We start from the raw sequence: 122,691 nt of genomic DNA, 5'->3' as shown, positions 1-122,691 counted from the left end.
GAGGGCTGAGCTGGATTTCAAGTAAATTGGTTTAGTAGCTTTGAAATACTTTGTGTTTGTATGGCATCGCTGTCGTTGTTCTAGAAAACGGTGATACATAAACGTTACATCAAAAAAAATAATGTTCTAGGAAATGTTTATTTGTTCGGAACCATTCTTTCATGAAAAAACGGTGCTTTAAACCATGCCTTGGAAATCGAGAAAGTGTGGTTTGGAGCATCGTCAAATTTAGCATTTTCTTGGATTGCAGCTCGTTGCTATCAACATGGACATGAGATGGTACTGACATGGCATCTAACATGGTCATTATTTGAATTGATATGGTGCATCGTAAAATGCTTATCCTCTACTTTTAACGAACCCTAATCTTCTTCAAACATTCCAAGTTCTTTTTTTTTTTTTGTGTGTGTATTCTAATTTTCGGTCACTAGAGATAATGTTTTGGTCAATTAGTGTGATATTTGCTCTTTCATCACTTGGAAAAACAGAACCGTATTTCCTTCACCATTGGATCCATTTGAAACTCTTATATGTTTTAGGATATATAAATTCATTATTTTTGTTGTTGAAATTGAATTACTTTGATTTCAGATTAACCCATTTTCTGAAACCATATAACATGAACAAGTCTAGACTTAATTAAGGTGTTGGGTAGCATTGGACGGTTGGACAAACCTTTGATCTTAGAAAGTTTTGTTTTAGTGGTTACAGATTCTATGATGGTGGAAGGTTAGGCATGAGGTAAAAAGTTAGACACGGCTATGGAAGACATGGTTTTGAAAACTGGACCGGATTATACTGCCAGACCATTTTACTGGGAAATAGTCATGGTTTCGGGTCTGATTTTGAACTTAGAAAACCATTTGACTGAATTTGGACAAGATGGATTTGACCCAAAAGCTAATGGTCAAAGCGATTACATTTTCAATGTGAATGTTCCTTTTTCTGGAATTTTCATTGGACATTTTCTACCATTTATCTAAGCAGCATATAGCCAGCATAAAGATGACATATATGTCCTTTACTCACTCCAAAAACTGACCACTTATAACAGTTAAGAAACTGTTCACTTATTTCAAAAACTGCTCATGAATTGTAAATAATTTCGTTTTAGAGATATTGTCATGCACATGTTTACTAGTATGTGTGTGTGTAAAATGATATCATGTGTTTTCTCTATTGCAACAATTTTTTTATTTATTAATTAAAAAATGAACAATTAGCAATTACATGAGGAGGGACACCTCTACAAAAACACACATGCAATGTTCCTAATCTTTCTGTGTGGGCCGTTTAATTCTTAGACAAAGCTTCTTCCTTGATTAGTTGCATAATAAAATTTTGGGAGATGCCTTTCCCTACTTTTTCTTTCAACCCAAACACAACCTTATTGACTGAACTTTGTTTTTTTTTTTTTGGTAAGATAAAATACAAAAGCCTCTCCTGAAGTTTTTGACAATCACAAAAATCTCCCCTATAGTTTCATTTTCATTTTAACAAATACCTCCCCTGAATTTTTGAAAAACTCGACAAAAACCTCCCTTCCGCCACTTTCTTAGATGGAAAATGGAAGACTGATGCATCATTTTTTTCAAATGCCCATTTTGCCCTTTTATAAATTATTTTACATACAAAATTACTAAAATATCTTGTTTTAACTTGACAAAAAACACCCTTTAACAACCATCTTCTAACATTTTTGTTGAGTTAAAATATGGTTATTTCAGTAATTTTGTATGTAAAATAATTTATAAAATGGTAGAATGGGTATTTAAAAATAAAAACTGATGCATCAATCTAATGTTTTCCATCTGGGAAGATGACTGAATGGAGGTTTTTATCAAGTTTCTCAAAAGTGTAGGGGAGGTATTTGTTAAAATGAAACTATAGGGGAGGTTATTATGATTGCCAAAAACTTCAGGAGAGGTTTTGCATTTTACCCTTTTTGGTAAAGTTTACTGATTGAACTTATTAATTCTATTTTGAATAAACTAAATTAGTTTCTGACCTAAATAAAATAAAGGGAAAATTTGGTTGATCAAGATTTAAACTAATTAATTGTATGGGAAAGGGAGAGGGGGAAATACAGAGAAGGACCATTTTTTAAATATTTGACAGTTTTGGTTCTCTCCGAAAGAGGAAAAGATGATTATTTTTTTTAGAAAAACAATCACATACACCTCGCGAATGTTTTAGGATAAAGACTCTTAACTCTTATTCGTAATTAAGCCAAGAGATGCTTTTTAACCTTTACTCAGCAAAGCAAGTGGACCAAGGCAGAGACATTATTTATGTAAGTATGCATATAAGAAGAAAAAGTATATGTTGCAATTATAAATAATCTTATCATTTAGATATTTTGAAACTTTAAATTAAGAGAGGTGATTTCAAGGATAAATAAATAAGACATGGTAAAAGCAGCTTTGGATCCATTTGGTTGTTGAGAAATGAATGAGAAAAAGGGAATATTCTTGTTTAATGCCATTTTTTTGTATTTGTTTTAATTTGTAGCACAGGAAGAGAGAGATTGTGATTCCAAATCCCAAAATGAGAGATGTGGTCTCTCACTAAAACACACAGTTTTAAAAAAATGACCCAGAAATAAAATCATTCTGGCTACCGGTTTCTGGGTTGATGGTTCAACCATCCGGTTCAAATGGAGGGTCCATTCTGACATAAAAATTAAAAGACCAAAAACCATTAAATGATTCGACAAGTTGATGGTTTGACCGCCCAGATCAATGACTAATTGACTGATTCAACGGTTTTTAGCCAGGAATCAAGTTTGGAGTAAAATGGAAACGGTTGCCTAAACGATTTCCGAGCCGAAGGTCCGACCATTCAAATCAATCGCGATTCAAAAGCCATGTTAAAACAAACCAGTATGAGAAAATCAAAATGGACTGTAAGAAGCTATTTCTTAGTTACATGCTTATGAGACAAGATTGCCTTGACTTCCTTTTCTTATTATTAAATGATTTGTCACTTTTCCATTCTTCTATCATGAGTACAAGTTCTGTTGGTTCGGTTATTTGTATAAAATGCAACATCCAGCAATTAGATGAATTTCCTATTTTTAGGCTATTTGGCTATAAATTCAACCTAAGAGTAGAGAAAGTGAAGCCAAAAAATCAAGTGGATACATGTCTGATTTAATACACCCTTTTCATTTTGTGCTCCTTTTGAACCCACCACCCCCCCCAAAAAAAAAAAAAAAAAAACCAACCGTTCTCCCAATTTAATATACCAAGTGCATATGAATGTCATTTCCAGTGCATAACTCCAAAGCTCGAAACTGTTGCAGTGAAACTTCCATGAACATGTTGATCAAAGATATCGGTACATCACACAACAGGATAGCCTTCCCTTAAACCCCAACTCCCAAAACTTGTGAAGGCAGGATTTATCCCCGTCGACCGGTCTGTAGACTCTGCACATATGTAATTGTAAGGCTTACATCTGGACATCCATATTGCCAATATTAAGCAAATCGACCTTCCTAATTTCAGTGAGTCTTCACACAAGCTCCAGGGGAAATGGCTAATCTTGACTGTCCACCAGATATAGGACTCACTGGATTGACCGATGTTTAATCGCTGTTTCATATAGTAAAAGGTTTCCCAATAGGAAGCTTTATTATGTGAACCCATCCATATCTACCATGTGAGTCGAATAGAAATGGATGATTCCACCTATATCTGCTACGTGGGGAAATATTATATAGTTGATCCAGACCATCGACCTGATAGACAAGTCAGGAGGAGAGAAGCCATGTTTTCACTCTTGCAGGGCTAATTTTTAGCCATGTAATCCATCTAATATTTGATTTTGGCCTGGTGTTAGCCAATAGCCATCCAAAAATCCTTGTCCCAAATATATGTGGTCAGTGTTATTCAATGTCATATCCATTGTTAAATAAACAATTATGAACGCTTAAATCATTTTTACTACCTCAAACCCAGTCATTTTCTTATTTTGCACCTGGCCTTTCAGCCCCTTTTTAGTTTTTTATTGATATGACAAAACCATCTCAATCTGCTTTCTCTTATTTTATCACCCATTTGGCTACACTAAAGAGTAGGGACTTTGTTTCTGACTATCTTTTTCAGTTTTTTCCACCCATCCATAGCATATGCAATTCTACTACAACATTTATTGGGCATGTTTCTCAACTGTGCATTGCTCTGCTCCATACAGCATGCCTTGCAATGGAATTTGACCAATTTGACATCAAAATCAGAAAATGGTCTAATCAACAAAATCAGCAGCAACCGGGAACTGATGTTTCAATAAACCATGAGATCAAGAGTCATTAACAGGAAAACTGGAAAAGGTCTATTGGACGGGAAGAAACGCAGCGGTTGTTTGCACAAAGGAAAGACAGATCAAACATGAAATTACAATACCCGACTTCAAAGCATATGTCAGCAACATGCATCATAAAAAGTCCAGTTGAGGTGACTGAAGATGTGAAAAAATAATAACATGGTCAAACGGAAAACAAAGACTGAAGCAAGTATTAGGTACCAATAGATTTGATTTATTCTTGCAAATCCTACTCCAGCAAATATGGCATTCCTACTTACAAGGGTAGAGATTGAATGAAGAAATAAGAATTTCTATTTTAATGAAATCAAACCCCTCCTATTGGGATTCATGGTGGATTACCAAGTAAAAACATGAACAATCTCTGACACTGCCCATGTTAAATACAATAAACGCCATTTGCATTTTCACCTATGCTTGGGAAAAAGAGTCGGAAGCACAAGATAGTTATCTCTTAGACTGTGCATTAAGATTCCAGTGGAGCCTCAAACCTCGTGGGAGTGTCAATACCGGCCATACAGCAGAGTCCTGATATCAAGATAATAAGCAAAACGATCCCCTGAACACCATAGGCAATGTTGTTAAATTTTAAATATAATTGTGGAATGAGATGGCAAAACAGACACAGAAATTAAAATGAAATGGTACAAACACCAGCAGTACAGAAAAGAACCCCTACCCTGTATCCATTATCCAACTGTGGTTCGACTGGAAACACGGAACTAATTCAAGACTTACCAATACAAGCCCAGAAAAAAAAGTTCCTTAGGTCAAGAATCAGCCCAACTAGGTAAAATTAGTCATCAAATAAATGAATTTTTCCAGCAAGATCAAGGAGAAAAAAAAAATCCACTCATTGCATGACATGGCTCACTCAAATAGTTAATTTTTCAGGTTATGGATAACCTAAATGAATTTTTCCAGCACCATTTCCTGGAAGATCAAGGAGAGAGGAAAAATAAAAACTAATTGGACGACATGACTCACTCAAGTGGTTAATTTTTCAGGTTATGGATAACCCAATAGGTGGTTATCCCCTATTGGGTTATGGAACATCAAACAAATGATCTGATCATAGATCAGGAATACAAATGTCCCCACTTAGTTTGATTATCACACTGCCAAATGTATACACATGACAAATCAAATAGGTTCAGGTAAATAATTAAATCAGTTATGCAGTATGAAAGGATAGGGTCTCTGAGAATGACAAACCATAGATTTATCATACATTTAATAACCTCTCCATTTATCATTACAATAGAAATGTCCAACCAAAAAAAAATGCTCTACCTTTACTATCCATATGTAAGAAAGAGTGGGCAATGAGTAACTTACAACTAAAACACCTTCAATTAGTGATGATACAGTCTTGCAAACTCCATCACAAGCAGTCGAATTAGCTGAACCATTACCTACAGGACCTTCTGCAAGAAACCTTTCCAGTACCTTGTAAGAAGGATATCTAATTGACCTGTATGGATCTGAAGCATAAAGAACTGTATACATTGCCCCAGACTCCTCCACTGAACTAATAAGCTCAGAGAATATTTCACCTGCAAACAGATCACACCCCAGAATCAGTATTTCATGGTGGAATGCAAAGTAACCATGAAAGGTTTTTCTAGATTAGCTATCTTGTCAACCCCGTGTAGAGATTTTCAGAACATACCTTCTGAACGAATCTGATCAAGATTTTCTAAGGATCCATGACAAAACACAATCAAATCTGTCTGCTTCTTTGGTTTATTTTCCATTCTGGCAACTACATAATCCTGTTTTTCCAATTAACAAAAGAAAATTATAAAATATAAAAAATAGATCTTTACAACTAATATCTAACACCATTCTGAGTCATAAAACTTTGTTCAAGTTAAATTACATGGACTGAGGAGAGATCGGCAAGTTTCTTAAGATCGCCACCATCTACAGAACATGACTCCAGAAAAGCAATCTCACCGATACCTAGGTCATTCCCACAAGTTTCCATAAACCCTGAAATAAGAGATTTCTCCATCACTTCTTCCTCCTCTGATGCAGCAACATATGGAAATGCCATTGAAAAATTGGACCTTCTAAATGAGGCCTGCTTACAAGGCAATATAGAGTTTCGTTACAAGGCAAAGGACTCGAGCCTTCAATATTATGGCTGAGAAACAATTTGAAAAGCACTGAATGACTTAAACATCAAAATTACCTTGAGCAGGTCTAAAAGAGCTGGATCTGCATTTTTGTTTCTAGAAATATCTGAAGATTGTAACTGTGGGTATAGAAAGTAAATAATATTAGTAGCCTGAAGCATAATGTATATGATAAGGTTCTGATTATACAGCTTGCTCATTCTAGTCAGCAAACTAGCAAAATTGCTGAACATGAGTCTACTCCCTTGTGTCAGAAATGGATATGGGTTCAGAATAAGCTCATTTCGGTTAAGGTATTATTAAGAGGTAGCAAATGCATGCAATTTAATAGACAATATCTAAAGTACAACACGTAAGATCATGCAATTGAACATAAATTAATAGATATTATGCAAGAGGCCCTGTTTAGAACTAGGTGGCCACTAAAAAGGTTCTCCAGTTTCTGTTTAGATCATTTTTTTTTTATGAATCTGTTTAGATCTTTTATTTATTTAGTTATTCTCTTTAAGGCTGCATTTTCTTAGTCAGGAAATGAGGCAGAAACCCTTTTCTGGAGAGAGAGAGAGAGAGAGAGAGAGAGAGAGATTTCTGGTGTTTTTAACAGTAAAATCAGTGACTTGTATTAATGCTTGAGGAGAAAAGCATAACGAATTTTCAGATTTTTTTCATGGTAATGCAGAAAGTGCCAGTGGTATGATATAGTATGGGTAACAGTTTAGTAGAAGAAATGTGATAATTCAGAGAGCTTCTTACCTCTTTACCAATAAAAACAAGTGCAATATCAACAGGTTGCTTACGGTTCTCCCTCGGGCACTAAATGTTAGCAGTACAATGAAGTAAGCATTTCAATTTCTACTTTTGTATTCAAGAAAAATCTGAGAGAAGAACAAGCTGTGGAGCACGTGAATTTTAAAAATTTGAATTGAAAAATATTAAAAAATACCAGCAAGTTTGACCAGCCGCCTTCAGACAGAACAGATTTGGCTAAATCCTTTGGATATATGGTGCGATAGTCAACAGCTTCCTTAATCCCATTGTCCGATCTGTGGCCACTCATGTTTAAGTTATTTAGAGATACTGACTCGTAGTTCTCGGCATTTTGTCAATAACAAACAACAGAAAGTAATAAATATACATATGTGCATCTTAGTTAGGGGTGCAACTTGGGTGGGTTCAGGTTGGTTTTTTCTCAAAATTTGAATGGGCCCAGACCAAAGCCCAAGCCCAAATTAGTGTAAAATATCAACTCAGGCCAACCCAAGTTGTACCCCTAATCTTAGTTGAGGGTTCTAAAAGAGAAACAGGGCACGCTAGAAAAAGTATGTAGATCAAAGTAGTGACACAAACTAATAAATGTTACGGGTATTAAAGAACTTATAAATAAACCAAAAATAATAGTGTTCCACCATGCACTTGTTTGTGAACTTCCTTCTTTACAAAAATGTAAAAAGTTAGTAAAGAAGCCTGGGCACAGAACCACTTGATAAAGTTATTATCAGAAAATTGATTCTGATCGATTGGAATTTCTGAGTAAAAGGTAAATGTTACTGCAGTCAAGGGGGGACTCTCGGTGCTAAATAACTCTTACGTTTGTTTACTTATTTTTCTTTTTCCTTTTTTTTTTGTGTATGTGTGCATGTGTTGGGGGGGGGGGGGGGGGGTAAAGTCATGCCATATCAACAGCATGAAAAGGATAAGAAACCTATGTATCACCTATCCAACAGAAAAAAGAAAAGATACAAGTACAGACAACCATGGCTAAAGACAAAGAATTTCAATGCACCATAAAGAATTGAATATAACATTTATCTATCTCATGGTCTGGAAGACAGGAAATTGATACCCCTAAGCTTCAACAATTTTCCACATGGTTGCTCTTCCCACTATAGATACAACAATTACCTTCTTTCAAATATTCCAACACAATGCAAATAGTAAAATATTCAATGAAATATGAATCTCGATGTGGCTGAAAGAACTTAAGGGTCTGACAGGCTACAACTGGTTACCCAGCAACTCACTCCTGAACAGATTCTCCTCCCGTAATCCTTGAAAAGGAATTACCACCTTCTCTTTTTTCTCTCCTCTTTTGAGATCTTGTGTTGGGATGATAATCTCATCAAGTTCTGGAATCTGGACTGATACTTGCTGCAGTCATCACCCTTTATGTCTCACCTACTCCAGATTGTTCCAGCTAGTTTTGATTAAGGATCTTCCAGTCTCTTCTGTCCTGTCTAGAGAGGACCTTTTGACTTTTCCTTTAATCTCCACTTCAAGAGAGCTCTTATTCTGAATCCCTTGAGATGTCCTCTCTTGCTACCCCTCAATGAAGTCTCCCATACAGGCGATACCGCAACATCATTTAAAAGAAAGGATCTGGCCAGCTTTATGTGTCTCCTCTAATTTGCACCATGTGCATGAAAGATGGTGATTCCATTGGTCACCTCCTTATCAACTACATGGTTGTTAGATCCTTGTGGCAATTCTTCCTAGACATGTTTCATGGTGATATCTTCCATTGGGCTCCTCCCAACTCTGTTTCTGATTTTCTCCTCCAATGGCCTTCTTGCAAGCTTGGTCCTAGGGGAAAAATCTTTTGGAAGGCTATCATCTCCCATGTTGTCATGTGGCGCAGTTGGGAGGAGCATAAATAGAAGAACTATTGAGAACAAGTCTTCTCCTTGGACATCCTTAAAGACAGAATTTTGCACCAGATATTCTCCTGGATGCTTTCTTACAAGCAGTTCAAAGGGGCAACCATGATGATCTTGATAGGAATTTTGGTCGCTTTCTTGAACTCATATGTTCAGGACCTACATTAGTGCCGTCCACTCAGTAGAGGAGCAGCTGTTATTGGTGACCTTATTCTCAATGCGGCTGGTAGTATGGTTTGGGCTTACAGTAGGCCTCTTGGTATAACAGATGCTTCTGAGGCCGAAGTTAGAGCTCTGCTGATTGGTTTGAGGGCTGCTAAGTCCTTATTGGATACTCTTGCTGTGGAAGGCAATTTTAGGAATGCTAATGGTTGGGGCAGCTTGGACCTCCAGCGTGGAACCTGGCCCTTGGATATTGGCTCACCTTATTTATAAGATTTGTGACACTTCAGCTTCTTTGAACTGCTCTTTTAGATGGATTCCAAGGGTTTTGAATTTGATGGAAGATGCCTAAGCTAAACCAGAAGTGGATAGGAATTTTTTTGTATAGTGCTGATTCATTACCTATGTAAATCAGTTTGTCATAGAACTGAATTCCAATGAGTGCATGCCTTTTCCCTACCCCAAACGATACAAAAACAGCCTGCTAACATATGAAAAAATAGAGATTATCTAGACCTGGCAATTGGGTTGGGTGGGTCGGGTTCGGGTTTGGTCAAGGTACTTTGGGTTGATTTCGTGTTGGATTGTCAAATGCTAGACCCTAACCCTAAATGTTCAGGTTAGGGTTGACCCATGGGTTAATTCGGGTCATCCCAAAAATAATTGAAATTTAAAAAAAAGTTACATGAAAAATGTCAAAATTAAAAGAATTAACCTTAAAATTCCAAATATAAAATAAAAAGCTTGAACATTTAACAATTTAAAGAGTAAACAATAAAAAGTAAAGACTAAATAGAAAAAATTAAAGAATGGAAACTTCTAACAATGCATAAATAATCCCAATTAGACTTGACAATCGGGTCAGCGGGTTAACCCATGACCCAACCCAACCCCTTTTTTGTGGTCAGGTCGGGTCATTTTTCACATTCGGGTAGCTAGACACGAGTCCCTAACCCTGTTTTTTCGGGTTGGGTCAGGTCGGGTTCGCGGGTTGGGTCAACTTTTTGCCAGGTCTGAGATTATCTCTAAGGTCTACTATTTTACTATGACAATCAAGAATTGCCAAGATAGCCCAATATATGTTGTGATGTATTGACATGGTCATAATACTTTCTTGTGACTCTCCAAGCTATCAATCAAAAGAAAAACCAAATCACCTACTGAGTGCATGCTTGGGTAATTTGATTTTGAAGAGCTTACTTGGACGCAACACCTTCTTGTGACCCTCCAATAAGTCACAAGCATGCTAATAATCAAAATTAAAACAAGATCATCTTGTTATGGCTGGGTGATTTGGATTCAATTAATTAACATGGTCACAAAACATTGTGATCTTTGAATAAAACACAAACATTCCATAAGTCAAATGAAATACCAAAACACCCAATGAGTGCATGCCTATTGTTGCTACCTCAAGTGATGCATGAACTAACTGTTATCATACGAAAAAATGAGACTAGTTCTAGGGTTCACTACCTTATTAGGAATATCAAGAAATACAAAGGTAGCCTAATATGTGGAGCAATGAGTTTACATAATCATCACACTTTCTTATGGCCATTGAGAAAAACGTGGGCATGCTATAACTCAAAGGATAAACTAAACCACCCAATGAATGCAATCCTAAATTATTTTGCTTTGATGAGTTCATATAATCACAACAATTTCTTCCAACTGTCCAATAAATTACAGACATACTGCTATCAATCAAATGAAAAATCAAATAACCCAATGAAGGCATATTTGCTATGGTTACGCAAAATGACACAAGAACAACCCATTGTCATATGAAGAAAATAGAGATTACCTCAATAATATACTACTTAACAATGACCAATCAGGTATTACCAAGATATCTTAACATGTAGAATGATGATTTCACATCGTCACAACACTCCCTTGTGACTCAATAATCAAACACAATTATGCTCAAATGAAAAACCAAACCTCTCATTGAGAACATGTTTGTCTTTGTGACCCCAGATGATACAAGAAAAATCTGATATCATATGAAAGAAGAGACTACATCTAGTCATTGTTGTTAAGGCAATGCTTAGGCGATAAGGTGCTCATGGAAGGTATCCTCGCTTAATTGCTAAGGTATTTCTAAAGGGTTCTCTTGAATACTTTTATATTCTTAACTTTTTTGAGATTATAATATTAAAACAAACATTACTAAAATAAATTGTTCAGTTCGACTCATACTAAAATTGCAAACAACCCTAAAGGGTTCTCTTTGATTTCTTTTAAGAAAATGCCAAATCTCCAAAGACCTTTCTGAGAGCTTAATAGTCTGTAGATAGTCTTGCTAAAGCTTTTGTACATCCTATTGTTGTTAGCCCAAATGAGCGGGCCACCTACACTGTAGCAGGTTATCCCATGCCAGCACGCAGGCCTGGGTGGGCTATACCTACCTGCCCCGAAACCCCTTGAAAGGGAAGCTGGACCGGGTTGGGCCAAGCTGTGGGCGGCACGATTTTTTTTAGAAAATTTGAAAAAAAAATAAGCTAAAATTAATTAACAAGATAAAATAAATATTTTCTTCTTTATTTATCTTCAAAAATAAATAAATTAACAAGACAAACAAGAAATTGGAAAACAAAATCTTAAAATTTTATTCCATGTGAATTTTGATGTATGCAATTGTTTATATATGAAATAATAAAATAAAATTGAAAAAATACAATAAAATAGGAATAAAACAGTATAATAAAATTGAAAATAAATATTTATATACATATATGTATATATTATTATACACAATTATTATATATATGTATAAATACATATTATTAAATATATAAATCAAGGTTCAAAGTATCGACACGTATCGCCCGATACGTATCGTATCGGGAGTACCCCAAATATGCCCCTACAAAGGGTGTATCGAGGTTTTGATCGGTTCAGAGGGTGGAAGAACCTTAAACTGCCCCCCTGAACCAATTTTGAAAAACAAAATAAAAAAAAGTAAAAAAAGGACCGATATTGCCCAATGCGCCCCTACCAGTGTATCGATATTTAGAACCTTGATATAAATAATATATTAATATATGTGGGTTGTGGAAGGCTAGCACACGGGTCGTGCTCAGTGTTTTAAAAGCGCAAGGTGCAAGGGCCATTTTGCGCCTAAGGTGCAAGGTGAGGCACACGCCTTTTTGAGGCAAGGTGCACAATTTAAAAAAAAAAGCTAAAAATTCGAAAAGAATTGCAAAAAAAATCGAAAAATTATAAAACATAATATTAATAAAAATATAAACTTAAGTTTTAAAATAAATGTTTAAAAAAACCTATTATCTAAAATTAAAATACATAAATATAATATGTAAAGCATATTCAAATGAGAATTCAAAAATGAAATCAAACATATAAAACATTTTCAAGCATATAAAACCCGCAATCTCTTTTTTTTCTCAATTGCATCAAGTAGCTAATGTGACATATTACCTTCCTAATTCTACGAGCCGCCTTTGTGCCATGCCCCTCGAGGCAAGCCCAAACAAGTCCATGTTTGGGTCTTAACTTGTTATTTTCACACAAAAAATATTAATTTTATAGTTTAATTGCTTTAAGAAGATATTTTATTAGGATGAATGAATGGACAACATTACCAAATAGGGGATTCTTGAATGGGTTGCGCCTAGGACCTGGGCGAGGCACCTACCCTAAAATGTGCCTCGCCTATGAGCCTAGGCGCGCCTTGTAAATCACTGATCGTGTTGTGCTTGGGTTGTGGGTCGTGCTGGCACAACCCACTTTTTCGTGTCATGTCGGCTTGCAGGCCTCAAAACCCAAGCCCAACACGGCACTAGGGTTTGGACTAAGCCTGGCATGGCCCACTTTCTACAATGACCAAATCGGGCTTGGCACGACCCAAGTCATGCTAGGTTGTGCTGCCCACTTTACAACACTATTAACAGCCCACTAATGCATGAAAAAATAGTGATTGCCTCTAGGGTCTACTACCTTACTATGACAATTTAAAAATACCAAGGTAGCCCAACATGTTGAACAATGAGTTCACACGACTACAACACTGTCATGTGACCCCCCCCCCCCAATGAAGCACAAGCATGCTATCAATCAAATGAAAAACCAAATCACTAAATGAGCCCATGCCTAGGTGATTTGGTTTCAATGAATTCACATGTTTTCAAATTAAAAATCAAACCACCCAATGAGTACATGCCTTTTTTCTACCACAAATGATACAAAAATAACCTACTAAGATATGAAAAGATAGGGATTACCTCTATTGTCTACTACCTCACTATGACAATCAAGAAATGCCAAGGTAGACTAACATGTGTTGTGATGTGTTCACATGGTCACAATACTTTCTTGCGGCCTTATAATAAAACACCAGCATGCTATAAATCAAAAGAAAAACCAAATCACCTAATGAGTGCATGCTTGGGTGATTTGATTTTGATGAATTCACATAGTTACACACTTTCTTATGACCCTCTAATAAAACATAGACATTCTATCAATCAAATGAAATGCAAAATTACTCCATGAGTGCATGCTTTTTGTTGCTAGCCCAAGTGATACATGAACTACCCACTATCATATGATAAAATGGAGACTACCTCTAGGAATATCAAGAAACACAAACATAGTCCAACATGTGGAGAGATGAGTTCACATAATCATAACGCTTTCTTGTGGCCTCTAAAAAATCCCAAGCATGCTATAAGCCAAAGGATAAACCAAATCACCTAATGAGTGAATGCTTGGGTGATTTGGTTTTCATAAGTTCACATAGTCACAACAATTTCTTGCAACCATCCAATAAAAAACAAGCATGCTGCTATCATGGTTCAAAGTATCGATACGATACGTCCTGTATTGGGCGTACCATATCATATCTTTTACAAACGATACGGTTCAAAATGCCTTTTAATAATAAAAAACAACCTATAATCTTTCCAAAAAACCAAAGTTTGAAAAAAAAAAAAGTGTTTTGGCTGTTTTTATGTATTGATATGATACGGCCAAAACTCGTATTGTATCGATACTTCGAACCTTGGCTGCTATCAATCAAATGAAAAACCAAATAACCCAACGAGGGCATGTCTGCTATTACTACACGAAATGATACAAGAACAACCCACTATCATATAAAATAGAGATTACCTTTATGATATAGTACCTAACTATGACAATCAGGTAATACCACGGTAGCTTAACATGTAGAATGATGCCTATGTAATAAGGTGCTCATGGAGAGTTGCCTCACTTAATTGCCAAGACATTTTTTACACAGTGCTGTTGGATAGTTTTATAGTCTTAACTTTTTGAGAATATAATAATAAAGCAGACATTATTAAACAAAATTATTCCATTTGAGTTAAAAATACTAGTTTCTTTTGTATTGTCTTTCTTATTTGTTAGGGTTCAATCAAGATGTATACTGTCTTGAACCCTCCAAATTTGATTGTTAGGGTTCAATCAAGATGTTTCTTTGTACTAGTAAGCATGAAGGAACTCAAAATTTTGTCCAATCATCACATATTGATTTCCTTCTTCTTCTTTCACCCTTTCTTTACTTTCCATCTTTTCCTAGGACAAAAATAGAGGCTTAGCCCCCCTATTTTCTGAAAATTCTTTTCTTTCTTCCATTTTTTCATGATTATGTTTATTTTCTATGTTAAAGGTTTATGCATTTTTTTATGAAGATTATAGACAATTAATAGTGAAAGATAGTTGCCGCTTTCCACTGAACCTAGAGAATTACCATTAGGATTCATGGTTTCTATCCAAAAAGATCCCATAACCTAGGCAACACCTAGGTGCCTGCCTAGGCAACAAGGTGTCCCCCTATCGCCTAGACTCGCCTCAGTGCATTGAAAGCCATGTCCAAGCATTCAAAGGTGGAGCCTAAATGCTTCCACTCCACAACAAGTATTAATGGTTCACAAAACCATCCTTAAGAGTCAGCCTAAACATATAAGAAATTAAAGATCCACAACATAACAATCAGCTTAGCACAATCCCCACCATAAACAAAAACCCCGAACAAATATATGCAAGTAAACCTTGCATGAAGAGGAACCAGAATTATCACAATAGGCATGCTAAAGCACTAAGCCAATAGGATAACCACTCGATAAAGCATGGCTACCAGTCCCCAAGAGTGGAATTCTTATGGCCAGATCCACCATAGCATCCAAGGCAGAAGTTATGTTCATTATCAGTGACCAGGAATTCACACGGTAAAGAACATAGATCCCTAATCACTCAAGTGAACAGATGTATCGAAGAAGTCATACTCATAGGTTTGGGGAAACCAGAGAAATGCAGGATAAGTGGACAGCGAAGTTGAACCAAATACATCCTGAGCCCCAAGAAGCAAAACCACCAGTAAAGCTTCTACAACTGCCTTCATCTTCTCCTGAACAGCGTTCAATCAAGTAAAAGACCAATGTCAAGGATAAACCCATAAGATTCAATTCCAATTCAAAAAAGGAAAGTTAAACCTTGAAAAAAGAAATGGACCCAAAGAAATTTATGGAACATTGTCGTGAGGGAAAAGAAGGGGAAAGAAAACTAAAATCCGATCCCAACGATCGAATTCCAGAAATCCATACAGAAATCACACTCGGTACAACTAGTTAGACAGACATACATAGCAATTAAATCATCGGAATTCCAATTTAACTTTTAGTACAGATGATCAAAGTCGAGTACGCAGAAAATCTGAACCTAGAACTTAAATGTAGAGGGCGAAAAAACAACGCACCGGGAAGGGGGGAAACAAATTTTCAATTGAATTATCAATAAAAAATAATTATCTGTTAATAAGCAACTACATGAACTTCTGTAGAGAAATGAAATGACAGATTGAAAGATCTGTTACAGAACGGGAATGAAAAGCAGAATAATGAAATTCTCTAGGATTACCTTAAGAAGAGCAGAAGTTTATAAGTTAGGGTTTCGGAGGCAGAGAAGATAACAAGGGATCGAGATGTTTAAACTGGAATTCGGTCCCTTCAGAGCGATCGAAGCACGGACATGAACACCCACCAGTACTTTCGTTCGTTCTTCGGTTCTTGTCGTTGAGGAAATGAGGCGGAATACGGTAGTGCAACCATGAAGACATGCTTGGGCTCGATTCTGAAATATTTCCTTGCAAACAGAGGCATTTTCGTCATCTTACAACGAATAAGTGTTCGTCTGGGAGGTGTTCAATCTCCTGCCAACATGAACCATACCCACCCTGCCCACACATTATTACAGCGACACATTGAGAACATCTCACGTAATTATATGTTGCCATTCATGGGAGATGATCACAATGCACAGGCAGGCACACAGATACGTTGTCCTGCGGGAGATCTGAGTTCGCATCACCGCCCCACTGCGCTTCGCTCCACACAAACGCCCCACACGACGTGCGACAGACATCTGTCCAGTCGCACGCGGTGGGGCGTTCCCGCGTGCGACGCTAACGTGACGGACGTTAGCCCCGCCTGTTAGCCCCAAAACCAACTCAAAAGTTCTGCAACGCGCCCCCTGAAGCTCCTTTCCCATATTCGCGCCCCTCCTGAAGCTCAAATCGGAGGAGAAGCTTTGACCCCCGTTCTCTGCCCGAGCTCGGATCTCCGCTCCCATCTTCGGCACCGGCGAACGCTCCGGTCACCAGTTAAGCTCTAACCCTTATTTTTTGTCTGGGGCTTTGATTTTTTTTCATTAAATCCTCTTTGATGTTTTATTTTTCTTTGACTTTTTTTACCCTCTTCCACCTCCTTCTCCGGCACCGGCGATCACTCCATCCACCGTCACCAGGTGTTGGAGTGTTTTTCGTTTCAAGAAACCAATGCTCTATGAAGAAAAAACTACGGAGTGATGCCTTAGGCTAGCATGTTAAGTAGTTTATCAGTCAGGTTAATCATTTTTTCAGAATTGGGTTCATGTTCAGACTTGGGTTCACACTTGGGTTCATGTTCAGACAGTGAGTGTAGGGTATTTTTAATCCATTAATCATTCTTTATGCTCAGATGATGGAAAAACAGATGTTCAATCTATACTGATTTATATTTGCAAATAATGTATAACAGAAAAGAAAAACCTTAGTTCAGGACATGTGGTTGAAAGGATAATAACCTTAGTTCTTGCTCATGATGACTTTGCAACTTGATGGTGCCCCTGACTTTGTGTGTTCTTAAATTTATGGTGTTTGTAGGTTCATTTTCTAGACAACTCCTTCTGTTAAGGGACCCTCCTGATTGACCATGTTTTACTTCCCCGAAATATGTGAGCCATACATTTTAGCTGGGTGTATTAGATATTCTCAAAGTTTGAATTTATAATTTAAATGAATGTCACGAGAAAGGGCTTATTCAGGACATGTGGCAGGTGTCCTTATGGTTAAAAGAATGTCACACTTAGAACTGCATTCAACTTTTTTATTATGCAATGGCTATTAAAAACTCACTTAGAAAGTTGTTTGGTTTACAGGTATTAGCTATGGTTATGAACTCCATCCAGCTTAGGAAAAAACGACAGAAGGAGAAAGAGAAAATAGTGCAGTGATTGGCTATGGCTACACAAAGCTGAATTTTCAAACTTTACTATTAATTCGTATGCTTTGGTACAGATACAGAAAGCTGAACTTTCAAACTTCATTATTAATTTGTATGCTTTGGTACAGATACAGAAAGCTGAATTTTCAAACACTTTATTATTAATTTGTATGATTTGGTACAAATGTTGTTTGGCTATGGCTATGAACTCTCTCTCTCTCTCTCTCTCTCTCTCTTTCCTCTTTAGCTATAGTCCAACTAACTAGCCTAAAGCAGGGCATTACAACTATCTTCCTGTCTTAGTTAAACAGAGGCTGGTCCCCTGAAGAAGGATCAATAATAGCTAGTCTTTGATGAGCCAAAAAGTGGTCTCCATGCTGGTACAGCCCACTACAATCAGGCACCCGATGCTTCAATCTGCAATATCAACACTTCTTATTAATGTTCCATCTACATGATAATACGACTGTTTTGAAGTAGTTTAAAGAATCCAACAGAACTACGATTACTGTCACATAGCAAGCAGAATCCTCAATCTTAATCTAATACATGGTAACGGTAGTTTCACATGGATTGGAGACCCAGATCAAATCATGGGTTTCATAAGATCTAAAGTGACATGATGGTGATTAAACAAAAAACCATATTAATCTAAACCCATGTCAGAATCTTTTTCTTCTTCTTCCTTCTGAGAAATCTGACTCTGCTTCTTGATAGAGCAAGTATACGTATATGCTGACAGATATATTGAACCTTCTCTTCATGGTGTTCATTCAATAAGGTATCATCAATCTCAGCATCGCACGACTATTTTGCAGATTAAAATAACATATTACGAAGCTTTATAAACTATTGTTTGAAAAAATGCAACTAGAGAGAGAGAGAGAGAGATTCTTGTTTATTTGTTGCAGAAGTTCAGAATATCATGAATAAAAAAACTGGTATTTGTTACTTATATCATACTTTCTTCTTATATGAAATATTCTTGGAGAAGTATTTCTCCCATTGGCGTTTTCATTACTTGGTTCTCTGATCTGCTTTTGGTTGCCAAGAAAATGAGAAATCTTCTTTTCGGATAGCATGCGGTCAGTTTTGTTTCCTATCACTCTCCATTGTTTTCGGTCTGTCTTCTCTACCTTAATGAAGAGAGAAAAATAGAGGTCAAAGAGGAAATCTATTTACCTGTTTCGACTTGATTGTCTTTTCTCTTATAGTTTCCAAAGTTGTGTGCGCACAAAGACACAGTAAAGACATGCAGGGGCATCACTCCTTTGTTTTTTCTTCATAGAACATTGGTTTCTTGAAATGAAAAACAACACCTGGTGACGGTGGCAGGAGAAGAGGGTAAAAAAAGTCGAAGAAAAACAAAACATCAAAGAGGGTTTAATGAAAAAAATCAAAGCCCCAGGGGGCGCGAATGTGGGAGAAGAGCTTCAGGGGGCGCGCTCCAGCACTTTTGAATTGGTTTTGGGACAAAGTCCGTCACGTTAGCGTCACATGCGGGAATGCCCCACCGCGTGCGACTGGACAGGTGTCAGTCACACGTCGTGTGAGGCGTTTGCGGGGCGAAGCACGGTGGGACGGTGATGCGAACTCGGGAGATCTGTATTATGCCAGGTGAATTCAAATCAGCCCCCGATAAATCAGCCTTCCACAGCATCCCACAGCACATCCCGTCGTGAATTGAAAACATCTCCCGATGATGCCTGTGGGAAGTTATCTTGTGGGGGGTCATTTCAACTCATGCCAGGTGGGATCTAGAAAGGTTAAAAATAAATAAAGAAAGAAATAAAATCCAATTTATTGGTATGGTTTATAGGGGTGGGTTGATCATGGCCCGTGCGACTTATGATAAGCATTGTAGTTTGGGCATGGACAGGGCGCCGGGTTTCAGGCGTGAAACGTAAGCCCTGTGGGTCATGCCTAATTCAGGCCTTAATATCTTATCATCTGTGTATAAAATATTAAATATATAATATTTTATGTTATATATATATACTAATGGGCCCGTGCATCATATGGACTTTATTAAGCGAAAACTAAATAATACAAATACATAAGAGTATACAATTGTTTTATATTTTAATTTTTAAATAATTAATAATTATTTATATATTATAATACTTTTAGTTTTTTTTTTGCAATACAAAAAAATAACAATAATTAATTTTAGCTATGATGGTTCATTAAACTGATGAAATAGATGAAACCAAACAACTTTATCTTACTTCACTTGAATTAGGTCAATTTTTACTAATGGTCAGTCGGTTTTGGGTAGATTTGTACATGGGTAGGAGTGAGATGGGCTTTTCCTCTTTATTAATAGAAAATGACAAGCCTGAGCCCAAGTCTGGCTCGACTATCAAGCCTAGATCTTGAGCCCAAGCCCGAAGCCCAATCTAGACAAATATTTTATGTTATATTAACAATATATTACATATTTTATAATATTCTATCTATATATTATAATATTTAATACCATTTTCACTACTCATTTTATATTTTTTGTGTATTATTAATGTATATTATATTTTTACTAAATATAATATTAGTAGGTTGGGCTTGCAATGCGCTTATTTGGGAAAGCTCGAGCCTGACCCAAAAAATAGTCGAGCTCGATTTTAAAAGCCTGTGGGCTTAAAACGTTGTCCAAGGCTCCAAGCCCGATTTTGAATGGGTCAAGCTAGGCCAACCTATTGGATTACCTAGTCAAGCCCCCAATCCAACCAAGTTGGTTTAGTTCACCAAACAACTTTCAACCAAATTGAAATGACCCATGAACACTCCTGATTTTATCTAAATTAATAGTTTAGTCTCTAATAAATATAAATAGTTTAATCTCCAATAACTATCGATAATTTATAGCGAAAATACACAATTATTGAAAATAAATTTATAATGAAAATACAACAAATAACAAATAAATATACAATTAATACAATAATTATGAAAATACTATAAATATATCAAATTAGTCAATAAATAGTGTAATATCCAATAATAGTTTACAAATATTAATCAATAAATTATAACAAAAATGCAATAAATCCAATAAGTACACAAAATAAAATCTAAAAGTTAAATATTAATATTTTAATCTCCAATAATTATTGAAAATTTTGTTAAATAACAAAACAAAAATAATTTATACATAATTATTAAAAGATATTGTACTGAATATTAATTTTAGTATATACAAATATATAATAAATATTTTAAAATTATTAATAATAATTTGTTTTTAAACTTATTACATAATTTACTTATTTAACATACTTTTTAATAAATATTCAAAACATGATTTAGTTATTAAATTTTTTATATTTAGCATGTTTAAAAATAGTTATTTGCAATATTGTTTAGTTATTCAAATAATGCCATTATTTATATTTTTAAAATATTAATTATTTATTGAATTTAATAATTTGTAAAATTATAATTTATACTATTATTATATAATTTTGTTATATTATTAATCCAAATATTATGAAATCTATTATAATTACTTTTCTACTTGTTAGAAATTTTTTAAATTTGATACATAATTTTGTTATTTTTACTATTTAAAATTCAGTTATGTTAAGTATTTCGTTATTTAAAATATTTAGTTATTTAACTATTTAAATAATATAAAAAATTTAGTTTTAATTTTTTATTATGTGAATAACATTTAAATAATTTTGTTATTTAAACTTTTGAACTATTATTTAGTTATTAATTGAATAATCCATAAAAAGGGGTAAGGGAGAAAGGAAAGAGAGAGAGAGAGAGAGAGAGAAAGAGAGAGAGAGAGAGAAAGAGAGAGAGAGAGAGAGAGAGAGAGAGAGAGATCTAGAAAGGGGTAAGGGAGAAAGGAAAGAGAGAGAGAGAGAGGGAGAGAGATCTAGAAAGGGGTAAGGGAGAAAGGAAAGAGGTTTAAGGAGAGAAGAGAGAAGGGGGAATGGGAGAAGGAGAGGACTCTGACGTGGGACCTAATCGCTTTATAATATAGTATAGATATATAAAATTTATTTTATAAAGGAGTTTGGAATCAGTCCTCACAGAATTCGCATCCATGTCCCACAGAGAGCCCCACATCACATCCCAATTGTGCATTGGGAACATCTTCCAATGACAAGTATGGGAGGTGTTCTTAATGCACGCTAAAATGTGCATGTGGGGCACCGATGTGAATTCATTCTCACACCACCCTCACAACTTTTTACATCTATGCATTGGGAACATCTCCATAGTTGTATGCTTATTTTTCATGGGGAGATATTTCTGATGCATGTCTATAAGGGATTGTGCAAACGGTGTGAACACAGTCTTATAAACACCGAACTTGATTTCTGTTGAAAGTCCAGAATACCAAATTACATGTTTAGCAGTGCTTTCACGGAGTAGCTTTTGGTTTTGAAAAGTAGCCCAGCCAAACAACTTATAAGCAATATTTTGGTGAAAATCCAAAAAAAAGGTCCAATTTGCTATCCTAAATGGATCCTATATTCAAGTAGTAAGCAACTCAACAAAAGCTTAACCTATTAAATTAAATGCCATTTGGGAGGTCATCTGAAATTTCAGAATTACACTTGTGAAAGTCACAAAATTCACTTTGCAATAAAGTAGTTCAACCAACACAGAAGCCCTCGCAAACGGGCTCTAAAAAAGAAGAAACAAAAGCTTAAAAGGCCCTCCCAAATGGGCCTCAAGAACAAGGGAAATTTTATTTTGTAGCTTTGTTTTCTCCATCATGCATATAGTTTCACTTTTCAAGCAATTCAATAACTATTTAAATGGGAATGAAGCCGTTGAATGAAAAATGATTGAAATATTACAAATTTAAAATAGCTTAACATGTGCCTAGAATCGGTGTAAAACGTCATTTGTGTAAAAGTATAATGTTTTACACTGAACCATAAGGAAGTGACAATTGCACTTTGAAAAGAGTGATGTGAAAAGTGTAACATTTTAGATCGTTTTTATGGATGTAGTATTTACATCGATTCATGACGTAAAACTTCATTCCATCCAAACATTGATAAATCAAAATCGAAGTATAGTTTTACATTGATTTCTATTTACACTTCATCCAAATGCCGATCAAACTGAACCGGTGTAAATTTTTACATTGTTCTTGATTTACACTGATTCCAAGTGCAACCTTAAGAACCTCTGTGTGCGGAAATTCTCTCTTGCACCTTTATGACCTCTATGTGCTAGGTTCCCTCTTGTGTCTTCAACTACGGGCCTCTCTCTCATATATATATATTTTTTGTGTTTCTGGGTACAAGCATCTGCAAGAGAGGTTTTTGAGACAACTAAAGCAGTAAATGATTCTATTAGATTTGATGCTACCATTTCTCTAGGTCTCTTCTTCAACGTTATAACTTCTCTTGGGATTGTTATGGTTTAGAATTGTGGGGCAAACGATATGTTTCCTTTCTCAATGGGGTTGATGTGGATTTCTTCTTGGTTTGTATCATCTCTCTTAACAATGATCTGGGTTCTTGTGGCCTATCGATGGATTTCTATGTTGTTTGTTCTATTTTCCATGGAAGCAATTATGATGTCAGGTGATAACAGATGTTGTTTGTCTTAAAGTTGCGACCCTAGGTAATTCCAGCAGCATTTTCATCGACAAACTTAATTCAATGGCTCAATCCGGCAGTCTCTTTCTCTTTGCAGTTCCAGTTTTGATAACAATAACTAACATCAAGCTTTTGGGCATAATTTCCACTCCCTTCTTTAAAGTTGTTGACTTTATCACATTCTATTTGTCGGTGCATGTTATCATGGGTTGTTGAATCCTAATTTTTTGGAAAATTGATTGAGAGGACATTTTTAAGTTGTTACAGATGGACTGGATTAGTGACGCAGTTTCCTTCGATTTTAGGAGTTTTTTTTTTGAACGTGCTTTGAGGGGAAGGTCTTTGGGCTTCTTTTTCTTGTACTGCCTTAAATTAGTGTTAACTATTGTCATTTTATAATCTTTAATCCCACCTTTTGAAGGATGATAGTTGAGTTCTTCATTGTGTTGGTGAGGGAGTCGAGATTATTGAAATGGTCTCTATTGGAGGTTAATGGCCCTCATTTTCACAAGTTGCAACTATTGTGTGGTTCGCAAAGGTTTCTTGAGTTGTTTACTCCCGATGATGCTCATGGTCATCTTCTCTATTGGACACAACAGAGGCAAACGACGATTTTCCTCTATTGATCAGATCTCTCTCTCTCTCTCTCTCTCTCTCTCTCTCTCTCTCTCTCTCTCTCTCGATATTGATCTTCTCCCTTCTTCTCCTTTCCTGTTGTTGGGTTGTTGTTTGCGTCTTCTTCCACAAGAACAGGATAATTGTTGTCCACAAGAACAGGGCAGTTGCAGCAGCAACTCTCCCCCTCTTTTTCATCAACTCCAGTGCACACCCAATGTTTTTCTTTGGTGGAAATTGAATCCACAAGCTCTCCTTCTGCAAACCCTCTTGCATATAACCCCGATTACCACTTCCATTTAAGAACATGATCAGAGACTGAAGCTTGTCTGAAATCTCCCACCTCTGTTCATTGACCTTTTTCAAGTTGAAACATCCAAGAAAACTCCTTCACTATTCCCTCTATGGTTAATTAATTATTACATATCATGCTTTGATGGTTTGGAATCCAGGGAAGAAAGAGAGTCGACTGAACTGGTTCGACTCCTATGAGTTCTCAATATCAACCTAATCAGACAATAGCTTTCTCCCACTTTCCTTAATGATGCATAAAGTTAATGTGCTATCCTTCCTTTCTATTTTGAAATCGATTTTCTCCTCTGATAATTACTCTCGACAGTGTCTACAGGTAGAAGATGAATAGTGTCAATAGAGATATTGAATGGAGGGAGACAATGAATAGTAGCGTTCGAAGGAGGTGAAGTTAAAAAAGGACAATTTGGTCCAAAAAAGTTTTTTTTTTGTCTTGTTCACTGTTTTACAATTTTGTTGGAAACATATCTGATTTTGCCAGTTCATCACACTTTATTAATTTTTTTAAAAGATCTTTTGGAAAATAAGCCCAAAATAAGTGCTTATTTTTTAAGCCCAAATTTCTAGCTTTTTTAAGTGCTCATATAATAATCACTTATTCAATTTTTTTTCTCCTAGAATTGTTCCTTGTAAATTTTAAAATACTAATGATGCTGTTTAGCAAAAGCAATTTTACAAAGACACTTTTATAAAAGTAATTTTATGAAAAGTACGAAAGTACTTTTATAAAAGTAATTTTATGAAAAGTACGAAAGTACTTTTATAAAAGTACTTTTACAAAAGTACTTACTTTATGAAAATATTTTTTCGAAAGCACATTTACAAAAGTACTTTTATGGAAGCACTTTACGAAAGTACTATAAGAGCACTTTTACAAAAGTACTTTTATAAAAGCACTTTTATGTACTTTTAAAAAAATAATTTATGAAAACACTTTTATAAAAGTACTTTTACGGAAGTACTTTTATAAAAAAATATTTTTATGAAAGTACTTTCATGAAAGCACTTCCATACAAGTACTTTTACAAAAACACTTCTATCAAAGTATTTTTATTCATTCACTTTAGATTGGATACTCTGAAATTAAAAAAAAAAAATGAGAGACAAAAAGAGTAACAATTGCTTACTTTAAGTGCTTATTGAAAAAAAAAAAAACCTACTAAATGACAAATATGAAATAAGTTATTTTTTAAAATAAGCACTTAAAAAACTGTGTGCCAAATGCAAATAACTGAATAAGTACTTATTCAAATAAGCACTTGTTTTTAAGCACTTATTCAAACATGGCCTAAGATTTTTTTGGATGAATTGAAAAATACTTGTATAATGAAAAAAATCTTTCCATGCTCCCTTGTTAAAGATGATAACACGAGAAAATTGATGAACCTTGCCATTGACCAAACCCAAGCCCCTCATCGCTCACCTGTAAACAAATGGCATAAAAGTAAAAAAATCACCTCGAATGTCTATTTTTCTTCACCATTTAACTAGGTTTCAAATTATTGAAATGCAGAATAACATATATTTTAATTTTAAACCCTTTCAATTATGCTTTCTAATCTTATTTAAGAAATTAACAAAGGTCACCTCCCAAGTGTTGTAGAGGGGCACTAGGAAGATTCAATGGAACTTTCATACAATGCGATTGTCTCCCTCTTTCAATGCAAACACGAAGTATCAACTATAGTAGCCAGAGTTTTTTTCGGTGAAAATTAACTAGAGTTCAGGTTAAGCATATCGGAGAGTGGGAGAGTGAGCTCCATATGAAACCGTCAACGATGGTTTGCTCACCCAAAATAAAACACCCTAAAAATTTGAAATATGACCACCGAAAATTTCATCAACATGACTGGTATTGGTTAAGAAAATATTGAAACAATATAATTTTCAAGTTCATACTATTGGATATAACTAAAACAAACAAAAGGAAAATGTCCAAGACCAAATGACGTTTGATGTTCACCGCTTCCCTCCACCACCACCAATCTTTGGGCCTTTGGAGGCCTTCGGCAAACTTCCCTTGGTCTGGGCCTTCTGAGTCTTGGCCATCACCTCGGCCTTCTTAGCCTTCTTTTCATCCATTGTCTTCTTTATCCGCTCTTTGATCTCCCTGTATAGACAAAAGAAACCAACCAATCAGGATCCAACATCCATTAAGTTCACCTAAGATTTGTAATATTACATAAAACCATGTTATTTAAAAACCAAATAGTCTATTATAGATGGTAACAATAAGAGAGTTTTTCTTCTTTTTTGGATCGGTTTTGCTTGGAGTATAAAAAATGGCATTAAGAAAATCTTAGCATTTGTGTTTGTTTATGCTCACACATGCCAAAAAACCATGTAATGGCTGAGGTCTAGCATTTCAAGGGGGGATTGTAAAAACATCAAATCAGCATTTCTACGATCAGGGGGAATTGCTATAATGCCCCCAATGATGCGGTGACGATGGATGGTGAAAAAGCAGGCAACTTATCTCAGTTGTCCTATTTTGATAATCCATTGCAATAAACTTTCAAATAACAACTATAAAAACCATAAAGGCCTAGTCAGTACATATCTCTACCAAAAATGTTTAAAATGGGGAGGACATTACATTATTGTTGATCATGTTAAAAAGTCATGGGAGAAAAAACACCATAATGACAAACACTAAACAGATAAAGGGGATTTTACTAATGAAAGAACTAATTTCAAACAAAAGAGGGTTATCCCAGAGCCCACCCATCAAACAGGTGCAAGGATCTCACTATCAGTGCTACTAAGTTTATAAATGATGGCTAGCAGTCCTGTTTTCTCAAGTCAAATACTGGGTGTGGCAATGAGTTCATACCGTAGAGCTGCTTCCCTAGTAACATCACGAACCTCAACCTTCTATGTTCTTCTTTTCTGGATAACTTCTAACGTGTCATCAATAATTGACCTGGAATACGGTTTCTTCATAGCCCGACACCTCTTCCTAACAGTTTCAACATGAATATCCTGAGGTTTTGTGAAAATAGACCAAATAGAAAAATAAAGTCATACCATAACTGTAGATAATTATAATGTAATTGAGACATTAACAACAAGGAAAATTGGACAAAAAAAAAAACATAGACATAAATAAAGCTTATCATTGAAATATGATTTGGATAAAATAAATAACCCATAAATTGCCAACATATCTCATGGAATGTAAGAATATGAAGATTAGTCTCTTTCTATGAATGTTCAAACATGTACAATGTGAGTATACATGTTCTTTTTAACTTTTATTCATAGGATGCCTATTGGCATTAAATACTTGTGTTGAATTAGAGCACAATTACCTTCATCAGTGTACGACAATAGGTCAAATATTGTAAGGGATAAGACGAATAGGCACAGCCATAAATGGAACAATCATCTTTTTATGTGCCTCTAATCCAGACATGACAACTAACCATCTACCTAGTGAACCAAAATCCAAACCTCAAAAAATGGATTTTCCTTATTCACACCCCAACCCTCTAACACAAAAGGTAATATAGTACACCTCTATATTTGAAAAAGGCCGTAAATTTTAATAGTCATAGATGAAAGACACTAAGGGAAAGAAGAAGCATGTGCTTGTAAATCAAATGTCCCAGTCGGCCAGTTGCACGATGCTTTAAATTCAGACCATAACAGGCAGCTTGGACCAGTTGACTAGGGATCCAAAGACCAAGCCCTTAAAATAGACTCTTTTGATCCCAATCTTTATGTCCATAAGAAGATTGCAATTGGCACTTGACAGGCAGCCATTGTAGCAACAGTAAGGCTGCAAAGTTGACATGTAAGAAAAATAAAAAAATAAAAACTAAAAGAGTTTATACCTTTATGTGTTGCTTCCTGTACATGGCCGCCCAAGTAAGTTCAGACGGCTTCAATCTGTTGTGGAAGTATCGCTTGCATTTTGAGTTGGCAAAAAGGAATACCTATGATAACCAAGATATTCAATATCAAATGCATGAAATCAATATTGTATTTGGACATTCAAAATAAATATTTACCTAGGAGTCAGATCGCACAAATCTGATACCCTTTCCTGGATATATCTTAGCACCACTGAAACAACAAAGTTGTCCCGAAACCCACATAAACACACTACATGAAGCATTTTACATACTCATATGCTTAATAAAGGACACTATAAAGCTCATGACCTTAATTGGATGTGTAAAAAAATAGCCTTTTTGCACCATATAACATTACAAATTTAAATTGGAATCATTTTACATTCGCAAATTTAACTCCACTTCAGAGATCTATATCATAACAACTGTTGTCATGCTATGTTCTTTCACCACAAATTAGACTGGTAAACTGGTACAGAATATTTTTATTGGAATCTTCATTTTGGGGAGGGGACTAGCATGTTTACATGTATAATGAACTAATGAAGTTATGAGAATGATGCTTATATAAGAGAAGAATTACATAATTGAGGATCATGGCTAACTTGCTGTTCTATTAAGTCATGACAACTTCAACCTGAAATGTGATAAAAGAGTAAACAAGTAAATAAATGCAAACTATAAGGAAACTTTTATATCACCATTGACAACACACAAAAGTTATAGAAGTCGTGTTCATATGATAAATCAATTCAATACTCACATCAAGTAATATGGAGGCATTACATGCAACAAAAATAGTGATGGTCTTAGCTATAAAACGCATCCCCACATTTACTATTTGCACATTGAGATTAGGCAACCAGTAACCAACAACATAGGAGCCTCAATACTTGTGCGATTTAACAACCCATTGACAAATGATAAATCAATTCAATGCTCACAACAAGTAATGTGGAGGCATCATAAGCAGCAAAAACAATGTTGGTCTTAGCTGCAAAGCGTATCCCCACATTTACTGTGTGTACATTGAGATGAGGTAAGCAGTAAACGAAAACACAGGAGCCTCAATACTAGTGCAATTTAATAACCCATTGACATAATACAACACAAAGGCAATGTGGCAGACAAAGCATGTAAATAGTAGGTCTGTCCTGATATTCCCTTTTTTCTACATTTTTCCTTCATGATTGTTGGGGAACTTCAGCTGGAACACAATTATTCCTACCAAAGCATTATCAACTCGCCCATATGCTATCACCTAAACCCAAAGGAACCAATCCACGAGGAGAGGGGATATTTCTTGAAATAGATTGGGAAATAATGCTAAAAAAGTGCTAATGTTTTGAAAAAAAATAAGGAGAGAAAAGAGCCTTCTACAAGCATTAAGGCATTTTCTATAAGATCCAACCAAAGAAAAACTAAAACACGCATTAATACACCTCACTCCAAATATCTCATGACCCCTTGGGAAATACTTGAAACCGTAACTCAATCTCATACAACTTCGACAAAAAAATAACTTTAAAATGCATCCCATTGATTGGAATCAGTCCAAGAGCATAAAATCATCAAAGTTTAGAGAATTTAAAAATATTAACATTGCGTAATCTCAGACTACACACTCCAAATATCTACATAGTTCTGCGAGAGTTAGATTTCTAACTTCAAAACTCGTAAATACGCATTTTATTACAACTAATAGGATCCAAAAATGAAGAAACACGTTAACGTTCTAGATAAGAGTCAAACAGATCCATGTGAAACTAACAAAAAATGCAGATTTAGAAAGAATGTGATTCAAGGATACAGAGAAAACTAGGTAGAAGAACAAATATAAATAAAAAACGAGAAAAAAAAGTAATTTAAATCAGAGAAAAACCAAACTGAATGAGCTTGAGAGATGAGGAAAAGTAGTAGGAAGAACCGAAGAAGGCTTACTTCTTGTATTCTTGGAGCCGGATAAACCCTAGCTACAGGGAAGTTGCCGCTACGTTGGTCAAGTTGTATAAATATATTAGATAGAGGCAACCTTTTCTTGCTAGGGTTCTTTCTTTTTGGGAAGGTCGGGGTTGGGACGGGTGAGAGGGAGACCGGATCTGCTCCTCACACCAGGCGCCTCACATGCACATCATATCATGCATTGGGAACATCTTCCGTGAATAAGCACGGGAGATGCTCCCAATGTACGGCGGATGTACTTGTGAGGCGCCCATTTGTGAGGAGCAGATCCCGTCACGAGTGAGAGAAGCGTCATATGGAGGAGCTCTAATGACTCACATATTAGCAGTTAGCACCATTGCTAAAGCCACTAGCTCTGTCTGGACTAGCAAATGGGCTTTGAGCTAGGCTCGGTAAATAGGGTTTGAGAATTTGAGTCTTGAGACTAATATACTGAGCGGATGATCATGGGCCGAACTGGGTCGGGAATACCTTTGACTAGGCTGGACTCGGAATGATCACTCCATACTCCGTCGTAGGCATGATTGTCTTTGGGCAATGGGTACAATAAAATCTTTTGGATTTATCTGGTTCTGAGGACACGTTTGTTTTTCGATAAATGGGGGCTTGTGACTCTAGATCTCCTGCCCACGTCTACCCACAACATACTACCTACATAAATTGGGAGCATCTCTCCCTGTTTGTGTGGGCAAGAGATCCGCCATGTAAGTTGGTGGATCCCACAAAAATAAAAGAAACTGCAATCGTATTAGCAGGTTCCACAAAAAATGATATTCGAGCAACTCATTTGCTAAGTAATGCACTCTTGAGATTTGGGTAAATTACTTTTTCGTCCATGTGGAAATTTGTTAATATATGTTGGGACAATATTGTTCTTTCAAATAAGAAATTTGTATAGATAAAACAATCATTGTGTAATTTTACCTGATAAATAAAAGAACATTGGTAAGTGCACTTATCTGGGCAATTGCCCAAATAAAGGCATTTATGCTGATTAATGACTTGTTTTTTAATATAAGAGGCCTAAGAGGATGAGAGGATGTCATCCCTTTGGACACTCCTTTCAAGCTCCAAATTAATTTTGAATGTACTATATCCCATATTATTTTGGGAAGGAACAATGAAGGATTTGGTATGAATGAATCTTATCAATTTACCACACTATATTGGTAGTTGAAGGTTGGAAAATGATAGAGTTTGCAAGTGTTAAGTTCAACCAAATGGGCCTATACTTATTTGTGTGTTTTTATCTCTTAAAATTTTTATTATCATTTAATTATGATATCAAATGGGGTGACACATTTGGCCCAATAGGTTGAATCATTGATTCACCACTAAACATGAAAACAATTCCATTTTTAAGTTAATTTTAAATCTGTATTTTATTTATGTTGTCAATAAAAATCAATTTTCTGTCATATTTATTTTTCTTTTTTATGGTTAATTAATATATGATTCTATGAAAGAATGATAATTAACACCCTAAATATAAGACTTAATAAGAGTGAATGGAATGAGGAGAAATGTAGTAACTCAAATTACATTTTGTCCCCTCACAATTTGAAGGGGACCAAATTTAAAATAGGGGTATTCTAGTAAAAAATATGATTTAATGAATGTTAATGAGAATTAATATCTTACACGTAAGTGTTAATGAGAAAGATTTTAAGGAGGAGAAAAGTGGTTATTCAAATTTCATTGTATCCTTATAATTAGAGAGTGACCAAATTAAAGAATTAGAGTATTTTAGTCAAACAATAGTTAATGAAGTGGCACGTGTATGTGACTTTTACAATGATGAGTATTATAGCCTTAATCATCTCAATTAAACTTTCCTTATTAATATACAAATTTACCCCTAAGAGGCATTAAGATGAAGGGGCAAATCTTGTCTAATAAAAATTCCAGAAAAGTAGACCCCATTCACACTTTAATAACTAGTATAGATATAGATATTAATAGGGATTTGGTATTAGCTAGAGAGCCTTCCATATACTTCTCACAAGAACTCTACCCATGTCTAATCATCTACCCACATAACATTGCAAAAACACATGAAGAACATCTCATCCTCTTACATAGTATTATGGATGGGGAGATGTTCCCAATGCACGGAGGTAGTGTGTTATGGTAGATGTGGATAGAGTCCTTGTGGGCAAGAGATCGAGAGTCTTAGTTGCATTCATGATTGTTAGGAATTAACACTAGATCTCTAAGTGCATGATGCAATTTCATTGACCATGTTGTCAATGACCCATCAATTTAGAGGGTGAATTGGAGCACACTCATGTATAACTTCAAGCTCTTCACAATATGACCAATGGAAATAGACCTCATTTGCACCTATGGGTGCTCATGGTTCGATTAATTTAACCATGGGCCTATTTTTGAAACCGAACTGGTATACTAATTTCTGGAAAATCGGTAACCAAAACTGAACCAAAGCCAATTGATTAATCGGTTGACCAGTTCAATTAACTGTCATTTTGGTTCATCGTTTTTTTTTTGTTTTTTATATTTACAATATATTATAAAAAATATATAAATATGTAATAAAAGGATAACTATTTATAATATTATATTTTGAATAATAAATAATATATTATATGTATTTATATATGATGCATATTTATTAATTTATAATATATTAAAATTATAATATATAATATGATATACATAAAATATATAGAAATATATGTATACCAGCTGGATTTCTTAAAAATACTGAATCGAACCAGATTTTCAATTCAGTTTTGATAAGTTTTTCAGTTTTTCTTGCTCACCCCTACTTGCACATTGTTATGCCCATCACCCTTGAATCCCTTGTAATTTATAATGAGTTAGACTATTATGTTAGAAAGGAGTTCAAATCAGCCCCCATGAGATTGCCCCCCACAATGTCCCACAACACATCTCCGGATGATGACACCATCATTTATGGGATTATCATCGGGAGATGTTCCCAATACACAACGAAGATATGCTGTGGGATGTTGTGGGAGGCAATCTTGTGGGGGGCTGATTTGGTCTCGTTAGAAAGACATAACACAAAAACTTATAAACAATAAACCAACCAATATCATAAAAGTGATAACCATCAAAATTCACGAGGGGATTTGATTGGTCAGATCCCTTTTGACATCATAGTTTTTTCCATCTATGTTACAAATAATATCACAGACCAAAAGGGCATTTGAGAAGGTTTTTACTTTTTTAATTGGTTGATAAAATAAAACCGGCATGATATAGGTGATAGTCTAAGGTTATGATTGGTTTGAAGGGAAAAAGTAAGGAAGTTTATACATGTTTTGTAAAGAACCTTCCCTACTTTTCCTTCAAACCAAACACATCCTCATGATAATCAATCAATCGGTTTCATAAAAGTCACAGCCAATAACTTGCTATTCATCAAAATTCAACACGAGGGTATCATTGGTCAATATTCTTCTAGTATTATATCATTCCCACATGATGTAAGAAGTTGCTAAAACTTTTTTTATTGTCTTTGATAGGATTTGATGGATTATGAAACTTTGCATAAACTCATCATTACAATATTTTATGATTCAGTAATGATATGATAGCATAAGAACTTTGACCAATTATAAGCCATTGAGTGCTAATTGATTTGTTATTGGTTTTTTAGGCATATATCATATGGATTAGGCACTTATGATGAATGACGACAATGCTATCATCAAGTGGTTTAATGTATAATATCAATGTTATTAAAATTGGATGAGAAAAACTAGAATCGGTTAGGTGATTGGTTCTGTTTCAGCTCAGAACAACTTTTTAGACTCAGTTTGGAAGGAGTATAAATACAAATATATACAATACAAAATAATACAAAATACATAGTTTTACACTCTACATATTTGCATTTGTATTCCTTTCAAACTGAGCTTTAGTAAAAAACCATTGATTTAATCAGCGAATCATTGATTTGGATAGTCAAACCGTTAACCTAAATAATGGATTTTGGCCATTTTTTACTTGTTTTTATTTTTTGTCAAATAGACCATCCATTTAGTTCGAATGATCAAACCGTTTGACCCAAGAACCAGACCCTAAATTTTAAAAACCTTGATATTATCATTCTATACGTGATGACAATAAGGGTTTCACCATAGGAAGTAGGAACCAATATATTTTCATGCGTCTATCATCAACTTTTCTCACAATTGCTATTAGTTTTAGAAGCTAAAAGGGTCACATCCGCTGTTGGGGCCATCAAATACGTAAAAGTGTATTTTTTAAGTGTATGATGTGCACATCATATAGTTGAAAGCATCGGGTCAATGACTTAACCATGCAACATCCTAGTCTTAGATGGGATGGGATATCCATTTGCTAGTAGCATGTCTCAATCACACTAAGATGGAATCATAATTATTTATTCTTGATATCTGTTTGGTTTAATTGGGATATCCATTTGCTAGAAGCCAAATCAAAATGAGCTGAATTTTTCATTTTTGCTCCCGTTCAAGGTTCAAAATATTGATATAGGGTGATACGTCGGTAGAATGTATCAACACTATTTTGAAGTGTTTTTTTTTTTCCAAAACTAGTTCAGAGGGGCCGATCTACTCTCAGAACCACTTTATCAACCCGAAACACCCCCTGTAGGGGTGTATCGGAAAGGCTCTGATACGATACATATCGGTTGATACGTGACGGAATTTTGAACCTTATTCCCATTAGAAAAAGAAGAGGAGGAGGAGGAAAAGAAAGAAAGCAGGAGAGAGGAGGAATATAGAGAGAATTAAGAGAGGGTGTAAGAAAAAAATAATAGGGGGAAAAAGAAGATGAAGAAAATAATAAAGAAGATAAAGAATGGAAAGAACGCCTAAGAAAATTTGGATGGAGGAAGGGCCATTGACAGTGGTCTAAGATAAATTAATGAAATCTAACAGAAAATAATTAGATATTAATAGACATTAACATAATCTAAGAGAAAGCAATAGATTAATATAATATTTTTATTAGTTAATAGAATTTAAGAGACATTAATAGAACGTTTTTGTTAATTATCATAAATTAACAGAAATATATTAATTATTAAATTTTAAAAGAAATCAATAAAAAACAAAAAATGACATAATTTAACAAATTATTACATCTCATTATTTATTTCAAAAATTATTGAAATTTAATTTTTGTTGCTTTTCATGCATGCATGGGCCTCACTAGTATAAACTTAAATTTTATATCGTCTATTAATAAAGTTGATTTGAACGTTGCAATTTTACTAATTTTAACGAGGTCAAGATTATTAGGAGTTTCCAAAAGAAAGATTCGTACAAATAATTTTTAATTTATTTTGTCTATGAAATACAATATCAGAGTAATATCTAGTTCGTTTTATTAATATAATATTTCGATCATTTTTACTTAATTTTATACTTCGTTTGATCTATTTGCCTCTCTCACACAAGTAGGGCTGTAAATGGACTCCAAACCTAATTATATTCGATTTTGATGTTAGAACTTGATTAAAACTCGAGTCAAATAAAAAATATTATTTTATATATATATATAATTATTATGTATAATAATATAAAATTTATAATTAATACTTTTAATATGTTGTATTTATATTATATATATGTATATAAGTTAAAATAGTTAATTGCTTTTATTTTTAATCATTTTATACAAAATAAAATGGTGGTGCATTAAATCCAAATCCGACGTGATAATCGAATGTGAATGCAACTAAGTCCGACCCGAACCCGATCTATTTACAGCCATCGCTCATCACTCATCAGCCATACTCTGTCACGAGCACAAGTGCACAACCCAAACCGTTCACGTGTCTCATAGAAACAAGTGAAGGAATTGGTCCGGGAAGTGGGACATACCGAAAGCAGCACTACAACAACAACTAGAGAAATAAAAGGAAGAGAGAAACAGCGAGAGGGTCGACACGCTCTCCTTTTCGGTGCGTCTTTTTCTGAGACTGGGAGCCTTTGCCTTTGTCCTTGTCTATCTCTTTCTCTCTCCTTTCCGATTCTCTCAGGCTCAGTTTCCGACACACTATAAAACTTCGGACGACCACTTCACAAGTATCTGATCCACGTTTTTTTAATATTTTTTTCTCCGCTAAAACCCTAGAAATTGGTCGTGGTTTGAAGGTAAGTTCCATACTTTCTACTGTCATTCCTTTGATTTTTCATCAATTTTTTGCTTATATTTTTCTTCTTGTTGTTTCTTATTTATTTTTTTGGACTTATCCTTCGTATGAGTTTTTTTTTTTTTTTTTTTTTTTTGTAATTGTTTAGCATCAGTTCGTTTTACGATTTTTAGTTGATAGAATCATAGAACCTTCTCAATTTGATGCTTTAGACCATTTCCATTCTCGTAGATTTACACTTCGCTGTGCATCGTCTTGTTCTTACATGTTTAATGGAAATTATTTATATATGGATTTTTTTCCAGTTATGCTAATTCTGTTAAGTGGTTTTCCGTTTTTCGTGCTTTATCACTTCTCTGATAACCTTTGTTCTTTTTCACTGAAATTAATGATCAATTGATTACTCATACGTGTATTGGTCTGTCAAAAATTTTGCCGTTATAGAAGCTGATAGAGAGAGGAGCTCCATTAAATGAAAAATGATGTTACTTTCTAATCATAAAGTCTTTTCCTAATAGCTGGGGGGTTGAAGGGTTAGGTCCGTTTAGGGTGACGATTGGATGGAATTGCTCAGGGATTTCTGAGCTTTTGATGTTTGTTTAGGAAATTTGGTGACCAATACCAACCTTTCGTGCTTTATTATGATAAGATGCTGACTTAGTTCTTAATTGTGCACATCTATATGCATCTTTGTGTGTGCAACTAGGAAATTGTATCAAGAGAAGGAAGGTATGAAAGAACTCAACACCCACTATACGAAAAGCCCTATCACAGAATCTTTTATGTGCTTGATCCTAATCGAGCATTGGTGTTATAAGATAAATGGGTGGTTGGTCACTAAATACAACCTCCTGGTCTCCGTAATCTTGGTAAGGAGTCATGTCTGATATCAAGTGGCAGGATTCATTTTAAAGCCCATATCCATGCAGTTATATTTGGCGTTTGGAAGAAAGGAATTGACAGAGTTTATCATTTCTTAGCTTTTTGGGTTTAGTGGACCTATAGGATACTGATACTCCAACGAGGCTGAAGTTCTTACTAACTAATTGCCGTACTGGTTCTAGAATTGCCGGACACCAGTGCATCACCTTATTGATCATTTAGAAAGACTCAGATAAATTGATCTGCTAGAGTCGAAGTGTGGGGAGTGGCTCATGGGACTGCTGGCTTACTGCTCTAATAAGGTTAGTAAGTCATATCAAATATCCTAACTCGGATAATATGTATTCTGCAGGACTTGAACCTTAAGGTGTTTTGATGCTTTCTATGTTCTCATCATTAAAGCACCTTGATGGGAATTCACATCCTAAAGGAGGAGATACACACTATGCAGTATGATGAGTGTTCAGAGATATAGAGTTAAGGACTGGACCATTAAGTACCTTTGTTTGGGGAAACTTGAGAAACAGTAACTTCTGGGATCTGGTCATTGAAGAGAAATTATATCTTGAGGCCTGAGACAGAAGCAGTGTAAATAATATTTGCAACATGGGAGATAAATTATATTTCAAAATGCCAACTCAGTGGATTTCATTGTGTATGGATGAACTCAATAGTTTCAAACGTGGTGCAGCCTAGAGGCAGGGCTTGCTGAAACTAAATGGAAATGCAGAAATGAAACAAAGAACTTAGAGAACACCTATTGTTTAGAGTTACTGTTCACAACACCATAATGTAGAGGATAAAAGTATAGAAAATGATTGAAAATACAACAAGTCTGAACTTACAATCTTAAATAGTAATTTCATTACCACTAAAACAACTTTCCTATTTTAATTAGCAAGTAGCCTAAATCATTCTAGCCTTTCTAGTTGGCACTGATGGCACATGAAAGGGAATTAGTCATAAGATATCATAAAAATCTAAATTCTAAAATAGATATTGCATCCTAACAACTACCTAGAATTATTTGTAGTATCTCATGAGTCTCACCAATTACATGGTAAATCCCACTAGATATACTCTTTTATTCTCAATACCTCGTAAATTGCTACTAATAAGGAAATAAATCTCTTATAGATTTAAGATCCTTCCTTTAGTGGTCCCTGATACAAGTATGAATGATCTAATGGCAGGGAATAACTTGATTGATTAGATTGATCCCTGTTATTTACACCATCCCTATGGTATCACTTAATGAGGTGGTTGATAAACATGAGTTGGTGTAGTGAAATCAGCTCTTTTGCCCATGACATGTGTCATTTCTTTGAAACAAGTCCAACTTTTCTCTTTTTCTTTTTCTTTTTTTTTTGAAAAGTTAATGTAATATATTGAATTGATCAAAACAAACCAAGGTATATTGTCAGCACAGTAACCCCTGTACATTGAGATTCTGTAGTAACCCAATTACAATAAAACCAAATAGCAAAAAAATTTACAGATTCCTGACAAAAAGATGATCCTGATCAAAAAAAGAATGTCTCATTTTTTTTTTTTGATTGGGAGCAGTAACTTCATTACTACAAATTTACGTCTGATTTTGAACAGAGAGTGATTTGCTAACCACAAAACAACATGCCCAAAGCTTTTTTGAAAACCTCCTCATTTGAAGTCTTCCTCTCCTTGAAGATTTTATTATTTCTTTCACACTACACTGCCCAAAAAACTGTTGTAGGATTGATGCTCCAGTCTACTCTGCCAACCTTACTTAACCTCCTTAACCACCAAGCACTTATGAGTCCCTTCTTGTCGGCTGGAAAACACAACTTAACCCTGAAAATGTCCAACATTCTTCCTCAAATCCAATACACAAACTCACAATGTACCAGAACATGGTCCATGGTTTCCACAAAATCACAAAACAAGTGCAACTTCTTAATTCATAACTCTAGGCCTATAGTATGTCAAGGCCTTCTAAAGGATAGTTGATAGCTTTTTCTCTTAATTATTTACTTTTACTTTACAAGGTCTTTGTAATTTTAGCTTTTACTGCACTTACAAAGCTTAGTAAGGAGGAAGGTAGATGAATATCCAGGAATGGCATTTATCAAACTGCCACATTAATTTTTTTTTTTCAAGTAATCTTTTGTTTTTGGCATTAAGTTTTGTTGGTGGAAAGAAAACTCATGAATGGAATCCATAGAACTGCCACGTTATCTTTTAATTGATATCTTTATTTTTTACATTTTATTGTTTACCCTACTTACATTAGCTGCTCACTCACTTTGTTAGTTGAAATACTTGTACAGAATAAATGGTGTATTAAGTTGACATAGAGAAGAGTAGCTGTTCAGGAAGTCACAAGTTGGAGATTGTATTTTATAAATGGAAAGTTCAACTATTAAGCTATAGTCAAATCCTTGCTTGTGTATCTTGGCGAAGAAAATATTCATGTATAGTTCTCCTTTAGAGATGGGAAACTTATAACCTTTTATCTTCCAATCAGTCTGCATCATTCTTTTTGGGCTTTGTTCTGGGGAGCTGAGATTGCAATTCTTGTGTTAGACCTCCATAATCTTCCATTCAAAATCTCCTCTTGATTCCTGACATCCATGCCCTTCTGCTTTGCACGCGGGCATATGCTTTTGAGCCATCACTTGGACAACAGTTCATCTTAACTGCTGTTACCAAAAAAATAGCTAAGACGGGTGCACTTTGTTGTGTGGCCGCTGGGCCACATGGAGCAAATTCAAATACAGGAAGAAGAGACTGCTCCATGGATCTTGGTGAACCTCGTTGGCGGACAAACTCAAGCTTCTCTCCTCCTCCATCAAGGAGATGGGATTGTAGATTCCAGTCAGATGGTTTATCTCACGGAGCCCTACTATGTGGTTCTTCATTATCCTCAAATGGTAAAGGAAGCAGAGGCAGGGTGAGGAGTGACCAGTGCACCCGTCATCACCAGTCTGTCTCTGATGGGGTATTTTCTTATTTTGGAAGCCCTGACAATTTCCAGGCTCCTCAGTGGACACCACCAGTACAAAAATTCAATTTTGGCCAGTGCAGTACCCCATCCATGGGAGGTAATTTAAGTTCATTTCCTCTCCCTTTTATGACATAATTGTCAGTTCTTTGATTATCCGTGCTTCATATAAAACTGGTTTCTGCTTTTGAACAATAGTCTTTTTAATTTTCAAATTTTAGTCTTTCCTTCTGGCAAGTGAAAATGTATATTCCCAAGATTCAGTGTTATATGGATTCTGCCAAGTGGATGGAGTGTGTCCATTGTCAGAAATGTCGTGGATTCTGACACTTTGGATTATTGAGGGAAGCTTCTAGTCTTGTAAACATTTTTCTTTTTCCTCCTAGATTAGTTGGCATATATGAAAAGCTAATATACCTGGTGAATGCTATTTTATAGGAAAAAATAATTAGTAAAGACAAAATTTTAACCTTTTCCATAGCTATATGATGTTAGAATTAAAAAAGAAGTACTTTAGTAATATAACAATTTCTGTGTATATGTCAACAAATACAGGTTTTTTAACATTGCTGAGTTAGACTATTGAATGTATTGGGTTCTGATTCTGTCTGTGTTGGTGCAACACAGCCAGGATTTCTATGGGGGTTCTGTTGTTGAACCATCAAGCTTGCATTGAAATTATTCTAAACGTATATGCCTTCTCTGATCTTTGTTTGTGCTACTTTCTGGATAAAAGGTTATGCCATCATTTGTGAGGACTAAATGATGATTCTAATTTGAGATATCAGTAATTTGGATGTCGAGTCTGTACTATTCGATAGAGGGTTGCATGCTGCATGGTTCTTCACTTCTGTTTCTTGTAGATGTTTTGCATTTAGCATAATATGGAAGGTTATGCATTCCTTTGTTCTTGTGCCATAATGATATAACTTGCAACTGTCCTCATTGAACTTCTTTTCTTTCTTTCTTTCTTTGGCTTTGACTAGCTCACTTATGAAGAAGTGTGTTCTTGGCTTTGACTTGAATGCTTTATATGATTATATCTATGTTTCTTGTCATGTTCTTATTATGTCAATTAAGCAAAGCTTTTGGTTTAAAAGCTGGCTATACCAAAGAGTCCTCTCCACTATCTCTGGTCTTCATGATCCAGGGGAACTTCCAAGGTTTGAACCAGCACTCAGAAAACTTGATAAGTGGTGTTTTTCAACCGAGTGTGAGAAGTTGAGAACAATGTTTAGTCTCTATTACTGAGATGCAGCAAGAGCATGGATGTGGAACTTATGATGAAAATCCAACACAAGCATCATCTGATGAACTTGTGATCCAAATGCAAGGGAGGGGATATATTGATTGAGTGAGATGCACTCAGGACCTCCCCCAAAGGGGTGGGTAGAGACATGTTGTGAGCAAGGGAATGACAAAGCTTGAGGTTTCATTTGTACTATATTTATGGGGACAGAAACTGTTTTTTTTTTTTTTAAGATGATAGAATGTAGCAGGGGACAAAAGCATTGCACAGTATAACGAAGTGCAGTAAGAAAAGTTAAAATCTCAACAAAAAACTGGCATGTAGCTATCCCAAATTCCCAGAAAATGAATACTATAATCAGCTCTAACATGTACCCTTGGGCCAGTCCCCCATCCCCACTCAAGTTTTGACATGCAGCCTTCTCTGGCTAATGAACAACAGAAGCACTAGAGGTCTTTGGATCCACTTGAATGAGCTATTCAGGCTGGGTGGATATAGTGCCTTAGCTTCTTTATGGAAATCTGAGTTTCAAAGGGCCTTTGTCCATTGAAGACATCTAGACAATGACCACCAAAGAGTCATGTTTCTGTTACATCATTCCAGCAAGAGTAGAAGAGCAGTTTTAGGTCTTGAAGACTAGAAGCTCTGCTCTGTGAGAATTTACATCTCCCGCTGGACCTGAAGAAGTGAAAAACATAGTTCTTTAATGGTTTCTTAACAGACTTCCCACCCCAGGGGGTTCCGAATTGCCGAAAGAGTATCCATCAAAATTCTTGAGCACTCCAAGCAAGAGGAGTATGAGTTCTATGTTGCACAATGCCTGCCACCTCTTGCCACCCTTACAATATAGAATCCATACCGATACCCTTGAATTCCTCTAATGTAGAAATGCAGTTTGCCATCCTTACTGCAATAAGATAAACTGATGCCAACCTCTTGAGCTTTTATTGTTCAAAATTTTCAAGTTCTTTTTGCTCCAAATAGTCCAAAGAAAAGATGCTCTAGTGCTTTCTCCACATATTCCTTCCTCTTAGTTGGAGAAGGGTGTAATCTTAACCATGGAGATTACTGTTGCTCTTATTTTATTATTTTGTAGATGCTTCTTGGATCTATTAATGTTAAAAGAAAATCCAATACTGGTATGGAACCCATTTGGAGAGTCTGGTAAAAATACATTGTGTAAGAAATTGATCCAAGTTTGAGGTTCAGGCCATGTTAGGACATAATAGAAACATAATGTGTTCTATAATATTTTTTTTTGATCAATAACAAGAAACTTTATTAAAGATATGAAACTATGTGAAGCTTAGGTACAAAGGGGAGGTAAAAAGACTTAACTCCTCATCAAAGAGTACAAGGAAAAAATAAAAAATTAGCCCAAAAAATCAAATCTCTATTCACCCCTTGCTTTGCTAACCCATCAGCAAAGGAATTTGCAGTCCTATTCACCCAGTTGTAATGAACCACCATATCCCTACTCAGCCATTTAAATTTATTCTTCTCATTGTTATAACTCCATAAGCCGCTGTCTCCCCCTTTTAGCCACCTAATCACCACCTCCGAGTCACCTTCAAGGACCAAACATCTGATGTTCAGCTCCCTTGCTCTTTGGATGCCTTCCAGGGCTGCGAGGATCTCAGCCTCAAGAGAGTCTCCTTCCCCAATTGGGCCTGAAAACATAGCAATAATAGCCCCCACCTCATTCTTGAATACTCCCCCAATCCAAGAAGGCCCTGGGTTCCTTAAACAGCTGCCATCAAAATTCAGTTTTATGAACCTAGAAGGAGGAGGGAACCACAAAGGACTACAACTCCTCTTATAGAGGGCAGAGGAAGCTATTTCCTTCCAATTTCTCACCAAATCAGCCACAGAATAATCTGAGAATAGTTCCATAGTTTTCAACCAATGTGCCACCCTTAACAGAATTAGATCTAATAAGTTTCCGATGGTTTTTTCCTTATCTGAAAATATTCGTGAGTTTCTTTCTTCCCATAGAGTCCAACACACTGCAGACCTGATGCTTCTCCACATAGTCTTCCCTCTCTTCTTCGACCATCTGAAAAAGGAGGGAGAGAACAAGCTTTGGACACTCCCAGGGGTATCCAAACGTATCCAAAAAGGGAAATGACCCACTCCCAAACTGATTTAGCAACCGGACAAGTAACCATAAGGTGGTAACCAGTTTCCCGATCAGCTTTACAGAGATTACATCTATTAGGAAGTAAACAAGAGTTGGGTCTCTTCTTCTGAAGTAGGCCATTTGTGTTAATTCTTTCCAGAAAAGTTTCCCAGCAAAAACTACCAACCCGAGGAGGAATGGGTTTACTCCAAATTTCTTTAACCAGGAAAGACAACCCAATGGGATTAGAAGGCCAAGTTAAAGTCTTAAAAAATGAGGCACAAGAGAAAACACCTGAAGAGGAGGGAACCCAAAATCTGGTGTCCTCCTCATTGGGATACAAGAAAACATTTTCAAGGATAGCTAACAAAGACAAAAGGTGGTCCAAGTCTGCATCCCTAATTGCCCTTCTCAGACCTAGGTTCCACCCAAACCTTGAATGAGAGTCTGAGGGGCTTAAGAAGGAAGAAATGGGTTCATTTTTCAAATCAGAAAGAGAATACAAAGAGGGAAATTGGTCCATCAGAGGTGAGTCCCTGACCCAAAGTTGTTCCCAAAAATTTATTTTATTACCGGAGTTAAGACCATACCTGATACAAGGGGAAAAAACTGGAAGCAGATTGTGTATGGCTGACCAAGGAGAGGCGGCTATCGTCCTTGCCAAGATTCCAGGTTCCCAACCATTGTTTTCCAACCTGTGTATGCTAGCCACAATCTTCCACAACTTGTCTCATTCCAACGGAAACCTCCATAATCATTTCCCCAACAAAGCCCTGTTCCTCTTCCTAACATTCCCAATCCCAAGACCTTCTAGCTTTTTACCTCTAGTTACCACCCAACTCACCCTATGGTCCCACTTCTCTCCAGGCTCCCACAAGAACTCCCTCATAAGCTTTTCCAAAGTGTTAGAGACCTTTGTGGGGATCTTAAACGCTGATAGGAAATACACAAGAAGATTAGCTAGGGTTGATCTAATCAAAGTGATTCTCCCCCCCAAGGAAAGATAATTTTTCCTCCAAGAAGCAAGCCTTTTCCCAAATCTCTCCACTGTTGGGTTCCAAAAGCTTACCTTCTTAGGGTTATCTCCCAGGGGGAGGCCTAAGTAAGCCATCGACCATTCCGAGGTTGCACACCCTAACACACCTGCATACTCTCTAAGTTCCTTCTTCCCCAAATTCACACCCGCCAAAATACTCTTATCCAAATTTACCTTGAGATCAGATACCTCCTCAAAGAGTTGTATTGCCAATTTTAGGTTCCGGATCCACTCAATGTCCTAACCTTCGTAGAAAAGGATTGTCATCTGTGAACTGAAGATGAGTATGAGGTATCTCCTCCCTACCTACTCTCCATTCTTTTATTAAATTCCTTGAATCTGCTCTTTGAATCAATCTCCCAAGTACATCAACAATCAGAGTGAAGAGGAAAGGGGATAGTGGATCACCTTGTCTTATTCCTCTCGAGGCGGGGAAGAAATCCACCACAGTTCCATTCACCAAGATAGAGTAGTGGCAGCTTCTAATACAACCCCAAATCCACTTACACCAACTGTCTCCAAAGCCAAAACTTTTCAACACCTTCAATAAAAAAGACCAATCAACCCTGTCATAAGCCTTCTCCAAGTTTAGTTTACACACCACTCCCTTCTTCTTGGTTTTCCTAAAGCTCTCCAGACTCTTATTAGCAATCAAGATTTGATCGGTAATTTGTCTTCCCATCACAAAAGCACCCTGGTTAGGTGCAATTATGGAAGGAAGAACCTTCTTTATTCTTAGAGACAACACTTTTGCAATCATCTTGTACAAACTGTTCACCAAACTAATAGGTCTGAAGTCTCTTGGTTGTGATGCCTCTTTCTTCATAGGAACCAGAGCAATGAAAGGGGAGTTCAAGCCCGGATTGATTATTCCCCTTCTGTGGAACAACTCAAACACTGGCCCAATATCTTTCTCCACAATATCCCAACAATCTTGATAAAAAGCCATTGTGAACCCGCCCGGACCTGGAGCTTTTGTTCTATCCATTGAAAAGATTGCTTCCTTTATCTCCTCCAATTCAAATCTCCTTTCTAACCACTCTTTGTTTTTTGGACTTAGAGTCGGCCAATCCAAACCCTCCAACCAGATCCTTTCATTTAAAGGTCTTCTGAAAATAGATTTGAAATGGCTAACGAAATAATGTGCCCACACAACTCTGTAAATGATTAAAAAACTGTAACACCATTTAGAACTTGATCTGTTTTTTGATCAGCAAAAGTATTTCATAAGATTAGTTCGGAAACTTAGTACAATTATTATAGCAATCCCATCAACCCAAATTACATCAGATTACAACTTTGCCCAAAACAAAAGAGGCCTATCTACTCCTTGTTTTGGCCAATACATCTGCCATTCCTTTTGCAGTCCTTACCCAGCTGAAATTAGAATTAAACCTCTTTGCTAGGTGATCAATCTCCCTAAAAGCATGCCTGTATTTCCAAGGTGCTGAGTTGATTTTCTTGGTCCATGATATAACTAATTGTGTATCTCCTTCAATTTCCAAATCCCTGACTCCATGATGTCATGCAAGTTTCTTTCCTTGTAAGAGAGCCAATATTTCAGCCTGTACAGAATCTCCAGAACCAATTGTTTCTGAAAACAAAGCCACAACTGCTCATTGGTGGTTTCTAAACACTCTCCCTATACCTGCTCTTCTTGGATTGCCCAAAGAACTACCATCAAAGTTCAGCTTCAACTTTTTTATAGATAGTGGTTTCCATTTCCATTCTTACACTTTCTTTATGTCTAACTGTTTGTGCCACTTCAGTCCAAGACCTTATTATGTCATTGGTTGAGAATTCTTGGAAGATATCCAATGTTTTTACCCAATCCCCAGTCCTAACTTTTATGGCTTCAATCGGTTCATCCTTCGATTTACACTTTTCATTAAAGATCCTTTGATTTTTTTTTTCTTCCCAAACTGTTCACACCAATGCTTAGTTCCCTCCATACAAGTTCCTCTCTTTTTCTATTGCCTCAAGAAGATGGAGCTGAACAAGCATACCGCCTTTCTTCAATCTACCTAGTATAGGGAAGATCCATGACGTGTTACAAACTTACAAATATTGCACATTTGTTCTAGTCCCCACTCCCCAGGTGGTTAGTTAAGCCTTGAAGTTTGAGACTTAGACTAGATGGTACTTCTATTTAGGAGTTGGTGTACATGAGGACGAGCATCGACTCAATAGTGTCATGCAGGAACTGATGCTAGAGAAACCTTAGTTTGATTCACTGGTCAGAGGGAGAGAAGTTACACTTTCAGTTGACCTTTCAACCAGCTTACTCCATTAGAGGAGTTGATGGCTGCTAAATACATGCAACTTCCTAGAAGTGTAATGAGTCTCTCTTTTCTGTACATCTTTAGTTTATTGATAATATTGCAGTTGGTTTCAAAGTTTTATTTTGTACTGTTTTGGAATGGTAGAATACTGATGTATATCATTCTATTGCCAATCGGCATATTTATACAGTAAGCTGCTGCAATAAATAGAAAGAAGAAAAAAATAGAAAGAAAAGAAAATAGAAAGTAGAAAAATAGAAAGAAAAGAAAATAGAAAGTACAAGAATAGAAAGAAAATTTTTCTAAATCAATCCTTCCACAACCCTAGGAATATATACAATTCTGTTTTTACACAACTACCAAGCTGGTGAATAGAGATCCTCCATTCCCAGCTTGGCTATAATTCTTCGAAAGTCTGTACTATTGAGCCCTTTAGTAAGTACATCGGCCAGTTGTCCTTTTGCAGACGCATAGGGAGTGCAAATCAACTTGCTGTCCAGTTTCTCTTTTATAAAGTGTCGGTCAATTTCAATGTGCTTCGTCCTGTCATGTTGAACAGGATTGTGAGCCATATTAATGGCTGACTTGTTATTACAATATAGCTTCATAGGCTCTTCTCGTGGAATCTTCAAGTCTTCTAAAATTATCTTCAACCAGAGTAATTCACACACTCCTTGTGCCATGGCCCTGAATTCTGCCTCTGCACTTGATCGAGCCAGTACGTTTTGCTTCTTACTCCTCCAAGTGACTAAGTTTCCTCCCAAGAAGGTACAGTAATCGGAAGTGGACCGTCTATCTATTGGAGATCCTGCATAATCGACATCTATAGATGCTTCAAGAGCCAGTCCCCCATTTCTTCTGAATAAAATTCCTTTTCCTGGATTGGCTTTCAAATAGTGTAGAATTCGATGAGCAGCCTGCAGATGAACTTCTTTAGGATTATGCATAAACTGACTTATTACACTTACAGCGTGTGCAATATCTGGCTGTGTATGTGCAAGATAAATGAGTTTTCCAACCAGTCTTTGGAACATCTCCTTGTCTACACTTGCATTCTCGCTGGCTTCTCCAAGTTTATGATTGGGATCTATAGGCGTGGAAGCTGGTTTACATGCCATGTTTCCTGTTTCTCTCAAAAGATCAACAACATACTTTTGTTGAGAGATAAAGATGCCTTGTTTAGAATGTGCTACTTCAATTCTGAGAAAATACTTTAGTCTCCGCAAGTCTTTTATCTCAAATTCTCTGGAAAGGTAGTTTTTCAATGCTTCCTTCTCCTTTTTATCATTCCCAGTAGCAATTATATCGTCCACATAGACTAATAGTGCAGTAACTCCCCCTGAGGCTGTGTGTTTGATAAACAATGTGTGGTCACCTTGACTTTGCTTGTAACCTGTACTAAGCATCACCTTTGTAAACTTTTCAAACCATGCTATCGGAGATTGTTTGAGGCCTTTTAGTGCTTTCTTCAACCTATAAACTTTGTTCCCCTTAATGCCTTCTCTAAAACCCGATGGAATGTCCATGTTTATCTCCTCTTCTAGATCACCATGGAGAAATGCATTCTTTACATAAAATTGTTGCAAATCCCAATTATAGTTAGCAACCAAAGACAACAACACCCTTACCGTATTCATTTTAGCTATTGGGGCAAAAGTTTCCTGATAATCTACCCCATAAGTCTGTATATATCCCTTGGCTACTAGTCGTGCTTTGTACCTTTCTAACGACTCATCATATTTGTACTTAATTGTGAACACCCATTTACAACCTACAAACTTTTTGTTTCTTGGTATGTCCACAACTTCCCATGTGTTGTTCTTTTCTAGTGCCTCCATTTCCACTCTCATGGCTTTTCTCCACTCCTTATTAGAGAAATGCCTCGGCTAGAGTATTAGGAATTGGAATGGTGTTAAGGCTGGCTAGAAAACTTTTATGGGATTTAGAGAATCTTTGGAACGACATAGATTTGGCTAAAGGGTACAATGGGCGTTTGGTACATTCTCTGGTTCCTTTTATCAGTGCAATAGGTAGGTCGTACTCAGACTGTGAAGGTGCAGGTTCAGGTTTTGCATATCCCTCAGTTCCAGGATTAGGAGTTGAATCTTGGACTTGTACAAGTTGAGGATCTGGATTTCTTCTCATAGAGGAAACCTGCATATATCTCACATCATCATGCACATCATTGGGGGGTTAACAGTGTCTGAATTTGGTTCAATGGTTGGGTTGTTTGACTCTTGTTGAGACTCGGGAATGTGGGGCTCAGAGGATTGTGACTCAGAGGGATGTGGTTCTTGACGGTTGGATGACTGTGAGGAGGGTAATACATCTAAGGAGAGTAGATCCGAGGCCTTATCTTCTATTAATGAGGACTCCCTCTAAAGATAAGGTTGAGTTTAAAAGGATTGTCCCTCCTCAAATGTGACATCGATGGAGGTGTAGAATTTTCTGGTGGCTGGATGATAACATTTATAACCTTTATGAGTTGGGGAATACCCCAAGAAGACACATCTGATTGCTCATGGATCCAATTTTCCCTTATTATGGACATGAACAAAGGTAGTGCAACAAAAAATTCTTCGTGTGAGATTATTTGAGGTTCGAATATCAGGGTAGAATTGAGAAAGGACTTTTATTGGGCTTCGGTTGTCAAGAACTTTAGATGGTAGTCTATTTATGGTGTATGTAGCAGTAAGGACAACTTCCCCCCAATATTGTTTTGGCACCCGGTTTTGAAAGAGAAAGGCTCGGGTGGTTTGTAAAAGATGGCCATTTTTCCTCTCAGCTATCCCATTCTGTTGGGGAATGTTAACACAGGAGGATTCATGCACAATGCCTTCTTTTTGAAAAAATGGGGACAAATTCTGATTAAAATAATCTGTTGCATTATCAGATCAAAACCTTTTAATTCTCACACCAAACTGAGTTTGGACCATGTTATGAAAGTTGGGAAGAAGGGTACCCACATCATATTCAGACTTAAGAAGAAAAATCCACCTGACCTTAGTGCAATCGTCAATAAAGGTGACAAACCATCTAGAACCATTAATGTTGGAAATTTGAGAAGGGCCCCATATATCCGAATGAATCAAATAAAAAGGAGTTGAAGATCTTTTATTGCTGATTGGGAAAGAAACCCTTTTGTGCTTAGCAACAAGTTCACAAACATCACAATGAAAGGTTTCAACATCAATTCCTTTAAACAAGGAAGGAAGCATTGTTTTTAAAACAGGAAATGAAGGATGACCGAAACGGAAGTGATGATGCCAAATTAAATCTTTATTGGAGGTAGATAAGAATGACTCGTGTGTGACATGCATAACAATGTGAGATGGTTTGCTGGTTGTTTCAAGGTAGTAGAGTTCATCCCTTTCCTTAGCAAGTCCAATCTTCTTCCCCAAAACTTGGTCCTGAAATACACAGTAAGAAGGAAAGAACACAACATTGTAGTTCACATCCTGGGTGAGTTTATGTATAGAGATAAGGCTAGTGGATAACTTAGGACATAAGCACATTTTTAAGCAATAAGGATGGAGTAATTTGAATATTCCCAATCCCTGCCACTGTGGTGAAAGAACCATCAGCAACATAAATTTTTCTATTACTAGGACAGGGTGTATAGGTGAGAAAATGTAGTGAAGAGGGTGTCATGTGGTCAGTAGCTCCAGAATCAAGAATCCATGGAAAAACACTAGCCGATGCATGTAATCCTAGAGATAAAGACTCACCTGAGAGAGCAAGAGAGGTAGAACCACTTCCTGGTTTCAAGGATCTCAGGAAGCTCCTTAGCCTTTCAATTTCTTCGTCATTAAATGGTCCCTGACTTGAGTGTTCTTACTGTGGGGTTGTGGAGACATTATGGGCCTGTTGAACTCCTTTTGAAACTCCTCGATTTCCCCATTCCTTGCTGGATGTGGGAGGTTTCCCATGAAGATTCCAACACCTATCTTTTGTGTGTCTGGGCTTCTTGCAATAGGTGCACCAGAGGTTATCGTTAGAGTCACGGGTAGTTGTGTCACGAGCCAAGTTGTGATTGTTCTCACCCTTTGAACCATTGTAACTTCCTCCCCTTGCCACCATGGCTGAGCCTTCGGGATCTTTAGGCTCAAGCATGATTCCACGGTGGCTTTCCTCAACTCTGACAAGGGCTATGACTTCATTCAATGGAGGCACTTCTTCTTTGCCAAGAATTTGTATTCGGACCTAATCAAATTCAGCATTCAGTCCGACCAAAAAATCATACACCCTATCTCTTTCAATAAAATTCTTCAAGATCACATCATCATCAGGGCACTTTGTCTCAAGAACCCGATAATGATCAAGCTCATGCCATAAATTTTGCAGTAGATTTGCATACTCTGTAACACTTCTGCTTCCTTGTTTGGCCGCCACTGTCTTCACTTTGACCTCATAGACACGAGCAGCGTCATTTGCTTTGGAATAGGTTTGTCGGATAGCATCCCAAATAGCCTTTGTAGAGGGAAGAAACATACAAGTATCACTGATCTCGGGTGTCATTGAACTCCACAACCATGACATAATCATGGAGTCCTCTTCGTCCCAAGCATCAAAATTTGGCTCGCCCAACTTTGGCCCTGTTCCAAGAAGGTGACTAATTTTTCCTTTTCCCTTCAAATAGGTACACACTAGTTGTGACCACTTCAAGTAGTTCTGGCCATTCAGTCTATATGTTGTCTGAATATTCTACAAATCACCAATGTGAGGATGAGAATTTGTTGCTCCATCGGTTTGGACGAGGGCACTTGTTGTAGTCATGTCGGACATTGTTAATGGAGGAAAAATAAGGCCAGCAAGAAAGGAGAATAAAGGAGGGAAGAACTGGCCGGAATGAAGGAGAATAAAGAAACACTTCTGGTTACAGATGAACACTGAAGGCCAGAAGAGAAAGACACGAAAAACTGGCAATGAAGGCCAAAAAAAATCTCAAGGTTGACAAACCTAGAGCTCTGGTACCATGTTTTGGAATGGTAGAATACTGATGTATATCATTCTATTGCCAATCGACATATTTATACAGTAAGCTGCTGCAATAAATAAAAAGAAGAAAAAAATAGAAAGTAGAAAAATAGAAAGAAAAGAAAATAGAGTGTACAAGAATAGAAAGAAAGAAAAACTTTCTAAATCAATCATTCCACAATCCTAGGAATATATACAATTCTATTTTTACACAACTACCAAATATAGATCTGCACCAGTAACCCCACGTTTTCCAACATGTACATATATACATGTCTTCATTTTTTTAATAGAAATCTTGGTCTCTTGGATTAGGAAGGCTCCTTTTTGAAAGTGATTTTTGGTAAATCCTTCCATGAGAAGAGGACAGTTAGTAGTAATTGTTAGAATGTAAGTGGAACTAGGAAACCTAGTAATATAGGTGTATAAATATACCCAAGCATTTGGAGAGAAATCGGTTGAATTGGATTTGATTATATGGACTTATAAATGGAATTATAGGGTAATTCTTTCTTTATTCTATTCTCTCTTGTTCTGTCTCTCTTCTCTGTTGTTTATTGTTTTTGAAAGGGGTAGCTTACATGTCTCCTCGGAATGCCTCGAATATTGGTTTTTTGGTGGCTGACGCTTCTGACTTTCGAACACTTGGGCCTTGCTCGATTAGTTGTGAAGACTTTTCGAGTTCTAAGGAGCATCCTCAAGGTAGTTGTGGTAAGGAGTCTAGAGGACACTTCCAATGTTTTGGCGCTCGATCCAGTGGTAGGGAAGAAAGAGCCAAACCCTATTTCTTCGTGCCAAGAATTAAGCCAGGAGATTAGGGGTTCTGTTTCTCGTGGGAGAAAGCCTGGAGAAGGATTCGGGAGATGGGGTTGCGAATAAGGCTAGGGTTGAGGGAAAAATCAAGGACTGGGAGGAGGGAGGAGGGAGAGATAAGGAAGAAGGAGATGGCTTATAAGAAGTTGAGGGTGAGCAGGGTTCTGACTTAGATAACGTAAATCAAGACACACGCCATAGGATCAATGCTGGTTACTTGGTTTCTAAAGTGGTTGTTGGCAGGCTGGGAGTTGACTTGGATCGCAGGGGAAATGAGGCAAGTGTAGTTGAAAGTGTTGATGTTCTGTTGACCCCAAAGAAGACCAGAACTTCAAGCAAAGCTAAACGTTCACATCATGACGGTCTTTCCAAGGCTAAAGAAGGGTCTGGTGGGAACTGGGCGACAAGTAAGTATAAAAGGATTTATAAAAGAAGAGGGGTTAAACTAAGTTCTTTGGGTCATGAGAACCCTTGCTCGGAATCTTCACTCTCATCCAAGGGGGGTAGAAGAAGCCTCTCAGGATGGTTCTAATAAGGAGAAGCCGATTAAGCCTGACTTGTCAGAAAAAGCTGTTAGGGATGAGTCTGATTCGAAAGAGGTCTCTGCTAAGGTGATGTCGGAGGAAAAGGAAATAAAGAAAGGAAGCGTGGATTTGAAGATGCTAGTTGACAGAGAAGTGAAATTGGTAAATCCTTGGGCTTGTTCTTCTTAGGGGGAGAGAATGTTGTAAGAAAAGCCTTGAAGCATATGTGAGGAAGAGGAAAGAAGAAAGCTTGAGAACGGTCTCTGAAACATTAGGGGGGGGGGGGAAGAAGCCGATTAAGCCTGACTTGTTAGAAAAAAGCTGTTAGTGATGAGTATGATTTGAAAGAGGTCTTTGCTAAGGTGATGCTGAATGAAAAGGAAATAAAGAAAGGAAGCGTGGATTTGAAGATGCTACTCGACAAAGAAGTGGAAATTGGTAAATGTTCTTCTTAGGGGAAGAGAATGTTGTAAGAAAAGCCTTGGAAGCATATAAGAGGAAGAGGAAAGAAGAAGGCTTGAGAAAGGTCTATGAAGCATTAGGGGGAGAAATTTGAGATGAGGAGGGAGGCCCGGAAGAGTTTCGTGAGGTGGAAGATTGACCTGTGCCTAGTATCTGCATCACTTTGTTGTAGGGCTGTTCACAAATAAATTCAAACCGACCAACCCGGCCCGACCCAACTCGATTTGGCCGGTTTTTCTTCACCACCGGTCGGTTTCGGGTTGGAAAGATGGGTAAACCGATAATTCGGTTTGGTTTTCACACATGAAAACCGAAACCGAAACCAAACCGAACCGAGTTATCTATATATATATTCTCACTGAAATGTTATATATAATATGTATATTCCAAAATATATATTTCAGTTTAAAATGTATTTCCAATAAATATATTCTCACTGAAATATTATATATAATATGTATATTTCAGTTTTAAATATATATATTTTGGTTTTAAATATATTTCCAGAAAATATATTCTGAAATATTATATATAAGATGTATATTTTCGATATATATTTATTTAAAGCTGAAATATATATTTCGGAAATGTATATATTTAAACCAAAATCGACCCAAACTGACCTAAATCGAGCAGGTCGGTTTTGCTTAATAGAGGGTTGGTTTCAGTTTAATCTTTAGGTAACCCGACCAGGTCGGGTCAGTTGAAAAAAAACTAGTAAACCGACCCAACCCGACCTGTGAACAGCCCTACCTTGTTGTTGCGGTTGTTGTGTAAAAGTGATGGGTCTCTCTTGCTTTCTTGTATTTTGTGGTTCTTGGTGTTTGGTAGTAGTAGTTTTGATTTGGGGGGTGTTATCTTAACACCTGCCTTGAGGTTGTATTCAGTTTCTTTTTTCTTTTAATATATATTTTTTTCTTTTTTACCTATCAAAAAAATTATTTATTGTTGAAATCTCTACTTTTGTTAATTACGATTTGCTAGATTTTCTTTGATAAATTCTCTTTTAGATTCCCTTGCATTCAGTTGATCATAAGCGTACTTCATATTAAAAAGGATACCAGACATCCTTTTTACAGCCATATTGCTAACAACCTAAAGCAATTGTTTGCCATTAGATATTAAAGAGAAGTAGAGTTTTTTCTTTTGTGTATGCACAATTTGTCAAGTTGCACTAATGTAAAGATCACCTCTTTTTTTTTTTTTTTTATAGGGTCAAAACCCGGGACATCTATTTTTCCTAGGTCCACTGAGGTGAGTTCTCTTACTTTTATGGCTGTGGCTTTGAGTCTAAATTACATTCATGCTCATTGTCTTGTTTGCTTGCTTCTGGTTGCAGAGGCTATTTACTGGTGGACCATCTGCAGTATCCAATAGTTTTGGTTCCCCGTCTTCCCTTTCTGAATCCAGCCCGTTGGGATCAACTAACAAACAGCCCATAACTTCTTCCAGCTGCAACTTCTCCAGTCGACGTTTTTTCATATCAAAACCAGTTTATCCTTTGGTATTCCACAATCCTGTGTCAGATTGTGAGCCTTCTGTTTCTGCTGATACAAGCAGCATCAGTAGGTTTATACCTAGTGAGAATAGAACTTCACCATCTCATTGGCCCGAGAACAGCTCAGGTCTCTTCCACAAAACCCTCACTGAGCTCCAGAAGATGGACGGTTCCCCAGAGCCCAGCACAAGCTCTAGAAGAGAGGGTTTCAGGTTGAGCAATGCTAGTACCGATGACATAGGATATGATGGAGGAGAAGGCTTTGATATATCAGAGCACATTGATTTGGACCTTGGATCGCCAAACTACTCTACAGGGGATCAGAAATGTGGACTTTGCGGAAGACTTCTTTGGCAGAAGTCCCCATGGAGCTCCTATCGAATTGTCAGAGGTGGTGACATGCCAATTGCTGGGGTCCTTCATTGCAGCCATATCTTCCATGCAGACTGCCTGGAGCAAACAACACCAAAGACCCAGATTCATGACCCTCCATGCCCTTTATGCCTGAAAACCAGTGGTGTGACAGATGAATCTTCACCAGTTTCTGAGCCACTGCATATGGCCTTGAGGTCAATACGGAGGAACAGAGGGGTCGTAATCTCTGATGCTCAAGGGAGTAAAAGTAGTGATCATCACAGTTCAAATAATTCTGGGGTTGGATTGCAGAGAAACCAGTCTCATCTGGTGTCACGAACTAGTAGTTCCTTGTTAAAGAATCAAATTAAGAAGCATTTGACGTTTAAGGGGAAAACGGGAAAGGATTTCTTTGGCACGAAGGTGTTCCGCAGAATGGGTCATCACCGTCGAGCCAGGACCCAGTAGGCAGTAGTATGCTTAAGATCCATCTGATCTGGTGAAAGTAGTTGATTTCTGGTTATATTTCAGTTGCAAGATTTTTTGTGGCAGAAGTGTGTTATATATGCTGGTTTTGGCTGTTTTCTCCCATACATCCCTTTTTCACTTTTTCCTCCCCCCTCCTCAGTAAGTCTTGTATACTAAAACTTAAGGTTTTCACTTTTCAGCCATCTGATCTGATAAAATTCTTTTCTGATGGCGACGAACGTGAGGGGATTGTTTTTTATTTGGGCTACGTTCTAACCCTTTTCCACCTTTCCTAAAGAAAACAACGTATAAATAACTGATTAAGCATTTAATTTATGATCATCTCATCAGTCACTCGTGATCCATGGTCTGTCTTTGATGCATGTTCATAGAGATCGTCTTCAGTCAGTGCAAGCCTGTACTCACACCATTCGAACAGTCTCTTGCAACCTTACATTGAGAATATTTCCATAAAGCACAGAAATATGGAGATAAGTCCGAACTCATGTTCCCATTCATTGCCATTCATTCAGACTTCAAACCCTTGGCTCAAAGGACAAAGGTGTGTTTGTCTTTTGACATGGAGGGGGCTTCTTTGGTACTTATTTTACCTAACATGGGCATTTGTAACAGCAAAGTGAGAATGGAGATTAGAGAAGGCCATCCGTCCTTGGGGATGGCAATTTCCACCTTATGATTTGGGGGATTTTACAACCCCTTTGGGTATGGATAAGGTATTTTATTAAGTTAAATCCATCCTTCTTCTGACTCTATCCACCCTCTCTTACTCGTATGGCAATTGCTAAAATACTCTTAATAATTAAATTATTGTTGTAAGGCATTTAAACTTATGTTTCATGTGTTGAAATTAATAATTGAGTGTTTTGCAAAGGATAATTAATAATTATGTGTTTTTTTACCTGTTTCAATCAAATAATTGAAAATTTTGATATTTGTTCATATTATTTTGCTTACTTATTACTTATACATAATAGGAAATAACAGAAAATTAAATGTAAGTATTAGATTAAACCTATCAATCCAACTTGCCTCACCCTTCAATGCGGGAAGGGCTTTTGCATTTTCAAGTACAGGGAGGGTTTGGATTTTGAAAATCCAATATTGCAGCTCTTGGAGAGGATACTTGTTGGGAGGTTTGGGGAAGTGGGGATGATTTAGAATTTACAAAACCCTCTCCAAACCTGCCCCGTTGCCATCCCTCTCTGTCCTATTGCCAACCACCATTGAAGAAGTTCTATCACCCATGTAGTGATATACCATGTGACAATAATCTGGGTAGTTTAGTTTGCATTTGAATTTTAAACGGTGGAGCCTGTGTTGTGAATTGTGACTGAGATACGGAGAATCTGAGATGGATGGATGAATGGATGATCAATGATCTCAAAAGAAGTCAGCCATTAACCATGCGCATTCATCTTAAAAAGCTTCCACCGTGACCCAGTGCCAGAGCCTCCTACTTGTGAGTTGTGACTGTGACTCTGCGTAAGTGTGAGTTACCACTTTCCATCTCTTGTCATGTGATTGCCATTAAGGTTGCTCCACCGCTCCCACTCACTCCGTTCACGTTCTGACTCTTCTATGTTGCCTACGAGACCCAGTTTCCTCACTTCATTCTTCACTTTAATCCCCTTTTGGTTCCCCCTTTCAACCCAAATTTCTCTTCTACTTGTACTACTTCCTACTTCTACCCTCCTTTATCCATTCACCAACAAAACATCATCGCCCATGAAGGACTTGTCCTTTTTTCTCCTCAAGAACTCTCTGGGAGCCAAGATGAAGAAAGGCTTCCGAAGCTTCTGCAATGGTGTTGGTTCTACCTCCACACTAAACCAACGGAAGACTGACTTTTCTTCCTTCATCACCCCATCTCCCATTACCTCCCCCTACTTGGATTGCACCGATAAGAACCCACCACCGACTTTGGAGGAGATGATCTTACAGCTAGAATTGGAAGAGGAGGCAGCAGCAGCAAGGAGGAAGGCCAAGGTCGATGACTATGACGTCTGTCGACGTAGGATGTCGTGTGTCGACAGCTCTGATATTCTTTGTTCTGCAAGGAACGCACTGAATCAGTACCCACGATTTTCTCTGGATGGTAGGGATTCCATGTATCGATCTTCATTCCGCAATTTCAGCCCAGGCCCAGGTAGTGGTGCTAGTTGTTCTAGGAGCAGCTGTAAGGATGGACGGAAATCAGTATGTTGTCCCGGCGGTGGTGGGCTTGGAGTTGGAGGGAGACTTTATAGCAATGGCTTTGAGTTGGATCTGGAGAGAACCCTTGGTCTACCTCCCACTTTAGCTGGAGAAAGCGTGGTTTGGTGCAAACCAGGTGTTGTGGCCAAGCTGATGGGTTTGGAGGCCATGCCGGTACCTCTCTTTACTAATAGAAAACACAGTAAAGAGAGAATGAGCTCATCTGCTATCAGGAGGGAAAACCTTAGGAGAGCTGAGAGACGGGAATTGGAGAAGAGAAGGCAGCTGAGCACGTCTGGTTTAAAGGGTGGCAGGGGAACTGGGAGGGAGAGTCTGACAGTGACAGGTTCTTCTTCCACCACTGCAGCTGGTTATTGCTTCATGAGACCAATTGCAGTAGAAGCCACAAGGAGTAGAACAGATTGGCAAGCCTGTGGACAGGCTTTAATTTATACGTGCAACAGGATTTGAGTGGAGAAACCATATGGGGTTGGGGGTTGTGTACATATGTCAAGTGTTTTACATTGTACAAATTAGACTAGTAACTAAATCTTGGTTCCATGTCTCATCTGATCTGATCTGCCAACTACTCTGAAATCTGAATTGGGTTGAAAAATGGGTTAAAAGGCCACTACCCAAGCCCAATGTCGGTCCCAGCTATCTGGGTCTTGGGAGGGGTAGACTGGGTAAGGGTCTAACCTTCGATATTTTATTTTATTTTGTACAAAGTGGCTGCGTTATGTGTTTTTTTGAATGATCTACATGTTTCTTTTTTCTTTTTTCTTTTAATTCATGGGGCTAACTTGGGTTGGGTTGTTTAATGGGCCCAGACCTTAATCTGAGCTTGATAGTTGAAACTCTTCAAGTTGGGCAATCGGACTTGCAGCCCTACCCATTACACTCCCCCACTCAACCCAAAGCCCTGGTGACAGAGGGATTTGATCCCAAGTCAAGTTGATAAGGATAGTGGTTAAGATTTAAGACAATCGCATTACATATACAGAGTGTTTGGTTTCGTGGGCGTTTATTTCAATAAACGCTGTGATATAGGCACCACTTCAGCAGTTCTCCTTTCTTGTTCTTCTGTACGCATCGAGAATGGCAAAAGTAGACTTCGGTTTTTGTGTATGCCTACCGTTTGAAAAAATTCTTTTTTAAAACTTTACAGATGATTAGACGTTTTTTCATTGTTATGCCAATGTGGTGTCTAGTGGCAGTTATAAACGATTGTAATTATTAATTTTCTTGATTTTATAAGCAAATAAAATACAAATATTGAATGAAAAAACATAAATGAAACCAAGCACACATAATTTCTAGATTGAAATATAAGCAAGCATTCGTTGCCAAGGGTAGCTCCACCAGAAGCTTTTACGGCGGAGTAGTATCTACAGCTAAAAGACAGAGGATGAGAGGAAGCCGCAGTGAATATGCACAAGCAAGAGATTCCATTCCATTCCACGATTCATTGCAAATGTCTATGTTACGTATCATTACTGATTTTTCTCAGTATTTTTTGTCCTTTAGGCCTGGTTTGTTTCCAGTGCAATTCTATTTGTATTGGTGCAATTCTATTTTCTCTGGAATTATTTGCGTCTGAGGCTGATAAAGATTGACAAACAAACCTTTTCTTCATCCAGTCATTTCAACCCTTGAATGCCCCTTGTATTTTTCTGATTTGCCCCTTTCACTTCATCCACTACTTCAAACTTGACAACTTGTGGTTCGCCACCCAAAAGCTTGGTTGACAAAGCCTCAGCTGCCATGGCTTGTAATTAGGTGATCCAACCTTTCCTTTGGTTGTTTCAGCATCTTCTCCTGCCTTCTATCTAACATACCAATTTGGCTTCAAGGCAAACCAAGCATTCTTTTTCTCACAATTGGGCTCTGATAAAATTGTTATGGAGAGAAGGATTGAAATGGGTATGAGATGAACAAAGAAGAAAAAGGTTTTAAGTTTCTTCTGATACCAAAGGATTGAATTGGATTAACAGAAGAGGAATTCGAGAGACCAGTTAATAGACTAAAGGCAATTTCCACAGATTCAAGCACATCCTATTCTTGCTTAAAACAATTCAAAGAACCCATCTACCCTTCAGAAGGTTTTAATCAAGTTTCAGCCCAAAGTTTGGTTTGCAATAGAATTGAGATATTCAACAATCAACAGGCTTCAACTTTACCAATGAAACAAAAAAAAGACCAGCACATTATTTTAAAATATCTGTTATAAAAGTACAATATTTTTAGTTATTACTTCAAGAAATATTCATGTGGGCACCATTAGACTTTTTATGTTTAATTTCTGAGCTGATCATGTTAATCATATTATACAATCTTATGCTTAAAGGAATCAACACATGCAATTTAATGCAGAAAACCACCGTCAGAAATATTGCAATTGGGTATCTTTTAAAGTCAAAGCATTAATAAATAGGGTTTATTTGTAAACAAATCATCTAATGACAGAAGAGCAGATGTTGAGAGCTCATCAACAAAGGAACTTTACTGGGCAACTCTGGTACAACCGTACCCAGGCCATATTAGGCAAATGGAACACATTATTTTTCAATAAGAATTGTATAAGTTGTAGAGCATTTCAACACAATAAATACCCTCCTTTTTTTTTAAACAAAAAGTTTTAAAATTGTTTCGGTTGTAATCCTGTCCTGATTATGTGAAAAGAATCTAATTGGTTAGCAAATTAATACATCTGATTGGGCTTTTAATGCAATAATCTCTTTCCTTCCCCTCAACAACAATAACAACCATAAATAAATAAATAAAAAAAGAAAAGAAAAGAAGGTCACATATATAAGGTACCATGGTACAACTACTATCTACGGCATCTGCATGTGCCCACTTGGGAAAATTTTAAGCATTCCTCATCTTCTTCAATAGAGGTTTGTTTTTTCAGAATATGTCAGATGTTTAGTGAGGATGTCTACCGCCAATCCGCCAATTGTAAAGATTCAACTGCGCTATTGGGTTTGTCATTCACTAGTCGGGGTATCTGAATTCAGTAACTCTGTACATGGGCCAAATCGATAAAATATGAAAAACCCATCTGAATTTATTTGGACCCAATCACTTGAAATCAGAGGATCTTCATATAGTATCCATAATAGCATATAGCCAGATATAAATCTGGTTGCATTTACAACCTGAACTCCACCAACACATCATTTGGATTTTGGTCCATTGTTCATCCAATCCTTTTTCTCTTTCCTTCTTTAGGTTAATGTGGGCCAACCTCCACCTGGTTTATGTTTCGGTTGGGTTAGGCGGGTTTGAAACTTTGAATATGGTGCATTAATATGAACCAATTTGGGGGAAGTTAACAAATTTTGTGAAATTCTTTGAAGAACATTTCCTCCACTTTCTCATTTCTATCAAGCAAAATATAGCCCAAGTCATCACCTTTGGAATGAGTAGTCCCTCAAATTCTTAAAATATGGGCGAAAGCTTTGGTTTGTTTGGGGCTGGCTATAGCCTATAGGACCACAAAGACAGTCTGTGTAAGCCCATAACTCACTGCTGCCCTAATTTTAATTAGGGGTAAAGGTGAGAAAGCCTTACTGTTTTTGGGCCTTTATTGTTCAATGTTTTTTGGTATTAATCACTGCATGACACCCCTTAAGTAGGAAAAGATTCAAATAAGTGTGAATGTAAATATATAGAGTGTAAAGCAGTTCATATAAATTGCAAAATTGGGCTAGTTTTGCACTGACAGATTTACCTTCTTACCCATGGTTTTCAAAACCGGACCGTTTTTTTCCCCAAACCTGCTTTTCCCCTCAAAACCGTTGATTTTGGTCAGCAAACTGCTGAACCGGCTGGTTAACCATTCGAGCCATTTGAACGGTTTTGACCTTTTTCAAACTTTTTAATATATTTTTTAAATTTTTTGTCAGAATGGGCTGGCCATTCGGGTCGAACAGTCAGACCGTTCGAACCAGTAACTGGACCCCTGATCGGTTCGATCACCGATTCGGTTTTAAAAACCATGTTCTTACCAAACAGACTTTTAACTGTAATAGGTGCAAATATGAATGTAAATTTACTTCTTTAATATTGATGTACTTTTACATCTTATTATCAATGTAAATATGCATTGATCTGTCATTTGTCAATACATAAATGTAATATTGTCAAACACAGGCAAAAATGAACCAGAGTGCAAATATACTCTAAACTGGAATTTACACCCCATTTGCATCGTTTCAAAACGCAGCCTAAAGGTCGTTACTCTTTTAAGTAAACAGTGCAATATCACATCAACAGCTCTTTTCTTTAATAATAGTGCATTCAAAAACCACACCACGGTTAGTAGTATGGAACAATTCATCTGGCGCACCAACTGAGTTATCTCTTAATTGGTTACTATTCAATGTTTTGTGCTTTGAAACTTGCCATCCCCAAATTTTACTTCATTTAATTGGACGGTGGAGGAAGGAGAAACTTGTTACAAATCATCTGATTTCACTCAATTTTGGCCAGCTTGCCCATGCTTATTTTAGTGCCACCCAACCCAAAAGAGTTGTGGGTTTTTTTCCAGGCAAAAGAAGCAGCTCCATTATAGTCCATTCCAACCTTGGAATCAGTTAGCAGGTCAGGTCGAGGCTGAGACAGTTCCAACACCTAATTAACTTCTTTTGGGTACATACATGGCCGGCTACAACAATTACGTTACGTACATGGCTGAAGGAGTGCAACGGCTGTCGGCAGGGCGATGAGCACTAGCAACCACAGCAAAGCGGTCCCCTATGGCTGGCTGTGGGGCTGTGGGCACTTGATTCTAAAGCTGGAATCATGCGTCCACACTTAGAGCCACTTGGGGGCTTGCATGCAGAGGCTTTCAAGCTTCAAGTCAACCAGGTCATTAAATTGGGAGGGCCCTAGCACATTGGCTGGGCCTCACTCCATGGGCGTCTCCGGTTTGGGCAAGTGCGGCTCTTGTTCATTCTACTCTATCACACCATACTTGACACTCTTTATCCACATATGGTTGCATAATGCAGAAGAATTCCTCTCTCTCTCTCTGGTCTAATTTCATACAACTAGCGTGCTTGGTGCTAGGAGTTGGAGATAGACTGATGTCACTCAAAATCATGGGAAAGCTGGACTTTTGGATCAAACGTGGGCAGATTTCATGCAGTTGAGACGTCTTAACTTAGCTTTTTTAGACACATACCCTTGCTTTTCAACCCATTCTAGACTTTTCAATTTCAAGTGGCCATGTGATCCCATGTGCAGTTTCGTATTTTATTCTCCGAATTGAACGTTCTGTTCCATTGAAATCTCAGCTTATCACCTTTTCTTTCAGACTTTCTTCGTGCTATTGTTCTTTTCTCTTATAAACATTCAATCGAATATATGTTCATAATTTTTTTTTTGGTTTCTACATCTCTTCCAGTTTTCAGAAACTGACTAATGAAAACAAAATAACAAAGAAATCAACAATCCTACTGAATTCAACAACTTATCTATCTACTATGGAAGCATTATTATTAGTTCCAATCATTCTGTATATGTGGTCTCTACTCGGATTGGGCGGCTTGGGTTTTTTCTTCTGGCGGCCATACAAAAACATTATCATCACTATTTTCTTACGTTTCTATCTGTTTCGGTGAAGTATGACCGGGTCTACGCCTACTTATTGCGACAGATTTCAACAGAATAAGGAACTGAAGGAGAGACAGATATATAAGAAATCTCACTTCTCATGTCTTGCATATATAATCCACCCAAGAGTTAAAAACTTATTAGGACAAAGTGGGAGTAACAACTTTCTCAAAATATTGAACTACTTTCCTTTTAATGAAGCATGCACATGAACATTATTTGACTTGAAAGAGTGGTTAACATATATTATATAATATGGTGCAGTTAGGTGATCATCTTTGTTTATATATACTTGAGCTTAACAACTCCTAATGATGAACACGAGTGAAGATAAATCAAAGTTCTCCTCTCTATACCTCTATACATTGTCTGATTGAAGTCATGGTAGTTAAGAGGAAGACCCAAGTGGGATTTTTAATAATTCTCCGGAGAAAACTGAAAAGAGTGAGATCACTCTGAACATGGAAGTGGGAAGACAAGAATATATATACATATATAATAGATGAAGTTGAAATATCACCATAGATGCTTAACTGTTTTTCCTTTCTCATCATCTGCTAATAAGTTATTAAGCTATAATTCCCAATAAAATAATCATGTGAGTTTATTGAAAACTTGAAAGACTGTATACATACCCATGTTGTAATCTGAAAGGAAAAATGATTAGCTTGAGTAATTAACCCTGCATTTAGGAAGTTGCTGATCAATACACTGAAGACAACTGAAACTTTAGGATAGACCATGATCCCTAGTTGTGTTTTTAGTTCTGTTGGTTTGTTAAGCTCTAAAGAAGAGAATTATATGTATATATTCAATGGTCTACTAATGAAAATCATTGCAGATAATCAGCTGAGATTGCTCAAAAAGAGAGAAGTTGATTAGAAAGCAAAGGGAGTGAAAGGGCTAGATTGTCATTTACTCCCTTCAGATTGACGGTTTACCACATGCAGAGCACTTTGATCAGACCCTTTAGATCCTAAATTTGTGGTAGAGAAGTTTGCCTGTTAATCTTCTGATTTCTTTCTTTAATAAGGGTTCTTGTTTCAGTAGGGTTTGGAAAAGTCAAAGGGATTCCCAACGAGGCTGGCTAACAAGTCAAACGAAGAATCCCCCATCATCCCATGTGCCTCCTTGGGGCATCAAATCCATATTTAATTTGCAGAAGATGTGAAGAAAACTATAAACAATTTCCTTGAACAAAAAAAGAATAATAATATCCTCAGGCTCCAACAGCTGACCCATGAGCTTGAATAAGTTAAGTTGATAGAAAGGACAAGGACTAGAATTTAACCCCTTTTCATCATCTTCTTCTTCTTTATGAGAAAGAGAATCAAACTAAAAATAGCCAACACAGAAATATTAATCTTACCATTTGTTCTGAATATATGCTCTCAAGTCTCAACCTTTGGTGGTTGACACCTCTGATATCTTTTTAGTGCTTTTTTTTTTCTAGGACCCAGACAAAGTGTATGACAGCATCTCAATTTTATCTTTGAAGAATAAGATTCTAAAGAGTTTAATATGAAAGTAAAACTCAGGGATATGACTTTTCATTTTGTTGGAGTAAATAATTAAATTATGCTTCCATCCATGAAGCTCCAACTAGAGATGATGCTCGAAGCAGAACATATCATAATTATAACCTACAGAATTCAACTCATTTGGAAGCATCTAATTATTATTCCAAAACAAATTTTAGCGTCAGACCAGTCTCTGTTTCTCGCATAGTAAGTCTATCCAGAATCAATGAGCTGGGTGGGCCGGCCATGTGAAAGGGCATGAGTTGTGAGGAGCATCTTTGGAGTCTAGAGCAAAAGAGCATTAGGGGGCTCTTCTCTGAAATTTTTATTAAACAGACAAGTACAGTCACTGCATTCCCAAGGCATCTTGGTTTTGGAAACCTCATAGCCAAATAGGTCAAAGTCCACTACATGTTACACATACAGATACAGTACGGTCAATTTATGAAAGAGTGCAAAAATTAAAAAGGTGGAGGTTGCTTACAGTTGATGCTTTCAACTTTTAACAGTTCAGTTTCAGTTAGTTGTTAGGATCCTATTCTCCACCTTTTTTTTTTAATATTTGTTTAAATTATATAATCATTAATACGAGCTTTTTTCTCCACCTCCCAGACCCACCATCCGCATCTATAAAATGCACTTTCAAGTTTCAACCCCTCGCATCTTCAACTCCTCTGATCCTCTCTTTCATTCATCTTCATCTTCTGAAATCTGGGTTTTCTCTTTCATATCTCTCACACCTCTCTCTGAAGCCCAAAACCACATTTCTTTAGTGTAAGTTGCTCTTTCCCCACTCAACCAACTTCTTAGATCACCGTTTCTTGCTGATTCCCTCTCAGAAGCACGGGATCTGAAATGGGTCTCCCTTGTTTTCTCTTTCTTTTGCAGGAAATGGACTTCCTTGGTGTTTCCCTGATGGTCCTTCTGGCCATGTTGCAGTTAGTTCATGGCTTTGGAAGTGGGTGGACTGATGCCCACGCTACATTCTATGGAGGTGGTGATGCTTCTGGTACAATGGGTAAGAATAAGATCATATCCCTTCCAAAATCATCTTTTGTTCTCTAAAAATGTCATCCTTCTGGTTTCTCTGTCATCCTCTCATCTCAATGTTTTGGTTGTTGAAGGTGGAGCTTGTGGGTATGGAAATCTATACAGTCGAGGTTATGGAACGAATACAGCTGCACTGAGTACTGCTCTGTTCAACAACGGGTTGAGCTGTGGAGCTTGTTACGAGATCAAATGTGTAAATGATCCCAAATGGTGTTTACCAGGATCCATCATTATTACTGCAACCAACTTCTGCCCGCCAAACAATGCTCTCCCAAACAATGCAGGAGGGTGGTGCAACCCTCCCCTGCAGCACTTTGATCTTTCTCAGCCTGTCTTCCAACGCATTGCTCAGTACAAAGCAGGGATAGTCCCTGTTCAATACAGAAGGTATGACCTTTCTGCATGAGATGTTTAATGATTAAAGTAAACATTTAAGCTAACTACGACCATATTAAAACAAAAATTTTCAATCTTCCAGAGTAATAGAAACCCATTTTCTCTCTGTAACTTCCACAAAACCCCTTTTCTTCCTATTGCTTTAAGCTCCCCAAACCTTAAGCCATAAATCCATAACAGTACGGTTCACTGATTCTTTCATTCATCTCTTCAATTTCCATTTCAAAATTTACAAGGGTGCAGGGCGGAACCCACTTGTCTGGTTAGCATTAAAACCAGAACCCCCTTCATCCTCTCTACCTTCAAAGCTTCCAAACTCCAATTATTCATAAGTACCTCTTCCACCCCACTTATCCAAACAATGGCCCAAGCAATAAACTCTTGAAACTCAGCATACCCCAATTTACTTTGAATTCTCTGATCCCCTGATCTTTGTTTTCTCTCCCCCTTTATTTATTTATTTATTTTTTTTGCAGAGTTGCTTGCAAGAAGACTGGTGGGATAAGGTTCACCATCAATGGCCACTCTTACTTCAACCTTGTGCTTATCACAAACGTTGGTGGAGCTGGTGATGTTGTGGCAGTCTCCATCAAAGGCTCTAGAACTGGTTGGCAAGCTATGTCTCGAAACTGGGGCCAAAACTGGCAGAGCAACTCTTACCTTAATGGTCAGGCTCTCTCCTTCAAGGTCACAACAAGTGATGGACAAACTGTAGTCTCCAACAACGTAGCTCCTGCCAACTGGGCTTTTGGCCAAACCTACAGTGGCGGACAGTTTTAAGCCAGTCTCCTTCAAATTCTCCAAGAACTAACCCAAAGCACCTCCAAATTTAGCGTCTCTCCGCCTAACTTAGCCTATATATAGGGGTTGCAGTTCTTTTTCACTAATTACATATACAAGGTATGAATATAGCTAGTCGTTTCTATCTGGGGTGGCCTTTTTTGATATGGCCCTGAACGATTTCTATCTGACCGTGTACGTGGGCTTTAAGTGGCAATGCATTCACACACGCAGAAAAATTCGAAGGGTTGGTGTGGAGAGGTCTTTAGAGTATGTGGAAGACCTCCATTAAATCCAGAGAAGAAGCTTCTGTTGGATTATTGTGGTCGGTTAGATTTGGCTGAGGTGAACAGCGTTTGTCACCCGCCCATAAATGTCTTTGTTTTTGGTTTTCTTTTACTTTTGCCTTTGCCAATGATTTCTGGCGGTATTGTTGTAAGATCGGAGAGGAGACAGAGATGGAGATATATATATGTATTTAGTGCAAGAGATCTTTTAGCTTTTATTATGTTATTAAGGTTTTGAACGAGTGATGAGAAAGGTCTGTAATCAGATTTTCATGGGAAATATATAAATAAAATGGGGGTGTTTCAAGTGCAATAAATGGGACTCTTTTCTTTCTTTGCTCCTGCACCTACAACACCTATTAGGAAAATTGATCGTTGAGGGGCTAGAAGAGCGGAACGGATGGTGGAATTAATAAGAAATGATTTAAACAACTATAGTAGCCATGGTTGGGACAATACTTAAATGATGATGATGATTCTCAGTTAATTGAACTCTCAGTGCAATAACTAGTAGCCATCTCTGTAGAAGTTGATTACAGAAAACAATGGCAGTGAAAATTGTAATCTCCTTCTTTGCCAGTAGTTAGTTAAGCCCAACGGTGGATGGTTCTTAACCTTTTTATTTTTGTTTATTTTTTATTTAGAAAGTATGGCAAATGGAGGGGTTTCAAAATTCAGAGGGAAGAAAAGCAAAAATATTGAAAATTAATAATTATTTGAGAAAAGGGGAGAGGTTGGGTGGGGGGGGGGGGGGACCAGGGGCCCTTTCACACAAAGCTCAATTTATTTTTAAATTAAATCATTTTTTTTTTCTGCAAAAGATATTCCTCCTTTCATTTTCCTCACACGTGGTTAGTTATTTTTAAATTAAATCATTAAAATATAAAAAATCAAAATAAAAGAAAACTTCTGTGGTCTTAATTATCTCTAATAAAATCCATCCATTATTCAAATAAAAACCTTCTTAGATCTTAATTGTTTCTAATAAAATGCACCATTACTCTCTCCATTAAGATCTCTCTCTTCAATAGTCAATGTTTGTAATGTATTCCTTTGTCCCAATAAATTCCAAATCTATATTAAAACAAGATTGTCGGTGCTAGCACCTTGTTTTGTCTAGTTTTTTGTTAATTTCTTTTCTCTAAATGATGTAAACTCCCAAGGTATAAGAGATAACACTGTTACACTGCTTCTTCCAAAGACTTTTCACATTCCAAATTAATTAATACTAACATTCAATGTAGTGTCGTTACAATGATGTTAGTGGTCTTGGGTGCTTATGAAATGAAATTCACTTTGCAAGGTGCCAACCAATTGGTTGAGATAAGGTCTCTTGTTGGTCGCAGCAGAGATTTGAGATCGAATCCCACCTGTACCCGGGTTGGGGGATGGGTTACCCCCGTTGGTTATGTGGCACTTTTGGGGACTCACAAATTGAAAAGAAACTTTATTAGCTTTGTGCTTTCTAACAACCCATAACTTGGAAATGATTTACCCAAGTTCTTACTTTAATGGAAATTTCTTATTGAAGTCTTTCGGTATGGTAATACTTCTACCAAATACCGGTTAAATAAGAAATTGTGAGAGATTGGTTGAGATTGAAATGAAAAACAGTCTTTCCAGTTCTAATGTAAGAGTTAGAGAACACAGAAAATCTTGCAGACTCACTACAATAAGCAAGATATATTAGGGCAAATGGATGATAAGTACAACCAAATTTGATTTTTGTTGATAATTGAAATTGAATAAGATCTTATTTATTGGATATATATATATATATATATATATATATATATATATATATTATTTGACTAAAATTTGGTTTGCAATGGATTTTGGGTAGTATAAAGAATTTAAATTTACAATGATTAAAATATTATATATTATTAGTAAAATGAATAAAAATGACTTTAATACTGCATTTTATGAACAAAATGAATTGAAAATTACCTGTATTTTTTTTGGGTAAAGAAATTCCAATACTAACAGAACCAAAACAAAGAGAAAGAAAACAACAAAACAAATAAACAACAACTAACCAAAACGAAAATTGGGGCCGGAATAAAGGATCATTGTCCTCATCAATTTCTACCCCAAGAGATTCAGGGGAAGCAGGGGGAGCATCTAGGGGTGTCAACGGACCGGTTTTGGATTGGACTCCGTCCAAATCAAAATTCATTTAGACGGACTGGACGGACCAATATGAAATATTGGATTGGACCAGGTCCATCCATAATGAATTTATATTGGATTGAGCCAATGAACATAGGTGTCAATGGATCAGGTTTGAGTTGAAACCAATCTAAATTAACATGCATTTGAACAGATTAGACAGTCTCTGGACCGGTCCAAAATATTCACTGGACTGGATTGGATCAGGTCCATTTGTAATGGACTCACATTGGACTGGACCGGATCGGACCAAATCCAATCCAATTGACACCCCTAGGAGCATCCACAGAGGCGGGGATGTCCAAAACTCCTCTGAGTAAGAGTTTCCTCTAACAGCCAGGTTATGGACTGAGCTAATTGAATCTCGATATGAACAACAGAAAATAACCTTAACAGCTGTGATAGCATATAAATCATGTAACAAAGGCCAGGCTTCAAGATCACAGTCAAAAGACTTGTGCGATAACACATTAACAACATTAATAGAGTCACAGAAAATGCACAGGTCTTGGATTCCAAGGCAAGACAACACTCTAGAACTGCCCAAACTTGAGCATTGAAAGCTGAAACAAACGTACAAGATCCACATTTTGCAAACAAAAACGCTCCATGGCTACTTGCAATCCAGAAACCAAAACCACTAGATCCAGAAGAGCAAAAGCTACCATCTGTCAAGGCTTTAAAACCAGAAAACTACTCCAACTATTCAAAAAATCAACTCCTTTCAGATGATTAATCCTGGAAGAGACGATTAATTTTGGAGGGGAAGCTCTCCTGACTTGCATCATCCACCTGTGAACAAGAAATAGAGATATGTGGGGATTAGGCATGGAATCCTCAAAAACAAATCCATTTCTGGATTTCCAAATGAACCATAAAATATGACAACTGAATGTTCAATGACAAAACCATCGGAGACCGCAAGAGTTGCCTCCTGAGTTAATCACCAGGCCCACCAATCAGCAAAAGACCCAAATGAATCAACATTAATATGGGTAAGACTGAGACTACTACCGAACCAAGTAGCTCTAGCATAGTAACACTGGAATAGAGCATGCAAAATGCTCTGAGTCTCAGAGGCTATCAACAATGATATTTCTTTTAAACAGAACATGATTCATAGCTATCAACATTATGGTATTGATTTGATAATAGCAGCATTCTGTTAATTTTCTTATGGACAGACATGCCTAGGGTTGTTTGTGTTGAATTCTGTGTCCAACATAAGGTTATTTCCCTTGACTCCTTGAGCATGTTGTAAGCTTTCTCATAACAAGTAATAGCCATGTAGTTGTGGAAGAAGGGGTTCTGCGGGTAAAATAGTTCAAGGTGAATGGTGTCCTTACAATATCTTAGGGAACCACTTCTTTTTTATTAATAGATATATGCAGATACTAACATTATGATTCTCTCTCTCTCTCTCTCTCTAGTACAAGATATATTTAGCAGTTGGGTCAATTGTGGAACTTCCCTACATGAACCCAGACATTCTTTTCCATATGGAGGGATTTGTGGCTGATTCAGATATATACCTACCATCTAGGAGGGCACTTTGGGAATAACCAATTACATCATTTAAAACTAGCTTTAATCTGTTTGTGAAAGACATTGCAAAAATTCTATAAATCACATTACATAAAGATGTTGGCCTAAAATGCTCAACTTTTACTTCAGTCGGTTGTTTTTTTATCAACGTCCTTACCTCCAATCTCCACCAACTTAGCACCTTTAACCTATTTCCCATATGACCACAATTGTAAAACAAGTTAGGAAGCTTTTCATATCTTCCACCATGGTTTTAATCTTCACTTTCACCTCTACCTTCAGGGGTTGGTTGATATTGGTTTCCACCCACACCTTGATAAAGTTATTCATTTGTTGTGACTCCTAGGTGGTTTTATAAACCTTTTCAACTTTCTCAATCAGGTTGGTTGCCAATCTAAAGACCAATCTCTGATTTGATTGCTCCCACCGGGAGCCCTACTATACCAAGTGAATCTAGAAGAGTTTGAATCTGCTTCTCACATAGCACGCCTCACACTAACCTCACAGGCTGTTTTGGTCATACATCTAGAACATCTTCCATATTTTTATTTATTATTCATGGGAAGATGTTCCCAGTACAGGGTGGGATGTGGATGTGAGGTCGGTATGAGGCATGCTGTGTGAGGAGCAGATCCTAATTCAATCTAGAAAGGACACGTCGATAAACTTATCTATTGTATCTTTGTGCTTTAGTTCAATAAGTATTAGTTCATTCATAAAATTCCATGGCTGGCCTTTCATGACGTTCCTTGTATCTCAATTGTAATTAAATCTTAGGCCCCGTTCACTTTTTAGGAAGTTACTTATCTGGGTAAGTGTTTCTTGGGAAATACTTACCTGGTAAATGCATTTATCCATATTACTTTTATTTCCCAGGTAAATAAGAGAATGCCTGTTTTAGTCATAAAAATGCATTATTAAAAGGGGAAGTTTTGTTCCATCCAAGTGTTGGCAACTTTCTTCCTAGGTGGAAAAGTTCCTTGCCCACCTAAGAGATGGGTATCACTTAACTGGGTAAGTAATAACCAAGAGAAATAAATTTTCTATGGACCCTACTGATAGAGGCCCATCTCATCATATGGGCGACAACTCATGGGAAGAATTCAAGATAAGCCAAAGAACTCAAAGAATCCAAGATAATTCAGGAATTCAAGATACATCAAGAATTCAAGATCCATCAAGAATTCAAGAATTCAAGATAATCAAGAACTCAAGAATTCAAGATAATCAAGAATCCTAGAGATCAAGATAATCCAAGACTTTCAAGATTCATGGATTAGATCCAAGAAGATCCAACGGTGAAGATCCAGCCAGAGAGTTCGATCCTATCAAGACCAAGATCAAGAAGAGTTCGATCCAGCCATGTGTTTGAGATGTTTAGACCAACTGCAGTTTTTCTTTCTTAATTACTTTACAATTTCCAGATGTATTATAAATACTGCTATTTTCCAGTTAATAATCATTAATTCAGACTTCATATTTTCAGAATTTCTTCATATTTCCTCTTTAATTTTTGCCACCTTTTCTCTCTCCTAGAGAAATCGTGTAGTTTTCGCTAGAAACTAGTGTTCGCTCGGTGCTTGCATAGCCAACTCCGGTTTTCATTGCTTCCACGCTATGTCAGGTGGTATCAGAGTAGGGAATTCGCCCAGTCATGTCCAACCCAGACGGTAGCAGTCGTAACCCACCCCGTGACGGAGATAAGGGGTTTCCAGCTGTTTGGAGAGCAATTGAAAAACAGCGTACGACAACACGTAACATCGAGCAGCAGTTGGTGGAGATGGCTGAACAACTGCGAACCTTGTTACGGGAGATTGCTCCATGGAACCGGGAACATCCACAGCAAATCGAGGGAGACGATCACGATAGACCACTCGTCCATACTGCATTCCGATGACCAGTCCTGGACGACGACAGTGATGATGATTTAGAATTTTGTGGTGATCCAGTTTTTCCCGGCAATGACAGAAACGACAAAAATTGGCACAATCAAGGTAATTTCAATCCCTGTAGGAATAATGATGAATTTAAACTCAAGGTAGATATTCCTACTTTTAGTGGAGATCTTGGCATAGAGGGACTTCTGGATTGAATCACAGAAGTCGATAGGTTCTTTGATTACATGGAGATACCAGAGGAATGAAGGGTAAAACTAGTAGCTTTCCGATTAAAGGGAGGTGCATATGTTTGGTGGGAATGGATGAGAGAGACCCAGATCAGAGAAGGAAGGGGTCTTGTTCGAACCTGGAGGCGCATGTAACAACTTATAAGAGGTAGATTTTTACCTCCTGATTTTGAACAATATATGTTTGAATCTTACCAGTAGTATGCGCAGGGTTCACGTAGTGTTAATGGGTACACATTATAATTTTTAAGATTAGCAGAAAGAAACCAGTTGTCTGAAAGTGATAACTAGCAGGCAACCCGTTATCTGAGTGGGTTAAGACCGTCCATCAGGGACAAAATTGGTGTACAAATGGTTCTTAGTGTGCAGGAATCAAGGAACCTAGCTCTGGAAGCAGAATTAATGTTCTAAGACAAGGTACGCAGTGATAATTACCGTCGATATAGCGGGAGCAACAATAGACCGACAACTGTCGACAGGAACAAATCAGTCCCGATAGCACAACCCTCTCACCCGACAAGTACAAGTAACGCCGGTAAAGCTACTACAGGAGGACATACTCGAGGTAACCCTTCCAACTCTCATAAACCTAGTAATCCCTATGCAAGGCCTGCTCTATTAAATGCTTTAAATGTAATGAGGTTGGACATAGATCCAGTGACTGTCCCAGGAGAAAGGCAGTTAATATGGTAGAAATGGAGGAGGAAGAAGATGTGGAGGAGGAAGTATACTGTGGACCTGATGGGGAAGATGAAGAGGGTCCATATGAATATGAAGAGTATACCTATGTGGTAAGAAAATTAATGTTGTCTCAGAAAAATAAAGATACTTCTCAAAGGCACAGATTGTTCCGTACTAGATGTACTGTCAAGGGTAAATTATTTGATTTAATTATTGATAGTGGCAGTCAAGAAAATATTATTTGCAGGGATGTCATACAAAGTTTACAATTATTTCCTGAAAAACATCCAAACCCATATACAATTGGGTGGATCAAGGAAGGAGGCGGCGTACGAGCGGAGGAGCGCTGCAAGGTACCTTTTTCTATTGGTAAGTATCATGATGAAGTATATTGTGATATTGTAGATATGAATGCTTGCCATATTTTGTTAGGGAGGCCTTGGCAATTTGAGACAAATGCAAAGCACATGGGTAGGAAGAATACCTACCAACTTGAAAAAGATGGTATACGTTATACTTTGTTACCCATGGCTGAAAAGAATATTCCTAAGGCCCCAAAAGCAAATGAGAAAAATTTCCTTACTATTACCCATCATCATGCTGAATTTGTAAAAGAATGTAAAAATACCCGCGAGGTACATTTGTTGAAGGGAGAAAATATGAATGAAACACTAGAGGAAAATAAAATTCCAGTGGAAGTGTAGTGACTACTTGATGAGTTCCATGATGTAGTTCCAGATGAGTTACCACATGAACTCCCACCCATGCGAGATATACAACATCACATTGATTTTGTTCTTGGTACTAGAATCATAATTTCCCTTGTAAATTCTTCAAAGGTTAAGGTTTGTGGTCGATGTGTAGTTACGCCAGAAGACTTTAGTTTGATGCAAGAAATCACACTGTGTGTAAGCTTTCACATTCACAGTTCCATCTTCACTGAGGGTGATAAGTCTTCATGGAAGTTAGAAGTTCCTTCATACTTCGATTCTACTCTTTGTCCTCTTCCGGCTCTTTTCAAATTGCTGAAAATTAAGCCATATCAAAAGGCAGAAGTTATCCCGAAGGATCTTGACAAGCAAAAATGTTCCTTAAGCCTAGAGGGTGATTCAGATGAAACTACAACACTCTTGCCTCTTTTGAAACGAAGAAAGGGGGGCCAACATCCTGAGCAAAGTAACGATGAACAAGTTATCTCGAAGTCAGCTCTAAATAAGCTTGTTGGTACTACATGTACATACAATCTAGAGGAAATGGATCCCCCAAAAACACTCATGTGTGGTCTAAGGCCGTATCAGAACCAAACCCTTTATTGGATGATAGAATCGGGGAAGGGAATTGATGTTGAGCAAGCGGCCAAAACACTTCATCCATGTTGGTCTGCCGACCGTATATGTGATAAGAGAGCATTTGCAATCTATGTTAACAATTTCTCAGGGGAAGCTACTACACAATTTCCCAGTGCTTTAATACTTGCTGACTTTCATCGCTACCTACCAGAGACGACCCTCGCATATCCTAGCCACGACTCAGGGTCGAGTCTTTTCCAAGTGGGGGAGAATGATGGAGGCCCATCTCATCATATGGGCGACAACTCATGGGAAGAAATCAAGATAAGCCAAAGAATTCAAAGAATCCAAGATAATTCGGAAATTCAAGATACATCAAGAATTCAAGAATTCAAGATCCATCAAGAATTCAAGAATTCAAGATAATCAAGAACTCAAGAATTCAAGATAATCAAGAATCCTATAGATCAAGATAATCCAAGACTTCCAAGATTCATGGATTAGATCCAAGAAGATCCAACGGTGAAGATCCAACCAGAGAGTTCGATCCTATCAAGACCAAGATCAAGAAGAGTTCAATCCAGCTATGTGTTTGAGATGTTTAGATCAACTACAATTTTTCTTTCCTAATTACTTTACAATTTCTAGATGTATTATAAATACTGCTATTGTCTAGTTAATAGTCATCAATTCAGACTTCATATTTTCAGAATTTCTTCAGAATTTCTCTTCAATTTTTGCCACCTTTTCTCTCTCCTAGAGAAATCGTGTAGTTTTCGCTAGAAACTAGTGTTCGCTCGGTGCTTGCATAGCCAGCTCCAGTTTTCATTGCTTCCACGCTGTGTCACCTGCATAAGTTTGAAAAAAAGAACATGGATATATTAGTCAATGGTTACCCAAATCCCATTGATCTCAAAAAGAAAAAAGAAAAAAAAGGATAATGAATGGACCCTTAATATAAAGTGATCTCCTATTGGGTCTCCAAACTTCAATCCTCTTTCTACATTTCACGTCTGTGGTATCACCCTTGCCAAAGTAGTGTGGATAATCTTCTTTTTGGATAGAAACTTACATATCCTTGTCGTTTTCCAGAAAGGCTTTTTTTTTTTCTTCTGTATTCTTACATTCGATCACCAAAACATTTTCCTATTCCTCCTCCATTCAACCTACAAGAGAAAGAAAAGGCAACCTCCTGCTGAAGAGACTCGAACTAAAACCTAGAGGGAAGGAGAGGATGAAAGAATGCTCCTAAACAACACCCACTAACGAAGGTAAGGAGAGGATGAAAGAAGCAACCTAGGTGTTAGGGCTTCAAGAAGCTTGCATCTCAAACCAAGAACAAGAGTATGTATAGCAATTGAGTTGAGTGGAATGTAAGACCACCCACCATATAAAAAGTTCATAATCAAGCCCATTTTTTGCTATTGTTTCTTGGTAGGAAAGTGTGCTATACTAGTAGTATTTTAAAAACCAACATGAATGTTGAACTGTTGTTACCTCCAAGTCATGGGTCAGTGCATTAGACAAAAAGGTTGTTTTCCACCCAGATGTTTTGTTCTCCATTCTTTCATAGAGGTAATTAAGGATATTTTTTTTTTCTGATTTACCCAAAGCAGAAGACCCAAATAAGTGAAGGGATTATTGATGACTTTTTTAATTCACAACATTCTAATTTCAGATTTTGAATGAGTGAAACTTTGGGCTAAAATTAGAATTCCCAACATTCTAATTTCTCCATTCTTTCTGAAGTCTTGAGTGAAACTTTGGGCTAAAATAAATTTCAGATTTTGAATGATTCACCTTTTAACTAGAGACTTCAAAGTACTGCTTTAGGATATCCAGGATCACACCTCCTTTTGCAATGTTTGCACTTGAAAAAATATAGGAATCATCTACGCAAAACAAATGAGTGATGGCAGGGAAATTCTGATTGATCTTAATGCCAGAGATGGAACCTACTGAATGCATATGGTGAAGTTCTAGAAATAACACCTCTTAGAAACAAATAAGGGGATAGGGGATCCCCTAGTCTGAGGCCCTTGCTTGGAAAAAATATTTTGCTAGGGTTTCCATTCACAAGTAGTTGATGTGAAATAGTGGAAATTCATTTCATGACCCACTTAATGAAAAGCTACCCAAGACTCATTTTCTCCAACACCCTTTCTATGAAGTTTCACTCTACCCTGTCATATGCCTTATTCATATCTACTATTTGTGTTGCACAGGCTAATGGGCCTAAACTAATTTTGCATTTTGGGATAAGAGCTATAAAGGTTTTGTTGATTTTTCCATGAAGTTTGTGCTCTTGGAAGAATTCCTTAAGGTCGCGTTTGAAAACAATGCAAATAAGTGTAAATGCAAATATGTAGAGTGTAAAACGGTTCATATAAATTGCAAAATTGGGTTAGTTTTGCACCGACAAATTTACCTTCTTACCAAACAGACTTTTTGCTGTAATGGATGCTGATGAAGGCGGATTTGGCCCTCCAGTGAAATTGTTACACCTGGCACCTCATGCAAACCAAGTGCAACCTCTTGACACTTAGGGGCAGCTCTCCACCCGGGCAGTTCTCCACCAGGGAGCTCGTTACCAGGCAATTCTCCACCAGGGGGCTGGTCACCAAGTAGCTCTTCACTAGGGAGCTCGTCACCAGGCAGTTCTCCACTAGGGAGCTCATCACCAAGTAGTTCTCCACCAGGGAGCTCGTCGCCAAGTAGCTCACCACCAGGGAGTTCGCCACCAAGTAGCTCATCATCAGGCAGTTTGCTACCAGGGAGCTCCATCATCCTCTGAGTCACAGGCCACCTGGGAGTAGGTCAAATGATGAGGTACTTAGCCAAAAAATTGATACATCACAAAAATTGGTACGTCACCAAAAATCGATCCATCAATTGGCGTCATCTGTGGGAACACGCTACAAAATGCTAAGTTCTCATCCTACAAAAGCTAAGTTCTCATCTTACAAAAGCTAAGTCCTCTTCTCCCAGAAAGCTAAGTACTCACTTTTTAGAAATTGAAGCTCTCGCTCTATAGTTTACATTTTTTATGAACTCAAAACCATGCAGGGAGCTAAAATATTAAGTAACTTTACCTTCAATTCGGATAAAGCCTCACCAATCCTCTTCGCAAGGTCCCCCTACAAAGATGAGCTGTTCGTGGCTTCCGCGGGAGTTTGTGGCCAACAGACTACATAGGCGCTCTTACCGGTCGAGCCTTCCAAGGCTCACGTGTGAGTTGGCGACCTAAAGTTAGTAGTGCTGCCCCCGAAGGTCGAGCTCCTAGTAGCTTCTTGTAGGAGTGGGTGACCGGCATTACGAAGATGATGCAGCGCAATCATAGCTCTAAGGCACCCACCTGGTCAGCTCGGCACCTTACAGGTAGCTCGACACCTGGTCAGCTCAGCATCTTACAGGTAGTTTGACACCTGGTTAGCTCGGCACCTGGTCAGCTCGGCACCCTGCAGGCAGCTCAGCACCTGGTCAGCTCGGCACCTCACTAGTAGCTCAGCGCCTGGTCAGTTCGGCACCTCATAGGCAAAGCCTACGGGCCATGTTACTGCTTAAGACCCAGTCGCCTCTTCGGCATGGGCAAAGTCAAAAAAGAGTGGACTATGAGTCACTCCCAAAAGCCTACGAGCCACATTACTACTTAAGACCCAGTCGCCTCTTCGGCATGGGCAAAGTCAAAGAAGAGTGGACTACGAGTCGCTCCCAAGGCCTACGGGCCACATTACTGCTTAAGACCCAGTCGCCTTTTCGGCATGGGCAAAGTCAAGAAGAGTGGACTACGAGTTGCTTCCAAAGCCTACGGGCCACACTATTGCTAAATACCCAGCCTTTTCCTCAACATGAGCAAAATCAGCAAAAGTGAACTATAAGTTGCCCCCAAAGCCTAAGGGCTACACTATTGAACTGGCGGAGACCTCCTTACCTTATAGGCAGCTCGCCATTGGCTGGCAGCTCCCAAAGCCTAAGGAATTGGATCAACACTTACTAGCTCGTTGACTTACGGGCCAAAAGAAGAAATCTACTCCCTTCGTTGAGTTACTCTCAGCTTGGGAGTGGGGGGCAAATGATGAGGGCGGATTTGGCCCTCCAATGAAATTGTGTCACCTGGCACCTCATGCAAACCAAGTGCAGCCTCTCCGCTTAGGCAGCTGGCCACTCTGCAGGCAGCCTGGCGTCTTACGAAGAGCTCACCACTTTGGGGCAGCTTGGCACTTACAGGTGGCTCGACATAGGTAGTTCGGCACTTAGGGGCAGCTCGGTGTATCGTAGGAAGATCTCCTACCTGACAACCGTACCTGATAGATCCGAAGGCCTGCGCCCACGTCTCTCGCTAGGCGGCACCATGCCTGCCAGTCATGAGAGCTGTCCCTTGACTGGCAGAGCCGTACTCTGCAGCAGTTGTCTACACCCGCCACCTCAGCTCTGGCAGTATCGGCTGCGGCAGAGAGACAGAGGCAGTTATGCCTGACTTGACAGAGGCTATTACACCTGATTTGACAGGACACCACTACATAAGGACTCCGACCCCCAAAGACAAGGGGGAAGGAATGGAAAAATGGAGGTAATCCCTGCTCTCTAGCTCTCTCATTTCTCTCCAAGCTCTCTGCAATCAAAATGCTAACTTAGGCATCGAAGAGTCCTCACTGGGTAAACACCCCTGGGTCTCTGATTCAGTTCTCGCAGGTTCCTTAGCTCCCACCGCCTACAAAGAGGAGGAAATGATGGAGTTCTTGCAGGTCCCTCAACTCCCACCACCTACAAAGGAGAGGAGATCACCTCATGCAGAGGGTAGTCGGGTTGCGCTACACCAGGGAGCTCCACCACCCTCTGAGTTACAGGTTGCCTAGGAGTAGGTCAAATGACGAGTCCACCCGGGCAGTTCTCCACCAAGGAGCTCATCACCAGGCAGTTCTCCACTAGGGAGCTCGTCACCAAGTAGCTCTCCACCAGGGAGCTCGTCACCAGGCAGTTCTCCACCAGGGAGCTCGTCACCAAGTAGTTCTCCACTAGGGAGCTCGTCACCAAGTAGCTCACCACCAAGTAGCTCATCACCAGGCAGTTTTCCACCAGGGAGCTCCATCATCCTCTGAGTCATAGGCCACCTGGGAGCAGATCAAATGACGAGGTACTTAGCCAAAAAATTGATACATCACAAAAATTGGTACGTCACCAAAAATCGATCCATTAGATGCCAACATGAATTCCAATAAAGCATATGCTTTTTTTATTAAAAGCCCACTTGAATGCAAATTTACTTCTTTTTTATTGATGTACTTTTACATCTTATTATCAATGTAATATATGCATTGGTTTATCATTTGTCAATGCATAAATGTAATATTGTCAAACATAGGCAAAAGTGAACCAGAGTGCAAATTTACCATAAACCGGGATTTATACTCCATTTACATTGTTCCCAAATGCAGCCTAACTGATTTTTTGAGACTAGGACCCATATTGCTCCAATAATTCTGGTAACATTCAAATCAACTTTACTAATATATAAAATTTAAAATTATAGTATATATCAACATATATGTTTAAACATAATCTAATCAGCTTGTATCAAACCGGCCTGTAACCAAAACTACTTTGGCGACCAATTTCTAGTTTGTGGTTTGATCGTCTGGCTTGAACATATTGTCTTGTGATAATAAAAAATTAAAAAGAATTAAAATAAAAAACAATTAAAAAAAATGTTGTCTAGGTTAAACATCTCAATGGTTCAACCACCCAAATTCAGTGGGTTGGTCAAACAATTTGACCATTCAAATCAACAATAGTTTAAAAATAATACACCTAATAACAACTTAAGCTTTTAGATTAAATGGTTCTTTGACATGATATTTGCTGTATAATAATTAAATTTTAGGAAAAAAGATTTAAATCTCCTCTACATTTTCCCATAAATACTAAAACCTCCCCCTTCATTTTCAAAAGGGCTCCCCTATTGGATGATGTTATTGGACAGACATTACTCCTCCAATAAGCTTCTGCCATGATCCGTTTACATGTAAATATCGTATGCATCTCAAATTCTTTCAAAAACACAATTTTGCCCCTGGACAAAATACCTTTCATCGATTCAGTTGGTCTTTCTCTCTCTTCATAATTTTCTCTCGAACCCCTCTTCCTTCCTCACCAAATGAAGGTTCGGGCCATGACTTCACAGACAAACCCCATCAAGTAAATGTTCAATACATCTTAAGCGACAAAGCCCTGCCAAACTTTTGAAGACAAATTAAAGCACTTCTTTCTAGAATAAACAGATACAAGCTAGTTATTTTTCGCTGTGTAAACCATGGCTCTGCAGAGATTTAATATTTAAGATCCGGGGAAAAGGATTTGAGCACAAACCAAAGGTGAACTGTGAGACAAAATTGTTCTTATTAATTAGTTGTATGAAAACTTTTTAAAATTTTAATATGTTTTGAAAATTTAAAGAATATATCAGGGTAGAGGAGTCTTTTTATTGATTCCGTTAGATATAACGGTTCTGTTTTACCCTAGAATTATTATTTTGTCAAAAATCGTTAATTTGGTCAATAAACCATTCGATGACCTAGATGGTCGTACCGTCCAACAGTTTTGGCCATTTTTAAATTTTAAATTTTATTTTTTTGTCAGAACAAACTATCCATTCGATTCGAATGATCAGATTCGGTTTTAAAAACCTTACAGATAAAAATTGAAGTTGAAGATTATTGAATGGAATCAAAGCGTTTGGCAGAAATTCCATTAATTGACTGAAGCCCGATGACAGATCTCTAATGGTGGGTTTTGAAGACTGTGCACCACTTAAATGCTTCACAATTTGGCATTTCCCAAGTCCCGAGTTGCACGCAATGACACATGCTCTTTTCTTTGCCTTCTTTAATTCTTAAAGCAATCTTAGGACGAAATAAGGTTTCAGCACTCATTTAATTTGCTCACAGCATTCTTTGGGAGCTTAATTAAATGATTTCTCCTTGCTAGTCGTCTTCCAGTCTTAGATTATTTTACTATTTGGGTCGGCAGTTTTATAGAGGCCCGTTGTAAGTGGCTGAATTGAATGAATTGTTGCTTTGTCTCTAAGGTTTCGTTTGTTTGTTTTACAAATTTTATTTGCACCGGCATAAATGCATGAGTGCAAATGGCTTGAGTGTAGTGTACATTATGTTATTTTATTTTATTTGTTTTAAGTATGATGTTGGCTTATTCATAGTTTTCAAAACTGGATCGGACCAGATGGTTGGACTGAAAAATCGGGAACTAATTAGGTGATCGATTCTATTTTTCCTTAAAACTGGATTTTCTCAAAAAACCGTTGATTTTGGTCAGCAAACCGCTGACCCGAGCGGTTAACTGTTAGAATGGTTTTGACTGTTTTTTATTTTTTTAATTTTTAATTTTTTTATCAGAACGGGCCAACCGTTTAACCCAGGAACCGGGCCCCTGACCAGTTCATTCTCTGAGTCAGTTTTAAAAACCTTGGGCTTAACTGTTTGTGAGAAGTAGAATAGAAAGTAAAATGAGGTGGTCTCATTTTATATGAAAGAGGAAGATTATTTATTTAGTCTGCATTTATTTGCGGTGTGAACTCTAGACTGGTGTAAATTTGCACTCCATTCAAGAAAGTTTTTACATTGATAATTGGTGTAATATTAACACTGATTTTTTGATATAAAACTTTCCTCTATTCTCTTCTCTAGTGATCCAGTCCACACTTTACACTGAGTAAACCATAATCGTCACTCTACTCCACCAGTATAAAAGTGTATTTACACCGCAACAAATACAGCCTTAGGAGTATTATAAGAAGAAAATAATAGTTATAATTTAACTATAATGATTAATTGAAAGTTTATAATTTAACTTTCACTAAATGAAATATTTATTGGAGAATAATAATAGTATTAATTATAATTACTTATAATAATAATAGTAGAGGTAGTAGTAGTAGTAGTAGTAATAATAATAAGTAACACTAATTATATATTTATAAAATCATTAATATGAATTAATATAAATATAAAAAGATTATATATCCCAATTAATAATTAATATTATTAAAATATTTATTAATTATAATTAATTGATTAACATTCTGAAGTAATAATTATCATTGTTATAATTAAGGAATTAATTATCAGTAAGTAATTATAATCAGTAATAAATTTTTATCAGAAACCATTACTATTAGTAATAATTAATTATAATTATTGATAATAATAATAATAATATAATTAATTATTTCATATAAATGTATGAATTATAATTTATGATAATAATTATAATATAAATAATTAACATTAAATATTTATTTTTAAAATAATTAATAACAGTTAATATAAATATAAAATGATTATTTCCGAATTATTAATTACCATTATGAAAATCATTATTAATTATCATTCTGAATTAATAATGAGAAATATTATCAGTAATTAGTTAATATCAATAATTAATTATTATCAATGAGTTATTATTATTAGTAATTAATAGCTGGAATTAATTAATTAGAAGTCATTAATTATTATTAGTACCCCTCTCTTTCAAAAAGTTGACTCATCATCATTGTCATCATCAATGACAACAACTTGATAAATACACAATTTGATAAAATAGGTAAATATCATTAATTTATTTATTTTTATCTTTCGGAAAACTGAATAAGAGAAAAATAAAATGGTTAGCATTGCAAATGAAAAATTATTTGGATTTTTTCAAAAAAAAATATTGAACATAAAAAACCAATTATTCAAAAGTAAGCTCATTAAATCAAAGAGTAATTAAAATTATTCAGGAAATAATAATTTTACGAAATTAAAATTAATAATTAATTATCTGTCCAAATTAAAGCGGTTAATTTCAGCAAATAATTTTAAGTAATTAAAATTTTCTATTAACATTTTTTAATAATAATCAGTATTATTAATAGATTAATAATTATGAAATCAGTAATAATATTAAGTATATTATTATTAACTAACAATATATTCTTATTATGTGTGTATTGGTTTTGAAATCAGTAGTATGAAAGTATTATTATTATTACTACTATTATTATTTTAATTTTATTTTTATTTACATTAATTAATTAATTTGTTATAATTACGATTTTTAGTTAATTCATAAAATAATATTTGCTTTTATAATTCTTTAAGTTTAACAATATTGAATAATTAAAAGTTTTATAATTTAACTTTCACCAAATGAAGTATTTATTGGAGAATAATAATAGTATTAATTATAGTTACTTGTAATAATAATAATGTAAATAAGTACCACTAATTATATATTTCTAAAATATTTAATATGAATTAATATTAATATAAAATGATTATATCCCAATTAATAATTAACATTATTAAAATACTTATTAATTATCATTAATTAATTAACACTGAAGTTATAATTATCATCATTAGTATTAGTAATAATTAATTATAATTATTGATAATAATAATGTAATTATATTAATTAATATAACTTTATTAATTATAATTACTTATAGTAATATAATTAATTATTTCATATAAATGTATGAATTATAATTTCTGATAATAAATATAATATAAAAGGTTACCATTAAATATTTATTTTCAAAACAATTAATATGAGTTAATATAAACACAAAATGATTATTTTCGAATTATTAATTACCATTATGAAAATATTTATTAATTATCATTTCGAATTGATAATGAGCAAAATTATTAGTAATTAAGTATTAGCAGTAATTATTATAAAAATTATTTTCTGAGTTAATAATGAGCAATATTGTCACTAATTAATTATTATCAGCAATTAAGTAATAGTAGTAATTATTATAAGAAATTATTTTCAGTAATTAATTATTATTGGTGAGTAATTATTATTAGTAATTAATAGCTGTAATTAATTAATTAGAAATAGTTAATAGTAATTATTATTAATAATCAATAGCTGGAATTAATTAATTAGTTTACTAGTTAACAGTAATTAACAGCATAATTTCATTTTTTTAGGAAAGGATTAAAAGTGGGAGCTTCCCACTTCTCACAACTCTACATGGTGGTGGGCTCTACTCTGCATGTTAGTGGGCTCTTTTCTTGAACTACCACTAATAAAAATTTGACACATGTCTAGTGGGTTAAGCTCTTGAGCTACTGTTAATCAGAATTTGACATGTGTCAATTTTGTTTAAATCTTTGGAAGGGCAGGTGTCTGAATGTAGATGGGCCACATGTCTTGGAATAGCTGTTAATAAAATGCTGATATAAAGTCATTTTAGTGTTTCAATATTTTTAACAAGTAAACAAAGTTCTATCATCTTTTAGGCTCAGCTTGGAAATAGTACAAATACAAATATGTAGAGTGTAAATACAAGGTTTACATATATAAAATACAACATTTGCACGCTACATTTTTGTATTTGTACTTAGGCTCAATTTGAAAAGAGTATAAATACAAATATGTTGAGTACTAAATCTTGTATTTTATATTATTTTATTTGTATTTTGTACCATACATATTTATATTTGAACTCTTTCCAAACTGAGCCTTTAACATCTAAAAATGAATTGCAAAAGCAATGACTCCTAAGAATAAGAAGTAATAACTTGTATGCACCTAAACATGCTTTTTGGATGTTGATGTAGATGATTAAGGTCATATTTGAGAGTGCTTTAAAATAAGTGCTTATTTGGGCTAAGACCACACCATTAAGCACTTACTGGTGTTTGAGAAATAAGCCCAAAATAAGTGCTTATTTTTTAAATAAGTGCTTATTTTTAAGCCCGAAATAAGTGCTTATTTTTAAAATAAGGGCTTATTTTTAAGCCCAAATTTCTAGCTTTTTTTAAGTGCTTATACAATAAGCACTTATTCAAATTTTTCTTTCAAAATTATCCCTAGTTGAATTTTAAATACCACTTATAAAATTATCCCTAGTTGAATTTTATAAAAGTACTATAAAAGTGCTTTCGTAAAAGTACTTTTATAAAAACACTTCTACAGAAGTGCTTTTATAAAAGTACTTTCATGAAAGTGCTTTTACTGAAGTGCTTTTATAAGAGTACATTTATGAAAGTAATTTTTGAAATACTTCCATAGAAGTGCTTTCGTAAAATTTGAAAGAAAATGAAGGACAGAATAGTCATAAATGCTTATTTAAGTGCTTATTGGAGAAAAAGACTATCAAATGACAAACACCTAATATGAAATAAAATAAGCACTTGAAAAAGTTGGGTGACAAATGCAAATAAATGCTTATTTGAATAAGCACTTGTTTTTAAGCACATATTTATAACGTAAGCACTCCCAAACATGACCTAAGACAGTTCACATTGTATGACCCACAACCACTCTATCTCTCACTTAGCATTTTCGGTTGTAAAACCAATTATAATGCCCCATGCCTGTCATAAAATACATATAACCCACAACTAATCAATCTCTCACTTAGCATTATTGGATGTGAAACCATTTATAATGCCCATGCCCGTCATACAATTACAATGCCCACAACTATTCACCAATCTCTCACTTAGTATTTATTACAGACATGGGACGTCATTGGTTCCACATCCCGCTATACAGCCATCACCTTCAACTAATCCCATTCTATTGGCTAATGGCTTAAATTTATACAATCCAAAGTTTGTCCCGCCTAAGAGAAGGCTAATAAATGAATTGTTCCAAACCTTTCCAAGAGTTGTAAAAGAACCTTAAGGCTATGTTTGGTTTGAAGGAAAAGGTAAGGAAAAGAAAGGAAATGAAGGAAAATACTACAAATCTTGTATAGGTTTCCCTGCATTTCTTCATTTTCCTACTTTTTCCTTAAAACCAAACATAGCCTAATTAATTTATTTTTACAACAATTTGTCTAAACATGACATGATTCAAATATTTGCTGTTATCTAGCTGCTGGTATCATACTTCAAGCTAACACATCTACATTTTCAATTGCATCATGGAGACACACCATGGTATTTCCTTTATCTTTACAAACTGTACATGTCGGCCTGATCAAAAGCAGCTTCCTGTAAACATTTCTCAGCTTTTCAATTTCTTGGAAGTTTGTTAACTCCAGTCAATACTGTGTTTGGTTTGATAGAAAAATAAGAGAAAGGTGAAGATTGAGGGTAAGATGTTAAGGAATTTCTGTATAAAATGACTATACAGGAAGTAAAATAGAAAAAAGATTATGTTCTCATCTCACTCTTCTCATCCATTCAGTTTTCGATTCATCTTTCCTATATTTTTAATCCTTTGAAGTGAACCATTCTACTGGAATTATCTTGTCAATTGTCATGCTCAGGATACTATATTTATGCAGGTGAACCTATTGAATACTGTGTTTACTGTACATCTCAATAGAAATAAAATTGAACTCAGAAGACAAAGACAGAAATAAAGCCCACTTTTTTTCCATGCTTTAGAGAATATAGTTGCATGTTAAGTGGGCCCTTAGACGTTTAGCTACGAATAGTGGACCAATCATGATATGCCACGTCAGGCTGTCGTGTAGGATCCATGTCCGTGGCGTATCAAGATTGGTCCAATTTTGAAATGGGGCGTTTGGCTTGGATTTTGGATAGCATATGGAATGAAGACAGTATTATCATACATGTGGGTTGTTAGGGTATGGATCCATTTGCACAATGAGCCCATCTGCATTCTTCAACGAGGAAATTGATCAATTGATTGGTAGGTTTGTTCAATTCAAATGATCTCATTAACATCTCATCTCCAAGCCCACACCCCGTAAATGTAAAGCCCAGTAGTAATTGGGCTAAGGTACAGTGGTTAATTGGCTATTATGAGCTCGGTCGGGTCTACCGTACCCAAACTCTTTTAATGTAAGCCCAATAAGTTGCTAAAGTTGATTACTTAAGGAGGCTTAAGCTTACCCACTCTATCAAGCTACATGATGATGATGAACTTGTGCATTCAATTCAATGAATCAGTGCTGCATTAACAATTAACCTATAACCTAATAAGGGTCACTCCTCACGAATTTAGGGGTGTCAATTGTATTGGATTTGGTCCAATCTGAGTCCAGTGTGAGTCCATTACAAATGGATCGGATCCAATTCAATCCAATGAATATTTTGGACGATTTTAGATCAGTTCAATTTAATGTTTGGACCGTTCAATCTGTTCAAATTTGTTTTAATTTATATTGATTTTAACCCAAACCCGGTCCATTGACACCTATGTTCTTATCTTATATCAATGGACCAGATTTTAGCTTAATCAAATGTAATCCAATATAAATTTATAACGAACGAACCGAGTCCAATCCAATCTAATAAATATTTTGAACCGAATTAATCCAATCCAATATGTGTTGTTGATTCATCCAATCCGTGCAAATTGATTTACCGGTCCATTGATACCCTTACACACGACCAATCTCTCTCTCTAGTACGTACGTAATAATGAATCTCTGCATGCATGATCGTTTCACTCACATCTGCAATAGTTGACGCTTACTTACTTAGTGTACAACTTAGCAATTTGGATTTTGGAATGTACGTGTGTTGCGTGATATTTGTCACATCGAGAACAGTTCACAATTAATACTTGATAATTTGATATATTAATATCAAGTACAGCACAAGCTTTTTCCTAATAATTCCTGCACAGAAACATCACAGATAGATCGACAAGACGAGAGAGAGAGATTAATAGTTCTGCTTCAATATATATATATATTCAAACACCTGCTTGCCTAGCTTGGTAGCTATATATTAATACTGCAACTTAAGGATTCTCTGCTTGAGCTTGAGCTTGATCACCATTGAGTAGAATAACGAGGTGAATGCTTTTAGCATAATCCAGCAACTTATCAGTGGGAGGAATAGTTTCCTTAACCTCCGGCTGCTCTTCGAAATCCCGCAGCCAGGAATGGAACCTGGGGAACCTCCCCGACTCCACAAGCTTCACTCCGGCGACCTCTTCCAACACCCACAGCCAATAGGATCCGCAGCCCAACACGATATCCAGCATCCCAATCTTATCACCTCCAAAGAACCTCCTCCCCTTGAAGTACCCTTCTTCCATCTCCTTCTCCAGCAGCTTCAGATTGTTGTTCACTTGCTCCACTGCCGCCTTCTGTTGCTCTCCCGTCGACCGGAATACCAGCCCCACTGAAGGACCCAGCTGCAATATATATATATAATCCACAAGACGGCCATTTAATTAATTAAGCTTCTATTCTTCTGTAGTGTTGTGTCAATTAGAGTAGAAAACAAAACAAAAAGAGGCATGGAGAAGTATCTAGCTGCGTAATTACCTGGTCGTCGGCAAAATGAGACCAGAATCGGACGATGCTTCTCTCGTAGGGATTGTCGGGCAATATGGGGTTTTCCGACCAGGTTTCGTCTATGTACTGGAGAATGATGGCAGATTCGGCCACGGTCTTGTCGCCATGGAGGAGAACGGGAACCTTCTTGTAGACAGGGTTGTAGAGCAAGAGTTGAGGGCTCTTGTTAGTAAGGTCCTCTTCCACGTACTCGAACTCCACACCTTTGAGCTTCAAAGCCAGTTGCGCTCGGTGAGTGTATGAACTCGCCCATGACCCAAACAGCTTTACCTGATCAACACACACAAACGACTCCTGCTGATGATTATCAGACTGCATCATCAAAAGACTAATTAATAACCGATCGAGATCAGGTTGGTTTCTCTATTATCTCATTTGCCTCCGCATACCACACGCTCGCTCTCTATCTTGTGTTGGCATTTTATAGACAACAACACAGAGAGAGAGAGAGAGAGAGAGAGAGAGAGAGTTGGGTCAAAAGCAAAAGTGAGTGGCGTTGGCGTTGGCGTTGGTATCTTCTTAGGTACGTATAGGTTAGCTCCCTCCTGCTAGCAGGGTGGGCTCGGCTCCACATGAACTCTGGACCCTGGCTTGATCCCCAAGCTAGGGTTCTGCACCCTGCACCCTGCAGAAAGTTGATTAATATATAACTGCATCTGCGTTATATTATATTATTTATTTCCCCAAAGGCCAAATTAAGTGTAATTACTATATATAAAAAGGAGGGCATAGTACTGTCAATTTGTCGTTGAAATTTGACTCTATCTAATGGGTTAAGTTGCACCGGCTGAAGGCTGAAGTGAACCCTACTTAATTCTACCTTTGCGTAGAAGAAGAATACAAAGCAAGGCAACAAGAAAAGAAGATAGCATATGAGACCGTGAGTAATTTGCATGCATGACAAGACTTCTGCTGCGCTTTCTGCCTTTAACAGTCCTTCAATAAAGGCAACACATGTATATATTCAATTTACTTTTTTGTTTTTATGAATTAATGCTAGCTAGCTATGCCAATAAATTATAAGCTTGTACATCAAACACTATTGAATTTTTGAAATCGAATCCTGCTTGCACTTGGCAGTATGCAAAACAAGGCAAATGCTAGACTCAGAGCTAGGCCTCTGCTCTGCACCCACTTGTGAGGGTTAGTGTTAGGAGTTAGGATCAATCTATATGTGTGTCTTTTCAAATGCCACTTAATGGTTGATTAACGGATAGATATTAAATTGATATAAGTTCAGGTATTGAATTGTCGCATTTGAAAGTTTCTTTCACTCATCCTTAATTACAATAGTTTTGATTTTGATCAATCTTATTTGGTGTGAAGGTTTAACTGTGGCCATGCAGCTGCTAGGTGCTGGCCCTCTTAAATCTATGACCACGACCTCAGGGGAATTATCCTCCTCCTCATCATCCATGCCTTATCCCTACTATGAGGTTGGCTACATCCTACATGAAACTTGTCCGTTTTATTTAAATTTGTATCCGTGTTAAATTATTATTGTTTAAATCATTTCTTACTAATTCTACCTATATCATTTTTGTTCTACCCTAAACTCTTTTAGTCCCTTCAAATCATGAATTCCGGGGGAATATTGTCCATAAATTAGAGGGATGATACATGTTGCTTTTGCAGGCAGGCAAGGGAATTCAAATCAAGTAGGATGGCCATAGACCAGGGGGATTAATGTCCTATAGTTCATTGATGATCTATCACTCTTTTCTTCTCTTTTTGTTGATTCCCTACCTAACCATATATACTAATTAGGCCCCGTTTGTTTGCTAGTATCTCACAATGGCAAATTAGTCAATTATCAGATAATTGATCAACATCTCCGTGTTCTCGCACCGCTATAATGAGTCCTACGAAAAAGTGAAATTTATGGAGAGTACCGGTTACCCTAAAGTGTGAATAAGTTATTTATCCATCCACTGAAATTGTTAATCTTCTACTGCTTCTCTCTTTATAGTGAAAACACCTAATTAGAATACTGATACCAAAATTACTCAGACAACTTTTGACCAAAAATTTAGGTAAGGTCATGCTTGTATATTGTTCTATAACAAGTGGAGAATAACCCATTCATTAATCCAATACCAAATACCAATAGACTAATTAATAGTCCTGGGTCAGACTCTCGCGTCTCAAAAACCTTCTTGTCACTCTGCTCAGGATTAATACAAAGTCACAGTGCATTGCATTGTCCATCGTGATTATAGAGTTGGACACTTGGACCCAAGACTGATGCCAAAGCTCAATCTCAAGCTGCTGCGTATGAGGTTATGACTTATGAACAGTGAGCTTCAGAGACGTCAAAAATCCCTCCATCTCCTACACTTGCTGTCTCCCATCATTCTCCTCTGCTTTTAGAGCCTTTTTCCTCTGTAAAAATTTGTAAGGTACACCTCCTAACTATTTGCATTAACTTGAATGTACGTACTCCCAAGTAAAAAGTTGTACAGTAGTAGAAAAAGAAAAGTTGATAGTTTCTATTTACCACATGACAATGCAGGCCTTGTGCCTGTTTGGTGACTGATTCAAGTCTGAAGTCTGATTCATTAAAACACAGAATAAGCAAGTGTTTCACAGTCTCACGGGGTCTGCATTCTTGCTTCACTACTTTTGTTTCCTCTCCTCTTGAGTAGAGCAGAACGAATATGAATTCTATCCTCAAAGCTCCATCAATCAATTTGGACTCCATGGTTTGGATTATGGGTTGACTATCAATATTGATTAAATCATTCCCAGTTCCCACTAGCTAGATAATGTTTCTCCTTCATGTATTAAATTAACTTTGAAACTTTTCTTTATTGGTAAAAACTATGAAATTAGGTTCCATTGGTTTTCACTTATCTGGGTATGTGAATTTATCCGAGCAAGTATTTCTTAGGTTTCGTTTGCTTGGATAAGTTTGCTTCCAGCGTTCTTGACCTCCTCAATAATAGGTTACCCAGATAAAAGGAGAGGTAGGAGGGAGAGATTGTTATTGGCGTGCGAGTAAGCAATTTATTCACCCTTGAGACCCAGTGTAATGTTATATAAATATAGGATCATGATCAATTACCCGATTGACCAATTTAACTCCCATGAAATACACAATTGCAACCTTGAGTGAGCGAGATTCAAATGTAACCACAATAATGAGTGTACTTTCTAGTTTGAACTCTGGTGGGTTCTCAAATTCCTTCCTTGCTGGGTTTCTGTAGACATGATATTCCCAACTTTTAACTTTGCCCTGTAGAGCGTGTAAAGCAATAGAGCCTAAAGCAAGAATCTTCTTGTTTCTACCTCCTCTCTTCACCACAACCTATCCTATCCATGGTTGTCTTCTCTTTTTCTCTAGTAGCTAGTAGGTCCAGTCCAACTCTACAAATCAACTTATGAAGATCTGATACGAATACTGACTAATATAGAAAGGGAAAACATGCAAAGACTTTAATTTCAAAAGCAAAAGCCGATTCTTTTTACCCATTAAAAAAGGGTGGATTCTGCTTGTCTTTTTCTATATATATATATATATATATATATCCATTCTTACTTAAAAAAGATGTATGAGCAACAGAGCAAGAGGAACTCTAACTCTTTTCTTTTCTTTTTTTCTTTTGTTAAGGCTCCCTGTGACTCATGTTATTGGGGCGGTTGGGTTTCAATTCATAACCAGAAAAATGCCATTTTTATAATAAAAATAAAAGAAAGAAAGAAAGAGAGAGAGAATATCCATAGATTCAATTCAAAGATTGGTGGTGTGTAGTAGTCAAAGAATACCTAAGCTATGCATGTGTGTGCACGGGGCTCAAAGGACAGTCACAACATAGCTATAATGGGCCCAACCTCATTTTTTTTTATGGGTCTGGCCCAGTTCCTTTCTACCTTCCACTATTTAGCATTTACCACTCGTACTTGGCCAGTAGTGAAAGTAAAGGACGGCAATGGATCTGTTAACTTGGTGCCCTTTCTTAGCTAATGGGTACTAGTAAACTGACATGTCCTTTTTTTTCCTACAGTCATGAATCTTCTGAACCGGAGGGCAATTGAAGGCTTGGGTATGGGTAGTACCTAAACTTTAGGCCAACCAAACAAGTCCGATAGTATTCTTGACCTAGACCTCTATCTTCACAAATAACCTACCATCTATTGTTTCAATGCTCTTTAATCAAGATTCCAGACCTAGCTAATGCAACCTTAAAACTTACCCTTAGTCCAAATTCCAAATATTCCCTGTTATATACAATTATACAAAGATATACTTGAAAGAAGTTGGTTTATTTTTCTTGTGTTTATGGATGAACAAGTAAAGGTCCGTTTGGTTTATAGTCAGAATTAGAATATCTCAGAATCGGAATTAGAATGATCTATTTCCATTACCTGTTTGATTCAGATTGGAATGGAATGGAATCAGAATTGGCTGGAATGGATTTTAATTCCTAGGAGAGGGGGAGGGGATGACCATTCCACTAGGAATGAGAATGGGCCAATGGGGTTCTCATTTCACCCAATCAAACAGTTGGAGTCAGAATTGACCATTCTGATTCCATTCCAGACCCCTATTCCCGTAAACCAAACAGATCCTGAGATGTTTTAGTATATTCGACATGTCAAGTTTCGCATGTTATATCGCTCCAATGTTTTCATCAAGTTTGCCACTCAGACTGTTATCCAACTCTAGCTTGCAGATTGGGAACTTGTCTTGAACCACATCGGATGATGGAATCTGACCTTCACAAACTCGAGGTGTGCAGATTAGGTGGATATAGGAATGTATTAAATATATGAATGTGTAAAAATATAAATAAATTTTCAAAGTATACTGTATACATATATTTCAGAATTCATAGGGTCCATTTGGTTCATGGATGGAGTTGGATCGGAATGGTCTATTCCCATAGTCTGTTTGGTTTGGATAAAAATTGGAATCAGCTGGAAAAGGATTTCATTCCCAAAGGGGAGAGAATGGCCATTCCCTCAAATGGGAGAATGCCATTCCACTAGGAATGGTATTGGGATTTCAATTCCACACAACCAAACAGTAAGAATCGGAATGCCCTTATCTTGTTTTTTTTCCCAAAGTCTGAATAATTCTTGTATTAAAATTTTTCCAAATTATTCACATTTTCTCATTTTTGAGAAATTCATAATTTAGGACATGCTTCTTAAAAGCATGTCAATCAGTGTTTAGAAAACCAGACCGGACCAGTCAGTTGGATTGATTGAACCGTGACCCGAGAACTTGGCCGGTTCATTCACACCCCAATAGCCGCTTGGTTAAAAAACTGCCTGATTGGTTGATTTAACCGAAAAACCGGTGAACCATTCCCGATTTCATGAAACCACCTGAGTCTTTAACTAATAGAAAGTTTAAAATGTGCTCAACAAGATTCAAACCTTTAACTTGTATTAATTAATGACTCTTTATCGTACATATTACTTTATTATGCATGTATTTAAAGAAAATGTAAATTAAGAGACTCGAATCCTAATCACATTTGCTTTAAAAATTAAGGAACTCACCATCAATACACCATATTTAAGTATATTAAAAGTTGTAAAATGTATTATATATAATATTTATATGACTTCTAGCCACATCATCATGGTTCAACCTCCGGATTGACCCCGGTTGAACCTCTGACTCATAAACCTCTCCCCTTTCCGCTTCTATTCTCGGTTTGGTTCTCAGAACATTAATGTCAATACATGTATAACAATGAATTTCCTAACTATGATTTAACATATATATGGATCTCATCAACCAATATAACACCCATGGGGCAGAGATGGCAATTTAACCTATCCCCATGGGGCCTACACCGATCGGGGCAGGTTTTTTGATTGATTGGGGTTTGGGGCATATTCGGGGAAAACCCGAATCTCTAGGGTTAAGGACGGGGCGGAGATAGTATTTGTCACCTCGACCCCGTCCTAACTATCTATCTATCTATCTATCTATCTATATATATATATATATTATACTACTATATATTACATTACATAATGTAAAATAGTTCTAGGTAGGTTTAAAAAAATAAATTAATAAATTAATAAATATGTAAGTAAGAATGACTAGGTTGGGGCAAGGTAGGGCAAAGTCATGGATCTATGTTCCCTATAGGGTCAAAGATGGGGTTAGGATTTTTAGCCCCACTAGGGTTCGGGGTGGGGAATTTGAATTTGATGTTGAGTACGGGGCAAGCAAAACCCAACCCTTTCCCACCCCATTGCCATTCCTAAAGATACAGGTGCAAGTGGGGCTAAGATCAATCTAAAGAGTTTGGCTTCGGTCAATGCAAGCCCGTGCTTACACCGTTCGAACAACCTCTTGCAACCTTGCATTGGGAATATCTCCCCATGAAATAAAGCACATAAAGACAAAGATATTCCCAATGCAAGGCAAGGCCATAAAGGTTGTTCGAACAAGTATTGCACTTACCAAAAACGAACTCCAATCCTAACTCAGCCTAAGATGTTAGAACCAATGTTTTAAAAACTAACCTAGAGGCCAAACCCTTTTTGCCTCCAGGTTGTGGGTCACCGGTTCGATCGGCTAAGTCGAATGATTTAGACCGTGCCACATTATCGCATATATATATATATATATATGTGTGTGTGTGTGTGTGTGTGTGTGTGTGTGTGTGTGTGTAAATATATATTTTAATAATAAATAATGTATAAATATATTTTAAATATGTTATATGTATTATTTTATATTTAATTTATATTTTTTAATTCAATTTTTTATTTTTTTATTTATACAAAATATTAAAAATTACAATTTGAGGCCAAAAATAGATTTTTTTTCACAAAAATAGTGGGATAGGCGCCTTAAGACGCATAAATCTCGAAAAGTTACTCAAAAAAAATCATCCCAATCAAACATCAAAGTGCAAAGTTATGACATCGAAAAGTTTTGCATGCATTAAGTATGCAACCCACAACACAGTTACCGGATCAACGGTCAAACCATCCGGGTCAAATGATTCTTGACCAAATCAACAGTTTTTGACAGTTTGATAGGTTCTTGACTGAACCAGACCCAAAATTCTGACCAGGTAACGGTTTGAACAATTCGAATGGCCTGATGAACAGCAGGTTGAAAACATTGGTTAGAACTTGGAACCCCCAACCCAACTCGACCACTTCATGGGTTTAGGTTGATTTGATTTCTTATTTTTGCTGAAATCTTTCTATTTCTCAAAGTCAGAGGCATGCCCCAAATGCATCAACGCCCTCTTTTTGGGGTGCCTCACTTGGAGGTGCGCCTCGAGGCGTACACCTCCCACACGCCTTTTAAACCATTGCTCAGAGTTTAAGTTTGTTGGTTATGGTGCTTTAGGAGTACTAAGTATTAACTTTTTCCTTCAAACTTAAATATGTTGATACATATTGCCCAAGCCTCCACCCTAAAGCTAAGAGTTCAAGTACCAACTTTTAAGGTTTTGCAGTACAAGGTGTACAAAGAACTGGTCCTATAATTCTTTGGCTATTCCCTAATTTTGTTTTTTGTTTCCTTGGATGCTTTCCCCATTGCTCAGAGCTCCTGTATAGACTACGTACAAGTTGTAATTGTAAGTTTGCTACAATAAAGCATATAGACCATAAAGACGTATCTATCTAGATTTCTTGCAAGCCTATTTTCTGATCGTGGAACAGTAATGGGGTGTTCTCCAATGTGAATCAATTTTCTTATTGGGAGAATGAGAGATCCAGAAACAAAACAAAAGCATCTGGATTGAAAACAAATTGGTTCTCGAAACAAAAAAAACATACAAAAAAAAAAATGTTCTTGTTTGTACGCCTTTTTTTCGCTTCCAAAACTAAGATATAAAATGTGTTCTTAAATTTCTGGTTTAAAAAACATATTTACATCTAGTGATTGATATCATGTTTCATAATTCATACTGCACTCGGAAACAAAACTCACTTTTTCTTTTTTTTTTTGCTTCTCAAACATAATTCAAGAAAATGTTTTAATTCTTTTGATGATGTGGCAATTTTAGAAACAAATGAACACAAAAACATTCATGTTGGAGAACACCTAACAAGGGATTGTTTCTTGAAACAAAGCACACTCTTTTTTGCTTCTCAAACATAGTTCAAGAACATGATTCAGTTCTTTTGATGAGGTGGTAATTTTAGAAACGAATGAAAACAAAAACATTCATGTTGGAGAACACCTCCTAGCTTGGGATTGTTTCTTGAAATAAAACTCACTTTTTATATATTTTTTGCTTCTCAACCATAGCTTAAGAACATGTTTCAATTCTTTTAATGATGTAGCGATTTTGGAAACAAATGAAAACAAAAGCATTCATGTTGGAGAACACCCCCTAAACAAATACTAATGACTACCAGTTCCATGTGAAATGACAAGTTACAACTGCAACAAAACTAGAACTCCAGTAGACAACCAGAGTCGTTTATAGTAATTGTAAATAACAATACCCTGTAATATCTATCAAAAAAAAAAAAAACAATATCCTTTGATAAATAAACTTTGAAGCTATAACAGGCTTAAAAATGAATCAAACTGTGGCCATCAATTTGCAGAATGAACTAAATAAAAGCTCACAGGATCTCTCTACGAAACATATAAGTTGTTTAATAGGAACTAACTCATGTAATGCAAGAAGCAAACTACAGTCTCATCGCCTTTCTTTCAGCTCAGGATCCCTGAAATAGTGAAATCACGACTCAATGAGGGTAAGATGCAAAAAAAAGATAACTTGGGGGAAAATTTGTACATGGAGTTGGCTCAAACCTGTGGATGTGATCGAGAATGAGAAGCCTTGGACCAGGAGGGATTTTCACATCTCTGAGAGCACTGAAACAGATAAAGACCTCTTAGAACAATCTTATCTTTTTCTCTTTATAATTTGAAATATAAACTATCAATGATTGCTGAAAGGAGCTGATAGGATATACACTCAAAGAAAATCTTCAACTACTTGCCTATCTGTAAGCAAAGGTAATGTGCTGTCTGTCAACAATCCTTTCTTGAAATTCTTCTCATAACTCTGAAGGCCAAGAGTTATGAGCATGGATCTTGTCTTGGTATAGAATGCATCTTCAGCTGGTGGCTGGGAGAACTTCTGCCCTAGCTGCAGAAACCCAACAATTTCTTTCAGCACGGATAGTTTCTTGGAATTCTCAGTTAGCTTAGGCGACACCAGAAGAGAAAATCATTAGTATCATAAAACAAGTTAAGCTCTCCACATGTAACGCAAGTAATGTGGAGATCTAATGACCTATTTTCTTGAATATACAGTTAATCAAACTTATCCACAAATACAAGTTAGAGCTAAAGGGTAGAGTACCAGTTTTTAAAGAGGTGGGAGATGGAAAAATACTACAGATGACAGGAATCATAGGGGTGCAATATCTAGGAGGATGATTTCTCTTTCAAACACATGGGTAGGCTTCCCCAATCAGAAAAAACAAAGGCTAAATAAATTTTAGTTCTAAATAGAATATATCTAGAGTGACATCGGCCCCATTATAGCTCTAAATCTATGTTGTTTTCTAACTCAAGTTAAAATTTTAGTTTGAATCCTTCAATTACAAATAAAATCTAATTTAATTTCCTAGCTCAAGTGTAAAACCCACCCCAAAGGCTACTAACACTTATTTAATCACAAATGAAATCTAATTTAGTATACTTAAATCGTATAAAAACCTAGCCAAAATGCTTCAAGACTTATCACCTAGATATTACATCCTAAACAAAATAGTTAGAATGATCTGGTTCCCACTCTTCTAGATAAAATCCATAGTTTAATCATAAACGGAACCTAATTTAGTTTCCTAAATCAAATAAAAAACTAGTCTAAATGTTTCAAGATCCAGCGATTGCAGATCACAAACAAAATATGCATGTATAATTGCAGGTCCCAAACAAAAATTGCTAGTGATCAATTAAACACATACGCCTGCAGTTGCACACACACCCTGCTTTAAGGGTGTTCCTTAAATGCGATGCAACTTTTTTAAGTTAAACGTGTTTGACACTAGAAAACATTCACATAAGTCAAGTCATTTTAGGGATTAGGTTGGTTTACCTCAGGCTGTCTAGCTCAAAATTTTCCTCAGGTTAGGTTGGGTCTCAAGCAGTAGTACAACTGCAAAGGTTGGGCCTGGTTCTCCCTTAGCCCAACAAACAACCCAACCAGGTTGAGTTGCACAGCAAATCTGTTAGCACAGGGAAGCTAAGGGAGCCCAGACCTGTGGTTGGGCATACAAGCAGTAGCCACATAGGTAGTTATTCCCCAGCTGTTCACTGTAACTGAATTTAACATCAAGGTTGTTATGGTTGTATGGAGTATAAAACTATAAATAGTTGTATGAATGGATGAAGGAACAAAGGAATTACATTTCTAGAAGCTGGTCAAAAGAACTCGAAGTTAGGCAGGTTCCTAACAATTTTGGTATCAAAGCAGTTGAGAATGACACTGGTGGAGGTAGAGTTGACTAGTTGGAGCCTGGGAGGTGCAGCTCCATCCTGTGACAGGACATCTGTGAAACCAAAGAAACCCTAATGGCAATGGCACTCCGTCTGGATCAATTTCCTCACATGCCTCAGGGTGCAACCAGAGAAGGTGATCGGGAAGGAGTCAGCCATAGAAGCAGTTGCTGCAGTGGCTCTGGGTCAGGTAAGAACACCAAGCTTGAATTTCTGATTTATCCTGGGCCAGGACCAATTTTTCCTTTTAAGCAACTTTCTTGGGCTGAAATGCAAGCCTGAGAAGAGAAATGTCTCTGTTATAACTGTGAGGAAAGATTTGAGCCAGGCCACCATTGCAAGACCCACCAAGTATTATTGCTGCAGACAGATGGCCCCAAGGGTGATGATTTAGAGAGGACTCTGCCAGATCAAGAGTGGGGTCACTTTAATGGTGAAACTCCAGAAATAATGTTACAAGCGCTTACTTGTCTAGCAGTGACAACACACTTAATTTCATTACATGTTTTCTAGCTAAGCAGCTTGGTTTACCAGTTCAACCCACCATAGCCTTTCCCGTTCATGTTGCTAATGGGAGCAACCCCAAGTGTGATGGCATTGGCACTGAAGTATTGTTGGAAATCCAAACCCACCATTTGTGGTGGACTTATATCCCCAGGACTTCAATGGGGCAGATGTTGTTCTTGGAATCTGATGAGGGCAGATTTGGCCCTCCACTAACATCATGACACATGGCATATCAGAACAGTGACAACACACTTAATTTCATTACATGTTTTCTAGCTAAGCAGCTTGGTTTACCAGTTCAACCCACCATAGCCTTTCCCGTTCATGTTGCTAATGGGAGCAACCCCAAGTGTGATGGCATTGGCACTGAAGTATTGTTGGAAATCCAAACCCACCATTTGTGGTGGACTTATATCCCCAGGACTTCAATGGGGCAGATGTTGTTCTTGGAATCTGATGAGGGCAGATTTGGCCCTCCACTAACATCATGACACATGGCATATCAGAACAGCTGGACTACATCCCAGCATCACCTAGGCAACAACTTACCTTAGCCTAAATGGGGTCCCAGTTGGCAACTTGCCTCTGCCGCCGACCTAGCGACCTACCTTTCTAGAAGCTTGCCAGTTGTCTCTGAACATTTCGGGATCATGCCGCGTAACCGTAGGCCTTATCCTCATCCCGCCCGAACCGGAGGGAAACGGTAAGCCTTATTAACTGGCATGTTATCCTCCTTCCAAAGCGGAACAGACCCCTACGTCGTGGGCCGAGGATTCCACGAGAGTTTCGCAATACCCATGGCAGCCCAACTATATAAGGGCATTAGCCCCTGAGACCTAGGTAGATGCGCAATCTAGTTCTCGCAGCTCTCTAGCTCTCACATTTAGTTATCTTAAAATCTCTTATTCGCTAACTTAAGCATCGGAGTGCCCACCCCGGGCAAAGCAACCCAAGCACTCTGACATTGTTTCCTTCAGGTCGCATCAGAGCCACCTCTCCAGCTCATCACCATTTAGGTAGGCATCAGAGCCACCTCTCCAACTCGTCACCATTCAGCTAGACACCAGAGCCACTTCTCTAGCTCGTCACCATTCATCTAGGCATCAAAGCCACCTCTCTAGCTCGTCACCATTTAGCTAGGCATTAGAGCCACCTCTCCAGCTCGTCACCACTCAGTTAGGCATCAGAGCCACCTCTCCAACTCGTCACCATTTAGCTAGACATCAGAGCCACCTCTCCAGCTCGTCACCATTTAGTTAGGCATTAGAGCCACCTCTCCAGCTCGTCAACATTCAGCTAGGCATCATAGCCACCTCTCCAGCTCGTCACCATTCAGCTAGGCGTCCAAGCCACCTTCCAGGCAGGAACCATTCAGCTAGGCATCCAAGCCACATTCCAGGTAGGGATTATTCAGCCAGGCATCTGAGTCACCTGCTAGCCGGGAGCTGCCGAAATGCGCATCATCAATTGGCGTCGTCTATGGGAAACGCTACAAAAGGCTATGTTCTCACCCGATTCTCCGAGCCTCAAGTAATAACATCTTCAAGCAACAGCAACAGCGCTTCATCGAAAGAACCCCCTAGGAGGGGCAGAAGCAAAATGATTAGCCTAACGAGTTCTCGCAATCTTGCCCGGACAGAATCTCCCTAACTGTGAGGCCACCCCCATATGTCGAGCTCTACGTGCTCTCTACAAGAGTTGACGGCCAACAGAATGTGAGGCCACCCCACAGGTCGAGCCCTCCATGGTTCCCGTGGGAGTTGATAGCCAACAAACCGTGAGGCCGCGCTACAAATCAAGCCCTCCATGCTTTACGTGCGAGTTGATGGCCAATAGGTTGTGGAGCCGCCCTCACAGGTCAGTCCTGCCGAGGTGACAAGATGTCTGTAGGCCGAGGTGCTAAGAGCAAAACCAGACTGTCAAAATTCTGATGACCTCGAGACCTCGAGACCTGCCTCCAAACTGGCAACCTGCTTCCGCCAGCCTGGCGACCTACTTCCACCGACCAAGCGATTTGCCTTTAACGCCGAGATGGCGACCTACCTCTGCCGACCTAGCAACACACGTAATCAGCCCGGACGAGCCTTGTCAGCCCTGTTCGCGAGGTCCCCCTACAAGTCGAGCCCTTTGTGGCTCCCGTGGAGTCGGCGGCCAACGAACTGCAATCACCCTTGCGGGTTGAGCCTTTCAAGGTTCCCATGCGAGCTGGCACCTGCAGTTAGTAAAGTTGTCCCTGCTAGTTGAGCTCCTTGTGGCTTATTGTAGGAGTAGATGACCAGCACCTTAGAAGACTGACACAGTGCAACCGTGACACCGACCCGCTATTTAAATTCCAACATCGACACACATATCGCAAGGGGAAGCCAAATCGCTTACGGCATCAAGGACCCCTAAGTTGACCTCGAAATATGTTGGTAACAGGCCAAAGGACCAACGACGAAGCACGAATCTACTCCCTTCACTGAGTTGATCTCAGCTCGAGAGTGGGGGGCAATTGATGAGGGCAGATTTGGCCCTCCACTGACATCATGACACATGGCATATCAGAACAGCTGGACTACATCCTAGCATCACCTAGGCGACAACTTGCCTTAGCCAAAATGGGGTCCCAGCTGGCGACCTGCCTCTGCCGCCAACCTGGCAACCTAATTCTACTGTCGACCTGGCGATCTGCCTCTGTCGCCGACCTAGCGACCTACCTCTCTAGAAACTTGCCAGTTGTCTCTGAACCTTTCGGGATCACGCCGCATAACCGTAGGCCTTATCCTCATCCCGCCCGAATCGGAGGGAAACGGTAAGCCTTATTAATTGGCACGTTATCCTCCTTCCAAAGCGGAACAGACCCATACGTCGTGGGCCGAGGATTCCGGGAGCGTTTCGCAATACCCACAACAACCCAACTATATAAGGGCATCAACCCCTGAGACCTAGGTAGATGCACAATTTAGTTCTCGTAGCTCTCTAGCTCTCTCACATTTAGCTGTCTTAAAATCTCTTATTCGCTAACTTAAGCATCAGAGTGCCCACCCCGGGTAAAGCAACCTGGGCACTTTGACACTGTTTCCTTGCAGGTCGCATCAGAGCCACCTCTCCAGCTCGTCACCATTTAGCTAGGCATCAGAACCACCTCTCCAGCTTGTCACCATTCAGCTAGACATCAGAGCCACTTCTCCAGCTCGTCACCATTCAGCTAGGCATTAGAACCACCTCTCCAGCTCGTCACCACTCAGTTAGGCATCAGAGCCACCTCTCCAGCTCGTCACCATTTAGCTAGACATCAGAGCCACCTCTCCAGGTCGTCACCAGTTAGCTAGGCATCAGAGCCACCTCTCCAGCTCGTCAACATTCAACTAGGCATCATAGCCACCTCTCCAACTCGTCACCATTCAGCTAGGTGTCCAAGCCACCTTCCAGGTAGGAACCATTCAGCTAGGCATCCAAGCCACATTCCAGGTAGGGATTATTCAGCCAGGCATCCGAGTCACCTACCAATCGGGAGCTGCCGAAATGCGCATCATCAGAATCCAGTGGCTATAGCAACTTGGGGTTGTACTGTGTGATTGGGCCTACCTAACCATGGATTTCCAAGCACTCAAGGCTTCAAGCCCAGTCCATTAGGCCTATGTGTGGAAGTATACCACCAGTCAATCGAGTATACAAGTGACAACCAAGTCAGCAAGAGCCACATCAGCAAGGTTGTTGGGTAGTTGTTTCTTAGCTGTTCACTGTAACTGAATATAACTCTCTACATTCTAGACGCTGGTTCCCTCGAAGGAACCCTAAGTTAGGCAGGTCCCTAACAAAATCTTTGGTGGCAAAAGGTTAAGTTTTATAACCTTCATTCTTGGTTAGTAAAAAGCAGATTCCATAGAGTGGTATTACTCTACTCTTATCCCCTTTTCTCTCCTCTTCTTCCTTTTTTTCTACTACTGAGCATCTGAAAAAATTGCATTAAAGGACAAGCTAGACGATATATTCTCTTTGCAAGCCATGCTAAACCATCAACCTAAGTATCGACAAATTCACCCTCAACCAAAAGAGATTCTCTTTCAACAGCTGTTGATGCAACTAATTTAGATATTAACCCACCAATATTATCACCAAACTTATAGGTTCCCCATCCATCATTTTTTTATCAGCAAAGAAACTTAATTTATTAATTTAGAAAAAGATTACAAGTGCTAGCTACTCTGTAGTCCAGAGTATAACAGTATGCAATTTGCCCCAGATTATAAGGACCATCATCTCTCTGTTTTGCTACAATCAGCTACAAATTTTCCCAAAATAAAGTAGACCCGTCAACTCCGTGTTTTTCTAGAGCACTTGCCAATCCATTTACTGTCCTTTTAACCCAACCAAATTTAGAGTTGAGACTCTTTACAAGACGGCCAATCTCCCTGAATGTGAATCTATATTTCCAAGGTGCTAAGTTAACTTTCTTAGCCCAAGAGATGACCAATAGTGAGTCCCCTTATACTTCCAGTTGTCTAGCTTCTAATTGTACTGCTAATTTCAAGCCTTATAAGAGCACCAGAATTTCTGCCTGAACCGAGTCTCCATACCCAATTGGTCCTGAGAACAAATCCATAACTTCTCCATCATGACTTCTAAAGACCCCCTATACCTGCCCTCCCTGGGTTTCCAAACGAGCTACCATCAAAGTTCAGCTTCAATTTATTTAGTTCTGGAGGTTTCCGATCCATCTTGATAGTTTCTTTATGAGTATCCAATTGTGCCACTTCCTTCCATTTCCTTATTAGGCCAACAGTAATGTTACAGGTCTCCAACTATAGAAGAGTCCAATAATTTGAGCAGGCAGGTGGGCCCATCTAGTTGGTCACAAAGTCTGTTGGCTAGTGTGCATTTAAGTAATGCTAAGTTTGAAGTGTATGACACATGTTCTTTCCGGTAAGAAAGACAGGTTTATTGGGACAAGGATCTCTTAGAGTCGGTAATAAATCGGTTGCTACTTTGTAGGGTTGTGTAATTGTGGAGTTTGGATGTAACTAGCCATTTAATTAAAACCTGTTTGATTAATTGAAAACAACAATGAGATTTTCTATCCCAACTACATACTTTTTTTATATATTTGGAGGTCCTGGGATCCCTTGAAGCATCCAATCTTGTAGCATGCAATCCAGGCGCATAACAAATGGTAGTAGAGCCTGCATTCTTGGCTTGTTGTTGATAAGTGATAACCCATCTTTGCATCCAATCAAATGCAAAACTGACCACCATCTTCCATATCTTTCTCCTCCATCTCTGGATTCCACCTCACCACCATTCATTTTTCTCGTCCACCAAAAAAAAAATTGAGCGGGGCATTGTACGGCTTGAAGTTGCAGTGGACTCCTTGAGGATCAAGCAAGAGCAAATGATGAAGGAAATGCAGAGGGTATTCTCACTCACATATGAAGGCACATTTTGATCTTCTAGCTGAAAAGATGGGTCATCTTTCTACAAGTAGGTCAATCCATCAAATCTTAGAATGCGGGTCCAACCAAACTAATGAGACAATGCCAACAGGGCCGCCAATTGTAGAGAAAGATGAGCTAATCATGGAGGAAAATAGGCTAATTAAAGGGAAGGAAGAAGATTCAAAGCCCAAGAATCCAAACTGCAAGCCTAGCATGAAGCCTATTAAGGATGATGAACTGATGAGGAGGAAAATTTAAAGGCTAAAATAAAGAAATTTCACAGCCTGAAAATCCAAGCCACAAGCCTAGGAAATCCAAGATGAAGAGAAAAATCAATGGAGCTGTGAAATATATGAGCCCACAACTAATTGTCCTCTACCCATGGTTGTTACATCTATATGTACATTAGCCTTGAAGGCAAGGTTCATCTTATGGGGGAAGGAATGTTACGACTTATGGGTCTCCAAATGTATAAGTATCAAATAATTTGGGCAGGTAGGTGGGCCCGTCTAGTTGGCTAAGAAGTCTGTTGGTTAGGTGCAGTCTTGCTAAGTTAGAAGTGCAAGGGACCATGGGTTTATTGGGATATGGGTCTCTTAGAGTCAGTTACTAATTGGTTGCTACTTTGTAGCAAGGTTCAAAATATCGACACATATCGGGCCATATTGGGAGCTTCCCGATACACCCCTACAGAGGTGTATAGGGGTTTCAACTGGTTCAGAGAGTGGACAGACCTTAACCCAGCCCCTCTGAACCAGATTTAAAAAAAAAAAACTAAAAAAATAAAAAAAAAAAGCTATCAACACTGCCCGTTATGCCTCTACCGGTGTATCGAGCGTATTGATATTTTGAACCTTGCTTTGTAGGGTTGTGGAGTTTGGGTGTAACTAGCTATTTGGTTAATGAAAACAACAACAAGATATTCTACCCCAACTATACTACATATGTTTTTTATGTATTTGGAGGTCCAGGGATCCCTTGAAGCATTGCATCTTATTATGTGCGATCCAAGCACAAACAGGTTAGCATTAGAAAACATAAGAGAGATTCTCTTTGGATAATTCTATTTTAAGCAATCTAAGATATCGATCACTGATCAGGTTTCCTAGATTCACTTGCATCACATGAAGAATTTAGGACAATGCTTTGCAGATTACGATAATCCTCCCACTTTTTTCCTACAGTACTAACCAAACACCAATAACAATATGATGAAAATAGATGTGTGTGTGTGGGTGTGTATGAGAGAGAGAGACCAATCAAATACAAGCAAGCTATACAGAAGGTAAATGCACTGCTGTCCTCTCTTTACCCTTCAATTTTGTTAGCCTTACTTGCTTTTCTAGTTAGAACAGTTACCTTGTTTTCAATCCCTAGTGTCTAGTCCTTGTGCCTGTTATGTTTAATCAAGTAAGAATAAGTGTCCAGATTAGTGCCTCAGAAACTTCAGGAAAAAAAGGGTAACTTCAAGTACCACTGTTCCAATAAAAAAGACAAAAGGAAATAAAAAACTCTCTACTCTCTAGTACCATTGGTATCTCTATCAAAACATTTACAAACAACGTTAAAGAGTGACTCTTTCTCAGGTGCATAAAAACAGGAAAGAAGGCCACACCCACCTACTTGATAAAAAATAATTCAATCATCTATCATCGAGCTTATCCATTGGTTAATTCTAGTTTAATTTCGGGACAAGGCACATTTAAGTATGCAATTTTTTTTATAGATGGCACATTTAAGTATGCATTGAACACAGATTAGTGAAATGGAGGCTTCCTCCCTGAAACGGGCAGAATAAAATTAAATTTTAATAGGTGCAGCCAAGGCAACCTGGATGCATATGGAAAAGGAGGGGCATGAGAAGACAGAGGCAGTATCTTACTCAACTTTTTGGAGCCAGTAGGATATGCTAACTCATTGAGGACTGAACTTTTGACTGTAATTCAAGGACTAAAGTTAGCAGCTATAAATAATTGGAGAAATCTGATTATAAAGGGGGATTGCCAAGTTGTCATCCATTGGTTGTGTACAGAAGAGATCCCTTGGATTTTCCAGTTTCTTGTTAAAGAAGCAAAAGAAATAGGAAGAATCCTGAACTGCTCATTCAGATGGGTTCAAAGGATTGCCAATTGCCTGGCTATGAACAATATAGAAAAAATTGCAGTGACAAGACAGAGTCTTCATTGGGAATTCCTGGACCTGGGAGTGCTTATAAAATTGTAGACAGAAACTTTTACATGTATGGCCAGCTATTAGATGATTGTAATATTTGGATAGCAAGGTTTTTCTTGCCGATGAATGTAAGTACATTCTGTTGATTATGGAAAACATGAATAAGTAGGTAATCTTGTGGTTTGGCATATAAGAGAGAGTGCATAACTCCTCTCCTCTCCCATAATAAATGGCAATGCCCATTGCAAGCACTAGATGAATTTGTTCTTCATTGAATCATAAATATCAAAAGAGTTCTCATAAAAAATTGTACATCTGTACATCTGAACACATGGGCTTCAACCCATGAAGCCCCAAAAATGTTACTGCACAGATTAGCAACCAACTGGATTGAGGACCAACCACTCTCCCTTTGATTTTACAAATGACTTGGGGAAACACCAGCTCTGTTATCATTCACACAAACAAACAGAGATAGGGAGGGGGGATAGATATGGAACTCGGTGCCACTTCAGAGTCCCTTACGATAATTGGATATAGAGCTGTAATCAAGTTGAACTAGGAGGTTTCAGATTTAATCCAAGTCCAACTTATTATGCCTAAAATGAAGAAAAAAATAACAAGTTTTTAGAAAAATATATATCTTATGGTGGGGTTAAGATAAATATCCCAGGTTTTACCCCCCCAATGGCTTCCATATCCTTCCCAGGTCTTACCTTAGCCAACTCCTTCCCTCGCCTATTCAGCCTTACCTTAAATCAAGAAGCTTCCATATCCCAGGTTTTACCCCCCCCCCCCATTTCAATTGGAATCTAACTCTTAGGAGACCACTAAGGGACCTGGAACTTAGTGAAATTACTAGCTTCTTGCACACCCTGAGAGAGGTAATATCTCTCCCAAAATTCCCGACCTTTGTGCGTGGACCCCTCACCCTTCTGGTAAGTTTTCAACCAAATCTTGCTTCAAGGCTTTAGTTAGGGAAGAACAAACTACTGGTCAGTACCCCTACAAGAGAATTTGGTGTGCTCATATCCCTTCCAGGGTCTGTTTTTTTGTGTGGGAGGCCAGCTTAAAGAAAATCAACACTTATGATCTCCTTCAGAAAAAGAACCATGGAAGGTCTTATCTATCTCCTCGTGTCTGTTGTTTCTGCCTTAAAGCCGGGGAATCTACCAACCACATCCTGATTCACTGTGAGGAAACTAGAAAATTTTGGAACTTTTTTCTAATATTATTTGAAAACAGTTGGGTTTTCCCAGAAAATGTGGTTGAATGCTTAGGGCAATGGTCAGGAAGAGGATTAAGCAAAAGGGGGATAACTTTATGGCAATCTGTTGCACATGCTATTTTCTGGAGCATTTGGGAAGAGAGAAACAACCTGGTGTTTACCAACAGAACAAAAATCTATGAGGAGCTGATTTCTCTAATCTGTTACAGATGCTTCCTGTGGACTTCCAGTTCAATTTATTTCAGAGGTGTCATATTTGATGACCTCCAAAGAAACGCCATAAATTTTCTTCACTCTAATCACATACACCTCAACACTTCCTGCAGTTTCAGATCTGAGGAGGAAGGGGAGACGACCTTGTACTTTGATGGAGTGCTTTTAGAAACCCAGGTGCAGCTTCCTCAACAAAGGCCGAAGTCATGGCAGTTTTAACCGGCATCAGGATTGCAGAAGACGTGGGTTTATTAAACCTTACCATTAAAGGAGATTCAGCCAACACCATCAATTGGTTTCCAATCCTGACAGTGTCGTTGGGCCTTAGCTCACTGCCTTGCTGAAGCGAGAGACATCCTCTCCTCCTTGAGTGCTCACGTGGTCTGGATTCCAAGGGAGCTAAACTCTGAAGCTGACAGACTAGCTAAATCTGGTGCTTACAGGGATTACTTATTTAGTGATAGTTTTCTGCCTATGTAACTTTTTGAGTGTCTACTCTTTTTATCGAATAAAGTTTTTTTTCAAAAAAAAATATAAATATAAAATATTCAATTTATTAGTTATATACTTTATATAACTGTATATAAAATAATAATATTTAATCAGACTCAAATTTTAACCAGGTCGGATGTCAAATTGAGCATCAGACTTTCGGAACTTGTTGACAGACCTAGTTGAATCTACCATCACATGATTGGACAAGACCAACAATTTATAAAGATGTAAATATAACCAGCAAATGATTAAGAGTTAAGTTTTTATCTTAAGGATTTCAATTTCTTAGAACAAGGATAACATTAATCAATGATATGAAGAAAAGAAGAGTTTAAAGATTTCAGCAATGTTAGATTCTGTCAGCACTAACAGATTGCTTCACAATAAGAGATGGATATAGAAATGAAACTTAAATGCAAACAAATGCCAATCTTTTTCTGACAATTATATAAAAGGGAAGTAAAAGAATGTGTTTCAGAAGTTACACATTCTTTCCATTAATACATTACCTTGAAAAGACCACCTTGAACAAGTGCAAAAAAAGCCCCCGATGTGATTGCATTTGCTGCCTGATTTGGCCCCCCCATGCCACTGACCAGTGAAAACATGGCTCCAGAACCAAAAGCAGCCACCATGCTGCAAGAAGAATCCTTAGCACTCACCTTGTAATTTAAATTCATGAATTGATAACAGAGAATATAATAAATCAAGCAAATAATTTTGAGGAGTTAATTTGGGATCAAACCCAGTGCTAGATGGCTACAACACCAACCACCATCCAATTGAACTTTGCATCTTGTATTCCTTTGTAGGAAAACTTTACTTCTGCATTAACATTCAAATTATAAACAACTTATATACAGAACTGGACGATTTTGTTCTACAATATTTCATATATTAGGGTTTTTACAGTGACATCCTTCCAAGTATATCTCTGTCATCAGGACTGCTTCCACACTAAATTAAGTAAACGATAATTTCAGATTTTGCTTGTATAGTAGCTGTCTAGCTGAAGATTGCTGGTCGTCCAATATATTGCCCTCTTCCTCTCTCATCTTGACCAATTTGGTCAAGATGCATATAAGATGGTACTCATTTGCTTCTCACTCTCTTTGCTCACCAATACTAAATTTCTTTTAGAAAACAATACTAGAATTTTGTTTTATTCTGTCAATGAACAAGATCCAAGAACGTCTTCAATGGAATTACATTTTATGATTAAATTTCCGGCCAGGTTTTTCTCTTGTTGCCTAACCAATATGAATTTTTCCTCCTTATGAATGGATCCAGTAGGCATATTCTTGGGCTGCAAGCTCATTACATATAATGTGTTACTAGTGGTACAAAGTACAATACAAATTACTTGACAACCTTCTATCCGTTCTAAAATTGCCCCAGTACATCTCTGTAATTGCAAATTTAAAGTAACAAAAAAGAAAAAAAAAAATGGATTACAAACCGTAGTAAAATATAACATAAATCCAAACAAATGAAAATTGAGTAGGAAATTTAAAAAGAAAAACAAAAGAATAATCACCCAGAAAATTTAGTTTGAACTTACCTAGTCTGAACATCCTCTTTCCCTCTAAGTCTTTTCATGACGCAAGATATGCCGGCATTGACACCGGTCATGACTGCAAAGTTACGGGCTTGCACCAAGGGGCCCCCAGAAAGAGCCTGTGGTCAAAGCAAGCAATTATAATCAGAAGCAGTCAAAATTGACAATATCGTTAGGTCCCTCTCTTAAGAGTGATTGATTAGTTAAATGCAAGTTAATTACAATTAGATAGTACACATTCATGCCGAGACTACGCCTGAGACAGGATGCATAAATAAGAATGAGCAGAACACCGAAAGGCATCAAATAATCCAGAGTGTTTAACCCCTCCCCACTCTTCCAACCGTAAGTCAAAAGTTCAGTCCATATTTATCATATTTCTGGAAAATTTAGATATCAATGAGGAAGATAATCACCCAGTTTCCCACGAACACAAGGATTAGCATTATGAAACCCATGATCTAACAATTTAGAACTGTACCAACGTAAATAAATTGAATATGACCTGGCAATCCAAACAAACTCGTCAAAATGACACAAAAAAAATAGCAACAGAAAAACCAGGCACGCCTCTTATCGAAACAAAACCTAGTGTTATCCAATCCAAAGACCAAACAAGCCCCGGTCTCAGAGTGAGCTCCAACTCCCTTCATTGTGCATTTACCGGGAGGATAATTTTCAAGAAATTAATTAAAACACTAAAAAGAAATGATAAACAGATGAAAGAAGGGGTTGGGGACCTGGGCTTGCTTGAGGGAAGCCATGGCTTGAGGGTTGAGAGGAGCTTGAGGAGGAGTGGGAAACGAAGAAGAGATATCGTTGGTGAGGGTACCCATGAAGGCACCAATAGCAGCCCCTTGAATTGCGCTGGTAGCGGTGACAACGGCGGCCTCCACCGGCAAAGACTGTTTAGAAAGCCAAGAGCGGAACCCAACCTCCAAGTCCCTGAATCGGGCCTGCAGTTGGACTATCGGGTTCTGAGGAGGCATTCCCTTAGACACCTCCACCACTCCCTGTCTCCCATCCATGCTGCCGCTGCTTCTTCTTCTTTTTCTTCTGCTTCAGCTGTGGTCTTATAATTACTATCAGTAATCCGAGAAGAAACTATCGCCGTTGCTCCTCAGCTGCTGCTGCTTCTTCTCTTATGCAATTCTTCCGCTGCTGCTGCTGCTTCTTCGGGTTAAATAAGAGCGAGAGACGCGGATAACAAAATAACAAATATTTAGAAAGGGTTTTAGTACATACTCTTGGGTTGGAAAATGAAAATCCCTCCAAGCGAAATTACCGGAAAGGGTACAACTAATATGAAAATTGACTTCGGAGGCAGAATTGTGAGTCGCGTTATCTTTTCACCGATCACTATTCTGGTTAAATAGGTCGGCTTTGGTTTCGGACAGGGTGGACCAGTTCCGAGACCACAACCAAAACAATCATTAATCGATCATACTTGGCAACCTTAATATAAGTCATTTTCCCAGTTTTTTTGGTAATGAAAATTTTACCTATAAAATTTTACTATTAGAAGGGACAGTTTTATCTCAATATTTTAACATCTTTTCCCAAGAGTAAAATTTTACTATATTATGTGTTTGATTTTGTGGGTATTATAGATGGGTGTTTATTGTTTTAAATGTTTATTTGAAAAATTTTATTTTAAAAGTTTTTTGTTTGTGTTATTTGGTTGGGTATTAGTTTAAACATTTTTTATTTTTCATCTTAGACTAACACCCTATAAAGTATGCCACATAAGCATTTCATTTCAAGAAACATTTGGGTGTTGGAGGAAATAAGAATTTGATATTTTTCCAAATGCATCGTGCACATAAATCTAAACGTTTATGTTTTTTAATATTTATTTGATAAATACTGAAACCAAATAGTGGTTTCATGCACAACAAATGCCAATGCCTATGTGGCATTGATGTAGTGGTATCCAACATAGCCATAAATTGTTTACATGGTGGTAAAACAAATCCTTTTTAAACTAAAATTATATTATATGTTAGGGAAAATTATAATCTGAACCGACTCAGGATTTAAAATTAGATTGCAAGTTGGTTTAGAAACCAACAAAACTCTAGCATCCAGCTCTACATTTCATATTATAAACACCCCACCATGTCATCATAGGCTTATGTGGCTATTACCAACATGGGAGTCTTAATCTATATTGGATACAACAAAAATCCTATACTGAAATTGCCCTTAATGTTGGGTGATTTGAAAATAAACAAGAAGAATTTTCAATTTCTCTCCCAATCCCTTAATTTCTCGATCTCCCTTCCACTCTCTCACTCCCATAGTCGCCTCCTTCCTTTGTCTCTCCCACTATCTCAGCTTCGGTTTGCAACTAAACCAAAACCTCTCACTCTCATTCTCTTTCTCGGTTGATCTCTCAATCTCTATCATGTTCCCTCAATCTTTCTCCTAATCCCTCTTTTTTTTCATTTTTTTTTTATTTTTACAAACTTATACAGTATTAATTAAATCATATAAAAGAACATAAGACCAACTTGGTATGGTTCTAAAATCATTATACCAAGTTGGTTTAAAAGTTTCTTGTAAATTTTTGTCAAATTTGTATAATGATTTGTGAATTTTATTAAAGTGGTCTTATGTTTATTTATACAATTTGATTAATACCATATAAATTATTAAGTTAGTCAAGGAACTAGCCACTTATACAATCAAGTTATAAATTTTTATCAAGTTGGTGTAAATTGCATAGCCACGAGTTTCTTATGAAATTTTATCAAATTGGTGTAATGATTTTAGAACCATACCAAGTTGGTATCATGTTTTTTTCTGCAATTTGATTAATGCAATACAAGTGTGTAAGAAAATAAAAAGAACAAAAGAGGGAGCAAGAGAGAGATTAGAGGAGAATGATAGATATTGAGGGAGAATGGGAGATTGACCAAGAAAGAGAATTAGAGAGATTAAGGGAGAATGATAGATTGACACACACCCACACACACACGAGCATGCACACACGCACACACACATTGATAGAGAGAGAGAGAGAGAGAGAGAGAACGAGAGAGATTGACAAAGAGAACGTACATATAAAAACCAAAAACCTTTTTTGTTTATTTTCAAATCACATTGCCATTGAGTAGAGAGAGACAACCATAAGAGTGAGATAGATAGATAGCTAGATAGAGAGAGATGAGGGAGCATGAGAAAAACTAAAAACTTTTTTTTATTTTTTTTTTATTTCTAAGTCACCTAGCATTAAGGGCAATTTCAGTATAGCATTTTGTTGTATTCAACATGGATTAAGAGTCCCATGTTGGCACCAGCCACATAGGCCTTCAATGACATGACGGGATTTTTATAATTTAAAATGTAGAGCCGGTTGTCAGAGTTTTATTAGTTTCAAGACCAACCTACAACCTAATTTTAAATGTATAGCCGGCTTTGATTATAATTTTTCCTACATTTTATGAAATTTATCCTTTTAACATGAAAAATAACAAAAATTACAAGAAAACCGGAAGACCTTCATGTATTATTGACTACATAATTGGTTCAGGTTTTAATCGATTTGAAACAAGAAGAATCAGCCCCGACCCAATTATAAATCAGACAAGTTACAATAAGTTAAACCAAAACCAATATGATGATATGATCATTTCAGCTCATATGGACCCTAATACCCAATCCATTGACAGATCAAATCATGCTTCCACAAACACCCTCTGAATGACAATACTCACGTTCATTTCCCTTACTCGTTCCTCTCTCAAGTCTCAAAATTCAAAATAATTGCTTCTACACCATAAGTAAACAAGGTAGTATGTGAAATACTATCTCAAGAAAGATATTAGCTTTAGGGATTGTGTGTATTAGCACTCAGTTCTTTAACCCTTTAAAGTAATTATTTGGAGAGTTGCCCTTATAAAAAGAAAACAAAATATACAATGGTGAAAATAGGAAAAATAAATAAAACTTTTGCAACCAAATTAACATTGATTTTAAAATCACCAACAAAAGAACCAATCCAACACAATTCTATCCACATCCCTCTTTGATATTTTCTTAAATATTATTGTCATGGGAAACACATCTAAATGGAATTATCCCATTTTGATAATTCCCCATGCATGCTCCACACTTCAAAGCATATCTTTATAGGATGGATTAGGCTCTTTTCCTTAGATGACTTACTACTCATAAAGGAGAGATTATATAGTGTGGCAAATCCAGGCCATCCATTAGAATTAATCATTCTTGAATTTAAGTAGGGGAGGGAACTTTTGGATTCGACATTCTTTTCTAAATCCAGAAATGCCCCAATAAAAGCAAATTTTGAAAAAGTAGGGAGTGCTTTTGAGCTAAGTTACTTAAATTTGTAGCTAAGGCTTAGTTTGGAAGCAGTACAAATGCAAATATGTACAGCGTAAATACATACAAAATAATATAAAATATAAGGTTTTGCACCCTACATATTTGTATTTGTACTCCTTCCAAACTCAGCTTAAGGCTCAGTTTGAAAGACAAACAAATACAGATATGTAGAGTGCAAAACTAAGTATTTTTGTATTATTTTGTATGTACTTGCATTGCACATATTTGTATTATTTTAGGATTGACTTTAAACCTTAAAAGGCCGTATATGCCACATATGATATGATGCAATATGCCACTGGGTATATCATGTCAAAACTTTGAACCTTAATTGCAGCCATGAATTTATTGAATCTGAAAGCTAGGTGTGTAATCAAGTCAAGCCAAGTATTAGGCTGCTTGAGTTCAAGCTCAACTCAAAAACAGAAAGCTCGAAACTCTATTCGAGCTTGATTGAGTTTCATGTTTTTGGCTTGAACTCAACTCGATTCAATACTTGCGAGCTACTCAAGCCAATTATAAATAAATTAATATTAAGCATATTAAAAATTATAGATGAAATAATATATATATAATAAATACTATAAATAAAATATGTTATGAGAATAAATTATAAATCTATTTATTTATATTTTGAGTTCAATTAAGCTTGTGAATCATTCAAAGTAGGTATTGCGAAGCTCGAACTCGTCTCGACCAACTACCCAAATATTTAATAGCAAGCCAAGCTCGAATAAGTCGTGTCAGCTCACTTACACCGAAATCCCATGAAATAAATGTGTTAGAGAAATAAAATTAAAAGACATGTTTCCACATAGCGGTGTTTTTCTATTTGCTCAATAGAGAGGTGTACCTCTGATGGTTTATGCCAAATTTATCATTACTTCCATACCAGAATGGGGCGTTGAGTTTTGTATATAATGACAGAATTGTGGAGAGAATTGATATTGCCATAAAAATGTAAAATAGTCTTTTTTTTTGGCATTCCAAACGTAATTTTGTTCAAACCAATTAACAAAGATTTCTAACTAAACGCAGCAAAAGAACGATAGGAAAATGAGAGAACAATGGAAATCTCTAAGTTTCCTTGGGTTATTCATGGTTCTGTTAACATCTATAAAAGAAGCCAAAATTGATATTATAGAGTCGGACTAATCCAATTTCTCAACGATTTTTCTTTGGTTTTTTCACAATCAACACAGTACAGTGAGCATGGTGAGTACAATAGTCACTCACACTCCCCAGAATAGCCCTGTCAGAGAGAAACCTTCAATCAATTAGGCTCCGGCTTGTATAACATCAGATCACTTGGTTAGAATTTAGAAACAGTGATTATTTAAAAATAAGTGTTTATTCTAATAAGTCATCAATGAGCGTTTGGTGATGAAAAGGCACTTAAAAAAAAAAAAATAAAAATAGGAGTAGTATAAGTATTTTCAAAATGATATAAGGGAATAAGATAGGCAAAAAGCACCGATTGCACCATCTTTTAGGATATGAGAATAAACACCTATTTGATCGGTTTTATTTTCCAAACGTAAATAAGTGCTTATTAGTATGGTGCTAACCTAAAACAAGTAGGTATTCCAGTAATTGCTTATTTTTAATCATTCCTGATATAGGCGCATACGGCTAGGCCCAGAATTGTGCCATGTGGCATCAGCCGGATGAGATTTTGGCCGTTCATTCCCAACAACCTTTAATCATTCCATGGCAAGGTCAAATATAAAAGGGGTGCCCAGCTCCTGAGCCCTCGTCTCAAGTTTGATTCGACTCTTTTCCTACACTTGACTAACTTGACCGTTGGAGTCTCCGCCCCTAAAATAACACCCAAGGCTTCTGACATGTACTCTCTTATTCTTGAGTACAATGTAGATTTTTAGGCCAGCAACAACTCCCAAACTTAACTCTTGAGTGCAATGTAGATTTTTAGGGGATATATGACTCAGAGTCCAGGGTCAGTGGTGTAGTACTGAGAGATGGGAACGCTGCTTATTTAATTCCATGGCCAGGGGCATAAACATGGCACACCAAATGAGTAGTAGACACGTCAATTCAGATGTTGGGATCAACATCAACATGCATGAAAGCGTAATTATGAGAAGGCCCAAGAAGGTAATTAACACAGGAATGCAATGGAGATGCTCCATTAATCCTAAAACTCCATTTCAATCTCATATCCTAAAAAATGGTGCAATCAGCAAAGAGAAAGAAGGATAGAAGAAGAAAATTGTATACCTTTTGATGGCACCATAGCCATGGCTGCCCACCACTAAAATATCTGCCCTGTGATTCTCCACAGCCTCACACAGCACATTTCTTGGATCCCCTTCGCATACTTCCACTTGGAAATCGGAAATCTTTAGCCAAAAAAAAAAAAAACTCAAAATGATTAAACAGAAAGACAGACACTCAGACAGAGAGAGAGAGAGAGAGAGAGAGAGAGAGAGAGAGAGTATCAAGTATCAAGTATCAACTATCAACTATCAACAACAGCACTTACTGATCTGTTCTTGCAAAGCTTGTGGACCTTGTCTACAATCCGTGATGCAGTTTTCTTGAGATCAGCTTCCACCTGAGGAAGAATGTCCCCTGCCCTTATTGATATTGGGAAAAAGAAAAGAAAATAAAATAAAAATTGATTAAGTTGGTTAATCAGATAAAAAATATGTTAGGTAGAAACCAGGGTTAATTATTACCAGGTCCAGAGAAGTGGATGACAGAGAGAGCTGAGATCTTTGCATGGATGATAATAAGCTTGAAGAGATTATTGTTGGTGGTAGAGAGAGGAGTGAGCAGATGGTCGAGGGTCCACTCCAAAGAGTAAAAGCTCTCCTGACTGTCATCCACGCCAACCACAATAACTTTCTTGTTGGACGCCATTAGTGATTCTCCCGCTTCTTGTCTTCTTGACCACCACTCCACCCACCCACTTCTCCGCTGTGAGATCAATCGATGCTCCTCTCAGAGCTAGCTCCTGTTGTAGTGGTTTTCTATTCCCCGTTGAAATCTTCTGATATATGCTGCATATATAACTGCATTTGAGAGAGAGATACAGAAACGGTTATTCCGGAGAGATGTGGCTCTCCTTCAGTTACGTTTTTGGTTTTGCTGCAATTCCCGCTTTCTACTGTGGCTTTGCTTCTTTTTTGGGTAGCACTCACTAAGCAGCAGAACAGGCAGAAGGGATTTGCTGCACTTGTTTGGGTTGGGTTAAATTTGTGTTCATTACTTGCATTAAGCCTTTGACAGTGTCCTACTATACGTGTCTAAACAGCATTTGCACATGTAATGAAATACTTGTCACATACATGACAACTTCTTCAGCCCAGACAAGTGTAGCAACCACCCAACTAGTGAGGGTTCAGTTGGTAGGATCTCTCATTCGTTGTAGCAGAGACCTCTCATCATAGCCATTAATTGCAGGCATCCCAGATCTCTGCTTCTCATGTGGGTGATGATGTGGGAAGAGCAATTTGTGGGTAACAGATTTAAACCCAATTAGGGTGTAAGGGGGTAAATGGATCAAATTCGGATCAAATCAAATAATATCTAAATTAAAATCTGATTAAAAATTTTGTTATCTGAATTTGATTTGATATATTAAAAATTCATGTTTAAATATTTTATATAAGAATTAAATAATTGGTCAAATTTAAATATTTACAAATCAAATTAGGTCATATCCAATTTGATTCCATTATGTTGAATCTTGAATTCAAAATCAGATTCTGAATAATATTGACATCCCTATCCGACAGTTGTATGCCCCCAAGTGCAGCAGCCAGGTTTTAAAACGTTGGAACACTAGTTCAAAGAATTATTGTTTGAAGAATGAATATTGAGGTAGAGTGTTTTTTAGCCAAATTTCTTAATTCTAAAGAACCAGGTTTTAAAATGAGTTTTAATCCCAAATTTTATCAGAATTAATTTTCTGAAAATATGTCAAACACATTCTTTCCTCGAATTCGCATGTGCACCCCACAAAACATCCCAACTGTGTATTGGGAAAATCTGCCAATAACAATTATGAGAGATGTTCCAAATGAATGCTGAGATGTGCATGTGGAGCCCCCCATATTATGAAAGATGTTCCAAATGAATGCTGAGATGTGCATGTGGGGCCCGCTCTGTGGGGGGTCAATGTGAATTCCCTTTCCTCCCTTTCATATAAAACAGCAAATCAATCAGCAGTCACCACCAATGCTAGATATTGCAATAACCAGCCACTTTTTTGGCTTTATGGGTTACATAAGCTTCCGCTACAACCACCAGATCTGATCCCAAGTCTACCACCGGATCTGTTCCGGTACAGAACAGAGGATGTGGAGATCACTTTGGTGGTTTGGAAAAAACAGATTGGACTGTTTTGGGAGCTCTACAAATTATACTTCAGCTAATTCAGTCCTCATTTGTCTTTTCAATTAAAAAAGCATTAAGTATATATACTATTTTACCCACACTCATTATCAAATGTCATTCACACAAGACTCCCAAAACAACCCAGTGGGTAGGAATGGCAACGGGGTGGGTTTGGAGCGGGGATTACATTCTCCATCCCCGACCTGTTATGATCACATCAACCGGTAGTGCACTGCAACGCAGTCATAGGCAGCAGCACGCACAGTTGGCCGCACAGCAGCAGGCACCGCCTGGCAACGCGCAGCACACACCACCCGGCAGCGCGCAGCACGCACCGCCTGGCAGCACGCAGCATGCACCGCACCGCAACAGCACCGCGAGACACGCGCACTGTCCGACAGCAGCAATAGGGCGGGGCCCATGTGACAGCTCATCAGGTTGGGCCCACACTTATCTTACCACATCAGCTCTGCCAGCCAACTCACCGCCAGCTTACCTTATCCCTTATCCTTATCTTATTTTATCTTCTTAAGTAAGAGTTATGAGTTTTAGTTTGAGTAGGAAATTAGGAGTTTTAGTTTGAGTTGGATGACCCTAGCCTAGCCGAATCCAACAAGGAATTCCCTTCTGTACTCTCCTATTTAAGGAGCTACGAATTGAAGTAAAGCATTCAGTTTTGCAGTCAAAAAAAGAGTGAGGAGAGTTCGGGTGGTCTCTTGGACAAATCACCCATTTAGTTTCCGCAATAGGGTCTGCACGCAAGGGAAGGCGTAGAGAAAGCAGGGCTTTCGCACCGTGGACCGACCCATGACGGGATCCTACGCGCGGGACCATAACACGACCCTGACCCCCAAATCACCCCCATCCCTGTTTCCGATCGCCAACAGAGAAAGGAGTCCCCCCTCCATCCCCGTCGGAGGCCCGAATCCCCAACGAGATATGTATGCACACTGAGAGTTTGAGACTGAGAGATTGAGACTGAGAGAGAGAAAGAGAGAGAGAGAGAGGGGACCGTTGCGAGAGTTGAGATTGGTGACGAGAGAGAGTCCGACAGGCAATGGCGGTCGGCAACTCGACGATGGCAGTCGGCAACTCGGCGATGGCGGTCGGCAACTCGGCGATGGCGATTGGCGACGATAGACGAAGGTTGAAGCAACGATAGACGGTGAGTGGCGACAATGACTCTTCTTTGAGTAGCTCTTCTCTATCCTCTATCCGATGCCCGACAGGCGAGTGGCGACAGTGATGAGACGATGGTCTGCGAATCGGCGACCAACTATGGAAGAGTGGAAGATGAAGGTTTAGAGACAGAGTTCTCTCTTCTCTCTGTCGAAGTGTTTTGTGTTTTACTATTTTAAGTTTTAGTCTTTTAAAACAATGAATAATAATTATTATACCTATATGATGTATAATATTATATATAATATAATATATTAATCGGGGATGGGGCAGGGGTCCCTAATCGAGGATTCAAGGGTAGACCCATCCCCAACCCTAACCCCACCAAGGTACCCCCCATCCCCAACCCTGTCGGGTCGGGGAGCCTGGGTACCAATTGGGGACGGGGAAAATTGCCACCTCTACCAGTGGGGGGGTTGTAGAAAGTTTCTTCAGTGGGGAAAAATTGCAAAAAATCATTGACACGCCATTTTACCCTAAGGAGTGCAATATATCTTGATTGTAATTGTGTTATCCCATAGGGAAATTTTCTTCTAAAAATGCTTATATTCGTGCAACTCAGCCTTTTTTATTCTCATCCCGGAAAAGGAAATGGCTCAAAAAAATCTGGAAACTTCCTCTCCCAGCTAAATATTGGTTATTCTTTTGGAGAGTGGTGAACAATTATTTCCCAATTAAAGAGACTATTCAATCAAGGGCAAGACACTCTATGTACTCTTTGTAACCAAGAATCTGAATCAATATCACATCTCTTCTGCCATTGTGACTTTGCGAAAGCAATTCTATTTGCCCATCCTTGGAACCAAGGTTCTAAATATCAATAAGACTGGTACGCCAGTAGGGTCGTATCGGGCAGTATCAGTCCTTTTT

At 37.5% G+C, this 122,691-nt stretch overlaps 6 protein-coding genes, 1 long non-coding RNA gene and 2 pseudogenes across 8 annotated transcripts; 4 read left to right on the top strand and 5 right to left on the bottom strand.

Moving 5' to 3' along the window:
• Window positions 1-4,519: 4,519 nt before the first annotated feature.
• On the bottom strand, window positions 4,520-16,523 carry LOC148872970 (uncharacterized). The gene is made up of 9 exons (XM_088969281.1): window positions 16,187-16,523; window positions 15,556-15,677; window positions 7,411-7,510; window positions 7,221-7,280; window positions 6,524-6,586; window positions 6,209-6,412; window positions 5,999-6,101; window positions 5,665-5,882; window positions 4,520-4,885 (listed from the first exon to the last, which is right to left on the bottom strand). The coding sequence occupies exons 2-9, from the start codon at window positions 15,669-15,671 to the stop codon at window positions 4,793-4,795; spliced, it is 957 nt and encodes a 318-aa protein (XP_088825407.1). The 5' UTR covers window positions 15,672-15,677; window positions 16,187-16,523; the 3' UTR covers window positions 4,520-4,792.
• Window positions 16,524-16,786: 263 nt separating this feature from the next.
• On the top strand, window positions 16,787-17,986 carry LOC148872969 (uncharacterized). Its single transcript, XR_016107125.1, has 2 exons — window positions 16,787-16,927; window positions 17,744-17,986. It is a non-coding gene; the product is annotated as an uncharacterized LOC148872969 (long non-coding RNA).
• An 8,278-nt stretch (window positions 17,987-26,264) lies between these two features.
• Window positions 26,265-28,405, bottom strand: LOC148872968 (large ribosomal subunit protein eL24-like; annotated as a pseudogene).
• A 7,636-nt stretch (window positions 28,406-36,041) lies between these two features.
• On the top strand, window positions 36,042-56,163 carry LOC148872967 (uncharacterized; annotated as a pseudogene). The gene is made up of 4 exons (XR_016107496.1): window positions 36,042-36,261; window positions 39,449-40,222; window positions 54,798-54,838; window positions 54,924-56,163. The product of XR_016107496.1 is annotated as an uncharacterized LOC148872967 (transcript).
• Window positions 56,164-57,157: 994 nt separating this feature from the next.
• LOC148872966 (uncharacterized) lies at window positions 57,158-58,872 on the top strand. Its single transcript, XM_088971130.1, has one exon. It carries the CDS (start codon window positions 57,504-57,506, stop codon window positions 58,587-58,589), a length of 1,086 nt encoding a protein of 361 aa, XP_088827256.1. The 5' UTR covers window positions 57,158-57,503; the 3' UTR covers window positions 58,590-58,872.
• Window positions 58,873-65,629: 6,757 nt separating this feature from the next.
• Window positions 65,630-68,090, top strand: LOC148872965 (expansin-A15-like). The gene is made up of 4 exons (XM_088971129.1): window positions 65,630-66,034; window positions 66,149-66,278; window positions 66,385-66,697; window positions 67,183-68,090. The coding sequence occupies exons 2-4, from the start codon at window positions 66,152-66,154 to the stop codon at window positions 67,484-67,486; spliced, it is 744 nt and encodes a 247-aa protein (XP_088827255.1). The 5' UTR covers window positions 65,630-66,034; window positions 66,149-66,151; the 3' UTR covers window positions 67,487-68,090.
• A 21,041-nt stretch (window positions 68,091-89,131) lies between these two features.
• Window positions 89,132-90,376, bottom strand: LOC148872964 (glutathione S-transferase U7-like). Its single transcript, XM_088972655.1, has 2 exons — window positions 89,858-90,376; window positions 89,132-89,724 (listed from the first exon to the last, which is right to left on the bottom strand). The coding sequence occupies exons 1-2, from the start codon at window positions 90,206-90,208 to the stop codon at window positions 89,326-89,328; spliced, it is 750 nt and encodes a 249-aa protein (XP_088828781.1). The 5' UTR covers window positions 90,209-90,376; the 3' UTR covers window positions 89,132-89,325.
• Window positions 90,377-98,262: 7,886 nt separating this feature from the next.
• LOC148872963 (Mitochondrial import inner membrane translocase subunit Tim17/Tim22/Tim23 family protein) lies at window positions 98,263-113,161 on the bottom strand. Its single transcript, XM_088970219.1, has 6 exons — window positions 112,671-113,161; window positions 111,934-112,049; window positions 110,882-111,008; window positions 98,834-98,982; window positions 98,643-98,705; window positions 98,263-98,554 (listed from the first exon to the last, which is right to left on the bottom strand). Exons 1-6 carry the CDS (start codon window positions 112,956-112,958, stop codon window positions 98,527-98,529), a joined length of 771 nt encoding a protein of 256 aa, XP_088826345.1. The 5' UTR covers window positions 112,959-113,161; the 3' UTR covers window positions 98,263-98,526.
• Window positions 113,162-117,227: 4,066 nt separating this feature from the next.
• LOC148872962 (universal stress protein A-like protein) lies at window positions 117,228-119,466 on the bottom strand. The gene is made up of 4 exons (XM_088967958.1): window positions 118,980-119,466; window positions 118,784-118,872; window positions 118,519-118,640; window positions 117,228-117,532 (listed from the first exon to the last, which is right to left on the bottom strand). The coding sequence occupies exons 1-4, from the start codon at window positions 119,161-119,163 to the stop codon at window positions 117,445-117,447; spliced, it is 483 nt and encodes a 160-aa protein (XP_088824084.1). The 5' UTR covers window positions 119,164-119,466; the 3' UTR covers window positions 117,228-117,444.
• Window positions 119,467-122,691: the final 3,225 nt, after the last annotated feature.

This window comes from Nelumbo lutea, chromosome 2, assembly GCF_056320005.1.
Source record: "Nelumbo lutea isolate HS-2025 chromosome 2, American lotus-T2T, whole genome shotgun sequence".
Lineage (NCBI taxonomy): Eukaryota > Viridiplantae > Streptophyta > Magnoliopsida > Proteales > Nelumbonaceae > Nelumbo > Nelumbo lutea.
This window is presented reverse-complemented; position numbering and strand designations above follow the sequence as displayed.

Bases quoted from the DNA above. Each gene is read 5' to 3' on its own strand.
- LOC148872965 (XM_088971129.1), top strand. From the start codon at position 66,152: ATGGACTTCCTTGGTGTTTCCCTGATGGTCCTTCTGGCCATGTTGCAG. The intron at 66,279-66,384 runs GTAAGAATAAGA...TGGTTGTTGAAG, and splicing joins TGATGCTTCTGGTACAATGG to GTGGAGCTTGTGGGTATGGA. The intron at 66,698-67,182 runs GTATGACCTTTC...TTTTTTTTGCAG, and splicing joins GTCCCTGTTCAATACAGAAG to AGTTGCTTGCAAGAAGACTG.
- LOC148872963 (XM_088970219.1), bottom strand. From the start codon at position 112,958: ATGGATGGGAGACAGGGAGTGGTGGAGGTGTCTAAGGGAATGCCTCCT. The intron at 111,009-111,933 runs GTAAGTTCAAAC...TTCTTCTTGCAG, and splicing joins AAAGAGGATGTTCAGACTAG to CATGGTGGCTGCTTTTGGTT. The intron at 98,706-98,833 runs GCAAGTAGTTGA...TATCTGTTTCAG, and splicing joins TTACCTTTGCTTACAGATAG to TGCTCTCAGAGATGTGAAAA.
- LOC148872964 (XM_088972655.1), bottom strand. From the start codon at position 90,208: ATGATGCAGTCTGATAATCATCAGCAGGAGTCGTTTGTGTGTGTTGAT. The intron at 89,725-89,857 runs GTAATTACGCAG...TATATATTGCAG, and splicing joins CTCATTTTGCCGACGACCAG to CTGGGTCCTTCAGTGGGGCT.
- LOC148872962 (XM_088967958.1), bottom strand. From the start codon at position 119,163: ATGGCGTCCAACAAGAAAGTTATTGTGGTTGGCGTGGATGACAGTCAG. The intron at 118,873-118,979 runs GTAATAATTAAC...CAATAAGGGCAG, and splicing joins CATCCACTTCTCTGGACCTG to GGGACATTCTTCCTCAGGTG. The intron at 117,533-118,518 runs GTATACAATTTT...TCTCTCTGACAG, and splicing joins GGCTATGGTGCCATCAAAAG to GGCTATTCTGGGGAGTGTGA.
- LOC148872966 (XM_088971130.1), top strand. From the start codon at position 57,504: ATGTTGCCTACGAGACCCAGTTTCCTCACTTCATTCTTCACTTTAATC.
- LOC148872970 (XM_088969281.1), bottom strand. From the start codon at position 15,671: ATGAAGGCAGTTGTAGAAGCTTTACTGGTGGTTTTGCTTCTTGGGGCT. The intron at 7,511-15,555 runs GTATGACTTCTT...GAGTGGCCACAG, and splicing joins TGGTTTCCCCAAACCTATGA to ATCGGACAATGGGATTAAGG. The intron at 4,886-5,664 runs GTAAGTTACTCA...TATGGTGTTCAG, and splicing joins TAATTGAAGGTGTTTTAGTT to GGGATCGTTTTGCTTATTAT.